The 109,123-nt window shown below is 32.7% G+C and overlaps 4 protein-coding genes across 6 annotated transcripts; 1 reads left to right on the top strand and 3 right to left on the bottom strand.

Moving 5' to 3' along the window:
* Window positions 1–16,565: 16,565 nt before the first annotated feature.
* On the bottom strand, window positions 16,566–18,512 carry LOC134711028 (uncharacterized). The gene is made up of 2 exons (XM_063571455.1): window positions 18,276–18,512; window positions 16,566–17,438 (listed from the first exon to the last, which is right to left on the bottom strand). Exons 1-2 carry the CDS (start codon window positions 18,510–18,512, stop codon window positions 16,566–16,568), a joined length of 1,110 nt encoding a protein of 369 aa, XP_063427525.1.
* Window positions 18,513–30,756: 12,244 nt separating this feature from the next.
* Window positions 30,757–54,019, bottom strand: LOC134712387 (uncharacterized). The gene is made up of 8 exons (XM_063573881.1): window positions 53,602–54,019; window positions 49,537–49,595; window positions 48,834–48,914; window positions 48,174–48,250; window positions 47,278–47,361; window positions 44,038–44,111; window positions 41,075–41,133; window positions 30,757–34,338 (listed from the first exon to the last, which is right to left on the bottom strand). The coding sequence occupies exons 1-8, from the start codon at window positions 53,919–53,921 to the stop codon at window positions 34,085–34,087; spliced, it is 1,008 nt and encodes a 335-aa protein (XP_063429951.1). The 5' UTR covers window positions 53,922–54,019; the 3' UTR covers window positions 30,757–34,084.
* A 2,700-nt stretch (window positions 54,020–56,719) lies between these two features.
* On the top strand, window positions 56,720–72,362 carry LOC134712386 (NFX1-type zinc finger-containing protein 1-like). Of its 2 annotated transcripts, XM_063573880.1 has the most exons (5): window positions 56,721–56,758; window positions 61,992–62,021; window positions 63,665–68,991; window positions 69,710–69,841; window positions 72,086–72,222. In XM_063573880.1, exons 2-4 carry the CDS (start codon window positions 62,011–62,013, stop codon window positions 69,838–69,840), a joined length of 5,469 nt encoding a protein of 1,822 aa, XP_063429950.1. In that variant the 5' UTR covers window positions 56,721–56,758; window positions 61,992–62,010; the 3' UTR covers window position 69,841; window positions 72,086–72,222. The 2 variants fall into 2 exon arrangements, with proteins under 2 accessions (XP_063429949.1, XP_063429950.1); XM_063573879.1 differs by lacking the exon at window positions 69,710–69,841 and having other exon boundaries at window positions 56,720–56,758; window positions 72,086–72,362.
* Window positions 72,363–77,288: 4,926 nt separating this feature from the next.
* LOC134712385 (NFX1-type zinc finger-containing protein 1-like) lies at window positions 77,289–103,695 on the bottom strand. Of its 2 annotated transcripts, none has more exons than XM_063573877.1 (9): window positions 103,650–103,695; window positions 90,405–90,510; window positions 89,262–89,360; window positions 88,183–88,296; window positions 87,476–87,574; window positions 87,014–87,127; window positions 85,261–85,422; window positions 79,584–84,850; window positions 77,289–77,655 (listed from the first exon to the last, which is right to left on the bottom strand). In XM_063573877.1, exons 2-9 carry the CDS (start codon window positions 90,425–90,427, stop codon window positions 77,456–77,458), a joined length of 6,078 nt encoding a protein of 2,025 aa, XP_063429947.1. In that variant the 5' UTR covers window positions 90,428–90,510; window positions 103,650–103,695; the 3' UTR covers window positions 77,289–77,455. The 2 variants fall into 2 exon arrangements, with proteins under 2 accessions (XP_063429947.1, XP_063429948.1); XM_063573878.1 differs by lacking the exon at window positions 103,650–103,695 and adding an exon at window positions 102,376–102,449.
* Between the last annotated feature and the right edge of the window lie 5,428 nt (window positions 103,696–109,123).

Genomic DNA, 109,123 nt, shown 5'->3' with positions numbered 1-109,123 from the left:
TGTGTATCCATGGCAACATTCTGCATTTATTTACCATAAAATATTGTAAAAAGGGGGGTGAACATGTCATATATCCCCCCAAAATTTGGATCAAACTAGAATTTCAATGCCTATGAGTGATACCTTTTTAGAAACTGTTTTCTTAAATCTTCTTAATGATCAAATAAAAAAGTGGGTGTCTTTCGCCTCATTTTTCGTAAAATTCAATCACAAAGTTCGTGCGATAAAAAGTTGGAAAAAACATTGCAATAATTGCCGGACCAATGTATGGTATGGACATGCAAATACGGACTATCATACAGAAAAACAGCTGTATTACATACATTACATAACCTTGATGTTCATATAAACCCAATACAAAGGCTATTTTAATACTCAGCTATCCAAAAATGAATTTTATTGCACACTAGCTCTCATATTGAAAAATCCACAGGGGCCAAAATGCGAAACTACACACCTAACTGTGGAGTGCTACCTTAAGGTGAAATTTTTCCCCTTCTGCCTCAACATTTTTTTATATTTTCTGTGTTCTACTAGCTGTTACGATGAAAATGGTACCTCAGTTTTTAAATTTGGTTTAGTAATAAAGATTTTATGAAGGTTAGCAGTTGATGTTGAAACGCGACAAAAAGTGAATTAAAAATAAATGCTGGATCATAGTGAAAAACTTCAAGTCTGTCTCATTTTTGGGGTAAATTTCTAAAACTTTCCCCTTTTTTTTATTTGAAATTATATTATTACCTTATAAGAGGACAAATTGTACAAGTTTTAGGTGTTTGAAAGCACTTATAGGTAATTTTTGCTGTAAATAGCATACCTAACCTTGGTTTAGAAGCTCTCAAGCAGGGTATAAATTTCTAACAGTACTGGCATCATTAAATTAAATTAATGCCAAATTATGATATAGAATCCTGCTAAAATGTTTATTTGACTGATTCGCATTCAAAAATATAAAGCGATACATTCTGAGATTATTATATAAAGCGCAATCTTTGGTTAAAAGGGCAAGCTTACGGAGTACAAATTTGAGACCGCATCATGTCTAAGTGTCAAAATGTGTATATTTGGTTGCTAAGGGACAGTTAACAATAAAATTAACATAAATTGCATTCCTAGCAGTTTTTTTACCTTCAGAACTAAAACAAGAACATAAAAGACTAAAGATTTGTGGTCAATTTTATCTTAAAAAGGTGCATTTTTGTGCTTCTGATGTGCCATAAGGTAGCACTCCACAGTTAGAAAATTAAATTAAAAATGAGCCCCAAAATGTTTTATCATCTTCCTATTCCTGGATTTCTAATACATTAATCTAATTGTTTGTGTTGTACATGTGCATATGTATGTAATCAGTATCTTCCATAGATTCAATTTTCAAAAGTTAAAAGGATGAAAATTAATTCCTTTTATGTGTATCCATGGCAACATTCTGCATTTATTTACCATAAAATATTGTAAAAAGGGGGGTGAACATGTCATATATCCACCCCAAAATTTGGATCAAACTAGAATTTCAATGCCTATGAGTGATACCTTTTTAGAAACTGTTTTCTTAAATCTTCTTAATGATCAAATAAAAAGTGGGTGTCTTTCGCCTCATTTTTTCGTAAAATCTCAATCACAAAGTTCGTGCGATAAAAAGTTGGAAAAAAACATTGCAATAATTGCCGGACCAATGTATGGTATGGACATGCAAATACGGACTATCATACAGAAAACAGCCTGTATTACATACATTACATAACCTTGATGTTCATATAAACCCAATACAAAGGCTATTTTAATACTCAGCTATCCAAAAATGAATTTTATTGCACACTAGCTCTCATATTTGAAAAATCCACAGGGGCCAAAATGCGAAACTACACACCTAACTGTGGAGTGCTACCTTAAGGTGAAATTTTTCCCTTCTGCCTCAACATTTTTTATATTTTCTGTGTTCTACTAGCTGTTACGATGAAAATGGTACCTCAGTTTTTAAAATTGGTTTAGTAATAAAGATTTTATGAAGGTTAGCAGTTGATGTTGAAACGCGACAAAAAGTGAATTAAAAATAAATGCTGGATCATAGTGAAAAACTTCAAGTCTGTCTCATTTTTGGGTAAATTTCTAAAACTTTCCCCTTTTTTTTTATTTTGAAATTATATTATTACCTTATAAGAGGACAAATTGTACAAGTTTTAGGTGTTTGAAAGCACTTATAGGTAATTTTTGCTGTAAATAGCATACCTAACCTTGGTTTAGAAGCTCTCAAGCAGGGTATAAATTTCTAACAGTACTGGCATCATTAAATTAAATTAATGCCAAATTATGATATAGAATCCTGCTAAAAATGTTTATTTGACTGATTCGCATTCAAAAATATAAAGCGATACATTCTGAGATTATTATATAAAGCGCAATCTTTGGTTAAAAGGGCAAAGCTTACGGAGTACAAATTTGAGACCGCATCATGTCTAAGTGTCAAAATGTGTATATTTGGTTGCTAAGGACAGTTAACAATAAAATTAACATAAATTGCATTCCTAGCAGTTTTTTTTACCTTCAGAACTAAAACAAGAACATAAAAGACTAAAGATTTGTGGTCAATTTTATCTTAAAAAGTGCATTTTTGTGCTTTCTGATGTGCCATAAGGTAGCACTCCACAGTTAGAAAATTAAATTAAAAATGAGCCCCAAAATGTTTTATCATCTCCTATTCCTGGATTTCTAATACATTAATCTAATTGTTTGTGTTGTACATGTGCATATGTATGTAATCAGTATCTTCCATAGATTCAATTTTCAAAAGTTAAAAGGATGAAAATTAATTCCTTTTATGTGTATCCATGGCAACATTCTGCATTTATTTACCATAAAATATTGTAAAAAGGGGGGTGAACATGTCATATATCCCCCCAAAATTTGGATCAAACTAGAATTTCAATGCCTATGAGTGATACCTTTTTAGAAACTGTTTTCTTAAATCTTCTTAATGATCAAATAAAAAGTGGGTGTCTTTCGCCTCATTTTTTCGTAAAATTCAATCACAAAGTTCGTGCGATAAAAAGTTGGAAAAAAACATTGCAATAATTGCCGGACCAATGTATGGTATGGACATGCAAATACGGACTATCATACAGAAAACAGCCTGTATTACATACATTACATAACCTTGATGTTCATATAAACCCAATACAAAGGCTATTTTAATACTCAGCTATCCAAAAATGAATTTTATTGCACACTAGCTCTCATATTTGAAAAATCCACAGGGGCCAAAATGCGAAACTACACACCTAACTGTGGAGTGCTACCTTAAGGTGAAATTTTTCCCCTTCTGCCTCAACATTTTTTATATTTTCTGTGTTCTACTAGCTGTTACGATGAAAATGGTACCTCAGTTTTTAAAATTGGTTTAGTAATAAAGATTTTATGAAGGTTAGCAGTTGATGTTGAAACGCGACAAAAAGTGAATTAAAAATAAATGCTGGATCATAGTGAAAAACTTCAAGTCTGTCTCATTTTTGGGGTAAATTTCTAAAACTTTCCCCTTTTTTTTATTTGAAATTATATTATTACCTTATAAGAGGACAAATTGTACAAGTTTTAGGTGTTTGAAAGCACTTATAGGTAATTTTTGCTGTAAATAGCATACCTAACCTTGGTTTAGAAGCTCTCAAGCAGGGTATAAATTTCTAACAGTACTGGCATCATTAAATTAAATTAATGCCAAATTATGATATAGAATCCTGCTAAAAATGTTTATTTGACTGATTCGCATTCAAAAATATAAAGCGATACATTCTGAGATTATTATATAAAGCGCAATCTTTGGTTAAAAGGGCAAAGCTTACGGAGTACAAATTTGAGACCGCATCATGTCTAAGTGTCAAAATGTGTATATTTGGTTGCTAAGGACAGTTAACAATAAAATTAACATAAATTGCATTCCTAGCAGTTTTTTTACCTTCAGAACTAAAACAAGAACATAAAAGACTAAAGATTTGTGGTCAATTTTATCTTAAAAAGTGCATTTTTGTGCTTTCTGATGTGCCATAAGGTAGCACTCCACAGTTAGAAAATTAAATTAAAAATGAGCCCCAAAATGTTTTATCATCTCCTATTCCTGGATTTCTAATACATTAATCTAATTGTTTGTGTTGTACATGTGCATATGTATGTAATCAGTATCTTCCATAGATTCAATTTTCAAAAGTTAAAAGGATGAAAATTAATTCCTTTTATGTGTATCCATGGCAACATTCTGCATTTATTTACCATAAAATATTGTAAAAAGGGGGGTGAACATGTCATATATCCCCCCAAAATTTGGATCAAACTAGAATTTCAATGCCTATGAGTGATACCTTTTTAGAAACTGTTTTCTTAAATCTTCTTAATGATCAAATAAAAAGTGGGTGTCTTTCGCCTCATTTTTTCGTAAAATTCAATCACAAAGTTCGTGCGATAAAAAGTTGGAAAAAAACATTGCAATAATTGCCGGACCAATGTATGGTATGGACATGCAAATACGGACTATCATACAGAAAACAGCCTGTATTACATACATTACATAACCTTGATGTTCATATAAACCCAATACAAAGGCTATTTTAATACTCAGCTATCCAAAAATGAATTTTATTGCACACTAGCTCTCATATTTGAAAAATCCACAGGGGCCAAAATGCGAAACTACACACCTAACTGTGGAGTGCTACCTTAAGGTGAAATTTTTCCCCTTCTGCCTCAACATTTTTTATATTTTCTGTGTTCTACTAGCTGTTACGATGAAAATGGTACCTCAGTTTTTAAAATTGGTTTAGTAATAAAGATTTTATGAAGGTTAGCAGTTGATGTTGAAACGCGACAAAAAGTGAATTAAAAATAAATGCTGGATCATAGTGAAAAACTTCAAGTCTGTCTCATTTTTGGGGTAAATTTCTAAAACTTTCCCCTTTTTTTTATTTGAAATTATATTATTACCTTATAAGAGGACAAATTGTACAAGTTTTAGGTGTTTGAAAGCACTTATAGGTAATTTTTGCTGTAAATAGCATACCTAACCTTGGTTTAGAAGCTCTCAAGCAGGGTATAAATTTCTAACAGTACTGGCATCATTAAATTAAATTAATGCCAAATTATGATATAGAATCCTGCTAAAAATGTTTATTTGACTGATTCGCATTCAAAAATATAAAGCGATACATTCTGAGATTATTATATAAAGCGCAATCTTTGGTTAAAAGGGCAAAGCTTACGGAGTACAAATTTGAGACCGCATCATGTCTAAGTGTCAAAATGTGTATATTTGGTTGCTAAGGACAGTTAACAATAAAATTAACATAAATTGCATTCCTAGCAGTTTTTTTACCTTCAGAACTAAAACAAGAACATAAAAGACTAAAGATTTGTGGTCAATTTTATCTTAAAAAGTGCATTTTTGTGCTTTCTGATGTGCCATAAGGTAGCACTCCACAGTTAGAAAATTAAATTAAAAATGAGCCCCAAAATGTTTTATCATCTCCTATTCCTGGATTTCTAATACATTAATCTAATTGTTTGTGTTGTACATGTGCATATGTATGTAATCAGTATCTTCCATAGATTCAATTTTCAAAAGTTAAAAGGATGAAAATTAATTCCTTTTATGTGTATCCATGGCAACATTCTGCATTTATTTACCATAAAATATTGTAAAAAGGGGGGTGAACATGTCATATATCCCCCCAAAATTTGGATCAAACTAGAATTTCAATGCCTATGAGTGATACCTTTTTAGAAACTGTTTTCTTAAATCTTCTTAATGATCAAATAAAAAGTGGGTGTCTTTCGCCTCATTTTTTCGTAAAATTCAATCACAAAGTTCGTGCGATAAAAAGTTGGAAAAAAACATTGCAATAATTGCCGGACCAATGTATGGTATGGACATGCAAATACGGACTATCATACAGAAAACAGCCTGTATTACATACATTACATAACCTTGATGTTCATATAAACCCAATACAAAGGCTATTTTAATACTCAGCTATCCAAAAATGAATTTTATTGCACACTAGCTCTCATATTTGAAAAATCCACAGGGGCCAAAATGCGAAACTACACACCTAACTGTGGAGTGCTACCTTAAGGTGAAATTTTTCCCCTTCTGCCTCAACATTTTTTATATTTTCTGTGTTCTACTAGCTGTTACGATGAAAATGGTACCTCAGTTTTTAAAATTGGTTTAGTAATAAAGATTTTATGAAGGTTAGCAGTTGATGTTGAAACGCGACAAAAAGTGAATTAAAAATAAATGCTGGATCATAGTGAAAAACTTCAAGTCTGTCTCATTTTTGGGGTAAATTTCTAAAACTTTCCCCTTTTTTTTATTTGAAATTATATTATTACCTTATAAGAGGACAAATTGTACAAGTTTTAGGTGTTTGAAAGCACTTATAGGTAATTTTTGCTGTAAATAGCATACCTAACCTTGGTTTAGAAGCTCTCAAGCAGGGTATAAATTTCTAACAGTACTGGCATCATTAAATTAAATTAATGCCAAATTATGATATAGAATCCTGCTAAAAATGTTTATTTGACTGATTCGCATTCAAAAATATAAAGCGATACATTCTGAGATTATTATATAAAGCGCAATCTTTGGTTAAAAGGGCAAAGCTTACGGAGTACAAATTTGAGACCGCATCATGTCTAAGTGTCAAAATGTGTATATTTGGTTGCTAAGGACAGTTAACAATAAAATTAACATAAATTGCATTCCTAGCAGTTTTTTTACCTTCAGAACTAAAACAAGAACATAAAAGACTAAAGATTTGTGGTCAATTTTATCTTAAAAAGTGCATTTTTGTGCTTTCTGATGTGCCATAAGGTAGCACTCCACAGTTAGAAAATTAAATTAAAAATGAGCCCCAAAATGTTTTATCATCTCCTATTCCTGGATTTCTAATACATTAATCTAATTGTTTGTGTTGTACATGTGCATATGTATGTAATCAGTATCTTCCATAGATTCAATTTTCAAAAGTTAAAAGGATGAAAATTAATTCCTTTTATGTGTATCCATGGCAACATTCTGCATTTATTTACCATAAAATATTGTAAAAAGGGGGGTGAACATGTCATATATCCCCCCAAAATTTGGATCAAACTAGAATTTCAATGCCTATGAGTGATACCTTTTTAGAAACTGTTTTCTTAAATCTTCTTAATGATCAAATAAAAAGTGGGTGTCTTTCGCCTCATTTTTTCGTAAAATTCAATCACAAAGTTCGTGCGATAAAAAGTTGGAAAAAAACATTGCAATAATTGCCGGACCAATGTATGGTATGGACATGCAAATACGGACTATCATACAGAAAACAGCCTGTATTACATACATTACATAACCTTGATGTTCATATAAACCCAATACAAAGGCTATTTTAATACTCAGCTATCCAAAAATGAATTTTATTGCACACTAGCTCTCATATTTGAAAAATCCACAGGGGCCAAAATGCGAAACTACACACCTAACTGTGGAGTGCTACCTTAAGGTGAAATTTTTCCCCTTCTGCCTCAACATTTTTTATATTTTCTGTGTTCTACTAGCTGTTACGATGAAAATGGTACCTCAGTTTTTAAAATTGGTTTAGTAATAAAGATTTTATGAAGGTTAGCAGTTGATGTTGAAACGCGACAAAAAGTGAATTAAAAATAAATGCTGGATCATAGTGAAAAACTTCAAGTCTGTCTCATTTTTGGGGTAAATTTCTAAAACTTTCCCCTTTTTTTTATTTGAAATTATATTATTACCTTATAAGAGGACAAATTGTACAAGTTTTAGGTGTTTGAAAGCACTTATAGGTAATTTTTGCTGTAAATAGCATACCTAACCTTGGTTTAGAAGCTCTCAAGCAGGGTATAAATTTCTAACAGTACTGGCATCATTAAATTAAATTAATGCCAAATTATGATATAGAATCCTGCTAAAAATGTTTATTTGACTGATTCGCATTCAAAAATATAAAGCGATACATTCTGAGATTATTATATAAAGCGCAATCTTTGGTTAAAAGGGCAAAGCTTACGGAGTACAAATTTGAGACCGCATCATGTCTAAGTGTCAAAATGTGTATATTTGGTTGCTAAGGACAGTTAACAATAAAATTAACATAAATTGCATTCCTAGCAGTTTTTTTACCTTCAGAACTAAAACAAGAACATAAAAGACTAAAGATTTGTGGTCAATTTTATCTTAAAAAGTGCATTTTTGTGCTTTCTGATGTGCCATAAGGTAGCACTCCACAGTTAGAAAATTAAATTAAAAATGAGCCCCAAAATGTTTTATCATCTCCTATTCCTGGATTTCTAATACATTAATCTAATTGTTTGTGTTGTACATGTGCATATGTATGTAATCAGTATCTTCCATAGATTCAATTTTCAAAAGTTAAAAGGATGAAAATTAATTCCTTTTATGTGTATCCATGGCAACATTCTGCATTTATTTACCATAAAATATTGTAAAAAGGGGGGTGAACATGTCATATATCCCCCCAAAATTTGGATCAAACTAGAATTTCAATGCCTATGAGTGATACCTTTTTAGAAACTGTTTTCTTAAATCTTCTTAATGATCAAATAAAAAGTGGGTGTCTTTCGCCTCATTTTTTCGTAAAATTCAATCACAAAGTTCGTGCGATAAAAAGTTGGAAAAAAACATTGCAATAATTGCCGGACCAATGTATGGTATGGACATGCAAATACGGACTATCATACAGAAAACAGCCTGTATTACATACATTACATAACCTTGATGTTCATATAAACCCAATACAAAGGCTATTTTAATACTCAGCTATCCAAAAATGAATTTTATTGCACACTAGCTCTCATATTTGAAAAATCCACAGGGGCCAAAATGCGAAACTACACACCTAACTGTGGAGTGCTACCTTAAGGTGAAATTTTTCCCCTTCTGCCTCAACATTTTTTATATTTTCTGTGTTCTACTAGCTGTTACGATGAAAATGGTACCTCAGTTTTTAAAATTGGTTTAGTAATAAAGATTTTATGAAGGTTAGCAGTTGATGTTGAAACGCGACAAAAAGTGAATTAAAAATAAATGCTGGATCATAGTGAAAAACTTCAAGTCTGTCTCATTTTTGGGGTAAATTTCTAAAACTTTCCCCTTTTTTTTATTTGAAATTATATTATTACCTTATAAGAGGACAAATTGTACAAGTTTTAGGTGTTTGAAAGCACTTATAGGTAATTTTTGCTGTAAATAGCATACCTAACCTTGGTTTAGAAGCTCTCAAGCAGGGTATAAATTTCTAACAGTACTGGCATCATTAAATTAAATTAATGCCAAATTATGATATAGAATCCTGCTAAAAATGTTTATTTGACTGATTCGCATTCAAAAATATAAAGCGATACATTCTGAGATTATTATATAAAGCGCAATCTTTGGTTAAAAGGGCAAAGCTTACGGAGTACAAATTTGAGACCGCATCATGTCTAAGTGTCAAAATGTGTATATTTGGTTGCTAAGGACAGTTAACAATAAAATTAACATAAATTGCATTCCTAGCAGTTTTTTTACCTTCAGAACTAAAACAAGAACATAAAAGACTAAAGATTTGTGGTCAATTTTATCTTAAAAAGTGCATTTTTGTGCTTTCTGATGTGCCATAAGGTAGCACTCCACAGTTAGAAAATTAAATTAAAAATGAGCCCCAAAATGTTTTATCATCTCCTATTCCTGGATTTCTAATACATTAATCTAATTGTTTGTGTTGTACATGTGCATATGTATGTAATCAGTATCTTCCATAGATTCAATTTTCAAAAGTTAAAAGGATGAAAATTAATTCCTTTTATGTGTATCCATGGCAACATTCTGCATTTATTTACCATAAAATATTGTAAAAAGGGGGGTGAACATGTCATATATCCCCCCAAAATTTGGATCAAACTAGAATTTCAATGCCTATGAGTGATACCTTTTTAGAAACTGTTTTCTTAAATCTTCTTAATGATCAAATAAAAAGTGGGTGTCTTTCGCCTCATTTTTTCGTAAAATTCAATCACAAAGTTCGTGCGATAAAAAGTTGGAAAAAAACATTGCAATAATTGCCGGACCAATGTATGGTATGGACATGCAAATACGGACTATCATACAGAAAACAGCCTGTATTACATACATTACATAACCTTGATGTTCATATAAACCCAATACAAAGGCTATTTTAATACTCAGCTATCCAAAAATGAATTTTATTGCACACTAGCTCTCATATTTGAAAAATCCACAGGGGCCAAAATGCGAAACTACACACCTAACTGTGGAGTGCTACCTTAAGGTGAAATTTTTCCCCTTCTGCCTCAACATTTTTTATATTTTCTGTGTTCTACTAGCTGTTACGATGAAAATGGTACCTCAGTTTTTAAAATTGGTTTAGTAATAAAGATTTTATGAAGGTTAGCAGTTGATGTTGAAACGCGACAAAAAGTGAATTAAAAATAAATGCTGGATCATAGTGAAAAACTTCAAGTCTGTCTCATTTTTGGGGTAAATTTCTAAAACTTTCCCCTTTTTTTTATTTGAAATTATATTATTACCTTATAAGAGGACAAATTGTACAAGTTTTAGGTGTTTGAAAGCACTTATAGGTAATTTTTGCTGTAAATAGCATACCTAACCTTGGTTTAGAAGCTCTCAAGCAGGGTATAAATTTCTAACAGTACTGGCATCATTAAATTAAATTAATGCCAAATTATGATATAGAATCCTGCTAAAAATGTTTATTTGACTGATTCGCATTCAAAAATATAAAGCGATACATTCTGAGATTATTATATAAAGCGCAATCTTTGGTTAAAAGGGCAAAGCTTACGGAGTACAAATTTGAGACCGCATCATGTCTAAGTGTCAAAATGTGTATATTTGGTTGCTAAGGACAGTTAACAATAAAATTAACATAAATTGCATTCCTAGCAGTTTTTTTACCTTCAGAACTAAAACAAGAACATAAAAGACTAAAGATTTGTGGTCAATTTTATCTTAAAAAGTGCATTTTTGTGCTTTCTGATGTGCCATAAGGTAGCACTCCACAGTTAGAAAATTAAATTAAAAATGAGCCCCAAAATGTTTTATCATCTCCTATTCCTGGATTTCTAATACATTAATCTAATTGTTTGTGTTGTACATGTGCATATGTATGTAATCAGTATCTTCCATAGATTCAATTTTCAAAAGTTAAAAGGATGAAAATTAATTCCTTTTATGTGTATCCATGGCAACATTCTGCATTTATTTACCATAAAATATTGTAAAAAGGGGGGTGAACATGTCATATATCCCCCCAAAATTTGGATCAAACTAGAATTTCAATGCCTATGAGTGATACCTTTTTAGAAACTGTTTTCTTAAATCTTCTTAATGATCAAATAAAAAGTGGGTGTCTTTCGCCTCATTTTTTCGTAAAATTCAATCACAAAGTTCGTGCGATAAAAAGTTGGAAAAAAACATTGCAATAATTGCCGGACCAATGTATGGTATGGACATGCAAATACGGACTATCATACAGAAAACAGCCTGTATTACATACATTACATAACCTTGATGTTCATATAAACCCAATACAAAGGCTATTTTAATACTCAGCTATCCAAAAATGAATTTTATTGCACACTAGCTCTCATATTTGAAAAATCCACAGGGGCCAAAATGCGAAACTACACACCTAACTGTGGAGTGCTACCTCAAGTGTTTGACAACGGAGCCAGTCTTTCAGTGAATAATCAGTCTGACCACACATTTTTTATTTCATTTTTCATCTGAACCGATGCAATTTTAAATTTACTGTCGATTTCTGGTAAAATTATCATGATTATAACGTCCAGGAACTATGGTAATCAAAGTATTGAAGAACTAAACATCGGATGACCACATATTTTTGTGGATGACCACAAACACTTGTCTCAGAAGAAAAACCACATCTTTATAACAGATTTTTTTTTAGAATTAATAAAACCAGAATAGATATAGGAATATGTGATATAAGTGCCAATGAGACAACTCTCCATCCAAGTAACAATTCATAAAAGTAAACCATTATAGGTCAAGGTACGGCCTTCAACACGGAGCTTTGGCTCACAACGAACAACAAGCTATAAACGAATGGTTTATATCACAAACAATTTTTATATTAATATTTTTTTTACAAGTTTGTGTCAAATATAAGGTATAACATTTATACTTTTGAGCACATATTAGCTTTATTAAAGGCTAACGAAAGATAAATGGACGTTGACACAGTTTTGTAATAGATTCTGCATATTAATTTGACATGTTAAGTTCTAACTTCACGACTGCTAATTATCTGACTTTAAAATCCGGCTAGAAGGATTTTTTTTTATTGATTTTGAATTTCGAAGTGATAATAAAAATTTAATAAAAGAAGGCTAACCGATGTTCTCAGATAATTGAACATGGAAATATCTACCCGTTACCATAAATCGTTCACACAAGGCATTGTCCCAACAACTGTCCATAACCTCACAACTTAGTTAAAAATAAACCGCAAATATTGTCGGAAGAACTGACTCCTTGATCAAATATTTTACCAAGAATCTATGTAAATAACAATGATGGTCCTCTTTACAAGCAGAACCACACAAATACAAAGAAACTATGCACTGAACCCAGAAGCTGCACAAAACTCCTTACACGTATAGATTTATTTCGTCTTCAAAAAGTTAAATCACAAAAATACTGAACTCCGAGGAAAATTCAATAAGAAAAGTTCTTTCTCAAATGTCAAAATCAAAAGCTCAAACACATCAAACGAATGGATAACAACTGCCATATTCCTGAATTGGTACAGACATTATCCTATGTTGAAAATGGTGGTTTGAATCTGGTTTTATAGCTAACTAGCTAAACCTCTCACTTGTATGACAGTTGCATCAAATCCCATTATATTGACAACGATGCGTGAACAAAACAAACAAGACACAATAGGTAAATATGTCAAAAATAGGGGTACAGCAGTCAAGCCATTGTTCCACTACTGTCGATAGTTCTACTTCTTAGTACAATTTTTAAGTAAATCTGGACCGGTAATACATTGTTCAAATAAATCCTTTAAAAAAAGTGTCGATTATTTGTTGGAAGTAGTTTGTAAATTGCATGCTTTTATTGGTGATTTCGAATCTGTTGAAAGTTTCGATTTTTCTACCCTAAATACCACGTAATAACTCATAATCTTATTAAGAAAAAATTCACCCACCTAATTAAATGGGCATTTAAAAAGTCAGGATGTGAATAAATATGTTACCCTTTTTATGTCACTTAGTAGCAACAAACAAAAGAACGTTGTCAATTGAACCCGCTTTTATACTATGAATGCCCTTGAATTTTTTCTAGATAACATTTTTGTTCGGTGTGGAAATTTCCGTATATCGTTTAGTTATCGGAATTTCATTAGGGACTAAATGTGCATCGCTTATTTCGGATCTGTTAGCCACACAAAGGCTAACCAAACCTTTAAACAGACTTATTCAGAAGGGATATAGTTGAAAGTTACGATACTGTTGTCAGGTTATTAAAGGTGGCATATTTTGGTATTGATATTGATTCACTCAAAGGGTCTTTTCATCTGAAATAAACTAACTTATTCTCAAACAACCCATTGTACCATTACTATACTATCTACGCTACTTACTAGTACAATTGGTACAATCCAAAAGCTTCTAATAACAGAAATATTCCCTCTGAAAACATCATTATTTATGTATCCGACACCGACGGACACTGATGGAGGGACACATAAAGCGGTAAGTGCTGAGAAACTGCTGGGAAAATTAAAGGATTATAATACTTTATTGCTTGATTGATTTCTTACAAAGTTCAATTTGTTTCAGAAACTATATAACGGATCTTAACGATACTGAACTATTTTTTCAACCTGCAAGGTTATCACACTCACTCATCCTATTCGTGCCTGTCAGCACATAAGGCCTCAACCAGTACTCTCCACATTTGCCTGTCTTTTGCCTTCTTCTCGATCTCCTTCCAGGTTTTCCCAAGGTCTTTCATCTCTGATTCTATCATTCTGCGCCAGGTCTCTTTTGGCCTCCCTCTTTTTCGTCTACCATCAGGTGTCCATCTCAAAGCAATCTTGGTGATATCCTCATTTCCTTTCCTCAATACGTGGCCAATCCAACGCCATCTCTTCCTTTTAATATCTGTTTCAATACAACACTGATTGGTTTTGTAGTACAGGTCTTTGTTGGAAATAGTATTGGGCCAGAATATCTTACTGATCTTCCTCAAGCAGGTGTTATGGAATGAGGAAAGCTTTTTCATGTCTGATTGGATAATTCTCCAGCATTCTGCCCCATATAGAAGGACTGACTTGACATTGCTGGTGTATATTCTGAGCTTTGTTTTCAGACTTATTGACCTTCTCTTCCATATGGGCTGTAGTTGACAAAATGCATATCTGGCTTTGCTTATTCTGGCTCTTATATCTTTTGCTGTTCCATTGGTGTTACTTAGCATGCTCCAAAGATATGTAAAGTCCTTAACCTCTTCTATGATGTTATGTCCCAAGTACGCTGGTTGTATTGTGTTACTGCTGATGTTCATAAGCTTGGTCTTCTTCTCATTTATAGTCAGTCCTATACTTTCACTGTGCTTAAACGGCCGTGGGTAACTTAAGTTACCCACAGCCCAAGATGGAGCCGCCTGACTTCGGTTAGGAAGTTTGCTCCTATATAATTACAATACCATGAATAAAAAAGAAATGTTCAGTAATTAAAAAGTTATTTAAATCTTTTAGGGAAACTCTGCAATGTAAAACGAGGTTAGTTACTACAAAATAAACGATTACAGCACGATTTGCCAAAACACTTATGATGTCCGTAACTTCAAAACAACTTGTCCGTAACTTTTTTCCTTATACCAATAGGGATGTCCGTAACTTTAGCATGATGTCAGTAACTTTCAAAGAGGTCAATCCTTAGCAGAAATACAGATGAATCAGTCCAAACCTCTAAAGAAGATATGTATGATTTGATACCCGATCTTATTGAACCCCTGAGGTCAATGAAACTGTTTTAAATCTACCTTTATTGCTATAATAAACTAACACATGTTCAACAATATAGCCTTCAACTACTCTTAGATATTGGCATTTTTTTCTCACAATCAACAACACATCACCTAGTAGAGACCATACCTTTTTGGCTAACAATTCAGAAATTATTTAAAGGAAAGAATATCATTTTTTCCGCCAAGGACTCATCAGTGAACAATCTATAAAGCTAGAAGAATGTTAGATAAATTTCGCCGTTCCGTCAGATCCCGTTTTATCTCGGGAATATTTTTTTCAAATTTAACGGAAAATCCGGGACACTCTGGTTCACTTTTTCTCTTGTTTAGTTTGAAGCATATCGCTATTGTATAAATCTATGTAATAATTAAGGAGTTTGATAGTGTTTATTGTCCTTTAACTGTTGAAATTGTTAATCTTACAATTTTGAAAAAGAAGTTACACACTTCCGAAAATAAAGTTACGGACAGTCTGATTATTTTTAACTTATAAGTTACGGACATCTTATGCATTTTTTTAAAAGTTGGCCTTGCGCTAAAGTGAAGTCAAAATTAACGAATTTGAAGTGATGGTAGGTGATTTCTTTATTCAAAAATCCTATCAATATTTACATAGATCATGAAAAACGTTGCAAAAAGTATATTTCGTATCAACTGTCATCTCAACGAGTTTAGAGTCCGCCATCTTGGGCTGTGGGTAACTTAAGTTACCCACGGCCGTTTAAGCACAGTGACTTTGTGCTGTTTCATTCAGTCTGGTGGTTTTGTTCTGCAGGTTGTTTCTGTTGCTGGAAAGTAGACAGATATCATTTGCAAAATCTAAATCCTCAAGAAAAGAATTCATGGTCCATCTGATGCCTTTGATTTCATTAATACCCAATGTTGTTCTCATACACCAATCTATTGCTGTAATGAATAAGATAGGAGAAATTATACACCCTTGTCGTACTCCAGATGTTACTTGGAACCATTCTGACTGTTGACCGTTATGTTATACACAGCACTCATAGTTGTTGTAGAAAGCTTGTATTAAGGTGATTATTTTAATAGGTACACCATATGCCCTAAGGATGGCCCATAAGCAACTTCTTTTAATACTGTCAAAGGCTCCACGAAAGTCAATGAAATTTAGGACTAGTTTGTTTTGCCACTCTATACTTTGCTCTATTATATTTCTGATTGTCAAAATATGGTCGATACATCCTCTACCTGATCTAAACCCTGCCTGCTCTTTCCTCAAAATTTCATATATAGCCTCATCTATTCTGTTTAAAAGTACTCTCAGTAGTATCTTGCTTGGTACTGACAGCCAAGTTATACCACGCCAGTTGTTGCAGTCACTTTGGTCTCCTTTCTTGAGTAGTTTGATTATAAGACCCTTTGCCCAATCATTTGGAATAGTGTCATGCCTCCAGATATGTTTAAACAATTCATGAAACATGGTTGTGCTAGTTTCTATGTCTGCTTTAAGCATTTAAGCTGTTATTGCATCTAAGCTAGGTGACTTTCCGTTCTTGAGTCTAAGTATTGCCTTCCTGATCTCTTCCCTTGATACTTCCCCAATATCGATGTCTAGTTCCATTCCAAACTGTTCTATAACTGGAACATCTGCCTGGTGTTCTGCATTCAATGTTTCTTTAAACTGTTCAGTCCACCTCTCCAGTTGTTGACTTTTCGAGGCTAGTGTTTTACCATCCTTGTAAACAGTGCTAAGTTCTCCTTTAGAAGCTGCTGTCTCTGCTTCTTTAGCAAGTGTCTCTAGGTATATTGCCTTATCTGCTTTTGTTTTACGTTTTACTTCTTTGTCCTTGACTGAATATTCTTTCCTAAGAGTAGTTTGGATTCGTTCTGACTTTGTGCTGTTCAATTTTGTCTTTATGTCTTTTCTCTGCTGAATGCTAGTCCATGTGTCATCACTTATCCATTTCTTCCTTTCAAGTTGTCGGAGCCCTAGAGTGTTTCTTGATGTTTCTTTAAACACAGTTTCAATCCTACTCAATCCCTGTTCTAAGCTTTCTACAGTACTTGGCTTGTTGTCTTGTAGGTTTTCTAACACTTGAAACCTGTTTCTTAGCTCGATCTTAAATTTCTTGAGAATTTCAGGTTGCTTTAATTTGACTGTGTCGAATATTTCCCTCTTGTTGGTTCTATTCTTTACTGCTTTTCTTAGCTTCAGTCTAATTTTACCACAAATCAAGTGATGGTCACTACCACAGTCTGCTCCTCTCAAAGCTCTCACGTCACAAAGTGAGTTTTTCCATCTTCCGTTTATCATCAAATGATCTATCTGGTTTTTGTCACGACCATTTGGGGAGTTCCATGTGTAAGGTAATGTACCTTTAAAAAACTGTAAATAAATTAAAAAAAAATCAATCTGAAGTATAAAGTTTAAAGTGACCTTACTTACCTGGACGATCACTAATAACTTTCCTATGTCAAACTGTATTCAAGCGCAAATGATCCGATACGTTGTAGACCTTACCCTTATTCAGTGAAACCGATGGACATGTAGATTTGTATATACATGTAATAAATGCAACAGTAGTATACTGCTGTTCAAAAGCCATAAATCGATTTACAGAAAACAAATTTGGGTTACCAATCAAAACCGAAGGAATCTATGAGAGGATAACAACAGGACAACAGAAAAACTGAAGTGCAACATACACAACAACGAACCATTGGATACCAACTGCCGTATTCCTGACTTGGTAAAAGACGTGTCGAACTCCGAGGAAAATCAAAACGGGACGGGACGTCCATAGTCAGATGGCAAAATAAAAAGTGCAAAAACAATAAACGGATGGATATCAATTGACTTGGTACAGGCATTTTCTTATGTAGAAAATGATGGATTAAACCTAGTTTTATAGTTAGCTAGAATTTCAGATTGTATGACAGCTGTTTATATAAATATCAACCATATTGAAGAAGAAAAACAAATGTCACTTTTTGTTGTAGTGTTATTTTTATTAGAAGAAAGAAATGGGGTAACTGATATCGTGAAATCAATATACAAAAATAGTAAGTATTCCAGAAACCACCCACCTAATAAAATCTGTAAATAGACTTGAATAAATCGGTCGGGACAGCTTCTAGTATATCAATGTTCATGTTCATGGAAATGCCGGTATTGGCAGTTGCTAATTTTTTTGTAATATATCAACTGAACATTGACCCAAACATCCTTGCGGAGAAAAGCAAGACGTAATAACTGCTTATCACAAGTACGTATGGCTGCGAACATTGTCCTTCCCAATATTTCTGTGTCAATAGTTATATCACAATCTTTTGTCGCTTTATAAACAAACCCATGGTCTAATTCTACATGTTCTAATTCCAATAAAGAATCATTTCCATAGGTGTTGCTCGATATGACAGTTGTTATCCTTTCGTTTGACGTGTCTGAGATTTTTGCCATTTATTTAGAACTATCCTGAGAGCTCAGATTTTTTGTTTTTCGCTAAGAATCCAAATAAAATAATTCTTTAACAATGTTTTTGTATAATTTCCGATCGTAATACGGTTTGTTTTCTAGAACGCTTTTGCGTCATTAAAATCAAAATTGCTGCTTTCTCAAGGAACGTTTATATCCGCTTCAAAGTACAAAATTTCTGATTTTCCTGTTAGTATAGAAATAATTCTTTTCGTGTCATTATCATTGCTGATTTTAAAATGGATAGACATTGCATTAATCTACATCTAAAGCAGGATTCTACTTTGGCAAAATAACCCAATTTTTTTTTCATGAAAAAAGACGCCCTGTCAATTTTACTCCTTAGAATTGATAAACTTATTCTCATGATATTGTTACGATGCTTACATGACAGCTGTATTTAAAAAGAGATTGGTTGTCAGAGGTGATTTTATAAAAGAGCCAACTGGAAATTTTTGGAGATGTTTTACCTTTTATTCTGATGAATTTATGACTTGTGTTTGCACCAACCAGTACCAACGTAATGCCGTGGAGCGTATTCCATGTTGATTCATTATCACACGCGCTGTCGAGCATTTGTAATTTCCTCTAACAAAATGTAACAAAACATATTCTTTTTATAAATGTATAGGCTTTATAACAAAACCTATGCTACTTAACTTGTTCTTGTATGATGGAATAAGGACTGCCCATCATTTTCAGGATTACTGCGGATGTGTTCACATGTGGTTTTAAAATTAGTCTACTCGAAAAACTCAACAAGAATACAAACACCTCAATAGTTATTAAACCTTACTAAGTCAAACTTCTAGACACATCTGTATTCTAATTTGCCAAATTTAAGAAAACGGGCACTTAACTCATTGTAAGAAGCACAGTAGGTGTCTTCTCTTAAAAGCAATGATCTTTGTGATCAGAAAACTCTTTGAGATAACAGTCAAACTTCTTAAATATATCAGGTTTAGGAAGATACCTAAAGCACAACTGAAGAGATATAAGGTGTCGAAAAGCAACAGCAACATGTTGATACAAAGCATATGCACATCATCGGCACTCATACCACATCTTCCTATATTGATTGTAGATTGTACGACTTTTCTAGCAATTTGTTATATAAAGACACAGGACACCGACAACCTGTTGAAAGTTAATTGGAATACAGACATATCTTATCGGTCAACAAATTCGTGATGATGACCGTGATTTTATCTCATTTGCATTTCAGTTATCCTTCATAACAGGTTTTATATCTGGAAAATAAAAATATGAGATTGTATTTACATTTTATACGTTTCACACGAAGTTCTACCAATAACCTTGACATAACTGTAACAAACAAGATTGAAAAACATATATTTAATTACTTAAAAAATCTACATTGTCCGTTTTTTGTTTTAATCGAACATCGATTGTTTTTGTTTTTACATTTGTAACATTTTGTGAATATTAACACCATCAAAAGTGTGACCAAACAAACGAGTCATGTTTCATAAAATGACCTTTACCTTTTATATTATTTGACGAAAAGCGGTGCTGAGAATTTAAATTTTATAATATTTGTTAGAAATAAATTAAGTGTGTAGAAAGCATCTAATCAAATCCTTCAATTAAAAACACAATTTCTTCCAATAGATTCTTTTTATTTCATCTTTCATAGATATTACAGTTTCATTTCGTATCATCTGGTTTATTCATGGTTCTCAAAATTTGAAATTAAAAATCAAGTCTATCCACAAAATGACAAAAAATAATCACGCTTGTGTTTATTAAGCAATCAACATTGAAGTTATAGGAGAGGATCAGTGCAAATCATATTTGACAAATGAAAAATAAACTTAGAAACAATAGAACATTTCCTGCAATTTGGTATTAACAGTTTTACAAACAGCATATTGATGATGTTCTTTCCATTACCGATTAAAACTTTTCTTTTTTTGGTCCTATAAAGACATCCTCATGAACTAAAAGAAACCTCTGATACAGCTTCCTCTGTCTCATTTTCAGACATTTACCTCGAAGTTTACAACATTTATGTCAGTACCAGAATCTATGAAAAACAACATGATTTCAAATTTGAAATTTTAATATTCAAACCATGGCAGCATTGTACGTGTTCTACCCGCTTATTAAGCATACATTTCTCAACTCATCCTTATCTGAAAATACTTATCCTTATAGATAAATATTTAGTTTGTTCTTCACTTAAAAAATTAAAAGCTGTAGTTGTGTATTTTTTTATTTACTTTACACTTTTATTTTAATTGTTCTTCCTTTATTTGACTTGGTGCTTTCATGGTTCTTTTTGTCGTATCATTTTGACGAGAATCGGTACTTATGCATCCGGACATCAGGTTTAAAACTTTGAGCGTTACTGATGCAGTTATGTCCTAAGGTGCGATTATGATGTAAAGTCTTTTACAGTATTATGTCCCTATTGTTTCCCTCGTGTTTATATTTTACTTGATTTGTACCGTATACGGTATAAAATATGTACTACTAGTATCCAATCGTTTGAGGTTTTGATTTTGCCATTTGATTAGGAACTTTCAGTTTTGAATTTTCTCGGAGTTTGTTTTTTTGATTTTACTTTCTACACAAACTTTTCTATTGACATCATTGCAAGTGTATACAGTCAAGTACAAAACATTATTGTTGGCGTGTTTTTCAAATTGAATTTGAACTACAAAAACTTTTTGTTGACGTTTTTATTTCATTTACCTATATGTTTGTTTGAACATTTTAGTCAGTTGTTCTGTTTTTCTACACAAATTTGACTGTTATATCACAATTATTGTCACATTGTCATATGACGTCTGTTTGGGTTGCTCAATCAATTTTGTCATTGTAAATGTGAACTATGAATAATTGTAATACAAGTAAGAGATAAAGTAAATTATAAAACCTGGTTTAACCCACCATTTTTCTTTAGAAAACTCCTATACCAAGTGAGGAATATGACAGCTATTCTTCACTCGTCCCAATGATTGAAAAGTTCAGTTTTGTTGATCCCTTTTTGATTTTTCGAGTTAGATTAAGAAAGCAATAAAAAGGGATATATGAATAAAGGCAATAGTAGTATACCGCTGTTCGAAAGTCATAAATGATTGAAAGATAAAAAAAAAATATCCGGTTTACCAACAAAAACCGTAGTAAACACACCAGCAAGGAAAGAACAGAAACACTGTAGCAAAATACACAAGTCAATGCAACACACACCAAAACGAACTATAAGGTAACAACAGCCATTTTCATGACCCTTGACAAGATGACAAAGTTGAAAACCTAATGCAAGTAACACGCTTCAATACAATTTGCATATCATAATTTTTGTTGTTTGTAATCAACCAAATGCATATTCAAACTCATAAGATAAATGCATATTTTATTCATTAATATGTTGGTAGTAAATAATTAAAATAAAAATAAGATGAAATATAAACTAAATTTTATTTACTGATATCATTTATTTAAAAGAGATGATTTCAGCTTTCCAATTGTGAACTTTCCATTTCCAAGTAGCAACATTCCAGCAGCACCTGCATACGGGTTTATATCTCCCAATTGATACGATATTCCCGTGCTTACATTTCCTATCATGATTTTCTTGATAGAGGGTTGCTGCTCACAAGAAAGCTATTAAACCAAGAGTTCCAAATGGTGAAGTTGAAATTATCCTTTCGTAAATTTTACGGACGCCATCACGAGTTGGTTGACCGTTAAGGAATAACCGTTTCACAAATGATATCGGATACTTTCCTTACGTCGTACCTACAATCCCCTTCTCTTTCATGAATGTGACCTACCGAATTAGACTATTTACCGGATTTTTTTTATCACATAAGCAATACGACGGGTGCCACATGTAGAGCAGGATCTGCTTACCCTTCCGGAGTAGATCACCCCTAGTTTTTGGTGGGGTTTGTGATGTTTATTCTTTAGTTTTCTATGTTGTGTCATGTTTACTATTGTTTGTCTGGTTTTTTTTTTTCATTTTTAGCCATGGCGTTGTCAGTTTATTTTAGATTTATGAGTTTGACTGTCCCTTTCACTCTTTTATCTCGTTTAATAGTTTAAACATATTTTATTGTTCCAAAAAGAGACAAATGGATTAGACACAAGTTTTTCAACTTAGTAACGTCTTCTTTAATAGCAAACGATGAGATCAGCAGGTTATAGGAAAATTGTATAAAATTTATTAAAAAACTGCAAATCTGTTACATCATCGAAAAATACAATCTTTTATATATTGAACGTTTAAGTGAATCGTAAACATGGAATAAAATAGGTCTATTTTGGGAATTTGTACCATGCTAAGGACTTTGTGGAACACTCCAAAGTTTGGTAACCTGAAAGATCTTTAGATTGTTTATGCACATGATTTTTTCCAATTTTGTTTTAATAATATGCAGCAAAGATTGTCATTTTTTATGTGAGTTTTACAATCTTTTAATGCAATAATCTCTTTAAATACTGGACATAAATGATGTATTTGCATATATATTTCTATATTTATAATAATACAGTTTTCAATAGTTTCCTTAAATTATTTTATAACATAGGTCCTTAAAATGTAAGATTGTTTTAAAGTTGGCCTTAGAAGAATTTGGCTTTATATTTTATTTTATTATTATATAGCTCTTCAACTGTTTCAGTTTTTATACACCCTTTTATTCCAAAAATTCGGTTTTCAACTTTCTTGATGAAGGAAAATCCAGAAAAGTACTTAGGACGCATGAAACTTATGTTTTCAGCAAATAACCTTTGCTCAGTACCTTCTTAAACATCGTTTTATTATTGATTTTCTTTGCTTTTTCATAAGAAAAATAAACTTTCGATAAATGTTCTCTGCCATTGAATTCCCCATTGTACCTTTTACAATGATGAAAACGTTATAAAAGTTTTTTGAAAAGTAAAAAAAAAAAAATGATAATAAATGGAAATAGAAACAGTTTCTTGGATATATTTATATCTTTTAAATACCGTGATATCAAACGTTAAGCTTTCCATTGTGAACAGTTTTGTTTATGATAAAACAAGCATAACGGAAACAAAGTGCTACCATTCTTTAAAAAAAGTAATCCCTCATAATGCTCAGCGAAATTTTCCTTAAGTGACTCGTAAACATGGAATAAAATAGGTCTATTTTGGGAATTTGTATCATGCTAAGGCCTTTGTGGAACACTCCAAAAATTGGTTACCTGAAAGATGTTTTGATTGTTTATGCACATGATTTTTCCAATTTTGTTTTAATAATATGCAGCAAAGATTACCATTTTTTATTTGAGTTTCACATACTTTTAATGCAATAATCTCCTTAAATGCTGGACATAAATCATGTATTTGTATGTTTATTTCTATATTTATAATAAGAATGTTTATTCAATAGTTTCCTTAAATTATTTTATAACATAGGTCCTTAAAATGTATGATTGTTGTAGAGTTGGCCATAGAAGAATTTGGCTTTATATTTTTTTTATTATTATATAGCTCTTCAACTGTTTCAGTTTTTATACACCCTTTTATTCCAAATAGAAATCAAATAATGTCTTTGTCAGATTATTTGGATTGGTTTCAATCTAGCAAAGCTCACGTCTGTACCGTGCATGTTCATTGGATGTCTGTGATTCTTTGAATCTATGTTTTTGAATATCACTTTGGCATGATCTCTCTTTTTAGCTGTTGAGGTAATTTAGTTCTGCATCATTTGTTAATGTTCTTAATTGACAAGTTAATGAATACCAAAAGTCCTTTTCAAAGGTTTAAGATTTTTTTCGAGGTAATATGTATACATATATATCTATTGAATGGTAAAACTACAAAATATACCGAACTCCGTGAAAAATTCAAAAGCGGTAAGTCCAATATCAAAAGGTAAAATCAAAAGTTTGAATATATCAAACGAATAGAAAAATGTCACATTCTTACTTGATGCAGGCATTTCCTTATGTGGAAAATAGTGAAATAAACCTGGTTTTATAGCTAGCTAAACCTCGAACTAGTAATAACATTAATTACTTGATAAAAACACCGGAATTAGTTGTTTGTTTGTAAACAAAAATGACTTAACTGTTATACGGTAATAATATTTAAACTTAGAATAAAGGATTCAGATTTTTTAAATCGTTGAGAATGGGAAAATGGGATAGCTTTTAAACCTCCGTAATATTTTTTTTTGTCGAAGTTCTATTTTACAGAATTCATGCAAATTTCAGATTGTTATTTTTGTGTTATTCATATTAAAACCGGATTTAAAACTATATCAAATGTCATATTATGAATCTTTGTTTAATTCCATACAACGTTGGATCAACTTGATGACGCATATGACACAATGTGTCTATATACAGTTTGTACTTATTGTAAATAGGAAAATACTTATTAAATGTAACAAACAAAAACAACAAAAAAATGATTAAAATCGACAAGGTGAATGTTATAACCTTTTTTCTAAAAAATACACTCTCAATCGTGTTATTTATTATAAGGGGTCTTGTAGTGAATATGGGTACATACGTTAAATTTCAGTACGCTTACGAATTCGTTGAAAGTTTTTTTTAGAGCAGTGAAGTTAGTTACCGTTACACGCAAAATTATCCTTCAATACTTTCGCTCAATAAAACCACCAAAACTATTGAAGTCAGACAAATTTTTAAATTATTTATCAATCCGTGGTACAAGCGTGGAATATATAAACGAAAAACATGCGAACGCATCTACCAGCAACTGGAAAACTGAAAAGTGTAGAAAGTACCTAAATTTATATTAAATAGAAATATAAAATACTCGCCTATCCTGCAGAAAATACAGCTTCACCGGAACAGGGTTTGGTCTTCTATCAACAACAGTTATGTAAGTTAATGTATTCTGTCACTGCATATAAATGTATATGATTAACATAGTAAACGAGCAACAATAAACGAAAAACAAACATGAGAACTAAAACAAAAAGACGACTACTACATGATGGTCTTGATGTACAAATTCTGCGTACTAATATTGATTATCATCTTAACAACGTGTTTTATTGCTGGTTCATTTGTCTTTGTGTTATTATTAATATTACTTTTACTGCTGGATTGTTTTATATGATATCCATTTAACGTGGCTCGGTACTTAAACATCCCATCAACGTGTTTGTATTGTCTTTCATTTTTTGTTGGTGTGTTTTGTATATGCGACTTTTTGTATTTCTTTGGTTCTTATAACGTGACTCTGTACCTTAAAAGATCCCGTCAGTATGTTATTGTTCTATTTTATGTCATTATGATATATTTCTATTATGAATTACAAAATACGTTGAACCACAAACGTCAAAATTATTCAATCGCGTACAGGAATGAACTATTCTATACAACTTTTGTCCTATTTTAAATCTCGGTCTATTTCTGAAATTAATTCTTACATACTTTTTAACTTTTTAACCCAATATGCTAACATTGTCTATGTGAAATTTTAAAATTGTTTGTATATTGTTTGAACGACAAATATGTGTGACGTTGAAAATTTTCTGACGTCAGACACGCGAATCAATGAATGTGTTTGAAGATAGATGTTTTTGTATTCTGTTAATTGTTCCTTTTAAAATTGTTACACGATGATGACTGCTGTACCCATATTTTGACTATTTTATTTATTATATCTGTTTAGTTCACGCATCATTGAACATATAACGAAATTTGATGAGACTGTTATGAAATTTAGAGGGTTAGCGCTATAAAACCAGGTTTAATCCACCATTTTCTACATTTGAAAATGCCTGTAATAAGTCAGGAATATGACAGTTCTTGTCCATTCGTTTTTGATGTGTTTTGTTTTTTGATTTTGCCATGTGATTATGGACTTTCCGATTGGATTTTCCTCTAAGTTTAGTATTTTTGTAATTTTACTTTTTACAGGTTTCTGACTTCGGACAGGAACATATAGACTGTGGCGGTTTTTTTTGGTTTTTTTTAAGTTTTGAGTTACCTTGCAGTTTGATATTTTGTTATATTTTTTTTGTATTATATGAGATTTGTATAAAAAAATCCAAGTAAAACATTACTACCATTTGAAATGAATGTCTTATTTTATTCCAAGTACTAAGAGGACTTTTTAGGCATTTAATAAGCTTTATTTTTAATTTATCACGCCATAAAACAAAATTATCTTAAATTAAGGAAGCACAATATTTCATTTTCAAAATGAGCTATTAAAGATTATAAAAATCCTTGGTCTTGGAGTATTTTTTTCTCTAGTTTTTTTAAGTGTCTGAAAGAAATCCGACTCATAAACATACGAAATGGTCGGCCAGAGGAGGTACACAGTTGGTTCTTTGCGAATGGCAACAACCTGCTGGAAACTTTTATCTCCAAATGAGACAAAAAAAATATTAATGAGAAGCACAAGCATACCGATCACTTGTTCTACGGTTTAGCATTTATTTGGCAAATGCATAAGCATAGAGATACATCTAAAAGGGGGGTGGTACTATGAAATAAGATAGAATTACAAAGGTTAACATTTGAAAACTAGTTAATAAACTATCTTCTTCTTAGTCTTTGAGGATTAATTTCTCCTTTAAAACTCCAAGGATTTTCATTCGTTTGATATGTTTGAACTTTTGATTTTGCCATTTGATTGGGGACTTTCCTTTTTAAATTTTCCTTGGAGTTCAGTATTTTTGTCATTTTACTTTAGTATTACGTAGAAATGTAACGTAAAGCTTAATTTTCCTTCTTCAGGTTTAAGATACTTTGTGAAATTTCAATATGAAGGTAGCGCACATATAGTATTTAAATTTTTCAAAATTTTACAATTTACACAAGACGATAGGGCCGCTGTATTGTCTATAATCGTTTGATTGGTAGAAGTCATTTTGCGTTGAAATCTTCAATCATCTTTCATTTTGATAATGTTAAAAGTTGATTTTTAGTTAATCGAAAATTTGCTGAGATGGTCAGAGGTCCAAAATGTAAATTGAAACTATTTTAAATATGCAACTTTGATTTAAAAAAAAAAATGATAAACAATATTAGGGTTGGGAACACATCTTCGTGAAAAATAAAGGTTAAGTTTTCTTTTGACACTATGTGCATAATTGTTTCTAATTGTGCAACCTATTCCTTTTTCAAAAAAAAAAGTAGAACCGTTTGAAAAAACTTAATCAAGAAAGACCATTCCATGATCTAATAAGGAATCTTTCAGAAGAGGTAAAGCTCCTGTAATAATTTCGATTAGATTTTTTAATTGCCAAATACATTATTTATTATAAAAAATCTCGTTTACATGAAGGTTGACACGTTTGTTTGTTTTAAAAATATGGACATGAATATGCGTTAATGAAAAAAAAACTCTTCTTGCATCCTACCCCAAGTAGACGCGTTTTGGTTTGACGTCATATAGATATATCTGGGGATTGTGCATATGTCAAGGGAAGACGACCTGAACAAAAGGTCATTCAGACTTACATGCTGAAAATAATTTGACAACGCCATGATAAAAACGAAAGAAAAAAAAAACACCAGCAGAAAAACTAGTCTACAAAACACAACAAATAACACCCAAAACTGAATAACACGCACCCCACCAAACAAAAATTTAGTGGTGAACTCCGGTGCTTTGTAAGAATACTTTTCCGCATAACATTCGTTGAGTTAGAGTTGAGTTAGTTCTATAAAATATTAAAGAAGCACAAATTTATAAACGTTATGCGCCGATTTTATGTGCTTTGTGTGCAAATAATTTGATGGAAATCAATCAGTATGAGGCATTATTTTTTTTTCTTCAAATTTTAGACTTAATTCAACGAAACAAACTACATGTATTACCAAATTCCGTGACATTTTTTAAGTATTTATTATAAGTTAAGTAAAGAAAGTTAAAAAAATGTTTGAACGAATAGACAACAGGCCAATTTCACACTTCTGAAATCTCTTATTAGCTTGCAAAATTGATAAGAGCTAGATATAGAAGGGCGTGAATAGTTGTAGATTAGATATATTTTACATAATACGATATTCCATGTGCATACAATTATAAATGAAAGTGGGGTTGAATGAACATGATAGGAAGTTTATAAAATATGAAGACCTGGAATTTATTATAGGCATTCCTAGACATTACTTGACTTAAAAATAAAATAGCAGCGAAAAAGATAGCTTTAGTATTCTTTGTGGTTAGGTAAATTACAAATGTTACAAGGAAATATAAATGCGGATTTCAGTTTGTGAATAAAAAATAGTCATCAAACAAATGCATTCCCATTGGAACTAACTGTATTCCTTTTCCTTTCGAATTGTTTCATTGTTCATATGAGGCAGATTCAAACAAGAGCATCTCAGAAAGATTAAAGAATCTTAAATTATTCTTTTAAACTTCACGTTACGTAATATATATGATGTTTTCTAAATAATTCAACTTGATGACTATGAGGGTCGGTTGCAAAGTAAACTTTAAGAGAAAAAGGTCAAGCCAGACATATTTTTAAATATTATTTCCACATATAGCAGCAGCAGTACTGTTTAAATAAAGTGTTACCTCCTGTAAAAAAAAACATAATTTATGTTTCAACCTTCATTCCAGGAGTCCGGAGAGGGTTTATCGTACCGGTTTGACAGAGGAATACGTAACTTCTTCCGAACATTTTTCAATTAATTAGTATGACCTTTCTTTATTGATTCCAAAGCAGTGATAATGTAAAATGCCTCTTCTAAGATATAACTTGACACTTAGGACAAATCTTGGAAAGAAGTGCTAATTTCTCTGTATTTCTCATTGGTTCTTCATTTCTAGTTGTCCAAGATTTAATGTATAAAAGTATTGTCAGTAATGATATTCTATATTGTTTTTTTATAAATTATATTCCATGTCGTATACTGGATGCAACTGTTAAATAATATGGTTAAGTTTACAAAAGATCCAAGATATTCAACTATGTTATTTAATGCAGTGTCTGGAAGAAGAGTCAAATTAACCAGAATATTAGTGGAGGGAGGAGCAGATGTGAATATAATGGTATTTGGAATGACACCAATAATGGCAGCATGTTTACTGCCTTCTAAAGATGATGAAAATAAAAAGTTCCAGCTTGTGAAATTATTATTGGATAACGGAGCAGATCTTAAAGCAAGAGACGATTTGGGAAGAACTGCACTTCATTATGCGTACATGGGTGAATGTCCAATTATAATAAATCTCATTAGATCAAAGAAACGTGACAACAGAAGCCATAGGAAGAGATTTGCATGCATACGAAAAAATGAAGACTAGTTAGAAAATTAGAAAATAACCATATAAAAAGACCAGTGTAAGTTAACAAACTTTTGAATTAACGGTTTTAATTTACAAAAGCAATATGCAATTTTAATCAATGCTTAGGCAACAACGGCTTTTAAGTAGACTTTAAGCATTAACATGTCTTCATTTGACTTTGTCTTACCAAAATAGTGCTAGTCTGTGCCTTAGACGTATCAAAATAGTGCTGACATGCGCCTTAGACTAATTTAAAAGTGTTTTTGTATGTTTTTGTGCTTCTACAACAAGTACTCCTATCTACATAGTACTTGTTATTTCTTAGACTTACAGTAATAGTGCTTTATTTTGTCAAAGACTTATTTTGAATTTAAAATTCAAAAGTGATAAATGTATTTTCTTATAAATACAATACATGTCTGTGTTACAATATTTACGTAAATTATCATTGATATGTTCATAACTATCAATTAATTCTAAAACTTCTAATTTTTGAAATACTTAAAGGTTTTTCTGTTTAAGGAAAAGATTACCTTACCTTTGTTTGCCAAATCTTTAGGAATTTTTGGTCCTCAATGCTCGTAAACTTCGTACTTTGTTTGGACCTCTTAACATTTTTTTATACGAGCGTCACTCATGAGTCTTTTGTAGACGAAACGTGTGTCTGGCTCAAATGTAAAATTTCAATCCTGGTATCTATGCTGTGTTTATTTATATATTTTCAATTATGTCCATAGATATGACAACGTCAATTTTTTTTGTATAACCAATTCTCTGAAGAAGCTATTAAGTGAAGTGAAACCCATTTGCTTTGTTCATTACAATGTGTTTGTCACAAAATATTGAAATGCTTTTAATGATTGTTTGATTACAGAATATATAAATTAAATGTTGAATTGTAACTTTATGATATTTACAACCAATAGAGATCCTTGTATTATATCTGTTTTCAATAAAATAGTTTTTTTTTTCTAAAGTTAGCAATAAGGATTCAATGTGTGTCCTAAATAAATGACTAAAACCAACGTCATGTACAATTCTGATAATTGTCTTCTTTTGGTAAAGCATTTGTTGCCATAGTTGTTTCTGATACCTCCCATCTCCTTGATAATATTGTGTCCGTAATATAATTCTTTTTATTGTCATTTCAAACATTTCCAAATTATTTTCATGTAAAATTCAAACACCACATGGAAGAGTGCAATATTTTTTAAAATTTATTTCAGTTTAATAAATTAATCCATATAAACTGTAAAAATATAAAATAGTAACACATATTGTTTATATCATATTTTAAAACTAAATTATACTTGTAAACAACAATAAATAAAGCATATTAACAAGGAAAATAAAGCATAAGATAATCGACTATTAAAAAATAATCTTAAGTTGAAGGGTTTTTATTTAGCTATCTATTTTTATTTCTATTTTCCAAAACTGCATCTTGTACAAGTAATTCATAGTAGTATTAAAGCAATTATTCTGTATATGTATAAATATGTATACCAATATTAAGATAATTTTGGGATTTATGTGTCATTCATATTTGTGACTCTGAATGTAATGTACATTTAGTTAAAATCTATATAAAAAAACGTTTGGTTTTTATGGATCTACAAAAATAAATTATTTCAATTTCATTCTATTTCAGAATTCAATTAAGGATTCTGATTTCAGCATATGAACTATACAAACAATTTCTATGCTAAAATTAATCAAGATAAAAAAAGTTATGAAGGGGAATAATATATTTTTTTCAGCTATCCATTTTGGGCAGACTAGCGATATTAAAATATGATAAACACAGATGAAATGTAAGCTTTTAAGGCTAAAGGATACGTAACATTTTATGAATGTAAAGCAAGGTCTGATGGAATAAAATTATTTATTCCTTTCTAGTAATCAAGATTTATTAAAGATTATAATTCAAAAAAAATAAAAGACATTACCTCTAATTTCAAACGATTTTGTTTTACAATACTTTTATGATTTAATGCACTAATTTGATAAAGACTGTTTTATCATTATATTATCAACTATCAAGACCATTTAAAAACCTATTTTTATATCAAATCGTCCTTCTAGCGTTCATGCATATAACTTAGCGGCAGAGACCAAATCAGTTCACTCAAAGAAAAGACAAGAGACTTTGTTAGGAAAATATTATACACACACAGTTTATAAACAGATGTATACTCTCAAAAATAGACCTGATTTATAAAGACCGTTTTTGTAAAATAAGCAATTTGTGCTTAGGGTTGTGTAATAAAATATTGTATCCCCTTTTTATGTTTCGTTATTTCCCTATAATATACTATTATTTAGGTTGTGAACACTAACAGTCTTTTTTCATATTTATATATATTTTCAGTCATATAAAACAATACTAAGGTTATAATTTTGCATTTTGAAATAGACTTGTATCTATTTCTGTTACATTCCAAAAGATCACACATAGTTGTTGCGCAATTCATATACTGTTAAGTTTTCATATTGTGTTTACATATATTTGCTTTCAACTTGGATTTTGTATGTAATAATGATTTGGAGAGTACTATAATTTTAAATTGTTATAACTTGTATACAATCCTATTTAGGCAATAAAATATTTTAAACTGGACTGTCTCAAGTGCCTGTACAGAGTTAACAGCCTTTTTCTGTGGTTGTTTGTTGATTAATGTCTGTCATATTCGATTTTCGAAAATTGTGTTGTATCAATTAGGCATTTAGTTTTCTAAATTGAATCGTTTCTTTTTTTCATGTCTTATCCGTCTGGCGTATTAACTTATAATCCTGGTACCTTTGATAACTATTTACACCACTGGGTCGATGCCACTGCTGGTGGACGTTTCGTCCCCGAGGGTATCACCAGCCCAGTAGTCAGCACTTCGGTGTTGACATGAATATCAATTATATGGTCATTTCATAAATTTTTGGTTTACAAAACTTTGAATTTTTCGAAAATCTAAGGATTTTCTTACGCCCAGGAGTAGATTACCTTAGCCGTATTTGGCACAACTTTTTGGAATTTTGGATCCTCAATGCTCTTCAACTTTGTATTTGTTTGGCTTTTTAATTGTTTTGATCTGAGCGTCACTGATGAGTCTTATGTAGACGAAACGCGCGTCTGGCGTATTAACTTATAATCCTGGTACCTTTGATAACTATTTAGCCCACTATTAGGTGTGGATTTTTCTCACTGTTGAAGGCCTTACTGTCACCTTTAGGTGCTCACAACTACTGCATTCGAATTTTGGTGGATAGGTCTCTCATTAGCAATCATACCACATCTCCTTATTTTTATATTAGAATATATGATTGTCCTACTCATAAATATATGAACACCTTGATAGCATGAACATGAAGAATGATGTAACAGTTCTCTGTGTCTAAAGATAATAATTGATTTTAATTTGACATCTAAGACTTAAAGTTGTTACTATCCATAGTACAGTGGTGTTTGATAATAGTATACAATATGGCTATCCTTTTAAATCAAATTTGCAGCTAATTTTCCTAGAATTAACAGGAATATGACGTTGTTGACCATTTGTTCCGTTGGTTCGTAGATTGATTGATTTATGTTTTACACCACTTTCACGCTACTGTGCTATTCCGTGATGGTCACACTTTGTTGGTCTAGAATACAAGAATACGGAATCGGAGAGAACATCCGACATTGGTAGGGAAATGTTGGTTTATAGATTGATTGATTGGTGTTTTACACCACTTTCACTACTACTGTGCTATTCCGTGGGGGTCACACTTTGTTTGTCTAGGATACAAGGATTACCCGGAGAGAACAACCGACATTGGTAGGGACATGTTGGTTAATAGATTCTCAAGTTTGGAATACCGGAGAACGACCGACATTGGTAGGGAAATGTTGGTTTATAGATTCTCAAGTTTAATGTTGTCAGTTTGTATGGACTTCGCCCTTTTATAATTTATCTTGGTGTCCGGTATTTTAGCCGAATTTTGTGTGTCATGTTAACTTATTTTGTTATTACACAAACATAGTTTCATGTTAACTTATCTTGCATATATGTCAGTTGTGCAATTGCTATTATAAAAGAAAGCATTTAAATACAAAGATTGTGGACATAACTGGTCATTTTTGCTTCACAATGAGTAAAAATCCAGGTACCTTTTGATAACTATAAGCAGAGAACCATTAGAAATAAATATATTAATGGTTTCAACTAAACCAAAATATTTTCTTCATACTTTAAAATCTTAAAATCGTCTATAATAATTAGCACTGTTCCTCCAATAGTTAACATGTTAATTGACTCATAACATTTTTTTCACAAGATTTACTAGCTTTCTCAGGTTAACAAATCAATAGCACTTTCCAATGAATTATGTTGAAGAATATCTTGTAAGGTAGCTCTATCACAGTGTGGAAACATTCCATGTAAAGTATCCAGGTCATTTGAAACAGGCATGTTGGTATTACTATATGCATGGGCACCTCTTAAATTACTTGGTGTATCAACTTCAGATACAGGTTGAACTGATGCAACAGCGTTAGATGAAACGGTATATGAGCCTCTTGATTTGAATTCTGTATTGCCTGAACCTGAAAGAAGAAAATATATAGTATACAGGTACATATAGAATTACAATGCTTTGTAAGTATATTTGATCAGATATAATATAGTCGCAAAGGCATAAGAAACAACAGATAAAAACAGGTTTGAAGAGTTTGTGACCTTCATTGATATTTGTTATTAACAGTAAACACATTGCATGGGGTAAATCAGGTAAAAGAAATAAGAAGAAAATTATGTAAAGTTTAAAGTACAATCACAAAAATACTGAACTTCAAGAAAAATTCAAAAAGAAAGTTCCTAAACAAATGACAAAATCAAAACCTCAAACACATCAAACGAATGGATAACAAATGTCATATTCCTGACTTAGAACAAGCATTTTCTTATCCAAATTGTCACTGAAAACATCTAGTCATCGCATGTGTTCTTTTAATTTTAATTTATTACTATCTTTTATAGTCAATAAACATTTTGAATAATACGTAAGATTGAAGATATGTAACACGAAATTTAAATATTAAAGTAAATAAACAGGGAGAGATTAAACATGGAAACATGAAAATCTGGAAAACTAACTTTAGTGTTTGATTTAAGTCCAATTGCACATGGCTTTCTTTGACACGATTTGAAGTTATAAAGTGGTTTATGACATAAAGGGATACAGTAACACTTTGGACACAATTTAATGATTTTATAAACTGTCCGTATTATGGAATTACAGAAGACTTGAGTCTTCCTCCCGAATAATAATAATCATTAATCAAAGATACATGTATTGACAAAAATATCAAACTACAAGCTAAGTTAAAACAGAGTAAGTCTATAAAAACTGACCAAATTTAAACCTTAGACATTATAAACCAACAGATCGACAGGGAAAAATTACATATGCTTGACTTCTTAGAGAAACTGGTGGTTAAACCTGGTTTTATAGCTAGCTTGTAGGACAGATGTTTATAGATCCGTTATATTTACAAATTTAATGATCATCAATAATAAATGCAACAATAATTGAGATCCAGCAGCCAAATTGTGTAAACACATACACACACTAGTACTGTACCAATTAATACATTAAATAAACTCATCATAGATACCAGGACTAAATTTAGCAAATATGCCAGACGCGCGTTTCGTCTACTAAAGACTCATCAGTGATGCTCGAATCAAAAAAGTTTAAAAGGCCAAATAAAGGACGAAGTTGAGGAGAACTTAGAACCAAAATTCCTAAAAATAGTTTTGCCAAATACAGCAAAGTTAATCTATGCCTGAGGTAGAAAAGTCTTAGTATTTCAAAAAATTCCAAAAATTTGTAAACAGTAAGTTTATAAATATAACCATATCAATGACAATTCATGTCAGCACATAAAACACCCTTTAATTTAAATACATCATATGTAACGAAGACACACACTAAAGCGTTTTTGTAGTTGATAGTACAAACACAAAGAAGTACAAATAAGTCAAATATAAATACAAATAAAATAGAAACCAAAAAAAAACACAACACAAATCTCTTGTAGCCATAAAGTTTAGATGACAGCTGTCATTTTCCTTGATAGAGGATTGCTACTCACTAGGAAACTATTTAACCAAAGGTTTTAAAGGGTTAAGTTGAAATCGTCCCTTCGTAAATTTTAAGGACGCCATCACCAGTTGGTTGACCATTATAGAATAACCGTTCCACAGATGGTATCGGATATGTTCCTTACGTCGTAACTACAATACCCTTCCCTTTACACGAATGTGACCTACCGAATTAAGACTATAATATCACAAGCAACAAGACGGATGCCACATGTGGAGCAGGGCTGCTTACCCTTCCGTGCTCGTGTTGCTTAGTCTTTAGTTGTCTATGTTGTGTCTTCTGTACTATTATTTGTCTGTTTGTCTTTTTTATTTTTAGCCATAGAGTTGTCAGTTTATTTTCAATCTACAAAAATGTATAAGTTTGACTCTCCCTCTGATATCTTTCGTCCCTCTTTTAAAAATTTTCAAAACAGAATATGATGAATGTATGGCACACCATGACTATGATACTGAGCTAATCAATACATATAGACGATGAAACAATTATAAATTAATATCAGATAACATTTAGAGGGTTCCTGGCATTCTATAAACTAGAACTGTGACAAAACAAATTCAAGTTACATACTGATTAAATCACACACAAAATCATAGCATTAAAAAATGAACTATGCAAATGAGATCAAGGTCAGATGAACTATACTACTGAAAGGCCTTTAAAGTTGCTAAACTGTAGGGTGACACATTGCTTTGAAGGGAAACCTTCACATTCGATCTGTTGTAGAAGCCAACGTAGCTTATCAAAATTATATAATATAGATATAAGATGTGGTATGGGTGCCAATGAGACAACTCACAATATGTTAAAAGCAAATCATTTTGGTTCAAAGTGCGGCCTTCAACAAAGACGATCGGCTCACACCGAACAGCAATATATTCTGTTTGCATGTAATGTTCTTCCTTTAAAAGTACTTAGATTGATTGGTCAGTGGGGTCATGTGTTCTAGATAAATTTATGAAAATCATATGCGTCATTGTATCATATTCTCACACCTAAGAGTGTGAAAGACAAATGCGAAATATTTTCTTTTTGCATAATCAGGGAAAAGCAATAAATAAGATCACTAAAGTCTTGTAAACATATTTTCTTCGAAATGAAAAAAACAAACTTCAAAAGATGATGCATGCTGAACTAAATCTTTGCATTCGATTTCATTATTTTGTGAAAAAATGCTTTATCGTGAAGGTTTAGATATTCAAATATATATATTGCAAATTATTTGAACAATATTTGAAAATATTTGGTATTTAACATGCTTAATCGTCACGTTTCAGATGTAAATTGGGAATATACTCTGAAATAATCGTACATGTGCAGATGACGAAGCACTCATGAGCAAAAAAGAAAACAGATATGCAAGTACAAGTCAATATGGCAAACATTTATGCCAGCATAGAGGGGTATAAAATACAGCAAAATAAAAGTGTTGCTATTAATATCATATTAAATTGATCAGGTAAAGAAAAATTACTGGAAGAATATGCAATGGTTGAAGCTTCTATGCCTAGAATCGAAAAAGCTATTTTATTTCAAATACACAGAACCAATTCTATGAAACAATTTATTAAAGCAAATATCGAGGAGAATAAACCCCAATCAAGGAGAGGTCTCTATGCTCTACTTGGCAGTGTCATAATGAAAACGGACTGAATATAGAAACTATGATACATCTGTACAAAATCGACATCTTAAGCCCTGGTCACAACGAACCCACGTCACATATATGCAGCGCCACGACAAGAAATGTGTTCAAATTGCAAGTCGTCTGTGATCGGATTGCGACAGTCGCACGATATTTTGTGTATTGTAGCGCTGTCGTGTATCGTTGGACAAAAATTGGACATGCGCCTTTTTTGCTCTACGATTTTTTGCCGTGTCACTGTCTTGTGGCTGTCATGAGAGTGTCTTGTGATAAACACCTTGTCGTAAGTACCAAAATAAACCATTTTGATAAAAAAAAAAATCATACGGCTGTCGTCCAAATATCTCAAGCCTGTCACAAGACACTAGTGATACAGTCGCACGATCGTCTCCCGAATACAAAACTTCGTACGAAGCTCGCACAACATTGATTGTTTGTCGTACGACAGTGGTACTTTGTTCATGCATCATATTTTGTTTTATTTAATTAATAAGAATACAATTCGACAGGAAGAATGTTTGGAAAAACATACCGTCTACCGCTTAAAGAGGATGGCTATTCCACCAGAACGATTACGCTTGACCTGCCGAGAAGGCGCCTTGTCGGACTCCAAAATGTGGTCCTGTAAGGGTTTATTCGAGCCGTTGAACAGTAAAGGAACCGACGAAACGCCCGTTAATTTTTCTTTTCGGGTGCAGCCTGGTTTAAATTCGCTTAACAATTATAATATTAACTTCGTCTACTTGGACCGAACTTCATAAAATGACAATGAACAATATTAAAAGCAAATGGCAAATAATAAATCGGGCCTCCTTTTTATATATACTAGTAGTTCTGGATAAACGCGCGAGTGACTAACGACTGTTGTGCGACAGTCGTACAACAAAGGCACGACATTGAAACGACAGTGGCATGCGCATCACATGAAATGAAAACCTGAAAAATAGCCCCAAACAACTCACGAATGTCGTTCGACTGTTGCAGGGCCGACTTCTTTTTTTTCTGTCGTGTACCAATCGTGGAACCATTGAGGACATGTCGTAGTTGATGTGTCCGCTAGAATATTTTTTTGATATTTTGGACGACAGTGCCTAAACTATTGTATAGAACTTTCACTACAAAAAATCGTAGGATCTTTTGTGATCGGGGCTTTACAAGTGTTATTATAAGGTGTTGATTTTTAACACTACGATCTCTTATTCTGGAGAAATTGGAAAAATTTCAAAAGACAATGCTCAAGTAACCAATGACAGTACCAACTCACACACCAGATGCAGCAATCAACATTTTGAGAGGAATATTAATAGTTGCGGCACAAAAACACATAAAGGTTATGATCCTTCATAAATGTATTTACTCAATCAAACGAAAGCATATTAACAACTAGCAAGGAGGCAACTATGCATGAAGTGAATGATTATAACAGCTGACTTATTTTTGGTTCTCAATGCTCTTTTACTTCGTACTTTATTTGGCCTTTTAAACAGTTTTTGATTCAAGCATCACTGGCGAGTCTTTTGTAGACAAAACGCGCGTCTGGCGTTAATATTAAATTTTGGTCCTGGAATCTATGATGAGTTTAATTGAAGTAAAAACGATCATGTTAAAATACTAATCAGGAAATGCAATTAAGTGGCTAGATATTCAGAAAAAGGAAGAACAATTAAGTTAAACCAGAAAAGGAATCAATGTCTATTGGAGTGAGTGAATTTCTTTCCTATGACGATTATATCGACTGTCAATACCTTAACTGTGGTGTATTTATGCCAAGGGAAATACTTACAATATTGCGTATTAAGCACTAAACTCCAAGATACAGCAAGAGTACCTACCAAGTGGGTCTCATTTGGGTCTAAGCATGACGCGTGATTGCCGTTTTTTGTAAGCTTGACACGTGGACGTAAAATTATTATGCCGTGAAAACGAGAAATGAAGTGAAAGAGAAATTACAAAAAAGAGAGAATTGCTTCCGTACATAGTGTAATCGGGATACGGGAATCTCACAAAACAGTAAGCGAGATCCGTGATTCGAACCCCCAATGAGACCCCTAACCAAGATTTAACTGTTAACTGCTACTTATATACTTGAACCACTAGGATATACAAAGACGAAACTGAAGATCAGTGTATTGCATGGATAAAGAAGAGACAACAGAACATTTCCTGATACCCTGTGAAGCTTGCAACTACTTGTGATTATCAGTTCTACAAAATCACAAATAAAGAACTTACAATTGAGATAACAATACAAACATTAGAGGTCATTACTAAAATACAAAAGAGATATAGTAAACACCCGAAATAAAACTTCAAACAATAAGTCAAACATTGGAAAATTTTGCAAAGAGATGAATATATTGTAAAACAATATATGAAACAGATGCCTACCATTGCGAAACTTTTAAATAGGGAAACTTTTGAGAAGGGACCCTTGCTAAGTTAAAACTAAGCTAAAAAATCCTGAAACACCATTAATTAATTATATTTATAAGTACGTCTGAACCAGTGACAACTCTAAAACAGATTTATCCATCAGATCACCAGCAGTTATGGTGATACATGGTTGAGTACCTTCTGTATATACAACTCGTCTAAACATCAACCAAACAATGTTAGATCTGTAAATTTGCTTTCGCAAGTTTTTTGTTCCCCCCTCGCCGGGATTGGAACTCATGCTACTGAGATATCGTGACAGCAAATCGCCTGCACTGTATCTGGCGCTAGACCACTCGACCACCTGGGCAACACAAAAATAAAGCTTTCGGTGGCCGGGTGTTACCTTTCCTCTCCAGTGTTAATTTAGCGTCGCAATACAGTACATGATATATAAGGCATAAAGATGGAATCTTTACATATCAGCTAAATTATCTATAGTAAAGGATCCTACAAATTAATGTAAGATACAGTCACAGAAATAAATTATATAGATTTATCCATCGGACCACCAGCAGTGATGTTGATACATGGCTGTGTACATTCTGTATATACAACTCGTCTAAACATCAACCAAACAATGTTAGATCTGTGTTTTTTTGTGCTTCCCATGCCGGGATTCGAACTCACGCTACTGAGATACATTGGCTTTAATTTTTGCTAGATGGAAACTGTTTTTGAGAGTCAAAATTACCCTTTTACACTGAAAACAATAATTGAATGAGAAATATTCTGTTCCATGGAACCCTTTAAAACTTACTTTTAACATTTCTTAAACAAGCATAATTGTTATAATGAATTAAACATGAATTTCAATCAATATGACTGACAGTGAATGAAATTAGGTTAAAGTTTAGACGCTTTTGTCAGGAAGCTGCCCTTCCCTTATACAAATACTATTTTACCAATCTTTATATTTGTACAAGATAAATAATGTAAAAATGAACTTGATGATGAAGCAATGCTTAACAGAATTAAAATCAACATTACCAAAACTAAGAAATAAACATTTCATTTGCTTTATGCAGATCTAGATATCAGTTTATATCCTAACTGGTCAGCTCCGCTGAATTTTTTTTAAAACAAACAATCTTACCTGGTTGCCTGTCTTCATTAGGCTTTCTTTCTAATCGGCTTAAAAAATCATCAGTCTTTCTGGAATTTAAAACACGGTTATTGTTAACAACATGGATAGTATACTATATAACTGGGTACTTTATATTCACTTGATGTGTTTAAGCTTTTAGTTTAACCATGTGCTTTTAAGGACCTTTTGTTTTAAATTTTCCTCAGGTATTTTTTTTCTTCTTTTATCTATTAAATTTTAGCTAATTTTGGCAGCAAAACTAATTCTTGCTAAAATTAACACTATTCATATCCTTTTCAAAACAATTTACAAATTTTAAGTTCTAATAATCTTAATTTATACAACACTAGTATAAGCCTAAAGAAACCAATTTATTCAAATATAACAAGTACATGGATTCCACACGGTCATTTTCTATGTTCAGTGGACCCTGAAATGGGATAAAATCTCTAATTTGGTATTAAAATTAGAAAGATCATAAATTCATAGGGAACATGTTTACTAAGTTTCAAGTTTATTGGACTACACCTTCATCGAAAACTACCTCGACCAAAATATTTAACCTGAATTGGGGCAAAAGTATGAATCGATGGATGAACGGACAAACGATTGAACAAAATGGCCAAAAGACCAGAAAACATAATACCCATAAATGGGGCATAAAAACGCATAGATGTAACAATAAGTGATTACTTTTTAATGATAAACAAATTTGTTGATCTCTACCATTAAATTAGGTAAAAAAGAAGTTTGTTTTCTACCTCATGTCTAATGCTATGTTTGAAACTGACTTTAAACATTGTATTGGCTTGCTGAAAAATAATTAATGCTATCAAAATAAGAGCATTTTTTGTTGTAAAAGATTACTATAAATCTAATTTCTACTAACTCTATCTAGCAAGAATAAATTTATGTTTGTTTTGAACCTATGATGGATTGCTGACCCTTATAAATGAAATTGGCTTGTGAAAAAAATTGTGATATCATAGAAAAAACACTTTGTGTAGAGTAGAATTTGATTCCTATATAAATCATTTTTTTATGGTCACAAGACATAGCTTTGCCTTCTTTAGGTCCATCTGGTTGTGTGGTCAAAGGTATGGTCTTGTGGTATATAATTACTTAGTCAATTTTTTTGCAAAATCAAATATCAAACAGCAGGTGTTATTTTTCTATTAAGATTTCAGGATAAATAAATGTTGTCATAATAAAGTTCATTTAGACCACAAATTAATAAATAACTATTTAATAGCAAAATGTTTGACAGTATTTTTTTATACCAAGCCATGTGATCACAGACATAGCCTTTTTGCAAATCAAATCAGTATGAACTAAATATCAAACAGTAGGTGTTAATTTGCTACAAAGATTTCAGAATAATCAAAATTGTCATAAAATTTCATTTCAATTGAATAATTCACAGTGCTTGTAAGCACTGAAAGGTAAAGATTCCTTCAATATATTAGAGTGATGTTAAAATATTATAATTAGAGTGATGTTAAAATATTATAATTAGAGTGATGTTAAAATATTATAATTAGAGTGATGTTAAAATATTATAATGAGAGTGATGTTAAAATATTATAATTAGAGTGATGTTAAAATATTATAATTAGAGTGATGTTAAAATATTATAATTAGAGTGATGTTAAAATATTATAATTAGAGTGATGTTAAAATATTATAATTAGAGTGATGTTAAAATATTATAATTAGAGTGATGTTAAAATATTATAATTAGAGTGATGTTAAAGTAGCACAATACAAAGATTTTTTATCCATAATCAGACAACTTTAAACTGGTGCAATTCCTCTCATCCTTCTTTAAATTATATAAATGATGTACCAAAAGAAAGCAAAAGGATTAATCTTTCAAAGTGTGATAATTTCATTATGACATAATTGTTATGTAATTACCGGTAGTTGATATATTGTGATTTCCACACTTGAATTCAGCTACTTTGTTATTCATAGCATCCCAAAATATTTTATAGATTCCTGTACACAGTTTGACCTCCAATGCAGGTACTGTGTCAAATATATCCCACACACATTGAACGGGAAAGTGCCCTGGAAAGGGGAAGCCTTTTTTCTGGTTTAAAATTAATTTTAGAAGTTCAGAACAAAAAGATGTAGGAGAACAGAATTTCAAATTTGAGGAATATAAGCTGTTCCTGAAATGGATATTACGCGAAGAATCACTTTTATTATCATTTATTTATTTTCATACATTATAGTTCATAGTTCTGATACTAGATGCTGAGGTTTATTTGAGAGGGAATAACAAAAAATCAGTTTTTGAACTTTACTTTATTAAGGTGGTACCCAAAACTTTAACTAAAATTAATTTGGCTCGTTTAGTTTTCTTGAAATTTTGACAAAGTATTTACTTTGACCCTTTGGCAAAAATATAAAAATTATAAAAAAAATTGAACCAACCGTTTATCACAAAAATTACACTGGTTATATAGCAGTTTGATGAACACTTATTTTGATCATTGAGAAGCTTAATATTCCCTTAACAACACAATGTAATTAAAACATTTAGCTGATTTTACAGAGTTATCTCCCTGTAGTGTTAGGTACCACCTTAATGTTACAAAATTATAATGTACAATGAAACAAAAGAACAGACCTAGCATACTCAAATGTTCTTACTATGCCAAAACATTGCATACATGATGCCTGGTTTTTATATACTAGTATAAACAGAAAGACATGATTGGTTCTTTGGAACAGTATATATATATTTTTTTTTATAATCATATAAATAGAATTTTCAAGTACAATTGGACCTTCTATTCATAAAGAAGGAACTATGACTCTATTTGGTCAAAAGTTCAAAAACATCCATTGCCTAAAGTAAATTTGAACCCCTAAGTGACAAGTTTAGAAATGTAATTTGCTAGACTTCCAATACAGATGTGTCTGTTGCCTATGTCATGACTAATTTTCAATTCTATTTAAATTACCTTCTTCTGTCTTCATCCCATTTATTTCTTTTTTCTGCTTCTGTCTGATGTGATTTTAATTTATTCTTGTCTGCCTAGAAAAAAATCATAATCTAAATATAGTGTGTAAAAAGGGTTATACAAACAGCAAACACTACTATTCTCCAAAATAAGTCATAACTTCTGGTTAAAATAATTTTTTGTTATTAGTTAACTGTTAACTTATAATTGACAAAATCTTTATAACAGTATCAACATTGTTTGTGTAAAAGTATTTTTTGTATTATATTTATTGCTTAATGCAAGAGTGACATTCTTATTGCTTAAGGCAAAATGTCTGATCAGAACTGAATTTACAAAAAGAAAATTTCTGAACAATAGTTTAAAATCTTAAAATTGAAAATAATTTTAGATTAAGAATATATGCATAGTTAATTCATTTACTTGTGCTAAATTGTCAATTTAACCAACTTTGATTAAAAACAAGAATGTGTCCCAAGTACACTATTGCCCCACTCGCACTATCATTTTCTATGTTCAGTGGACCGTGAAATTGGTTTAAAAACTCTTTCTTGGCATTAAAATTAGAAAGATCATATCATAAGGAACATGTGTACTAAGTTTGAAGTTCATTGGACTTCAACTTCATCAAAAACTACCTTGACCAAAAACTTTTACCTGAAGCAGGACAAACAAAAGGATGAACGAACGAACAGTCGAACAAATGGATGAACAAACAGACCCACAGACCAGAAAACATAATGCCCCTCTACTATCATTAGTGGGGCATAAAAATGCTTTTTTTTTATCCAGAGCAACTACAGCAGGTAACAAGTCTTATTTTTTTCTTCATTAATAAGAAAATACAATTAAAGGACCTGTATTTTTCATTTAAGGTCTATAAATAATACTGGCATATATAATGAAATGAATATATCCATAGCATCCATTAAGGCTGCTGGTCCATCAGTAGCACCATCTTCAACCAGGGCTTCCAAAATTATTGTTAGCCAGCCTGACATTTTATATATTATCCCAATTTTAATCCCTTCAGACTAATTAGACAAAAAGCAATTATGGTAATCAGTAATGACATTAAAAATAAACAGCTGCACCATGAGCGCATGATACACCCGACGTCTTATGTGGAAGTTATATGCAATAATCATAAATGGTTTCTGAGAAAGTTTAAAGCAATAACCATATATGGTTTTTGAGACACGGTGGGAAACCCCCCACCCTGGTTTTTTTTTTACAAAAAACTAAATATCACTAAAATAAAATTTTGAATTAAAACCAAAGAGTATAAAGATCTTAAGATTAATATAACAAAGAAGTTTGTAAAGTTTTAAGCAATAATCATAAATTATTTTTGAGATACGAAACCCCCCACCCTGTTTTTTTTACAAAAAAACTAAATATCACTAAAATAAAATTTTGAATTAAAACCAAAAAGTATACAGTTCTTTAGATTACTATAACAAAGAAGTGTGTAAAGTTTTAAGCAATAATCATAAATTATATTTGAGATACAGCGCGACATGCAAAAAAAACTCCCCTGTTTAACAAAATACTTAATAACTCAAAAATAAAATTTGAATCAACGCCAAAAAGTATACAGATCTTTAGATCAATATAACAAAGAAGTGTGTAAAGTTTTAAGCAATAATCATAAATTGTTATAGAGATATGGCACAACATGTAAAAAAATTTTTACAGAATACACAATAACTCAAAAATGAAATTTTGAATCATCACCAAAAAGTATACAGCTATTAAGATTAATATAACTAAGAAGTGTTCGATTTTGAGATATGGCGCGACATGTAAAAAAAACCTCCCCCTTTTTTACAGAATACACAATAACTCAAAAATGAAATTTTGAATCATCACCAAAAAGTATACAGATATTAAGATTAATATAACTAAGAAGTGTTTAAAGTTTTAAGCCATAATCAAGAATCGCTTTTGAGATACAGTGCGACATGTGAAAAAAACACACCCCTGTTTTAGTTACAAAGTGCCGTAAATCAAAAAGTTTAAATCTAATTTTCACCAAAAAGTATACAGATCATTTGACCATCATAAGAAACAACTATATTAAGTTTCATGAAATTTGGATAAGTCGTTCTCAAGTTACGGTGCGACATGTTTACGCCGGACAGACGGACAGACAGACAGATGGACGGACACCGGACATGTGTATACCATAATATGTCCCATCAAAATTTTGACAGGCGTATAAAAACTCAGCTGCACCATGAGGGCATGATACAACCCTCATCTTGGGTGTGAATTTTTATTCTATAAACTTTACTTTTTGTTTTTGAAAAACACTTTTTCGTAATACCAGATGTTGACTTGACAATGGTAAAACATGGACCAGATATGGATACGTAAAATTTATGTGCATTTACAAATCTCAATTTAGTACTAATTTAGTTTAGTTTAAGTATTTTAAAAGTAGCTCTCTCCCCATTATTTCTTCATTAAAATACTTGAAATGCACGTACGATAAATGTATCAATGATAATTTTAGCACTTTTGAAGAGTAGGGATACTTAATTAAATTTCCCACCTGTGCCCATGAGCACTAGTTCAAACAACATGTTCTGACAACCTTTGAATTTTTTTTATCTAATCCTTTTTATAAACCATTTCTAAAAGTATTTCTAATAATTTTAATCTTTTCGAAAAAAAGAAATTTGATGTTTACCGATGAAATGCAAGAAAATATCTTTGAATAGACCAAACAATGTCCAGTACAATCTACAGTTTACCTGTCAACTAAGCAGGTTAAGTTTAGCTGTCCAACAACTAATTAACCTTGATTTATAATGAGAAGGTATTATAGTAGGGTTTGTTTTAGTTTGTTACCCCTATTTTGTTTTTTGTCCATGGATTTATGAGTTTTGAACAGCGGTATACTACTGTTGCCTTTATTTGATAGTATTTATTCATCATGTCACTTTTATGACCGTAATATCTGGCTGTTGGCAAAAAGTTGGGTCAAAAAGATTGCAAAAACTTCCCAATTTTTGGTGGTTTAAGTTGAAGTGACTGTTTCTTGAAAAGTTGATGACTGTTTCATGCTTATCCAAGGCTTAATATATGACCATTTTGGAATCCATGTCTTTAACGTGTTGTAATAAAATCTTTGGAACTTAAATTTTGTTTTAAAACAATTATAAATATTTCAAAAACAAATGACCTGTTTACTGTTTGATTAAATTTGTTTGTTTGGCCTAACCCATCACTTACTAGATCTCTTTGTTTTTTCCTTTTCAGTTCTATTTCTTCATCTTCCTTTTTCTTCTGCTCTGTTTTGTATCCTTCTCTTTTCTCCTGGTTAAACACAAATAGTATATTATACATGTATACAAAAGACTCATTATTAAACAGATTTTAAACTAAAAGGAACATTTCCCTTGGATTAGATCTTTTAAAAAAAAAGATTATAAATCTTTAAATGCGGTTCAGTCTTTCAGACAATAAGTGAATTCAGTAAGACTTATATCTCATCCAGATCATGATGATCACTTGGATCAGATTGTTCTGATGAAAAAGAGAAAAGAAACAATATATTCAAGGTTGCTAAGCAAGTTAAGACTAACTGGTTCTTCTAAAGTATTTCGTATCCTATAAATTTGTAGGTGTGAGATTGCCCACAATGCAATTTTCCATAAAAAACTACAATTTCTAATAGGCATAACTCTGGCAAAAATAGATGATTGGTGTATAGAATATCAATTACTTGTCCAAGACATTGCTGATATAAAAACTTTGATGTAACTTTTATAAAATCTGACTTGGGACAACCAGTGACTTTACATAAATTAATGTATATGAACTAAATTTAAATAATGAGTAGAAATGACATCAAACAAGTCTTTATAAATCAATTCATTCACTTGAACTGATTGTGTTTAATTTCTGTCAAGTGAATAGGTTTTGGATTATAATCCAAAATATATTGACTATTGTATGTTTTCCATAGTTAATTGTTCTGCATTTTGTTTTTAATTCCCTCTGAATCTGATCATAAAAGGTAAGTTAATCCGTCACATGTTTATGGTGGTGTTGTTTTAACCATACATGAATAATATACAAGTTATCATATGTAACAAACTTTGAAATACACATTGGACATGACTTACTCGTAGTTTCATACTTGGATTTTTGTTGTCCTGAATCAATCTATTTCTTGCCTGCTGCTCAGTTATAGCTCCTCCTCCTAAGGTTCAGATTGAATAGTATTAGTATATGAAGTTATAAATGCCACTCAAAATCTCTTGGTTTTTTCGTGGGTTCATAGCATGGAAATAATCTCACATTATTAGATAAATCATGACAAAATTAATTACCATAAACTCATTTTTAAAAGATCAGGTAACTGAAAGCTTCTTGAAAAATAATTTCAACAGCCATCTATGAGGAAAACACATAAGAAAATTTAGAATTTAAAAGCACAAATATTTCAAAGATACCTTATGGCTCATTGTTTGAAAAGCTCCTTCTGGATATAATTTTTCAATATTTTGTTTAACTGCTAGTTTTTTTTTCTATTATAATCCTTTCTGTGTTTTTATTTGCCAAAAACAAATAAAGCATTCAGATAAAAAAAAAATAGAGAATGGGACACAGATGATGCCCCTGCTTGAATATATCTTGATATAAAAGGGACATAACTCAAGTAGGGTAAAATTATCTCATGCCAAATTCAAACTTGATCTCATTTTTGTAGTAATTCAGATGTATGTACAATTTCTACACTATATGGGTGAGATGAGAAGTATTTGGTATCCAATATATGTTACCTGCAGTTCCAACATAGCTCAGAGGACCAACTTTCTTCTGTTCCTTGTATTGTTGATAGCTTGCTGTTTCCTTATCTGCCACTGTAAAATAGTATGTAATTTTTTTTAGATTATGTGAATGGTTAACACATATGCATGTCATGCCATTATTTCATATCTATAATAAATACTAATATCATCCTGACATCACACAATTTAGAAGACTCATTAATAAAAAGGATTTCATTCCTGGTGAAGATCAATTAGGACAAGTTGCAACCACCACATGCATCCTTAAATAGGAAAAAAACGTCATTTCTTTTACAAAAATCACATCAAATGTTAAGTAATGCAATGCTCCCAACCCACTCATTAAACCTTAAATTCGGTATTCTTGTCTGCATTGACTTTCAGACAGCACACCTATATGGTAAACAATGCATTTTCACACAGAGATCACTGACAGTCAATTCATTTTATTAAAATACTTCAAACAATACAACTAGTGACTTTTATTTTATCTCAAATAAACAAAGTGAATCTTGTTCCATTCATGTGTATCTCAAATTTGTTATGCAAGAATTATTTCTAACTTGGAAATTTTATATCTAACAATCTAACTTGATCAGATTCCTGACATTGATAAATATAAATATCTCTTGAATTGTAAAAGTCGTAGACAATTAGATCTGGAGGTGTACAATCGATATATACATGTACTTACATCTCTGAAATTCTTGTCTTTTTTTCTCATTTGGTGATATCATTGTATAACAACCTTGACTGAAGAAAACAATCCTAAGATTAATAATTAAATATTAAAACAAGAAGGAAAAATTTCTTAGTGACATTTTTCAAAAATGTGAGTTAAGTATATAATGTTATATTGGATTTTTTTTTTGAGACACTTGTTATGATAAGGTATATGAGATGGGTTGTCCCTTGCATTCCTACATGTACATTTATTAATTATGTTGAGCTATTATTCAAAAAATGATAACACTATATTCACAGTGTGGGAACGGAACTGTAGGGTTTTCTAATGTTTTGGTCATTCAAGAAACTGTCAAGCGGTGCTCTGACATTCGAAAAATAACAAGTTGCTTGATGGAAACTTTGACAAACTCTTATGTCATGTATGTTCCTTTATAACGTTTCTGCTTCAAGTTTTGATAGCTAAAACATTCTTTATGTAAATATGAACCAATAAAATAATAAGAAAGATATATGCATCAAAACGTTTTCCTTAGAATGGTGGAGCTCCGTGTGAAACGATCAAAATTGTCACACAACAGCGATCAAAAATGTAAAATAAACATCGAAAAATCAATGTTTGCTACCTGGATTTTCACATGTACCTTTTCTGATATAAATGTATAGTCTTACCTGTCTGAAAGTTTCGAAGCCATTGTCTCAGTAGAAATCCAAATATATTCATTTTCTCCATGTCGGATATTTTTATTGACTGTACAATCGCTCGCAAGTTGACTGTAATATCACTCGGAGCCTTCCTGTAAATCACTTGGAGCTTTCCTGTAGAATTGCTTCGCCAAATTAATCAAATACATTGCATATGCATTGCATTGGTTGTTTATTGCTGTCCTATTTGTTCATCTATGGTATTTGAAGTGAAAATAAGCACAAAACCAGTCATTTTTACAATTAAGATTCTATCAAGGAACCCTTTTAAGGTGACTATATCAGAGACAAAAACAAAACGTGTACACTACACATAAAAAAGAAGATGTGGTATGATTGCCAAAAAGACAACTTTCCACAAGAGACCAAAATGACACAGAAATTACCAACTATAGGTCACCGTACGGTCGTCAACAATGAATAAAGCCCATACCGCATAGTCATCTTTAAAATGTCCTGAAATAACAATGAAAAACGACTTCGGAAAACTAACGGCTTATTTATGTACAAAAAATGAACGAAAAACAAATATCTAACACATAAACAAACAACCACTGAATAAGTATACAAGACAAAAAGAAAAGGACAGTACAAAATATGTTAAGAATCTAATCTTAGATAAAAATGAAAATAATCCTCGTACAAAATAAATATATATATATATACCGAAAAGATTCTCTGGAAAGTTAATTGGCATATTTTGAATTTTACTTAATATATTATTCACCAGCAATTTTAGAAAAATAATAAATACATATTTGAACAATACAACAAAGAATTTTTCAGCACAGGATCGGGATATTGTTACTTGATATGTACCATAGTTTGTTTGAAAAAGTGTGAGGGAATCGACACATACACCACAGTTCCATATCAACACTCTGATTGGTTTACCAGAAGATTGAAAATGGTCATGTGGTGTATGTTAGATACCTCACACTTTTAGCAAGAAACTACATTGTAACACATTTTCTTTCCTGTGATATAAGTTGAGAACTTTGACACATGTCATTTACCAAATAAAAAAGTGATTGGCTATATGTGAAGATACACCATAGGATGAACTAAATTCCAAAGCAAAGCTTTATCGTGAAATTTAGCCTCTCTCATGGTGTATCTACACATACCCAACACTTTTTAATTTGGTATAACAAGGAATTCGAATGTGGAATTGTGGTAGCTAACCACTGACCCAAGAAAAGACACATATATGTCAATAAACATGATTTTAAAATAGAAGATGTGGTATAATTACAAATGAGATGTCTGTTTATTACAAGCTATACATGTAGCTACTGGTAGAAAAAGCTCCAGTAAAATTAAATTTTATCAAGGATGGGAGAGGACTTGTTATCTGAAAGACAGAGAAAACACAAAATTCTTCAACATTTTTTTTTTATATCAATGTCACGATTCAGGAAGGTTTTAATATTCCTTACTATAGCATCCGACAAACGAAGGAACAGTTGTTTTTATTTAGGGAAAACAACATTTTATCAAACCACATTTATATTTTCAACATAAAAATAAGGAGATGTGATATGATTGTCAAAGTTAAAAAATAAATGGATTTAAGCAATTACAGTCGGCTATAAAAGGTCCCGAAAAGAAAAATAAGAATCAATACCTTTCGAATTTAAATGACGGCCTAATTCATAATAAAACAATTTACGAAAAACATAATATGACAGACACGAACCAACGACAACCACTGAACTACGAGCTCTTGACTTAAAACAGGTACATAAAGAATTTGGCAAGGGTAACAAATGTTTGTGTGCGCTTACTTCTCCCCAAAACTATCACAGCACAAGACCAAACTATAAAAATCAGATGAATAATCGGATCATCATACTATCATTGACGATATCAGACCAGGTGCGGATCCCGCCTTTCTACAAAGGGGGATCCAAACCACGGAACACCATAAAAATCGACAAAAATAGGCTTCAACCACCAAAAACTCCCTCATCCCGCATACCAGATCTGCTAATGCAGGCTGCAGCCATTCAAATAAAATGTTCAAAAATCATTAACACTTTTGAGTGTGTAATTTAGGTTAAAACAAAAATCGAAAACAATACCAAACATCGTAACAGAAAGGTGAGAAAAATCATACCAGACATATATTGTATTGGATTGCAGTAGTTTTAATAAATATTTAGATGACAAAAGTATCATGGAAAACATAAACTGATCATGAATGTGGCAGAAGAAGTTTAGCATTATCTACTTAAGAGTTATAATTAGTCATATGCCACTAGAAACTATTACAGCAAAATGCATTGACTAGCTTGCTTGTTAGCTGGACTGTGAAGTCATAAGAAGGTTAAGTAGGTTACCCTCCTTTCAGAGTAGTCTAGTTGGCCAAACGATGAAAAGAAAAGCTCCGAGTGATATTACAGTCAACTTGCGAGCGATTGTACAGTCAATAAAAATATCCGACATGGAGAAAATGAATATATTTGAATTTCTGCTGGGACAATGGCTTTGAAACTTTCAGACAGGTAAGACTATATATCAGAAAAAGTACATGTGAAAATCCAGGTAGCAAACATTGATTTTTCGATGTTTATTTGACATTTTTGATCGCTGTTGTGTGACCATATTGATTGTTTTACACGGAGCTCCACCATTCTAAGGAAAACGTTTTGATGCATATATCTTTCTTATTATTTTATTGGTTCATATTTACATAAAGAATGTTTTAGCTATCAAAACTTGAAGCAGAAACGTTATATAGGAACATAAGAGTTCGTCAAAGTTTCCATCAAGCAACTTGTTATTTTTTTAATGTCAGAGCATCGCTTGACAGTGTCCCGAATGACCAAATTATTAGAAAACTGTACAGTTCCGTTCCCACACTGTGATATTGAACAAATTATTCAACAACTTAAATTCTTATGATTGATATTCAGCACTGCCATCATAAGGGAATTGTGATTATGTACTCATGGAACACATATCATTTCTAGTTTATCCTGCATAATGACAATCACATAGACGCTTGATGAACATAGAGCAGGGATATAGACGATCCCATCTACATGTATCTGGTAAATGATGTCACAAAACATACAATTTTTTTCGGTGAAGGACATAACTTGAAAGTAGTTTATTGAAATATAAACATGATAAACTACCAATAAATGGTTATTTTCTGACCTGTTCATTTCGTAGAATATGAAAAAAAAATTGTCAGAAATTTATGTTGTTCTTTTTTTTTATGCCAATTGATGTATGTATCCTGACCTCAATAGAATAGAGAATGAAAACAGATTCGTCAAGAAGACAACAGTCAGGGGGGAGAGAGATAACAGCCGAATCTATTAAGTATTTAAAAAAAATTATTTTAAATATGTTAACATACTATGACATTCTCTGGTCAAGAGGTTGTTGCTGAGGTTGTAAATTTTCTGCATCAGAATTACTTGTAAGTGATCCCCTGCCTGCTCCTGTTGGTAAATTTCTCCCTCCGGTTGCAAGTGATCCCCTCCCTGCTCCTGTTGGTAAATTTCTCCCTCCGGTTGCCATTGCACCTCTGCCTCTGTTCGAAGTTGTTTTGGGTACTGTTCCTCTGCCTCTGTTCGAAGTTGTTTTGGGTACAGTTTCACTGCCTACTGCTTGATTTTGATTGTTAGGGTTTCTACTTCTGACAGCAGCTGGTTTACTTGCGAATGTCTTACTCATATTGACCTACTTAGTTCTTTTCATAGGAAATTTCCAAAAACTGTTTTCAACTTTCACTTTTGGTAACGGATGTTTTGTTTACATTTCTAAATTTAGAAACAATACGGAATGGTCTCGAAAATATGCGCGGACCACCTTTGTCACATCAATGATTTGTGAACGGCCCCATTTGTATAGCCTATATCTTATAAAGTTTATGAGATATATTGAAGTTATAAAAATAGCGAAATGGCTTGCGATCTTGTAATCTTAATGTTTATGTAAAATTGTTTAATCTTATTCTTAAGTCTAGCTGGTATCTACCCAACTTTATGGAGATTTTTTTTTCTTAAGCCCATTTTAAAGGGTGGGTGTTTTAATGATCCAACTTATTATCGAGGTAAAGCCCTATCAATTTGTTTGGGAAAAAATTCTCTAAAAGTTTTATATAACAGATTAGAAAAGGATCTTGAAGGAAATGAACCTTATTTGTCGTGAGCAAATTGGTTTCAGAAAGGGAAGTCGAACAAGTGATCATGTTTTAACTCTAAAAACTATAATTGATAAAGCATTTAAATCATCAAAAAAGATATATGCCTGTTTAATTGATTTCAGGAAGGCATTTGATACTATTAATAGAGATGCCCTCTTTTACAAATTGTCTTCTTAAAACATAGATGGTCCATTTTTTTGTATAATAAAAGATATGTATAAAGAGGGTTTGTCCTCAGTTGGGGTAAAACAAGGGTGTATTTAAAGCCCTACATTATTTTCTTTATATATTAATGATTTACCATCTATTTTTGACTCAACATGTGACCCACCCAAGTTAGATGATAATGATATATCATGTCTGTTATACGCTGATGATTTAGTCCTTATTCTGAATCGGCTAATGGCTTACAAAAATGCCTTTACAAGCTTAGGTTATATTGCACTAGTTACGATTTAACAGTAAATCTTGACAAAACCAAAGTTATGATTTTTAACAAATAAGGTAAAAAACTTACAAAAGACAAGTTTGTTTTTAGTGATAATATTTTGGAACACTGTACAGAATATAAATATTTGGGTATACTGTTTAAACATTCTGGTAGTTTTACAGAAGCAGTGAGACTTCTTTGTAAAAAAGCCTCAAAAGCTATATTTTGTATTAGAAAACTGTTATTTTCTGAAGATATCAATGTATTACCTCACTTAAAGCTTGTTGATGCTTTGTTAAACCTATACTTCTTTATTGTAGCGAAGTTTGGTCTCTGTATATGATAAAAGATATTACAAATATAGAGTCAAAATATTGGTCATTGGCTACCATCAAAGTCCAAATTAAATTTGCAAAAACTTTAATTGGAGTAAATAAATCAGCTGTCAATTTAGCTATGTTTTTTTTCTGGACAAATTTTTTTCTCTCCAAAAACTGGAAACAAAATTTTTTTTCAAAAAAAAAATCCCCCCCCCCCCCCGAAAATCAAATGGTTGCTGCCTAACGTTATATATACACATATATCATAAACCAAACCAGACCAGGGGCAGATCCAGCAATTTTTAAAAGGGGGGTCCAAAGCCAGGACACATATATATAGGGGGTTTCAACTATATGTCCCGTTCATATGCATTGATCGTAAAAAAAAGGGGGGGTTTGGAACACCCCCCCCCCCCCCTTGTGTCTAAAAAAGCTGTGTATAAATTGTTAATCAGATCTGTAAAGCTGTAAACACCATTCCACAAGTTATTGTCTCGAAACTAGAAAAAATGCTTTTCATTTGCGCCCTTTTTGCTTAACTATGCAACTGTTGGAACCATAACCTCCCAAAATCAATCCTAACCATCCTATGAATATTGTGGTCATAAACCTTGTGTTTAAATTTCATAGATTTCTGTTTTTAAATAATGCTTATACTTTTTTGCAGTCGAATAAACAAATTTTATCCTATGTGACTGAGAAAAAAATGAATAATCCTATATATAGGACAAAGTTTATCCTAAGGGAGAACAAAGTATCAAAGGGGAAAAATGTTATCCTCATGGAGAGGGGATAAAAAATCCGGTAGGAGAAAAACTATCCAATGGGAAAGAAAACATCTTACAGGACAAAATAAATTTCTTAGGACAAAAAATAATCCTAACGTTTGTTTCTGAGAAAAAGAAGTCGTTCATTATAATCCTATATATATAGGAAATTAAAAAGTATATCGGATTTAATACTTTTTGGAAAATCCTACAGGATTTTAATAAACCCCGTAAGATATGATTAATTTTATCCCACAGGAGCACAGGCACTTGTCTCAAAAATAAATTCCTATATACCTGTTATATTAAGGTATATAGGATTTTTTTGTTGTTGAGACAAGTGCCTGTGCACAGGAGATATTCTTTCCTATATCCGACAGGATTTAAATATCCCATAGGATATTAAAAATACCTTACGGGATAATGACTTTGTCCTATAGGATTTCATAAAATCCTTTATGATTTTAAAAAATCCTATGGAAGAAAAAAATATCCTAACAGTATTTTTTCACTGTTTTTCACTCAGCCAGTTACCGATCCGGCAGGCGAGTCTCATCATTGTATATATTTATTGCATTTTTTGTGTGATCTATCGCCAGAGGTACATTATAGCCAAATTTGATGACTATATTTCATTAGTTTACCAGTTGTTTGTTTTTGTGTTTAGATAACAATAATGATCAATAATGGAATTTTTGTAAATGTATTTATAGCCTTGTGGTAATTTTCAAATAAACACACAGCTGATTCGTGAAAACGAAAGTAAAATAGGTGTTTCCTGAAAATTAATATTATGACGTAATTCTTCTCTCAACGACATTTTGTTCAAATAGAGAAGCTGGCTAAAGGTAGGTGCAAGATGGCTTCTTGGTTAAAATTTTGAGAAGGGGTTGGACTTTTTCAACTCGTTAACATAAATAAAGAGGAGTCCGACTTGGCGATGTAAACGATGCTCAACTTAGACGTGTTGAACTTTAACGAAATCGAAAATAATGTGTAGCTGTTATGATCTGTTATGTTTGCCTAACTTTACACTATAATAGAAATACAAAGGCCTGTATCAAATATATGCTGTATAGATATAACTGTACGTCAAATCAAGTGACACAAAAATGATAAAATACAAAACGAAAGAGGTCGGTATCATAGGCGGATCCCAGGGGGGGGGGGGGTGCACCCCCCCTTTCGTGGGAAACATTTGGTATATTTCAACATTCATGTATCTCACCAAGGGACCTGGGGGTCTCTATAAAGGGGAGTATCCAGCTATTTTAAAAGGGGTTTCAACTCACGATAAAAAGGGGATCCTGAGTACTGTGACTCATATGTCCCCATTCAAAATCCTTGTTCGTCAACAAAAAGGGGATTTGGACCTCCTGGATCCAACACTTGGATGGAGTTTACAGAAGAAAGAGTGATGGGCCACATCTATAGAAAAATTTACACAAAAAATAAAGAATTAAGAGGGACCGTAGCGGCAACCCGACGGTTCGATAGTTCGACCGTGCAATATTGTAAAGCAAAGTTTGTATCTGTTTCTGAGTAGCAATCTATCAATCTATTTTATTCGATCGTACTATCTCAATCATTATTTATTTTCTCGAGAGATCGGTTTTATTTTATAATACTTATCTGGATAGATACGTTACTAATACACACACACACATATGATAATAAAAGCAGTACAGGTAAAGTAAGATTCTAAAATCATTATTTGATCGATATGAAAATATAACGCATATAAATGACGGTATATAAAAGGGTCATACTTTAAACATCTTCTGGAAAAGGAAAATGGGGCACCCAGTCTTGATTCTTTTTCATAATGAAAGTTACGAAAAACTGATTAATAAACGAAACATTGTGAATAAAATTATTAACACAATTTTAATTTTTTTAAGGCGAAACAGAAAGTTTAGGTAGGTAAAAAACTCTATAAAACATCAAATAATCAACTACAATTAAATCGACTTAAGATTTTTTAACAGAGTATAAACTTTCCTTTAAGAGGGGGGGCAAGGGGTTTAACTGTTATGCTGTTATTGGGCATTTTAATTCTTTGTAATCTGTTATTCTGAAAATATATTTACTGTTAGCTGTTATTGTCCTATTCTTTGTTAGCTGTTATAGGACTATTATCTATTTTGTTATCTGTTATTGTGAGAATCTATTTGCTGTTAACTGTTATTGAAAATTGGAATGTTAGCATTTTGACAGTCAATCTTCTGTAGAAATGGAAGATAATTGAAAATTGACATTAGAATGGATAGTCTCATTGGCACGCTTACCACATCTTCTTATAATGTATATATCTATTGGGGTCTTTCTACTGGTAATATCGGGTGGCCATGTATTTACAGAAGAATTTCAGTAACATACATCACATAAACATATTAAAATCAATTGGACCCAGGACCTTTCCAGTATATATTATCATTATCCTTTGTAATAAATTCCGTTGTCTGTGAAAATGTAGCATTTTGTACAAACTATAATTCACTTATTACTTGTACAATAACTTAAACCTGAGATCACCCCTAGTTTTTGGTGGGGTTCGTGTTGTTTATTCTTTAGTTTTCTATGTTGTTTTATGTGTACTATTGTTTTTCTGTTTGTCTTTTTTCATTTTTAGCCTAGGCGTTGTCAGTTTGGTTTAGATTTATGAGTTTGACTGTCCCTTTGGTATCTTTCGTCCCTCTTTTAAAGTGTGGATTTTGTTATAAAAAAGCATTGGTACACCCGATATATTTTTTTATTCAATGACCATATAATAATCTTTTTGTTGTACTATTACACTAGACCACTGTCCCTGATTAGGGGAGGAATTGACACCAACTAGCATGCTTAAGTTGACGCAGTCACATTCTGTATGTGCCTATTTCCAAGTCAGGAGCCTGGATTCAGTGGTTGTAGTTTGTTACCTTGTTACTAAGTTTCTCTTTCACTATTTTGTGGATAAATTAGGCAGTTAGTTCTCTCCTTTGCATTGTTTTACATTACTTAGTGGTGTGGGTTTGAATTATGGCTTTGGGACTTATACAACATCTTTTTCTTTTAGCATTTATATTATAAGTGAAACTCCCTCCCTTTTCATTTACATGAAAGAGAACCCTAACCACCATTTTTTAAAAGCTTTTTAACTGCTTCACATGGCGAAAATAGAAGCTCAGAAACCATTGATGCAAATAAAGATGTGTCTTCAGTTTATTTTTTCGACAATTACCCTTGTGAAAATCCTACAGCTTTTCCAATGCTGTACCCACTTTTCCATATTCAATAATTTCACATAACATGCATAAGATGCATGATTGATGTTTCACTTGGTGTCATCCAAATTTTCACTAGGTCCAATTTCTATTATACTGTCAGAATCGTCACTTGAGTCAATTTCTATTATCAGAATAACCATAACTGGCATGCGTGTATCAGTTACATGTCCCTGTCTCCACTGATCTGGGTATTTTTGTATTTTAAAAGTAAGTTTTATGATGAGGTCATTAAATAGAAAAATATATTGTGCATCATTGTTTTTTTTTATTACTGGTAAAGTATATACATGTATATTACTTTTCATAAATAAAAAGTCTAAAAATCAAATTGATAATAAAGTGTCACTGGCTGCACTACTTTCAAAAATTAAATAAAAAAAACTAAATCATTAAAAATTGATCCCTTGGTAGATTATAGGGTGTCTTCCTCCATCTATCATCTCCATCTTGGATTTGGAAATACAAGAAAATAAGGTCTAGATCTTTACTAGAATGTGCAAATTTTTAGAGTAGTAGGTAATTTATGTGTAAGAAATTTCACTTCTACATAGAAAATGACATGTTTTATCATATTTATGATTGTATATTACAAAAAACAGATTTTTTTTGTTTGAACAATTTTTCCAACTTCGCCACATAAGGGGAGGCAACTCAAATGCAAGGGCAGATAATTCAGATTAAGGTATTTTTACAATAGAATGTGTTAGGAATTATTCCTTCTCTTCAATTTCTCTATTTTATTATGTAAGAAAACGGGTCCGGTGATCCCATTTTTTTTCTTTTTCTAAACTAAAAGCATACTATTAAAGCTATCTTCTCATATGTTATCTCAAAATTCTATGGTGTAGTTTACGCTTTATTGCAGAAAATTGGGGTTTCCATGTATAATCTATACAAAATTTGACAATTTTGAACACCGTGTAGCATGAAAAAAAAACCGAGGACCCATTCTTTTTATTTCTAAAAAAAAAAGCATAAAATAATCTTCATTTTGGCAAATTATTAAACAAATCTATGGATTATAATCTTAACACCCCATCTACCTTAAATGCCCTAGATTAAAAATATCCGAATATCAAACACAGAAACTAGTAATTTCGTTCAGAAAAATTCAACATCCATACTATAACTTATTGTACAAGTTACGGGGAAAAATCAACCAAGGCAGAACTGCCTCAACGACCGAAACGTCTTGTTCACACAAATTACAATTTTCTGGGTCCATACCACAAGTTATTTACTAAGATCTACGAGTCATCTACCGTGATTCGTCATATTTCATTTACTGTTATCTGTTATTGTCCCTTTTCAATTCCTTGTTATCTGTTTTTCACCAAATCAATTCTCTGTTTTGCTGTTATGGGGACCCCCCTTGCCCCCCCCTCCTTTAAGTGTACTTCTTGACGTTACTTGTTGCTAAAATTCTTATTTTCATTCGATAGTCACGGTGAGACCAAATCAACCGTATACATGTAAGCACATTCAATCACAGGGACTCGGTTAGCAGATTAAAATTTTGTAAATCAATGTTTTTAATTTATTTTTTATTATTTCCTGTCTATTTGCATTACTATATTAACGTATTTAACCTAGGTTGTTTCAGTATATGGATATGGATAGTAAACTGCACATTGCAAGAAAACAAAGAAATAGCGATGGCAACGTTAAATACGTTAATATACTTATTATAGTAATGCAAATAGACAGGAAATAATAAAAAATAAATTAAAAACATTGATTTACAAAATTTTAATCTGCTAACCGAGTCCTTGTGCATTCAATTACCAATCTCAATAATCAAACTAGTATGTATAAATACTATAAAAGTTGGCCTTTCTTGTAAATTCGAAAAGTTGTAAAAAAAAATTCATACGTTCAATTAAATAGATTTACTATTTTGGTTTAAACCCATTCAAACATTTAACATGCGTATTATTGGTATATTTAACAAATGAGAAGAGAAATAACAGTGAATGGTTTTTAATTAAATGAATTAAAATGACAGAATACATACCATCATAGAGGTGGATTTAGAGGGGTGATCAGAGGGTCGGCCCCCTGTTATTGGAAACATTGATTGATTATAGAAGGAATCAATGAAGTATAAAGTCAGTGTCCCCTTTTATGAAAATGTCTCAGGCCAATGAAATGTGATTGACGGACCAATATCTGAATACCAACGACTCGAATTGCGGAAAAAATGGGGCACCTTCTAATAGCATCTTATTCTATTGTATTTGATATTTCGGATAACTGGTCTATCAAACTGTTGGACTATCAAACCGTCGTACTATTGAAGATCATTAAACTATCGTAATATATATAACCATTTTACTGTCGAGCGAAACCTAGTAAAATAGGATTAAAAAATAAGAACAGAAGGTATGAGGTGCTTAAATTTGAAGCATAGTGATAAGTATTAAAAATATAAAAAGGATAGAGAAAAAATAAATATAAAATTTAATTATGGTTAGGCTTTTTGGTATTTTATTTCACGTGTTTCCCTGTAGTAGTAACATATTACTAACATGACTAAGTGGTTAAAACTACGTGCTCAAGTATATGCAGTGTAACAGATAATAGGTTTAAAAAGTCAATACGGATAAATTATTTTACAATAACATGTTCAGTATTAATGTTTAAAGGAGTAAATACATTTTAACTTGTTTGTATGATTTTACCTCTCTTTTAAAATGATAAGTTATCTTTGTAAATTTCGTGAATAATTCAGTAACTGTTGTACACTTTTTTAATGATATGAACACACATGCACATAACATAATCCTTGTCATAAATATGTTTGTTGTTTCAGATAAAAATATTTTCTGAAAATGGCAGACAGGTAAGTTTATATGATGTATTGTGAAGTCTGATTGTTATATATAGTCCGCTATAATTTATCAAAGGAATATGTAAACACATAAGTCGAAAACAAACTGTTAATCACATGACAAGAAACGAAAAACGACGAAAGGACAAACAACAGTACACAAAACACAATAAAGACTATAAACAACACGAATCCTATTCAAAATCGGGGATGATATCAGGTAGTGGTCTCAGTGGCGGATCCAGAGGGGGGTTCCGGGGGTGCGCACCCCCCCCCCCTTTATTTTGGCCGATCAATGCATTTCTCTAATTTTACTTTGCCTCAACCAAATGAAATATAGACCTGAAATATATATAAACAAGGCTTATTAAAACAAAATACAGATCAAGTTTGGGGTGTCACTTAAACCATTCTACAGTTATGCCCCTTTACAAATGGAAAATTTGCTGATTTTTTTCGTTCCCTTTCTCTAACTTAGTTGTATTGAGTAAATAACGTGTTCAATGTATTACTAATAAATTCAACTGATCGGGCGGAGCTTACGTTTTAATTTGCATAAGGACATCTATTTGAAGATGTGTGTAATAAGGATATAGGCCTTAATAATCATGATTGATGTTTAATCAGCTATCAGTGCCCCAAACGGATATACAAATGAGCTGACTGTATGAATGATAATAGACGAATAACTGGACACTTCATTGATGAGTTTATCCCGATAGATGATGTGCTCTTAAAAACAAGCGAACTGGTTAAACCCCGCCAGGTCAAGTGAAATAAATCAAGTAATACACTTTGATATAAATATACTAATCAATAAACATTAAAGAAACGATACACACGTTTGAATTGAAATTTATCATAAAATATAATAAATAGGAAAAACTGTTTAATTATCCAATGAAAAACATTAATTTGCAAAGCAATTACATATTATGTTTAAAAGATCTGACGGAGTCGGAAAGTTAGAAAATACCGAGTTATTAAACCCTGGGGTCATGATTATTTTGCGGGAAATAATGACAAACGACGACTCTTTGTTTCGAAGATGAGAATTAAGTGTTCCGATATCTGCAAAGGCATTCAAAATATTAAGCAGACTAAGTTCAAGTTTTAAGTTCTAGTGTCGATTTCTGAATTTTTGGGTTAAATACGATTCCCAAAATTTCGCGTATTTTGGTTAAATCAATCATGGTTTTGATAAAAAAAAAATACACTATGTAAATATTAGACCAATTGTGCAATTATTTACCTTGGTACAGTGTATCCAATTTTATTATATATGTAAAATGCAGTCACTGTGCCTTGTATCGATTCTTTTGTTGACTAGTATATAACTACATACCGTATTTTCACAATGAAACACTAAGCGAAACAATTACCGAAATAATTTAAGTCTAATTTGTGTTCATATATGAATTAAATCACCATTGTCCCCCCCAAATTACAATGCACAATAAAGTCTCCGTAGCATTTACTTGGACGTCCATCGTAGTTTCAACACCAAAACGGTAATACATTTTAAATAGATTGTAGATTTACATCTAGGACCTTATTCCAATAAAAAAAATATTAGTTTTAGCTTCGCACTTTCAGATGTAAGATACTACTACGTGTTTTTATATTCTTTTGTAATTTTTAATTATTTTATTTAGGGGCCGGGGAAGAGGTCGAGGTCCTTTGCGTGGACGAGGAGGACAAAGTCGAGATACTAATCGCCAAAATGAACATCGAGATGTCCCTTGGAAACTTTTGTTAGGATTTCGAAGACTACAGGAACTCAAGGATAAAGAACCTTACGAAGTTACTCTAACTCTATCAAAACGTAAACATGCTTTTAAAGAAGCTTTAAGTGAAGCAACTCATGAGAATAACATTGTAGCATTGTTCCTAAGATGTATAGCAAAGGCTAGTGAATGTGAAACATTGAGGGAAAGTATGATTGAAATATTTGTTATTTTGGAAAATTCATTATTCTTTAAATCATCACTCCCTGCTTATATCTTTAGTGCCATGACAGAAGCTTCGCACGACAGGCAAATGAACTACAAGCAACCCTTTCGGGATATACTAACAATAGTTAGAGACTTCAGACTGAAAATGCCTCAATCAATTGTGTCAGTTATGGGGTTAAATGCTATACTTGATACCACATTTAACTCACTGCGAAATAATTCTAGTGAAGTCGTAGATGATGAAATGTGGGAATCTTATCTGGAGTATAAAGAAGCACAAGAAGAATCACTCAAAAGAATGGCAACGAAAAAGACTAAAACGCGACAAGAGGTTGACAATGAAGAAGACCCACCAGACGATTTTCGTGAATTAACCATATTTCCAGGAAAGGTCGATGTGGAGATTAATGCTGAACCTTTTATTAGACGCAATAAGAAAACTGGAGGATATGAGAACACCGACCATTATCTAGATGTTCAGTTCCGTCTTTTACGTGAAGACTTCATTGGTCCGTTACGTGATGGCATAAAAGAGTATATTGAAGCTGTACATGCAACAGGAAAAGCTAAGCGATTGCAAGAACTAAGAATATATACCGATGTACAGATCATAAGTCCAGTTTGTAACAATAGTGGGCTTTGTCGTAGGATAAGTTTTCACTGTAAAGGAATGGATCGCGTACGATGGGAATCGAGCAAACGACTGATTTATGGTTCTCTTGTATGTTTATCATCTGACAATTTTCAGACATTACTTTTTGCAACCGTTGCAGATAGAGATTTGAAAAACATTCAAAAAGGGTTGGTTGATGTCAAGTTTGAGACTGATAACAGGACGATTGCTAATATTCCAGAAGACACAGTGTTTGTTATGGCAGAAACAACTGCTTACTTCGAAGCTTATAGGCATGTTCTACTAGGATTACAAAATGTGCCAAACGATGGTTTGCCATTTGAGAAGTACATTGTCAGATGTTTTACGGAGACAGCTTTGCCTGCTTACCTCCGGCGAAATCCTGAGGCGACGTTTGATTTACGGCCTCTAGTTGATGAAGACATGATTTTACGTGCGAAAAGAAATATAACTGGAAATCGAGAAGATACCCGAGAACCAATATACAACTTCAGTGTTAGGTCTGAGGAAGCTCACCATGTCAAGGTCAACAATTTAAAAACGTGGCCAGCCCACGATCTATTTCACTTGGACATGTCTCAGTTTAGAGCTGTTCAAAATGCCCTTTCGAGAGAATTTGCCATTATTCAAGGGCCACCAGGAACTGGTAAAACTTACATTGGACTTAAAGTTGTTAAAGCACTTCTTCATAACAGAAATCTGTGGAATACTAATCCTGACACTGGACAGGAAGATAATAGACCATTGCTTGTCGTCTGTTATACAAATCACGCACTAGACCAGTTTTTGGAAGGAATTTTAAGATTTTTCAAAGGCGACATTCTACGACTTGGTAGTCGCAGTTCTAGTGAGGTAATGAAGCAGCTGAACATCAGTAATATGCGGATGACAATGAGAAAGAAGAGGGAATTACCTCGAATTATTCATATGGAAAGAATGTCAACTAAACATACAATGAAAGCTCTTCAAGAAGAAATTAATAAAATATGCGAAAGAATTGAAATGGCAAGACGGGAATTACTACACGAAGACACTTTAGAAGCAGCTATGGGCAAATTCTTTACACGTCTAGTTTCTGGCTTCGAGTTCAGAATGTACCAGTATGGATATGAAATGCACAAATCGAAGAAACAGTCAGCAATGTTGGAATGGCTTGGGTATGGCAACATTTTAACCGAAGATCCTGCAGTAGAAGGGGAACAGGAAGTTCAAAACGAAAACAATATTGAGAATAATCAGGTAAATGACGGTAATCAGATAAACAACGAAGAGAACCAAGATGATTTGATGGACGAGTTCATAAATGTCATCGATGAGTTAGATGCAGAAATGAACATGAGACAGCTTGACATTGACGATTTGGAAAATGAAGAAGAAAACGATGCACTTGTTACAGAAATGCAACAAGCATTACACGATTTGGATGTACGAAAGCCAGTGATAGCATTGAATGTTTCTCAGTTAGATGCAGATGATAAAAAATCGAATGTATTTGAGCAATGGCAAATGACAAAAAAGCAAAAGAAACAAATGAAAAAAACACTCAGAAAAGAACTATCATCAAATGATCGTATGACTCGTGAAGAAGTTTCTCGCAATTTTGATATGTGGGAACTACGAAAACAAGACAGATGGCGCTTATATCGATTTTGGGTTAACGCATATTGCGATAGTCTCAAAGAGAAGATACGAGGAAAAGAAGACGAGTTTCAGTTAGCATGTGCAAAATATAATGAGGTTTTGATGCAAGAGGATAGGGAAATCATGCGACAGTCAACCGTAATTGGAATGACAACTACGTGTGCAGCAAGGTATCAGTCCGTGCTTCAGGAAATCAGACCACGAATTGTTGTAGTCGAGGAGGCAGCAGAGGTACTTGAGGCGCATATTGTTAGTACTCTCAGTAGAGGGTGCGAACATGTAGTATTGATAGGAGATCATAAACAGCTCAAACCGAGTCCTACTGTTTATAAACTAGCAACCAAATACAACTTAGAGATTTCTTTGTTTGAACGCATGATATGTAACAACATGGCATATGACTGTCTCCAATTTCAGCATCGAATGAGACCAGATATATCAAAAATGTTGCGTAAAATATACCCAGAATTGAAAGATGATGATGCGGTTAAAGATTATCAAGATGTCAAAGGTATTTCAAGCAATGTATTTTTCATCGATCACACAAATGAAGAATCTTCTGAAGATGATTTGAAGAGTCACTCAAACGACCATGAAGCAGATTATATTGTCGCTCTGTGTAGATACCTTTTGTTGCAAGGATACGAGCGAGAACAGATAACCGTCTTGACTCTTTATTCTGGTCAGCTATTTGCTTTTAGGAAGAGAATGCCAAAATCTTTATATGAAGGCGTAAGAGTAACTGTTGTTGACAATTTTCAAGGAGAGGAAAATGACATTATTTTGTTGTCTTTAGTTCGAAGTAATGAAGATGGAAAAATTGGATTTTTAAGCATTGAAAATAGAGTTTGCGTTGCACTTTCTAGAGCAAAAATAGGACTCTACGTCATTGGGAATTTTACATTGATGGCGAATAAAAGTAAATTATGGTGTTCTATCGTTGATCATGCCAGAAGAAACATGTTCCTTGGAGAAGCCTTGCCACTTTATTGTCAAAACCATCCAAATGAAAACGGACTTTTTGCTGCAGTACCATCAGATTTCAAGAAGGCACCTGAAGGTGGATGTATGAAACCATGCGAATACCGTCTTCCATGTGGTCATACCTGTGCAAGAGCTTGTCATACATACGATCGTGATCACGAGGAATATGAATGTAATAAACCATGCACTAAAATACTCTGTGAAAGAAATCACAGATGCTCTCGAAGATGTAATCAAGAATGTGGAAAATGTCTTCAATGGGTTGAAAAGACACTTCCAAAATGCGGACACAAACAAGAAGTCATGTGTTATATAGATCCAGTAAACTGGAAATGTACATCAAAATGTTTTGCCAGTCTGCCTTGTGGTCATCCTTGTCGCAATCTTTGTGGAGAAGCGCATACAGAGTATTGTATGATGAAAGTTCTGAAAAAATGGAGCTGTGGGCATTCGGAAAAAATTAGTTGCAACCAACAACAAACAGCAATCTGCAATAAAAAGTGCGAACAAGAACTTGAGTGTGGTCATATCTGTGGTGGAACATGCGGGGAATGTTTCCAAGGAAGGCTTCATGCATCATGTAGAGAAAACTGCAATCGACGTTTGGTTTGTGAACATCCTTGTCAAGACAGCTGCTCTAGCTGTCCACCTTGTATTCGTCAGTGTGAGAATCGTTGTAAACACAGCTATTGTGGCAAGAAATGTGGACAACTTTGCGTGCCATGTGCAGAACTCTGTGAATGGCAATGTAGACATCATAGATGCGAAAAAATATGCAGTGAACCATGCAATAGACCCCGTTGTAACAAACCATGCAAGAAATTGCTAGAATGTAAACACCAGTGTATTGGACTCTGTGGGGAACCGTGTCCTAATCTTTGTAAGATATGCCATAATGACATTGTGACAGAAGTCTTCCTTGGAAACGAGGACGAACCAGGTGCACGATATGTCCAATTGGAGGATTGTGGACACGTTTTTGAATTTTCTGACTTAGATCAATGGATGGACATAATTGACGAAGGGAACAACGACACGGCCATAAAATTGAAAGAATGCCCAAAATGCAAAACAGCTATTCGCCGTAACTTGCGATATGGTAACATGATTAAACAAGCACTTCGTGATATTGAATCTGTAAAAAGAAGAATGTTAGGTGACGATGTGAGAAAGTCCCAAATGGAAAAATCCATATCTCGAGGAATACCTACTTTACCTGTTAAAGAACAGCGAATAATCAGAGAATATCATTCAGATTTAACCAAGGGTCCTTTTGACGAAAACACACTTTCAGCAATTGAAAATCAAATCAACATTGTACGTCATGTTAATGGTTTGAAAGCAAAGTTTGAAAAGGATAGAGATTCTGTGCATTACATAGAACTTAATGACAAAGCTATTGAACATTTGGATAATTGTCATGAATTTACTCTTAGAAAGAGAAAATACTTTACTGTCCAAGAAACCAATGATCTCAATGCAGAACTAGATCGTTTACAAAGACTCCGCATTTTCCTACAATACAAGGAAAGAAGAAGAGTAACGGAGAGTGCTCTACCAAGGGAGCTGAGTCTCGATTTCATGACAGCAGAAGAGTACCTGACAAAAGGGACATTTACAAATATTAGAAAGATGTTTGTTGACAAAACACTCGAAACATTAAAGACAGCATTACCACTATCTGGATTAGCTATTACTGACAAGGAACGGATAGACATTGTAACAGCGATTGGATTGGGAAAAGGTCATTGGTTCAAATGTCCAAATGGTATGTTAAAGTTTGATAGTTAAAAGTTGAGAATAGTATTTCCGAATTGCTAAAGAAAACTTAAAATGTAATAAAATAATTATATTAAATCTAAAATGATAGGAATAACACCTCATACATTTGGTGAATCCGAAACTGTTTTCTGGATTTAACTCTTCATAAAACAGTTATAACAGTTACACCACAGAAAATTTACAAAATGAAATTGTACTATACATTCCCTAAATTAGTAAAACTTTTAATGATAAAGAGTGTTTCTTGAAAATTGGAAAGTAATTTGAGTTTAGACTCCTTAAAATTAAGAATAATTGATATTTTTTTATCAAGAAAACTCGTGGCAAAGAAAATACCATTAATCATTTCAAGGGAAAATGTACAACAATTAGTGACAAAATCTCTAAAATTACAAGATCTGTTCATAAGATTTTAAAAATCAGAATATGCTGCTTGTTTCTAGCCTTTATTATTCATCCTCTCGAGATGTATAAGATATGATTTATTTCCGATGATCGCAGGTTTTTACATCTTTAGTTGATATTTCTTTGGAAGGGTAAAACAAAGTCCTTAAGTCGTTTGACAGTTTCATTCTCATGTTTATTCTTTAGTCTGACCGTTTACAAACCGCTCTAAAGAAATGGCTTTTGCAATCTAAATTTGTGTATATATGCGCATAACTTTAGATATGTAAACCTTTTTACAAGAAAAGATTTTATTTTAGGTCATATTTATGCCATTGGTAATTGTGGGGGAGCAAATCAACATGGAATTTGTCCTGTCTGCAAGTCTCAAATCGGGGGGATGGGTCATTTAGTGGCTGGCAATACCACTGCCCTTGAAATGACCAATTAAGGTATTAAAACAGTATTTGAATGTTGTTTGCTAAAGCATGAGTTATGTGTTTGCCAATCGTTATAATTGCTTCTTTCTCAATACATAAATGCAATTTTGTCGAGACTGAAAACCTCAAAGAGCTATACATCAGCTTAAAAAAAGCCGAATCCATCGAAAGCCAACTATGTCTGATGGAGTTAAAACCTAAGTTTCTGTATAATTTCGAAATTTACAAACTGGTTCGGTTTAGTCAAATGATTAAAAAATATCATAACATACCATTGCCATAATTTATAGAAGTTGTGATTTATAATACATACTTCTACATCCCAAGGGTTGATTTGGATATAAAAATATTTTTTTAAACTTCTGCCGGTATTAGGCCCATGCTAAGATTGTCCTTTTACTTTTGTGTGATATATAGTTATACAGCTACTGGAATTGGGACCTTGCATCTTTTGCTACCTATACATGAAGTGTCAAAAAACTTATCTAGGGGTTTCGTATCTGCAAGCGAGGAACAACATCTATGTAAAAATATACCCATTCTCCATTTATTTACAATATAAGTTCAATTGTTTACGCACGACGACTAGCGTGTGAAATCAAACGCATCCTTACAAGTTTATTTACAACCATAAAGTTGATGCCATCTCTGATTGAGGTTTACTTTCAAATCTGCTGTTTACAAAAAACTGAATAGTTCAAAACTGCTTATGTTTTCTGATGAATATTTTGCTGTAGCTGTTTTTGGCAAAACCTTTTCAGATTTTTAGGTATTCAGTGCTTTTCAGCTTTGTACATGGTTGGCCATTAATTTGCTTTAAATTCGAGATTCTCTGATGGGTCTTCTGTCAAACAAACCTAACAACCTTGTATATTTGAAAAGGTTTTTAAACGCGTCCTGTTATCAATTTAGTTTTTCATGTAAAGTTCACAACACGCATTAGCTTTGTCATATCCCCAAAGGGTGAATGAATATTGGTATCACTAAAGAAAGCTGATAGATTTTATAAATAGTTTTCGTAGAATATTTCTATCTTAAAACATTTTGCACCTCTAATGTTATCCGTGTTCCATAATTATCTGTTTTGGGTTCCTCCTAGCCAATCAAGGACATTTAATGAATGGCTATTATCTATTTTGAATTTATTGAACCATAAAACTAATTTTTGACTCGTCACATTGAATAATCCGCGAAGCGGATTATGTAAAATGTGAAGAGTCAAAAATTAGTTTTATGGTTCAATAAATTCAAAATATATAACAGCCATTCATTATAAATAAATTTCTATAAAAAAAGGCTCAAAGAACTTTTTATATTATATATATTAGCAATAACAACGTACACACATGTTGGCGTATGAATACACAACGTCAGAGTGGGCGTGTCGCCATCGGGGAAATTGACAACATTGAAAATAAAACTAATAATTTTATCCAATCAGAAGACAGTAAATACACCAAATTTATTTATTACCATATAATGAAATATATATATTTAAAATATATAAATTTGTAAACTCTGATAACTTTTTCTGTAGTTTTGACATTGAGTTTGAATGATTAACCAATCAAACCATATTATATGCGATGAAAATTTTCCTGATGTTAAAATAATACAAAGCTAAGAAACCAAATTGCTTGCTTGTATACTTTCGTCTATTATACACCTTTTATATATAGGAAAAGTTATAAAAAAAGAAGATGTGGTATGATTGCTAATGAGACAACTCTCCACATGAGACCAAAATTACACAACAATGAAAAATTATAGGTCACCGTACGGCTTTCAACAATGGACAAAGCCTATACCGCATATATAGTCAGACATAAAAGGCCCCGAAATGACAATGTTAAACAATTCGAACGAAAAAACTAACGGCCTAATGTATGAGAAAAAAATGAACGAAAAACAAATATGTAACACATAAACAAACGACAACCACTGGTTCCTGATTTGGGACAGGCACATACATACAGAATGTGGCGGGGTTAAACAAGTTAGCGGGATCCTAAACCTCCTCTAACCTGGGACAGTGGTATAACAGTAAAATATAAGAATAGCATATAACTTCAGTCATTAGAAAATATTATAGAATTTTGATGAAAGTTTTTACGAATATGTTTACAGCAAAATGAAATATAAAGTTATGTATACAGCAACCAATAAAGAAAAAGGAAGATTTGTTGTATTCATATTTACTATAGAAACACAACTTATTATTATACTGATAATAAAAATAACGATTTCTTTATGCAGGACACGTCTATTGTATTGCTGATTGTGGAGGTGCTACTGTGGAAAGTAAATGTCCAGATTGTGGGTCAGTCGTTGGTGGTTCTGGACATACGCTTAGACAAGATAATAGATTTGCACCAGAAATGGACGGAGCCACTAATCCTGCTTGGTCAGAACAAGCCAACATGGGCAATTATGACCCATTTCAGATCAGATTTTAATCTATTTGAATGCCATGCCATGTCATGTTATTTTGTTTGTTATTTATGCTATCTTTAATTAAATTATTTTGAGTGATTTTCACATCTTATTTATCAAAATATGCAATGAATATAATATTTTAATCAAACATGACTTTGTATATTGTACAAAATTGAAATTGCTTTAGATTTAGAAGTTAATACAATGGTTTTATAAAAGATCTTTAAGAAAATGCAACTTGATTGATGAACATGTAGCAGTAATGAAATCTCACATGTCTATTATTATTTTCTAGTACAATCTATAACTCATTATTTTCTTTTTTTGTTTATAGTCGAAAATTGCTCTGTTGAAATATACATGTTTATGTATTATTGCAGTGGCGGATCCAAATGGGGAGGGGGCCCGGGGTTGGAAACCTCCTTTTTTGATGACTAATCAATGCATTTGAATGGGGACATATAGTTGGACCCCCTTTTATTCCTGGGTTGGGAACCCCCCTTTTTAAAATGGTTTGATCTACCCCTGTTTTGTATTGTTCAAACAGTGGTTGTTTTTTAAGATTGTTTCATATTTCATTGTTTAAGAATTTTCCAGCAGATAAACAAATATAACAGTATATAATGTGTCATCATTTAAAATCTATCCAATAACTAAATCAGCAATAATAGATTGACACACGTGTTTAAAAGCGACTTCACTCGTGAAACAATTTTGAACTGGTATGTTATTTCAATTGTGATAAATGATTCATATTCTCCTGTTACTTTTTTTTTCTTCAACTCCCTTTTTACAGCAAGTACATGTAATATGTATATAACTATAGATTATAGACACGTTATTTCGAGAACGGTAATTACGATTATGATGATTCATGACTATTCAAATTAAAAGAAATGTTTAGAACATGAAAATAGAAGTTGTCTTTTCTTTTATAGATATTTTATATATGTGTTGACTTCATTCGTCGATAAATTAACGTTAAAGTTGCAGGGTTTGCCTAACCAAAAGTATCACGATTTGTTCTTTTCACTTAGTACACACAATGTCAGTATTTCTGTCAATATTATACATGGAAGAAAATCAAAAAGAGATAAACTGTTGTAATCGTTTAGGCAACATTATGTTTCGTTTTGGGGAAACTTGATATAAATTAAGGCAACATCAATTTATCAAAATTCAAATACAAAATTTGATTGAGACGACAAACCAAGGTAGTGGATTCATTTATTTTCGTGGGTACCAATTTTCGTGGTTTGGAGAAAACCTACATATTCGTGGATATTTCATTTCGTGGTTTTGGCTAAGTCTACACCCATTCCTTTAGAAAATTTGTAATTCGTTGAACATTTGAATTCGTGGTTCTCCTGTACCCACGAAATCCACGAAAATTGGTATCCAACGAATATTAATGAATCCACAGTAACAAAGACGAACTGAGGAAATCGCATGAACTCAAAAAGGTGATTTTTATGCCCCACCTACGATAGTAGAGGGGCATTATGTTTTCTGGTATGTGGCTCCGTTCCTTCGTCTGTGCGTCCGTTCGTCCGTCTGTGCTTCCGTTCGTTCAAGTTAAAGTTTTTGGTCAAGGTAGTTTTTGATGAAGCTGAAGTCCAATCAACTTGAAACTTAGTACACTTGTTGCTTATGATATGATCTTTCTAATTTTAAAGCCAAATTAGACTTTTGACTTCAATTTCACGGTCCACTGAACATAGAAAATGAAAGTGGAAGTTTCGGGTTAAAGTTTTTGGTCAAGGTAGTTTTTGATGAAATTGAAGTCCAATCAACTTGAAACGTAGTACACATGTTCCCTGTAGTATAATCTTTCTAATTTAAATGCCAAATAAGATTATTTACACAATTTCACGGTCCATGGAACATGCAAAAGGATAGTGCGAGTGGGGCATCCGTGTACTTTGGACACATTCTTGTTAAGAATATTTTTATACCAGCGTAAAAAAACACGTGTTCGTATATTGGTATCACATTGTCGTCGTCGTGCGTCGTCGTCTGAAGACACTTAGTTTCCTGACAATAAGTTTCGGTGAATTAAATGGATCTCTATGAAATTTTAACACAAGATTTGAGATTGATTTTTGGGGTTATGGTCTTAACAGTCTAGGAACAAGGGGTCCAAAAAGGGTCAAAATAAGTATTTTTTTCTAGTTTCCAGACAATAACTTGTGTGTAAGTGTATGGACCTTTTTGAAATTGTACCACAAGGTTCCATACCAAAAAGGGAAAGTTATGATTGATTTTGGGAGTTACGGCACAAACTTTAGAATTTGGTGGCTAAAAAGAGACCAAAAACAGTACTTTTCTAATACTTTGTATACATTGCTTATTTCTTGACCAATTTCAATGGGGTTTTATTCTTGAATTCTTGGGGTTCTTTTATATACCGAATCTAACCGTGAATTAAGTTTTTGGAATTTGGGCTCCGTTTTTTGAAATTGGTCCACATGAGGTCAAAAGGGTCCACAATTAAACTTTGTTTGATTTCATTAAAAATTTAATTATTGAGGTTCTTTGATATGCTGCATTTAAGCCTGTATTTAGTTTTTTTGGAATTTGGGCCGTTTTCAAGTTGGTCCAAAAATTGATGCTGCATCTAAGCATGTATTTGGTTTTTTGGAATTTAAATTGGGCCCAGTTTTCAAGTTGGTCCAAAAATTGAATTATTTGGGTTAATTGATATGCTGAATGTAAACATAGATTTATATTTTTGATTATGAGCCCAGTTTTCAAGTTGGTCCAAATTGCGGTCCAAAACTAAACTTTTGTTTGATTTCATAAAAAATCGAATTATTTGGGTTCTTTGATATGCCGAATCTAATTATGTTTTAAGATTTTTTATTTTTTGTCCAGTATTCAAAAAGGTCCAAAGTGTCAAAAATTTAACTACTTTTGATTTTAACAAAAAATGAATGCGTTATGTACCTTGATATGCTGAATCTAACATGTATTTATATTTTTTTTTATTATGGGCCCAGTTTTCAAGTTGGTCCAAATTTGGGGGCCAAAATTTAACTTTTGTTCGATTTCATCAAAAATTAAATGTATGGGGTTCTTTCATATGCTAAATCTTACAATGTATTTATTTTTTTGATTTTTATATAACCAAGCACTATATCATTGTAAAATTGTTTAAAATGCTGCAGGATTTTGTACAAGTTTCTTCCATTTATTAAAGTAAAAATATTTCAAGATGTAGATTCACAGTTTATAAATAATGCTGTTATCAAATTGGTCCACATTAAGGTCAAAAGGGTCCAAAATTAAACTCTATTTGATTTCATAAAAAAATGATGTCTTTGGATTCTTTGATATGCTGAAATAATCAATGTATTTAGATTTTTGATATTGGACCATTATAGGTGTAAAAAAAATATTTAGTTCATTAGACCACATTCATTCTGTGTCAGTTACCTACGCTGTGTCAAAATATTTAATCACAATCCAAATTCAGAGCTGTATCAAGCTTGTATTTTGTGTCCATACTGTCCCTAATTGTTCAGAGTTCGACCACTGCGGTCGTATCAAGCTTAGACCTGCGCAGCATTTTTTTGTTGTTTATATATTGGATGTGTTGTAACAAAAGGAATTTTTACCAAAACAAAAAAGAAGTCCGTTGTGATGATTTTTACTAACCCAGCGAAAAGACAAAAGAAACCTATGGGAACCTTATAAGTCGAAAACAATGCCAATAGCAAAAAAACAAAATCATGAAAATACCAACAAAACTGCTAAATACACTGCATAGAATACAAAAAATAACCTGAACAACAAGAGCTCAATCAAAATCCGGTGGTTTCCACAGGAACTCCGGAAGGGTAAGAAGATCCTGCTCCATATGTGACACCCGTTATGTAAAGGTTTACCGTTACCATGAAAACACAATTTACAAGTTTTTCATAATTTGCGAAAAAATGTCCATTACATTATGATAATCTTTCAAAAATAAGTGCGTCGTTTTTTTGTAATGAAACTTGAACAAATACATGTACGTACATTTATTTCTATGAAGCAGATATTTCAGAATCATATAGGTCATTTAGGGGAAAATTCCCAAACAAATTATTAACGATCATAATGCATAAAAAAAACGTTTCTTCATAATATTCTTTCATATAATATTGTATAGGAATTTCTCAAAGACTAATGATACTAGAACACAAAGTATAATAAAACAAAATACATTTAATTGAACAATACTTTACATTATGATCCTATATCTTTAGCTTATTGACACTTTTATTAGTAACTAATAAATAGCACGATTTAAACTTATTTACACATACATGTGATGGTAGATTTATAAAGCTGAATGTGAGTTAATTTAAAAAAAAAAAAAAATCATCGTTTTTATCAAATTCCTACGTGTACATTCTGTTCAACGGTCAAACTTTATTATTTGAAATAATTCAAAAATATTCTGAATGCTGAATTTATGCGTCTATTAAAATTGACCCTCATAATTTTATTTGAGACCGTTCGGATTCGATCATGCGTTAAGTACTATGTACTTTTTGGGAGTGTCAGCCAGTGTAGTCATCTAACAAAATACAATGTATTTCAAAATTAACTGATAAAGTTTATTTTAATATTTCCGTCTTTCTTTTAAACAACCAGTTGAATATAAGCATAAGGAATATCAAATAAATGATCGTTATGACCAAAATCATTGTAATTCTAGGTTGTTTCCGTTTTATTTGAATTCCAGAAAGCTAAGAATTATCACATACTCTTCGTATTCATGGATAGCCCAATGTGTATCGTTGTCATGGAAAGGACCATGCATAAATTCAAAATTGCATCCCATTTTATATGCGGCAATTGCGTGAACAATAGTCAGTGGCGGATCCAAAACTTTTCATGAAAGAGGGGGGGATGACTGACCTAAAGGGAGGGGGCCCGCTCCATACATGCTTCAATGATTCACTATATAATTAACCAAATGTTTCCTATGAAAGGGGGCCGGGCCCCACTGCCCCCCCCCCCCCCCCCCCCCCCCCCCCGGATCCGCCTATGATAGTTTCCTTTTCAAACGAAATGATCAATTGGTTGTTCAGTGCTAGTTAACAAATTTGTATACAAGACAAGTCTAATGGTTATACAGCGTGAAATTGTTTTACAACAAAGTACATTATTAACTATTCAATAAATGTGTTTCTGATCAATATCTTAAAATCTTATTTCAAAAGGATCGTAGTTTTCCATAAGCGCCTGTTCTGACCAGGCAGAATGTGTTGCACCGTCCATTTCCGAGGCTAGCGCATTGTCACCTCTAAGTCTATGGCCACTACCTCCAATAGTTGACTTGCATTCTGGACACGTGGTTTCTACGGTAGCACCACCGCATTCTCCAATCGCGTACACATGCCCTGTAAGTATATAATTATTCTTTAAATAGAAACGTCCATGAATTATTATTTTAATTCAGTGACATGTTTTGTAGTCATGTACCGTCATTTTCCCTCTTTTATTACATTACTGTGCGGGTTATCATGTGAATAAACTCATCATGGATTACAAGATTGTAATTTTGCATTTGCGTCAGACGCGTGTTTCGTCTACAAAAGACTCATCAGTGACGCTAAAAAAAAACGTGAACAAGTTGCTTTTTTAGAAAAAAAAGTCAATACGTGAACCTTAGAACTTTTTTTGTTATATTGTAAATCAGGACAATTTGGGTATGTTGAGAGTGGTGTTAAATGTAAAGTGAGGAGATAATTAATGTTTTTATTTCGATATTAATTTTTACCAACGTGAAAGGTCAAAATACTACCAATGGATGACACTTATAGGTTTCTTATTGGTATAGGTAATATTTCATCTAAGTCCAACAGCCATTTTATTTACTTTTCTGTGAAAAAAAACATATTAGATAGATATAGGAAGATGTGGTATGAGTGCCAACGAGACAACTCTCCAACCAAGTAATAATTCGTAAAAGTAAACCATTATAGGTCAAGGTACGGCATTTAACACAGAGCCTTGGCTCACACCGAACAGCAAACTATAAAGGGCCCAAAAAAATATTAGTATAAAACCATTCTTATTGGAAAACTAACGGTCTATATATAAACGAGAAACGAGAAAGACGTATGAACTACATAAACAGACGACAACTACTGTACATCAGATTCCTGACTAAGAACAGGTGCAAACACGCATATCAAAGGTCTAATAGAGCACAACTATGATCGAAGCGCATTGCGAATTTTACTTGCCATGCGCAGTACTAAGGGTTTTCAACTGCTTCCAATATTCCGGTGATAGGTTGTTAAATATTACGTTAGTATTTTCTGATTTTTGTTGTTTACATTATTCAATACTGCTTGGTTTCGTGTGCCTATTATTTAATTTTTAAATAATATATTTCATCCTTTTGATGTTACATGAATGTCTCTGACATTTGACTAAAAAGTTGATGTCCAACAATTTAGATAGAATTTAAAACAAAATTAAAGGGAACAACCATTTATCTGCAAAGGGGGATTATGTATTTGTGTCTGCTCCCTCGACATATGCGGAACAACTAACACGGAGTCCGCTTTCCGTGCCTGCTTAGGTAGCTATAAACAGTTATGAATAATTTCAAAATTTGCCCTCATAAATATTACCATCCCCTTTTATTGCTTTCTTGCATTATTTAGCTTACTGTTTGTGTCATATATGTGCATATGTATGTAGTCAGAATATTTCATAGATTTTTTATTTTAGCGGATACAATGGTTAAATATTTCTTTTGGGTGTATTCATGGCAACAATCTGCATTTATTTGCTATAAATTTTTGCAAAAAGTAGAATTTCAATTGCTTGATGTAATACCTTATCTGAAACATTTTACATATATCTATCAGTAAATTCAATGAAAATCATGTGTTTCATCTCATTTTTTGTACAATTGCGTCGAAAACTTTGTGTAGGAAAAAGTGTTCGTAAACATTACCATTAGTTCTGGACCAATGGCAGGTCTCGCTATGAAAATACGGAGAGTCAAACAGATTCTGAAAATAGCTCATATAATATGTAAAAAATAACTTTGATGTTCTTATAAACCATCTTTGAATGCGAAATTATGGCTCAGTTGTCTAAACATTAATTCAATTAAACTATAACTTTTATATTTGAAAAAATCACCGGGGCCAAAAAGCGAAACAAAACTCCTAACTGTGTATTGCTACCTTATGGATATTTTTTAGCAGAGGAATTTCAAACAACAGAGATTTAACAATTTCAAACGTATGTGTTACGGCAATTAACAAAATAATATCGGAGTATCTTAAAACCAAACCTTTCTTCTTACCGTTAGGACATTTATACCAATGGCCCTTTGACAAGTCCATTGCCTTTACGATCTCCATGCGCTCATCGTCAGTAATTCCTAGTCCTGTCCTTGGAAATAAATCTTTCATCCTTTCTATGAATTCCTGAACAAAGGTTTTCCTTTCTTTAGATAATCTTTTGCCATTTGTCAGGTAACCTTCACTTGTGTTCATGTCAGCCGTCTTCTTCCCATCATCAAATCTAAGAGCTCTTCCCGATGCTTTAACCTTGAAGTGTAAGAAATGTACCAAAAGCTTCAATCTGTCGAATTCATCAATTATATCAATAACTTCTTGTGTAGTGAAATACTTGCGTTCTTTTGCTATGAAATCACGGAGACATTTTATGTCATTATAAAATCCAGCCGAATACATCCTGAGCATTGGTTGAGAATCGGTCTCCCTTATATGTTGTTTTTCTAGACCAGAAAGGCGTGCAAAGAAATTAACCTGATTATTCACTGTTCCGAAATTCTGGACGGAAACTGGTCGTTTTGACATATTAGCCATTTGCTGTTTCACGGTTGCACGATCCTCTGATGTTAATTTGACAATTCCTTCTTGAATCGATTCAATTATTCCATCAATCCTCTTTTCATCACCAATCATTTGTTTTTTAACACATTCTATGTCTTTGAGAACTTCTTTTATCATATTTCCGTATCTCAAGTTTCTTCTAATTGGAGTCTTGCATTTGGGACACTCCTTCAGTTTGATGCTGGTTTTGGTCAGGTCGCTGTCAATATTTTCATCCATCCAACGATCTAGTCCACTCACTTCAAAGAAATGGCGACAGTCTTGCAACTGAACGAAACGCGCATCGTCATCATCTTCTGTGCCAAAGAAAATTTCTATCACTTTATCGTGATTGCATATCCTGCAAACATCAGGACATAGTTCACCACAAAGACCAATGCATTTATGTCCACATTTTAGCATTTTCTTGCACGAATGATTACATCGAGGTCTTTTGCAAGGTTTACTGCAGACCTCTTTACATGAATGGTGTTCACATTGCCATTCACATGGTTCGACACATGGAATACATACGTCACCACAATATTTTTGACATTTGCTGTGAACACAACGAGTCTGACAGTTACGTGCACAAGGTGGGCAGTTTGAACATTTGTCTTTACACAGATGTTCACAGACAAGAGGACGTTTGCAATCTTTTTTGCATGATTTATGAAGTCGTCCATATAAACATTCTCCGCATGTGCCTTTACAAATATGTTCGCAGTCTAAAATTTGGCGACATTGTTTCGGACATTTTCCATCTTGTTTACAGCATTTTACTGTCGATGAGTGACCACACGGCCATGTTTTGGTTATTTCTTCTTGACAAGAAACTGTATGACTATCACCACATGAATTCTGGCATATATGTTTACATGACAATATAATTTCGCATTTTTCTAGACATGCAAATGTAATTGGTTCCTGGGAGCATGGTACATTTTGCACGTGTCCACATTTCGGTATGATTTTTGGAACTGTAATTTTACATTTCTTGCACTTCTTGCTGCAGATACCAGAACATTTGTGACGTAATTCACAAACAATTTTTTCACATGGTTTCATACACATAAATTCTTTATGCTTCTTGTCATAAATATGACAAGCTCTGGTGCATACATGTCCACACTTTAACTGGAACTCACATGGCTTCATGCAACCTCCTTCAGGTGCTTGTTTAAAATCGTTTGCTGTAATGGCATGTATTCCACCATCGTTTGGATGATTCTGACAATATAATGCAAGACTGTTTCCAATCATCTTTTCTTTTCTAGCTAGAGTCACGATTTTGCCCCAAAGCTTGTCTTTTTTCAACATTTGAAAGTTGCCTATGACATATAACCCCTTTCTCGCTCTGGATAACGATACGCAGATACGATTTTCAATGCCCAGAAATCCCAAATTTTTTCTAGCATTGCTGCGAACTAATGAAAGGAGGATTATATCATTTTCCTCTCCTTGATAGTTATCAACAACTGTTAAGTGCACGCCATTGAAATTCGATTTCGGCATTCTCCGTTTTAATTCAAATAACTGAGCTGAATAAAGAGTAAGAACAGTAATCTGAGCAGGTTTATATCCTTGCAACAGTAGGTATGTACACAATGCTACGATATACTCTGCTTCGTGTATATTAGAGTGACTTTTTATGTCTGCATCAGACAATTCCATTTCAGTATGCTCAATGAAAAATGCGTTTTTCGATACTCCCTTTACTGGCTCATAAGATTTCACGAATTCATGATCTAAAAGGTGAGGGTATATAATCCTCATGACTCTAGATATCTCAGGCCGCATTCTATGCTGCAGTGCGAGGCAACGGTAATCCAATTTATTGTTGATCAGCCTTTCAAAAAGGGATATTTCTAGTTTGTAATCTCTAGCCAGTTTGTATACAGTCGGATTTGGTTTCAGTTGTTGATGATCGCCTATTAAAATGAGATGTTCACAGTGCTTTCTCAGCGTTGTGATAACGTGGGCTTCAAGTACTTCGGCCGCCTCCTCCACAACAATTATTTTTGGTCCTATTTCTTTCAAAACTGATTGATACCGTGCAGCACATGTTGTTGTTAGACCAATCACTGATGATCTTCGCATGATCTCTTTGTCTTCATGCAATTGCATTTCATTTGCAATGTCGCATGCTTCTTGGAATTCATGTTCTCTTAATTCAACTTGTGTTTGTAGGGTTGCACAGTAGCTATGTACCCAGTTTCTATAAAGGCGCCATCTTTCTTTTTGTTCGATTTTCCATATATTTTGTATCCTAGTCACTTCCCTACAATTCATTTTATCTGACGATGCCAATTCTTTTCTTATTGTTTTCTTAATGGCTTTTTTCTGTTTCCGATCAAGTGTCCATTCTTCTGTTCCGACTGCTTCCTCTTTCCCGATGCTTGAAACATCTAATGCCACTGTGTTTGTTGTTAACCCAATTGTTTGCAACATATTTTTTATTTCAGCTATAGCTCCATCATCGTCTATTTCTTCATAATTTTCATCATCAAATATGTCCATCAATCTATTCTTCATTTCACCATCAGCTTCATCAAGAGCATCAATAAATTCATCTTCGTCGTCCTCATCATCATCTTGATCGTTTCCGGTAAAAATACCCTGCGTTGTTGACAAAGAGGGTAAATGTAATGTTTCCTGACCACATGTAAGATTTCCATAGCCAAGCCACTCCAAAATGGCACTTTTCTTCTTCCCCAATGGTTGAATAAAGCCATGTACCCTCATTTCTTGTATCAATAGCTGATGTCCGTGTATCAACTGCCGCCATAATCCCTGTCCTATAGCTGTCTCCAGCGTTTCTTCGTGTAACACCTCTCGCTTAGCTGCTTCAATTCTTTCTGAAATTTTATTTATAGCAGCCTTCAGAGAGTTCATATGGACACGTGCTTTTGCCCTTTCTCGGAAAAAAGCGAGCGGCGCACTTCTATCTCTTCGCAACGCCATTCTCTTTGAATTAATGTTATGCAGTTTCATTACTTCGCTGGAACTTCTACTTCCAAGTCGTAAAACATTTCCTTTGTAAAAACCTAAAATTCCTTCAAGGAACTGATCTAACGCATGATTAGTATAGCATACTACCAGGAGCGGACTAGAATTGTTTTCATCAGGACACCATATATCTTTATTGTGAAGAAGAGCCTTTACTATTTTAAGGCCGATATATGTCTTTCCTGTTCCTGGTGGTCCTTGGATGATGACAAATTCCTTTGAAAGAGCCATTTGAACTGCACTAAACTGCGATTCATCTAAATGTAACATCTCCGGGGCTGGCCAATTTCTTACATTGCTAACTTTGACATTGTTAGCTTGTTGTGATTGTGCACTAAATGTATACGCTGGCTGGCGCCCTCTTAAATTATGACATGATTTGTCATAAATTGTAACTTCCGTGTCTACTAGTGGTCTGAGATCATATCGAGCTCTAGGATTCCTCTGAAGGTACGCTGGAGGATCGACATCTGTTTCGCAGGAAACAATATATTTCTCAAATGCAAGGTCTCCTCTGTGCATTGATTTTAAACCTGTCAACACATGTCGGTACGCTTCAAAAAATGCGTTTGATTCAGCCATAACAAGCACTGCTCCTTCGGATAACAATACTATATCTCTTGCATCGGTTTCAAATTTCAAATCAACCAATCCTTTTTTCAAGTCTTTCAGATCCCTGTTTCCGACAGTTGCAAAATACAGGGTGTCAAAATTATCTGTTGATAAGCATACTAAAGATCCAAACAAAAGGCGCTTGCTTGATTCCCATCTAATACGTTTAAAACCTTGACATGAGAAGCTAACTCTTCTGCATAAGCCACTACTGTTACATACTGTACTTATTAGCTGTACATCAGTGTACACCCTTATCTCCCTTGGACTATTTCCCTTCTCCTTTGGTCTTTTTAAAGCTGCTATGTAATCTTGAATTCCATCACGTAAAGGTCCAATAAAATCCTCTCTTAGTAATCGGAATTGTACGTCAAGATAATGTTGCAGATTTTCATATCCACCAAAAATCTTATTTTTTCTTAAAAAGGGAAATATATCAACATGAATATCATGCATTTCTGGAAATACAGGAATTTCATGGAAGTCTTGTGGTGGTTGTTGGTTAGACTCGAAATTCGATTGTCTATATGACTTATTATTATCACTGGTAATCTGTTCCATTTCTTCTTCGTTTGAGTCATCTAAGTGTTTATAAGCCAGTATCAATTCTTGCGAACTGGGTCTTTCACTGTCTGAAAGCTTTGATACTATCTGGCCTAAAATAGTTGTTATACCTACAACTTGAAACATTGAGCTTGGTATTCTTGATTTTATTTCTTTGCAAATATTCAGAATGTATAGCATAGAAGCTTCATACTCCTCCAAACTTATCTCGGGTAATGACTTCAATTTTACAATAAACTTAAGAAGAGTTATCTTTAGAAATTCCGAGGCTTCGAGTGTAGTTAATATATTTAGTACTTGTTGTCTAAGCCCTGTATACTTGCAAGCTTTAGAAAGACAATTCAATATCATATTGATCATTTCATCACTGTGATTTGTACAATCGAGGACATCCTTAAACAACTCTATATTGGCGCTGAATTCAAAAACTACATCGCTCGGTAGTTTATTTATCAGTTCAAGTAATCGACTGTATCCAAAAATCTGTTTCCAGTGCTTTTCGCCTTTCTTGCTCATATCATGTCCTCCTTTTGCCCCTCTTGGGTTTCTGAAATATAACACAAAACATTGTAATCGAAAATGTTACTACAAAAGAACAACGAAAGATCCCAATAAAGTGACATACGGGGGTGTTAAATTGTTGATGAGAGGTTTTTAAACTATAAAATATTTTGTTTGTTGTTGTCAACTCCTTGGTATGAAAACCACGGCGCACAATATATGTTGTTAAACTGCTTTATAAAGGGTTATTAAGTGAGAAAATATAAGTGTTATAAAAAAAATAAACTTGCAAAAAGATAATATATCTTTAAATGGTAAATATCAAATTGAGAAAATTTTGATGAATTGTTTACTTTTACTATTATTAAAAAAAAACAGTGTGCAGACGCTGACAGAGTCAAAAAATAATTTGTTGAAGAAATGACAAAATAAAACTTATGTATAAAAAAAACTCACGATGCAGAATTACTTCTCATCTGTTGGTTATCCTGTCGACCAAAACCTGAATTTCCTCTTTGACCTCTTTTTGCTGCTGCATTTGTATTACCCCTGCCTGCAAATGTATCTCTAGCATACCTCGATGTTGTATCTTTTACGCTACTAGAACGTGTATATTCCCTGTAAAAAATGGGAAAGCACTTTTCGTTAATGCCAATAATCGTTAACTCTCAAACTACTGTAATGTCTTTTTCAGCTTTTAAAGTATTGTCTAAAAGAGGCGAATGCTACAAACGGTACACCCAAAGCTAATAAGTCTATGACAATCTGACAAAGTTTCAAAACACGAAAATTAACATAAAACGAAACTATCAACAGAAACAAAGCTGGTCAATACAAACTCAAACATAAACCGTTCTGAACTCAGATGCTTGGGAAGGAAGGAAAAGCAATTCCTGTTTCCTTTATGACTCCCGCCGTATTACTCGTGTAAGTACAAATCCAATGAGAAGTCTCGTACGATGATGTCACAATCGATAAAAGTCAATGGGATTGTGTTTCCGACAATCGGAACAAATCCGTGGTCACATATATTCCATAACAGCCAATCAACTCTTGATGGCATATATACATCCATGAAATGTTAGTATAAACCTTTTATTCAAGAAATCTGTTTTGCTACTTTTTAAAGTCTATAAAAAGCAAACAAATAATGCTGTACATGTTAGTTAACAACCATCACGAGTTGGTTGACCGTTATGGAATAACCGTTTCACAAATGATATCGGATATGTTCCTTACGTCGTAACTACAATCCCCTTCCCTTTCATGAATTTGACCTACCAAATTAGACTATTTACCGGATTTGTAATCACATAAGCAACACGACGGGTGCCGCATGTGGAGCAGGATCTGCTTACCCTTCCGGAGCACCTGAGATCACCCCTGGGTTTTGGTGGGGTTCGTGTTGTTTGTTCTTTAGTTTTCTATGTTGTGTCATGTGTGCTATTGTTTTTCTGTTTGTCTTTTTCATTTTTAGCCATGGCGTTGTCATTTTGTTTTAGATTTACGAGTTTGACTGTCCCTTTGGTATCTTTCGTCCCTCTTTTAACAAAGACTCATACTTGTGTTACAGTTGCAGACTTGTTTCTTATTACTGTTTAAAAAAGTTAATACGCAAAGGCATATTTATCTTTGTTTGTATCCTTATTCGATTGGTGAACACGATTATGTGATAATTACAATTCACATGAAAATAAAAGAAATAAAAAAATCGTAAATTGTGCCAGCAATATTAAGATATTCCTACATTTCATTATCATTCACATCCTGTGGATATTATTTTTGGATGTTAATAAAAATGCACCAGGTACAAAATCAGACTTTATACTTTTACAAAAGAGGGACAGAAGATACAAACCTTTCTCTAATTTCATCCTGTGGGTTTTCATTTATTCCTTGCGTTTTTGGTGAAGATGCATCGAGAATGGCTAACCTATTCAGAATTTTAGGTTCCTATTGCTCATCAAATTCGAACTCTTTTAATTTTTTCGAGCGTCACTGAGTTGTCTGTATTCGAAATGCACATCTAGCGAAGAACATGATAAATCTGGTAGTTTTATGAGTATTTAAAGAGTACTCCAGAGAAGTACTCCTTTAAAAAAAAGAACTACTCTATAATCTTTTTTTTGTTGTTGTCGAAATTAGAAATTAAACTTGAAGGTAATCAAATGTTAGCTTATGTTATATTCATTAATTCTAATGGTGTTACCTAACACTGTGTGCAGATGTATCTGTATCACTCTCTTCTCCGCTTGATAAACTGATTCCTGGCATATAAGGTCTTTGAAAAGGTGAGCTGTCACGATCTTGAGGTCTTTCATTTCTAAACCAAAAATGATAATTAAAATCATCTGTTGTGCTTTTGTAGTCAGATAGTTACATACCATAATTGGAATGTATTGCATTATGTAATCATAATGCGTTCCTGCATGTTGTATACGATCTTTTGTAAAGTATGCATCTGATTGCATGCGCACGCGATTTCGTGTTATGGACATATAAGAACTTTTGTAAATGATGCGTGTCATCGCCTGTGCGCTAGCGTTTTCATGTGTGTGTGTGTGAATTGATGATATTTATATTTCATAATATAAACAGTGAATTTTTCCATTATACTTTGATCTCTGTATCATTATCTGTTTCAGGTGTACCCCAAAATGTTCATTCATACCTATTTTGATGAAATCCCCTTCCTCTAGTATTCCCTCCTCTTCTGCTACCTACATCTCGGTTCCCTCCTCTATATCCACTCCCGCGTCTTCCCCGGCTTCTGAAATGTATCGATAACTGTAAAACATATGAACGAAAATTATTGATGAACAGATAAGTCATCCCCCATCCCTGATTGTTAATTCGTCATTTGTAATATGAAAAGATAACAGTAAAAGCAAACTACACAGAAAGCTTATAGCCTTGAAATTGGATTTTCAACCATCCTTTATGGCCCATTTCTATATATAAAAAAATAAAGAATAAGTGATTTATGGAGAAGACATCTACATTAAAGCGGAACGTGACGTGAACTGATAATGATTGTTTTTATTCTCTTATTCTTCATGGTCAGTTGTAGCATATGAATAAAGACAGAAATCGCCAAGAAGAGATACACAATTTGTTCTAATTGAAATGACGATTGTATGACACATCTTCCAAACAAAACAGATATGTTGTTAATTAAAAGAAATATGATCTTTAATATACTAATTTCAGAGAATGTGATGTTTAATTGTGTAAACATGGGAACGGCATATTCGGATCTATGTGAGTATTGATCTTAGCATTGTTAATTTCTGTTTGTTTTCTTTCTTTTTACCATCGAGTGATCTGTAATGTGACCTTTTGCTTTTGTTGTCTTCATTTGATTGTTTCCGGTCTTACCTCACACTGGTATCAAATATATCTGTATCGCTATCTTCGCTGTCTGAAAAAATAAGTCCTGCCCCAACAGGTCCATGATGAAGAGAGCGGTCAGCATCTGGAAGGCTCTGATTTCTAAAAAAAAAATATATAAATTATATGGGTGTTATTTTTTTTACATTTTTTTGAAGTTGGATGAGTAGAATTTTAATTGAAATCTTAAAAAAAAAATCCGCATAAATCATATTTTTGCAAATTTTAATTGTTTATAACATTTGAAAGTCAAAATTCTCTGGATTTAGTACAAATTGGCACTTTAAATTAGCTGTAAAATTTAAAAATTGTGTGTATGACTTTAACACTTATAACGGTTTGCAGGTAATACATGTACCATAAACACCGTGGATGAATATAGACAATAATGCTTAATCGATAAATAACATAACAACTTTCTTATTGATATATTGTCCAGCAATGTGCCAGATTAATTTATTGTTCATTGACATCTTAATGAAGCAGAACATTATATAGATATTATATTTTTTCTTGGGCTAATATTATACTTGCCTTCAGGTTTATATGATCCGTTCATCCTATTTCGACTCCTCAAAATTCAAGAACCTAGCTATCCTTAATTGTGGTAAATTATATGGCCTTCCGAATACCGTTTCGATTCCTAACACCACTGAAGACTTAGAGACATTTTAAAATTGTCGAAATCTGGATATGGAGTACAATACTTTTTGCACCTTTTATTTGCGGTATACCATCTTTTTCGCAAGTTTATAGTTCTGTGTGGTAACAAATTAAAAGTTAAAAGATTCATGTTGTTACATCTTGTGATCCGTTTATTTGTCAATCGCTTATGGCAGTTAGCAGGGTTTAGGGACGTTTGTTGTTCGACCTGTTAGTCAATTGCGTTTTGTTAGAATATACTTTTCTCTGTTTTAGGTCTTTTGAAAAATTTATGCTATATCCAAACCCCTCTATCAAGAAATTTGTTTTGCATGCACATGTATAAAAATTTCGGTTTTTCTCAGACACAATCATTTGTCTGAACGTTGTTTTCAACTTGGACTTGTAAATATACATCTATATACCTGTTATGATAAAAACCCCTTCCTCTAGTATTCCCTCCTCTTCTTTTGCCTTCTTCTCGGTTTCCACCTCTATATCCACCCCTTCGTCTTCCTCGGCCTCTGAAATGTATATAAGGGTGTGATATACACGATGGAATTGAGGACACATATAAGTGATCTGTTTTCTCAGATTGCAAATTCGTTTTCTTCCCTAATGACTTCATACAGTTTTATACTTTTAATATACAAGATACAATACTTGATCTTCTAATACTGGTTTCTGTTTCTGTATAAGGCACATGGTCATCATTTTCGCAAAAAAACCTGCAGATGTCAGTAGTGAACTCCATTTGTATTTATCTCGTGCGTTATTGGAGAAACGCCAAAAATTAAATTATTTTTAAAATTCCAGTAATAAAAAAGTAGTCTTAATAAAACTTGTAGTTTCAAAACACATTTTTGAGGGAATTTAAATTGGATACTTTTCATGAGATAGTATGTGAATACGAGTAAAGAGGAATGACAAGTACCCTGCTGGAGAACATAATCAACCCAATATATCTGATACGATATGCATTAAAAAGTGTTACTATTAGTACGAACGCCATCTTGAGTTTTTCGAGCCATCATGAGTTTGGTGACCTTTATGGAATATCTATTTCCCAGACATGGCCACGGATATGTTCCAATTGTCATAAGACTCATAACCACAATCCTGTCCTTTTTTCTCGAATGTGACCAACCGAATAAGACTTTTCTCTTTGGTTGTAATTACATGAGCAAAGCGACTTGCGCAACAATTGGAGCAAGGGGTCTGCGTACCCTTCCAGGTCACCTGAAATCACAACCGGGTTTTAATGAGTTTTGTGTTGCTCAGGTTTTTAGGGTTTTTAATGTTGTGTTTGGATATTGTTTTTATCTTGCCTTTTTCATTGTTTTATCCATGGTGTTGTCATTTGGGTACTTTTCTCATCTCATTTAGAAATAAAAGAAAATTTACATGGCGAGTGATACATATCTAGCCGGGAAATCTTATATATCCAGTCGACGCACCAGATCTCGTTGTTATTCTATTTCATGCGATTCTCTTATTTTGCATTACCTTGAATCATCTCTTTAATCGATTTACGATATTTAAGCATCGGTAAAATAAAAATCACTCACCTTCTGTCGGGTTGATCTGCCATTCTGCTGAAATCACGGATGTTACTTCATTTATTGTTTAAGTCGTTCACAGTATTGCCTCCTGTATATCACGTGATATGTTCATCTGTAATACAACATTGATCAATAGCATCAAGTGCAAATAAAACACAAATAATGTATTACTATAATTGTTCACTTCTTCGTACTATGCTACCTGTTACCTGTTGTCTGGTAGGTTCACCCTTTCTGAGAGTACCTCTCAATGGAATTTATTCAGGTTAGTAATATAGACAATGCAATTTGTCGTAGGTGCTCCTCTTACGTATAAACCTGAACTACTTTTACTATTGAGTTAAGCAAAGAAAATATATCCTACAATGGAAGGCTCATATGCACTACTTTATTTTCAAAGCTCAAAATATAGGGCTGTGTGGCATTTTTTCAACTTTTATATGGCCCGTACTTCTAAGAGTTTAAACTTACGCTAACATTCTGCACTATCCCTTTCGTTACTTGAGGTCATCCTCAGATTTCAAGGCAGTGTATTTTTATGATTATTTATACTGGTATAAACATTCCCAATTTATGTCTTTATGAGATAAACATGGAGATCATATCTGAGAACAAGGACGTCAACAAAAGAAAATGTATCTATGAATATATGCAACCTGCAAGGTATTCATTCCCGTGAAAGGAGATGGATTTGTTTAAATAAACTCATCATAGACGCTGACTGCTGGGCCTGTGATACCCTCGGGGAAATAAATCTCCACCAGCAGTGGCATCGACCAAGTGGTTGTAAATAAACGCATTATAGATACCAGGACTAAATTTTATATATACGCCAGACGCGCGTTTCGTCTACAAAAGACTCATCAGTGACGATCGAATCCAAAAAAGTTAAAAAGACCAAATAAAGTACGAAGTTGAAGAGCATTAACGAGGACCAAAGTTCCTAAAAGTTTTGCCAAATACAGCTAGGGTAATCTATGCCTGAGGAAGAAAAGCTTTAGTATTTAAAAAAAATCAAACTTTTGTAAACAGTTAATCTATAAATATAACAATATCAATGATAATTCATGTCAGCACAAAAAGTGCTGACTACTGGGCTTGTGATACCCTCGGGATAATAAATCTGCACCAGCAGTGGCATCGACCCAGGGTTGTAAGTGTCTGTCCCATTTCTTGGTCTTTCTGAATGTTTCTGTCATAAATAAAATTCATTGCCTAAAAGTAGCTTATAAAAATCGACAAAACAAAACGCCTGGGACTTCAGAACTATCACGATTCTAGGCTCAAACGGGTGTTTTTCCTATTATAAAACTTTATCAAACGCAACCGACATCTTAAGTGTTCTCGTCATAAATTAGGTACTTCCTAAATAGTGTATTTTTTCTCAAGAAATATTGTAAAGTCATAATATACAATGCCTTAAATTTAATAACTATTCGTACTGAAGAGGAGTTGAAAGAAGGAATTCACTTTTTCCATATAAGATGAGGGATGCCAAGAGGATTAAATAATTCTCTCATATAAACATAAACGTTTAATCCCGCTGCAAATGTTTGCACCTGTCCTAAGTCAGGAATCTGATGTACAGTAGTTGTCGTTTGTTTATGTAATATATACGTGTTTCTCGTTTCTCGTTTTGTTTATATAGATTAGACCGTTGGTTTTCCCGTTTGAATGGTTTTACACTAGTAATTTTGGGGCCCTTTATAGCTTGTTGTTCGGTGTGAGCCAAGGCTCCGTGTTGAAGGCCGTACTTTAACCTATAATGGTTTAATTTTTAAATTGTTATTTGGATGGAGAGTTGTCTCATTGGCACTCACACCACATCTTCCTATATGTATATATGATAAAATATTCGGTCAAAACGGGATAAAGTATACAAATATTTGTAGTATCGATTGTAGTTAACAAAACTGAAATACAACTCCTTCAAACTGAAATATAACTCCTTCAAACTGAAATATAACTCCTTCAAACTGAAATATAACTCCTTCAAACTGAAATATAACTCCTTCAAACTGAAATATAACTCCTTCTTATAACGTACTTTAAAAGATCCCGTCAGGATGATAATGTTCTATTATATGTCATTATGATATATTTCTATTATGAATTACAATATATGTTGACGTCAGACACTCAAATCAATGAATGTGCTCGTATATAGTCGAAGTGTTTGTGTTCTGTTATATTGTTCCTTTTAAAATTGTTATACGATGATGACTGATGTACCCATATTTTGACTATCTTATTTATTTTGTCTGTTTATTTAACGCATCAATGTAAAGATAACGGAATTCTATGAGACTGTCATTAAAGTGAGAGGGTTAGCGCTATAAACCAGGTTTAATCCACCATTTTCTACATTTGAAAATGCCTGTACTCAGTTAGGAATATGAAAGTTCTTGTCCATTCGTTTTTGATTCGTTTTGTTATTTGATTTTGCCATGTGATTATGGACTTTCCAAATTGATTTTCCTCTCAGTTCAGTATTTTTGTGATTTTACTTTTTGATTCCTTCCCTGACGCAGATTTTCATTCATTGACTATGTTTTCGTTAAGAATCCTACTGTAAGAATTAAGTTTTTATGACAATAAGATGATGCGGTATGATTGCCAATGAGAAAACTATCACTAGAGACCAAATATTATAAATTAACTGATTGAAATATAACATTGAACTCCTAGGATTAAAACAAAAATTCAGGTATGGGGTCAAAATTTGGAAATCACAATTACAATAAAACTTTTGACGACTACCAGATTTCTTTCTTAATGATTGGGGTTTTTTTTGAAAAAGATGCTAAAATTAGTTCGCAACCGGTAATTTTTAGCTGTTCATGTAGGTCTTGTTTGGTAATTATACCACATCTTCCTTTATATATATATGCAATGCCTTAAATTTATCGCCGAATATTTTATCATATGTTTATATGAGAGAATTATTTAATCCTCTTGGCATCCCTCATCTTATATGGAAAAAGTGAATTCCTTCTTTCAACTCCTCTTCAGTACCAATAGTTATTAAATTTAAGGCATTGCATATATATATAAAGGAAGATGTGGTATAATTGCCAAACAAGACCTACATGAACAGCCATGTATCACCATCATTGATGGCGATCCGATGGATACATCTGTTGTAGAGTTGTCACTGACTCAGACGTACTTGTGCGTATAATTATTTTCTGTGACTGTATATTACATTAATTTGTAGAATCCTTTACTATAGATAATTTAGCTGATCTGTAACAATAACATCTTCATGCCTTATATAGCATGTACTGTAGTACGCCGCTAGATTAAAACTGACGTGGAAAGGTAACACATGCCCACCGAAAGCTCTTTTTTTGAGAGCCCAGGTGGTCGTGTGGTCTAGCGGGACGGCTGCAGTGCAGGCGATTTGGTGTCACGATATCACAGTAGCATGGGTTCGAATCTCGGGGAGGGAAGAACCAAAAATTTGCGAAAGCAAATTTACAGATCTAACATTGTTGGGTTAATGTTTAGACGAGTTGTATATACATTATGTACACAGCCATGTATCACCATCATTGATGGCGATCCGATGGATACATCTGTTGTAGAGTTGTCACTGACTCAGACGTACTTATGCATATAATTATTTTCTGTGACTGTATATTACATTAATTTGTAGGATCCTTTACTATAGATAATTTAGCTGATCTGTAACAATAACATCTTCATGCCTTATATATCATGTACTGTAGTACGCCGCTAGATTAAAACTGACGTGGAAAGGTAACACATGCCCACCGAAAGCTCTTTTTTTGAGAGCCCAGGTGGTCGTGTGGTCTAGCGGGACGGCTGCAGTGCAGGTGATTTGGTGTCACGATATCACAGTAGCATGGGTTCGAATCCCGGCGAGGGAAGAACCAAGATCTAACATTGTTGGGTTGATGTTTAGACGAGTTGTATATACATTATGTACACAGCCATGTATCACCATCATTGATGGCGATCCGATGGATACATCTGTTGTAGGGTTGTCACTGACTCAGACGTACTTATGAATATAATTATTTTCTGTGACTGTATCTTACATTAATTTGTAGGATCCTTTACTATAGATAATTTAGCTGATCTGTAACAATAACATCTTCATGCCTTATATATCATGTACTGTAGTACGCCGCTAGATTAAAACTGACGTGGAAAGGTAACACATGCCCACCGGAAGCTCTTTTTTTGAGAGCCCAGGTGGTCGTGTGGTCTAGCGGGACGGCTGCAGTGCAGGCGATTTGGTGTCACGACATCACAGTAGCATGGGTTCGAATCCCGCGAGGGAAGAACCAAAAATTTGCGAAAGCAAATTTACAGATCTAACATTGTTGGGTTGATGTTTAGACGAGTTGTATATACATTATGTACACAGCCATGTATCACCATCACTGATGGCGATCCGATGGATACATCTGTTGTAGGGTTGTCACTGACTCAGACGTACTTATGAATATAATTATTTTCTGTGACTGTATCTTACATTAATTTGTAGGATCCTTTACTATAGATAATTTAGCTGATCTGTAACAATAACATCTTCATGCCGTATATATCATGTACTGTAGTACGCCGCTAGATTAAAACTGACGTGGAAAGGTAACACATGCCCACTGTAAGCTCTTTTTTAAACATCAACCCAACAATGTTAGATCTGTAAATTTGCTTTCGCAAATTTTTGGTTCTTCCCTCGCCGGGATATATATATATATATAATGTCTAAAAATAGCAACAATCAACATTCAATCTAATTAAGCGTGGATCAGTTTTTGAAAATAACTGATACAGTTACTGAATTAAAATTATATAAATGTCTAAGAATATAACTAAAACACACTAATTGATACATTAAAAAGTTCTATTAGATGTTAAATAGAAATACGCAATATTTCGCTAAACAAATTAGCTTCATCAGGCGTGTGCATCTCTCAAGGTGAAATCGGATGCTTGACAAAAAAATATTTTTGTAGCTTAATCTATACAAGATTTGAGGGACAGTGTAACATATTAATTCGGTCATAAAATATGTTTGTAGCTACAACTACATGAAGTTGGAATAAAAGTTTAACACATTTATAGATGTTCGATTAATTGTATGAATTTTTATAAATTAATTTGTATGATTTCAAGATGACTATGGTTTTGATTTGCTTTGAAATCTTTTTTCGTCTCTCTCATTGAGTCCATCAGGTTCAAGAGTTTGTAACTGGTGCATCCAAAATCTCTCTCTTTTTTGTCTTCCTTGTGTATCCCAATTTTGATTTTTCTCAATGATTTGAAATCTGATGTTTTCAAAATCATGTCCTGCTCTTAAAAGGTGTCTTGTAATTGGGCAGTTCCTTTCTTTTGTATAATATGACCAGTCATCAGTCAGTGGCAAACGTTTAAGGAATCTATCTGAACAAGAAAGCCAGGCCATAAAAAATTTAAATTTAAAAAAAAAGGGAATCGTCAGCTTTTAAATACAAAATTTTACAAACATTTAGAAAGTGATCCTACAAAAGAAATAAGTAAACAAATTAATGAGGTCCTTTCAGACATGAACAGCAAAAAACATATTGATGACGACACGTACGACTATGTACGCCCTGATGAAACCTGCACAGTCGGTCGATTTAACTTGCTCCCAAAACTCCATAAAGAAGGGATTCCGGGAAGACCGATAGTATCTGCAAATGGCCATCCAACCGAAAAAATATCTGAATTCGTGGATTACCATCTCAGACCACATGTTAAAACAATGCCATCTTACATTCAAGATACTACAGATTATTTGAAGAAAATGGATTCATTAAACCCCTTACCAAACAACACAATTTTGATATCGATGGATGTGTCTTCTTTGTTCACAAATATTACCAAATATAGTCGCTTGTGAAGGAATAGTCGCTTGTGAACAGGTATGGAACAATCGTAAGGATATACATCCCCCAACAGACTGTCTGGTTCAGTTGCTGAGACTAGTGCTTGAAAACAACAATTTTGTATTCAACGACCAGCACTACTTGCAGGTTGACGGTACCAGTATGGGAACCAAAATGGCACCTTCTTTTGCCAACATTTTCATGGGGAGTCTCGAAGAACGCATCCTTTCGAATGTACCATACAAACCCTTGTCTTGGCTCCGTTATATTGATGACATCGACATCAAATGGAACGAAACTGCAGAACGCCTGCAAGAATTTCTCGATTTATGTTACAACTTTCATCAATCGATAAAGTTCACATCTGAAGTTTTAAATGAGAAAATTGCGTTTCTCGACACCACCATAACTTTAGAAAACGGAGTCATGACAACAGACCTTCACACCAAAAAAACTGATAAACACCAATTTCTCTCTCCGAAGAGTTGTCACCCGAAACACTGCTCCCGGAGCATTCTGTACAGCCAAGCCATCAGGTTAAAACGGATTTGTTCATCGGAATCAAAGTTAAACCATCGTTTAGGACAACTCAGACAGCAACTCAAATCAAGAGGTTATAAGAACAAAAGTATTTCAGAAGCTTTCGGAAAAGCAAACGAAAAAGAACGAACAAACCTACTTAAATACAAAGAAAAGACGGTCCAGACAAATAAAATCCCGTTTGTTGTTAGCTTTCATCCTCATCTGACAAATATTTCATCAATTGTCCACAAACACTGGCGTCTTATTGAAAATGATCCTTCCTTAAACGAGATTTTTCCATCACCTCCAATTATGGCTTACCGCAGACCAAAAAACCTCAAAGATATTCTAGTATCATCCAAAGTATCTAAACGGGAGATATCAACAATCGGAGGTTATAAACAATGCGGAAGGGGCAATTGTAGGTGCTGCAAAGTCGCCAATATAGAAACCCAGTTCATCAGCACAGCCACAAAGAAAAATTACAACATATTTATAACATCAAATTGCAAAACGCAAAATTGCATTTATGTTCTAACGTGTGGAACTTGCAAATTACAATATGTTGGTGAAACAGAAACCCCATTTAACATCCGACTAAACAACCATCGGTCATATTATACAAAAGAAAGGAACTGCCCAATTACAAGACACCTTTTAAGAGCAGGACATGATTTTGAAAACATCAGATTTTGGATGCACCAGTTACGAACTCTTGAACCTGATGGACTCAATGAGAGAGACGAAAAAAGATTTCAAAGCAAATCAAAACCATAGTCATCTTGAAATCATACAAATTAATTTATTAAAATTCATACAATTAATCGAACATCTATAAATGTGTTAAACTTTTATTCCAACTTCATGTAGTTGTAGCTACAAACATATTTTATGACCGAATTAATATGTTACACTGTCCCTCAAATCTTGTATAGATTAAGCTACAAAAATATTTTTTTGTCATGCATCCGATTTCACCTTGAGAGATGCACACGCCTGATGAAGCTAATTTGTTTAGCGAAATATTGCGTATTTCTATTTAACATCTAATATAACTTTTTAATGTATCAATTAGTGTGTTTTAGTTATATTCTTAGACATTTATATATATATATGTATATATAAACGAGTCTAAATTGAAAACTACGTCCAAACCTATGATTGCGTTGGATAAAAACCGCAATTTTTATACGTGTGCATGTCAAACAAATTTCGTTGTAGAAGGGTCTAAAAACAGCACAAACAACATTTTCCAAAAGACCAAAAAAGTGAAAAAAAAGTATATTTAAACAAAACGCATTTGACTAACAGGTCGAACAACTGATGTTCTTTAACCCTGCTGACTGCCATCGACGATTGCCAAGTAAAATTGATCACAGGATGTAACAAAATGGATCTGAATATAAATTTAATACGTCACAGAAAGAAAAAAAAAATGTTAACTTGTGGCTACGATGTTGTGCCACAAACATTCGGTGTCAATATTTCTTTAGTACACCAGATCTAGATTTCGACAATATATGTCTCTTCAGTGATGTTAGGGATCGAAACGGTATTTGGAAGGCCATATAATTTACTCAATTTAAGATTGACTCTTGAATTTTAAGAGACAATATAGGATGAACGGATCATATAAACCGGAGGGAAAATATGATACATGCCCAAACAAAAAATATAAACGAGTCTAAATTGAAAACTACGCTCAAACCTATGATTGCGTTGGATAAAAACCGCAATTTTTATACGTGTGCATGTCAAACAAATTTCGTTGTAGAAGGGTCTAAAAACAGCACAAACAACATTTTCCAAAAGACCAAAAAAGTGAAAAAGTATATTTAAACAAAACGCATTTATATATATATATATATATACAGTGTGAGAATACATTTCTACAACTCTTAAAAAAAATATAACCGTCAAAATTGTAAATTTGGGTTGTATTAATATCCGTAAATTAGCGTTTAAATCCATCATTGTAATGTAAAAATATTTCGAGATTCTAAATGATAGGAGAATTGCCTCTATGCTTGTGTAAAGGATACCTTCTTTTTTTTTTATCTTCATACCGTTTTTTGTAGTTTTCATCGAGTACTTCTTCAAAATTAGAGAGAAAAACATAATATAACCATTCATTTTCTGTTCTTTTTCTTAATTCTGATTACAGATTATTACGTTTTGAGTTCTCCTCTTGATTTTTTTAGATTTGAAAAGATGATTGTATACGTTTTCAAAGACTTGTCACGGGAAATTGAAAGGCACACTTACAAAAATAAGTATAAAGAGAGCGATCGTGTAATAAGAGGACTTATTTCTTTCGATTTCTATACGATAATAGCATCACCATAAAACAGTGTTCATATTTCACAATTCAATTCAATTACTGCTTTTAACAAATCAATAATCCTTTTAAGTAAGGAAGATCTTGAATAATACAAATACATTCTTTTATTGTCACATCATAAAACGTATTAAATATACGGAAATGTTCATGTATACCTGCATTTATAAAATGTCAGCTGTTTGACGATAAATATGTGTTCATGTAAAACAAATGGTGTTGCAGAGGGGTTAAATACAGCACAAACAACATTTTCCAAAAGACTAAAAAAAGTTGAAAAAATATATTTTAACAAAACATGAAAAACCGAGTTATCTTGCGCGACAGTCACAGTGCAATGCAATTTGGTCCAACGATATCTCAGTAGCATGAGTTGGAATCCCGGCGAGGAAAGAACAAATAAAATGATTATGTACAGATCTAACATTGTTAGGCGAATGTTAAGACGGATTATGTATATATATATATTTGGTGGTTAGTCAATTTATATTTTATATAGCAGAATAATTTATATAAGGAATGGGAAATACATTGGGGTTCTTATTATCATGAGTGGTAAAGTGTTACCTTGGTCATGGTACATAAGAAAGGTTATGCTTGACTTTTGTCCTTTTTTCACTTCCATTGTTCTCGAAAGTCATAAATCGATTGACCGAAAACAAATCCAGGTTACAAACTAAAACTGACAGAAACACATAAAATGTAAGAGGAAAAACAACGAAACAATAGAAATACTAAAATGCAACAAAAAACCAAATGACCATGCACCACACTCAGAAACGAACTATAAGATAACAATTGCCATGATGATAGTATTAGTTATCATAATACTGTTTATTTAATTATATCCAATGATTGGTTTAGCAGCAGAACATTGTAATATACTATTGCTTAATAAGAGGCAACTTTAGTTTACTAATTTTCATTTACATATCTTTAAATGTTATACAAAAATTACAAGCAAGACTACATCAAAATCAGATCTCTTGAAATCTAAGCATTCGTAAGAAATTGTTCCTTAAAAAATTGAAATTTCTTGCGTCTGACGCGCTTTTCTGGATTTATGTTGAAGATGTATATTGTGTATGGTGTAAGCGACATAACAGGTTTCAGTTAATTAGATGTTCAGCTTGCAAACAAAACACACCATGACGGACTTGTTCGTATATATGTCAATTATGTCAAATTACATTAATTGTATCGAAAACGTGCTAACAGACGTGGAATTTACGGAAAACTACTTCTAGCCCCAGCCTGTGAGCAGAATGCAGGTAACCCATGAAGGGGGATTTTCTTCAATAAAGTCAATTATTTCTATACAAACTATGTTTCTAATAATTCACACTCAAATGGAGAGAAATATCCGATTTATGTATCAAGTAGCTTGCCAAATAACATGATGCAAATCATAAAAGAGCAGAAACAAATCAGTCAAAAATAGTTTTGTTCCATCGTTTCTTTTAGATCAGGCATCATGTATGTCCTCTATACATCAGAGGTTATCTTAGTTAACAGCACTGTGCTTACTCATCTGATTTTCATTTAAATTTAATAACGGCAGAAGAAAATATTACAATCGTTCGAGGGCTTTTGTCCTTCACCCATAATTTTATTATGTAATGTAGTAGACTGCCATACGCAATCATTTAAAACAGTGTGTGTTTAATTGAACGATAAATTATAGGCATGTTATCTATTATGAGTATTTTTCCAATTTTCATCATATTTCAATGAGCAATACGTTGTTCCTAGATATTATGACTTTATTTTTTCATCTGTTCAGTACGTTACCCTGTAAGGGGAATAACTTAACATGTATCCGGTAGGAATAAAGTCTTTCGAGGGCTTCCAGTACATGACTTATCAAATGTGTTAGGTCCTCGCGAAGCTGTTCTTGTTTTCTTCCATGCATTCAGTGGATGTGACACTGTTTCGACATTTCATGGGAAAGGGAATAAATCAGCTTGGCAGACATGGGAAGTATTTCCGGATGCAACAGACGTTTTTGCCCGCTTGAGTATGATACCAAACGCTATTGAAAACACAGACATGGACAACATAGAAGCATTTGTTTGCATTATGCATGACAGATCAACAGCAACATTTGCTGTGAACGGTTTAAATTGTTTGCGAGGAAGCAGCAGCCTTATGATGATGCTATTCCGCTTCCAAGAGGTGCTCTTCTGGAACACACAAAAAGAGCAGCATTCCAAGGCGGACTTGTTTTGCCCCAAACGGATGCATTCAACAGGTACCAAGTCCTGAACACTGGGGTTGCCCGAAAGAAAACGACATCGAAAGTTGGAAACCAAAATGGACTTCTTTACCTGCCGTTGCGTCCTCGTGTCAGGAACTTGTGAAATGCGGATGCAAGAAACCCAGCTGTGTTTGTAACTTTAAATGCTACCGTTTTGTTTTCCTTGTACGGGTTTGTGTACATACAACTGTCAGTGTGATAATTTTTAGATACACACAATGTTTTTTTAACCTAGCAAGGCGAGAAAACTGAAAAACAATAAGTAACATCCCTTGTAAAGTTGCTTGAAAGTATAAAAATTGACATTTTTTTACTTGTTTGCAGGCATTTTGAAACCGGAAGTCACCACTTGTTTCATTAATGTATTGTCTAGTCGTAATTTAAGAAATGTCATTTACTTTTTATCAAATCTAACATTAAGTTTTACGTATAACACACCTTTCAAAGGATTAACGAATTAATGCAAATTTGTAATGACGCCATAACCAAAATGAGTCATCTGTGGTCGCCATCTTGATTTTATGGCCAGCACGGATTTTTTTTAAGTAGCATTTAGTGAATCTTTATACTAAGTTTCACGCTTGTATAATGATTTGCACAATTATGTCCATAATATCTCCCACTAGTATAGATCATTTCTACTTGTGAAATAAATTGCAGTCGCTCATTCTAGCATTATACATGTTATTACTTCTTAGTCTTTTGTTAATAAAGTTCCTATACAATCATTTCGCTCATTAAAAAACAAAATTTATTTATTTCATAGCACGCAGTATTTCCATGTTTTGCTTCACTGATTGGACCTCAGTATACGTTAATGAAACTGTTTAGAATCAACTTACATTTCATAATGGTTTTAATTCTTTGAAAATACATTTTTTTTTTCTATTATCTTTTAAATGATATAATTATTATTATCATTATAATCAATATAACTGACTATTGTTATACATATATACATTCATTCCTTCTTACCTTGGAAGTTGTTATTGTGACGTATGCATAATTAGTCATAAATACTTGATTTAAAAACAGGTAATCGATATTCTGAAAACTGGCAGTATTTTCAGGTTGTAAGGATAGTATTGATTATAATATATGTAATAGTATGTTCAATCCTAAAGATAACATTCATTATCATTATTTTGTCAACTCCTCGTCCAATCAAATTGTTTAAATTTACCTTTTATGTATCAAAGTACATATTTCCCTCGTGAACTTATTTTGTACGAATCACCACAAGAGCGTACGTTCATTATATTATAATCAAGATTCATATTAAGTTTGAAAAACATCACAATGTCTATTCTAGATCAAAATATTGGGTCAATTTCATTAATGTGATCATCAACACTATTCAGTTACATTATAAATAAAAAAAAGTTTGTCCTATAAAAATTATATAGAGAATTTCAAGCAACTTTGTAGGAGGATTTATGATATATCTGAAGGGGGAATAAAAAAAAAAAGTCACACATATGTTATCGTTATATGTATACTGACACCAGCAGCTACACTTTTGGGAGTCCAGAGCCTTTAAAATAGCTTTTGTATTTTTGATTGATGTATGAACCGTTAAGTTTCCAAATCGTTATTGCTGTATATCTATCCTCGAGATTAAGTAAATTATTGTGACCCATTTTGTTACAATACAGGTTTTTACTTAAATGATAATTATCCCTTTGTATAATTTAAAAAATGGTGTTTTTATTTAAATCCCTGCACAAAGTTAGATTATAATTATTTTATCTATAATGAATATTTTCCTCAACTTTATCATATCTCAATGAGCAATAAGTTGAACTTAATATTATGACTTTATTTTATTAACTATTCATTACCTTTCCTTATAGGGAGAATATATTACAATGTATGCGGAAAAGATGATTTTTACTTGGCATGTAATAAACTGCTGTCGCTCAGTTTAAGCATTTTCCCCGTCTTTTCTTAATCTTTTGTAAATAAATTTATATACCGATACAATTATTTCTTATAAAATATATTAATTATTTCTTTGATAGCACGCACTATTTGCATGTTGTGCTTCATTGGAGCCAAGTTTCAGTCAATACAACTACTGTTTAAAATTAATTTACATTTAACCATGGTATAAACTTTTATGAAAAATATATTAATCTTGTTTCTATTATGATTATATTATTCAAATGAGACAAAAAATATTATTTTAATTATTCTTACTATCATTATAATAATTTACTGGCTATTGTTATACATTCATTTCTGCTTACCTTGCAAGTTTCACATTCGTTGTTGTGATGTATGCACACGTCACCAATTACCTGGTTTATGCATGTGGTTGATTTTCTGAAAACTGTTAACAAGTTACTTAGTACACGGCCGACACTCGGCTAACCGAGATATTGGTCGGTTAATCTTATTGAGTATGCGGCTATATCGGCGGTTGGTCTGTTAATCGGGTTGGCTAAATAATGGCAACAGTAGTATACCGCTGTTAACTCATAAATCCATGGACAAAAAACAAAATCGGGGTAACAAACTAAAACCGAGGGAAACGCATTAAATATAAGAGGAGAACAACGACATAACACTAAAATGTAACACACATAGACAAAATCCCACGAGAATAACAAATATAACATACATATAACATCAAAACCAAATACATGAATTTGGGATAGACAAGTACCGTGACACGTCTTATCGCAATGTGAATTTACACTAAAAAATTAAGAGAAAACAAACGACACAACGTTATAATGTAATACACACAGAAACGAACTATAATATAACAATGGCCATATTCCTGACTTGGTACAGGGCATTTTTAAGGGGGGGAATGGTGGGTTGAACCTGGTTTTGTGGCATGCCAAACCTCGCACTTTTATGGCCATGTGAAATATAACATCAAAATGACAACACAGGACTATAATATATATAAATTGGAGAACACAATTGACAAAGAATCACACGAACAAAAGCCAACAAAAGGCAACAAGTTCAAAATTTTAATACGCCAGAAGTGCATTTTGTCCACACAAGACCTACGTGTGACGCCCAGATACAAAAGTTTGAAGCCCAACAAGTACAAAGTTGAACAGCATCGAGGACCAAAAGATAAAAAAAGTTGTGCCAAAAACGGCAAGGGTTTTCTGTAAGTTACCAAACATCCCTATTAATTAGAATTATTTATACTTTTGCAAACAGTAAATTTTATAAAATAACTATTCAAAAGATGTTCATGATAAAACTGAAGTATTAACTAATTACAGGAAACAACTGAAATACATTTACATAACCAGACATTTGAAAAACAAAAGTAGACACATCCGAATAAGTTTAAACCTCAACGCCAAATGACGTACTATTTGAAACTGTGAAAAATGACGAAAAAATGACGTCATTTGAATTTGTAAAACAGATCATCAAAAATGAGAATTGAAGTCTGTTAATCAGGTGTTATCGAGAAAATCATTGAAAGTTCAGCATGTTTCATTGTATAACTTTTTCAATATATTGTAATCATAAAAAAAATATTCATGTCTAACAAAACAATTCAATGTACTGAATGCAGTGGTGTAATTATTATTTTTCTAGCTTCAATGTACACTCTTTAAAATGAAAAGGCGGGTTACTCATCAATGAATTTATACACATTTAACACACATATAAAGTACACAAAATGATACGTTGGTTAAATTAACGTGACAGCACTAATATGAACATCGAAAAAAGACGGGCATTATGTTTGTTAACCATATTGATATCATTGTGTGAAAAATCTACACGATCTAATCTGTATTTTCGTAACATAAATCAATCTTTATTTAAAACCTGGTTTGTTAATGGGTCAGATGTATAAAACCCGGTCTGTTAATTGGTCTGTTAAGAGTAATGAATGTCAATAAAGTATAATTGTATTGCTATATTGGGTGTGATCGAATCAAATGGGTAGGCTCAAGACGAGCGGCTAAAATATACGGAAACAGCCCATGTGCAATGAAACTTAAAATATACGGAAACAACACATGAACAATGAACAATTTAGGCAATGGAAAATGAAAATTGATAAAAATGGTTTCAAAAAGTGTAACATTGTAGTAATATTAATTTCATCCAAGAATGGTCACATATATCATGTGGATTCTGTTAAATTGTCATAAATGCCACCAATTTGTCATCTACATTGGTAACCAGTACATAAATCAGAGATAAACGTCGTAATGGAACTCAACATCAGTAAGTAAAATATATGTTGATGCTAAAATATAAAGAATAGAGAAAGAATAATGAGTAAGATAAATAAAATTGAAAGAAAAGTGACATAACAATTTAAATAGCACAGAAATAAACAACACCCCAATCCGGACCCTCGTGGTATACACGAGAATCATGATGGAGACGCAGAATATAGAATAATAGATAAGAACAGTAGAGACTAATGCATTGCTAAAAAAAGAGAGAACAAAAAATATTTTTTTAAGAATACAGACATGAAACCCCTTAGTGTTGAAACAGTAACGGATTGCGATGTACTCATATTGATGACAAATGCTAGAAGTTTACATCTGTAGTTCTCCTCTGCACTTATGTAGAAAGGAACTAGAAATGGAATGAAATGAGTTAAAACTTAAGATAACCTTATGTAGCTGCATTCGCTCCTTTCCATTTACTTCTTTAGAATGATTTGTAAACCGTATAATTTTATGATTAAGTAATAGAAGAAAAGAATCAATTGGATGATTCTGACTAATTAGAATTAACGTCCAGTGACAAACACAATGTGCATATGAGAACGACAACACGTTATATGTACCATGTGCTGAATTAGAAAGACACTTTCAGTCGGATTTGAGAACGTGCTACTCTGAACACACACAAAAAAGGCTGATTGAAAACGTTAATAATAAATGCATGCATATTCCAGCGGCTAAGCCATAGACACATCCTTCCACAAAATGCAAAGAATGTCAAAATAAAAATGTTCTTTCTAGAAGGATACTGTTGCACCGTATTCAGTGTCAATTTTATTTTTTTACTCAAGAACATCTCATTCTTAACGTTTTCAATGGGAAAATATAAAGGTAGCAAAACTATTCTCGTGGCTAAATAACTCTTAACTGACACAATTTCAATTGTCCAACCCATTAACAGACTTTATTCCCGTAACTTTCACTAAAACGTGGTATTATTCACGTTATATTACAATTATGAAATATTTACTAATGTCAATTTATTTTTCAGAACCAAAGTGCTATTTTGTGTCCCTTAAATGATATCTAAAATTGTTTGTTTCGCCTTTAATTAAAAAAAATTGCTCTGCGTATAAGCATAAATAAAACATACTGGCGCGACGCCTTTTAGTTTTACTGAAAACTGTGCAGAATATGAAATGTTTTTATAGGTGGAAAATGTTCTATGAGAGATATCATTTTATCAGACACTTTTTTTTTTTTGGTTCTTTTGTTCTTATAATATGCCAAACATCTGTATGTTAAATAGAGTTTAACATTAAATTATGCGTTTTTCTCTTAACAGACGTATAACAAATTCGATTACAGACCAATCGCCCATATAGCCACATACTCAATATAGATTAACCGATTAATCCTCGGTTAACCGAGTGTCGGCCGAGTAGCAGTAGGATAGTAATGATACTAATAAAATATGTTTGTACTTAAAAGATAAAATTTATTATAATTGTTTGAATTTAACTTCTAAAGTTTCATAGTACACTCTTTCCCACGTGAACTAAGTAATTATGTACGATTTTTTAATCCAAGATAATAAGAACAAAAAATGTCACTGTTTATTCTAGATTGAAATGTTATGTTTCAAAACATCTACATACGATGTTTATATCTCTCAATTGATACGATATTACCGTGCTTGCATTTCCTATCATGATTTTCTTGATAGAGGGTTGTTGCCATATGTCACACGGAAGCTATTAAATCAAGAGTTCCAAATGGTGAAGTTTAAATCATCTCTTCGTAAATTTCACGGACGCCATCATGAGTTGGTTGACCGTTATGGAATAACCGTTTCACAAATGATATCGGATATGTTCCTTACGTCGTTACTACAATCCCCTTCCCTTTCATAAATGTGACCTACCGAATTAGACTGTTTACTGGATTTGTTATCTGATAAGAAACACGACGCGTGTCACATGAGGAGAAGCATCCACTTACCCTTCCGGATCAACTGAGATCACCCCTAGTTTTTGGTGGGGTTCGTGTTGTGTATTCTTTTGTTATCTATGTTGTGTCATGTGTACTATTGTTTGTCTGTTTGTCCTTTTATATTTATAGCCATGGTGTTTTCAGTTTATTTTCGATTAATGAGTTTGACTGTCCCTCTAGTATTTTTCGTCCTTCTCTTTAATAAAGAATATTTTTGAAACGCAATCTCATTATTGTGGTAGTCCAACATTAATACAGATCCTTGTTACACAAAATCTGTCGTTTAAAACCTAGAGTGTAACTTTCATTTAAAAATTCTTTTAAGGAACTTGTTCCCTTTACTGATGAAAAATAATAAAGTTTCAAGAAAATGAGCTACTTTCATCTCTATATATTAATATAGGTTTACTTTAACTTAGTATTTACCAAATCAACGTACCTTGATGTTTTCACTAAACTGTGTATTCCTGGGACATTATTATGTCATGCATCTTATCATGCAAAGAAGTAGACATACCTTTATCGTTATATGTTTACTTACACCAGCAACTTCAAATTTTCCTTTTTTGGAGTCAAAGGGCTTCTAAAAAAGCCAAAGGTGTGTGTTTGATTGAATATATAAACCAATTTTTGATTGCTGCATTTCTACAATCACGATTTGGTAAATCATTGTCACAAATTGGTCTATAATGAATGCTATAACATAACACAGTGAGCACCTTTGCATGACAAATAAACACAACAGCAGTTTACCGCTGTTCAGAAGTCATAAATCGTTAAAACTGAAACAAAATCCAGATTACAAATCAAAACCGATGGAAACACAGCACTTAAAAGTGGAAAACAACGGACCAACAGAAACACCGAACTGCTACAAAAACAAACACTGACATCCATACCACGGACTATTTAATAACAATTGTTATATTCCTGACATGGTACAATTATTTTAAGAAAAAAGTGGTGGGTTGAACATGCTTTATGCCTAGCCAAACCTCCCGCTCATATGGAAGTGTTTAAAAAAAATCCCGCTAAAACAACAACATTACGTGATAGGAATATAGTACAAATAAACGCAAGCACACTTAGCAAAGAGAACATACCAGTGCATAACGACATGTAACCAACATAATAACGACGAACAAATCCAAAAAATTTACAACAGTACACAAGTACACCATAATTGAGTTATTAACTGTGCGTCACACGAATGTATCAACACCACAAAAAGTGACGTCAAATGCAGATTTCTAGAAACATAATAAAAATTTGGGATTATGTGACAGTGGAAAAAGCAGCTTCGTTTAATATTTAGGACTTTAATATAAAATTCTCAATTTTGATATTTAGACTTCAATTCTTTTTGTTTTATATTTCATTTTATTTTATATTTTCGTTTCTATTTACATTTCGTATCCAGGACTTAAAATCAACATTCTTTAATATGCATTTAATTCTCAGTTTGGACATTGAGTGACATGTTTCAATCGGTTAGCTAATTAGTGACATTTTACCTTATTCATAATGTATGTTCTTAATTGTCATAATCAGATTATCAT

Source organism: Mytilus trossulus, chromosome 3 (assembly GCF_036588685.1).
Source record: "Mytilus trossulus isolate FHL-02 chromosome 3, PNRI_Mtr1.1.1.hap1, whole genome shotgun sequence".
NCBI classification, from domain to species: domain Eukaryota; kingdom Metazoa; phylum Mollusca; class Bivalvia; order Mytilida; family Mytilidae; genus Mytilus; species Mytilus trossulus.
Note: the sequence above shows the minus strand (reverse complement) of the source record. Positions and strands in the feature narration are given on the sequence as shown.

What these genes read in the sequence shown, in the direction of transcription:
- LOC134711028 (XM_063571455.1), bottom strand. Translation starts at nt 18,512, where the DNA reads ATGGCAAAAATCTCAGACACGTCAAACGAAAGGATAACAACTGTCATA. An exon ending in TTGCTTTTCTCCGCAAGGAT is followed by an intron (nt 17,439 to 18,275) that starts GTTTGGGTCAAT and finishes ATTTATTTACAG; the next exon opens with TTTTTTAAAGGTACATTACC.
- LOC134712387 (XM_063573881.1), bottom strand. Translation starts at nt 53,921, where the DNA reads ATGAGTAAGACATTCGCAAGTAAACCAGCTGCTGTCAGAAGTAGAAAC. An exon ending in ATCCAAGTATGAAACTACGA is followed by an intron (nt 47,362 to 48,173) that starts GTAAGTCATGTC and finishes GTGTTTAACCAG; the next exon opens with GAGAAAAGAGAAGGATACAA. An exon ending in GGAAAAAACAAAGAGATCTA is followed by an intron (nt 44,112 to 47,277) that starts GTAAGTGATGGG and finishes ATTTTTTTCTAG; the next exon opens with GCAGACAAGAATAAATTAAA.
- LOC134712386 (XM_063573879.1), top strand. An exon ending in TTGGTTCAAATGTCCAAATG is followed by an intron (nt 68,992 to 72,085) that starts GTATGTTAAAGT and finishes TTCTTTATGCAG; the next exon opens with GACACGTCTATTGTATTGCT.
- LOC134712385 (XM_063573877.1), bottom strand. Translation starts at nt 90,427, where the DNA reads ATGGCAGATCAACCCGACAGAAG. An exon ending in GCAGATCAACCCGACAGAAG is followed by an intron (nt 89,361 to 90,404) that starts GTGAGTGATTTT and finishes TATACATTTCAG; the next exon opens with AGGCCGAGGAAGACGAAGGG. An exon ending in ATATTTGATACCAGTGTGAG is followed by an intron (nt 87,575 to 88,182) that starts GTAAGACCGGAA and finishes GATACATTTCAG; the next exon opens with AAGCCGGGGAAGACGCGGGA.